General features: G+C 42.7%; 3 protein-coding genes across 7 annotated transcripts; 2 read left to right on the forward strand and 1 right to left on the reverse strand.

Moving 5' to 3' along the window:
• Nucleotides 1–3009: 3009 nt before the first annotated feature.
• LOC115158134 (cystathionine gamma-lyase-like) lies at nucleotides 3010–12954 on the forward strand. The gene is made up of 12 exons (XM_029706712.1): nucleotides 3010–3397; nucleotides 3800–3881; nucleotides 4046–4141; nucleotides 4255–4364; nucleotides 4714–4848; nucleotides 6496–6553; nucleotides 6643–6720; nucleotides 7026–7178; nucleotides 7463–7584; nucleotides 7796–7848; nucleotides 11687–11825; nucleotides 12059–12954. The coding sequence occupies exons 1-12, from the start codon at nucleotides 3221–3223 to the stop codon at nucleotides 12071–12073; spliced, it is 1218 nt and encodes a 405-aa protein (XP_029562572.1). The 5' UTR covers nucleotides 3010–3220; the 3' UTR covers nucleotides 12074–12954.
• A 3526-nt stretch (nucleotides 12955–16480) lies between these two features.
• On the reverse strand, nucleotides 16481–121515 carry LOC115158136 (unconventional myosin-IXb). Of its 5 annotated transcripts, XM_029706714.1 has the most exons (44): nucleotides 121107–121515; nucleotides 77491–78397; nucleotides 59975–60069; nucleotides 52041–52103; nucleotides 50826–50925; nucleotides 48523–48623; nucleotides 48079–48208; nucleotides 47490–47579; nucleotides 47225–47341; nucleotides 46528–46662; nucleotides 46283–46404; nucleotides 45918–46059; nucleotides 45512–45707; nucleotides 44841–44916; nucleotides 43779–43871; nucleotides 42103–42216; nucleotides 39581–39620; nucleotides 36707–36829; nucleotides 36467–36547; nucleotides 35993–36103; nucleotides 33768–33893; nucleotides 33427–33576; nucleotides 33029–33186; nucleotides 31641–32792; nucleotides 31426–31495; nucleotides 31078–31233; nucleotides 30069–30169; nucleotides 28893–29002; nucleotides 25946–26097; nucleotides 25674–25781; nucleotides 25411–25581; nucleotides 24938–24979; nucleotides 24246–24357; nucleotides 23945–24018; nucleotides 23635–23824; nucleotides 23275–23403; nucleotides 22928–23033; nucleotides 22646–22777; nucleotides 21296–21419; nucleotides 20925–20975; nucleotides 19865–19983; nucleotides 19533–19660; nucleotides 19367–19426; nucleotides 16481–19137 (listed from the first exon to the last, which is right to left on the reverse strand). In XM_029706714.1, exons 2-44 carry the CDS (start codon nucleotides 78328–78330, stop codon nucleotides 19076–19078), a joined length of 6552 nt encoding a protein of 2183 aa, XP_029562574.1. In that variant the 5' UTR covers nucleotides 78331–78397; nucleotides 121107–121515; the 3' UTR covers nucleotides 16481–19075. The 5 variants fall into 5 exon arrangements, with proteins under 5 accessions (XP_029562574.1, XP_029562575.1, XP_029562576.1 ...); XM_029706715.1 differs by lacking the exon at nucleotides 43779–43871; XM_029706716.1 differs by lacking the exon at nucleotides 42103–42216.
• A 14617-nt stretch (nucleotides 121516–136132) lies between these two features.
• Nucleotides 136133–139015, forward strand: LOC115158137 (sphingosine 1-phosphate receptor 4). Its single transcript, XM_029706719.1, has 2 exons — nucleotides 136133–136554; nucleotides 137323–139015. The coding sequence occupies exon 2, from the start codon at nucleotides 137462–137464 to the stop codon at nucleotides 138659–138661; it is 1200 nt and encodes a 399-aa protein (XP_029562579.1). The 5' UTR covers nucleotides 136133–136554; nucleotides 137323–137461; the 3' UTR covers nucleotides 138662–139015.
• Nucleotides 139016–144179: the final 5164 nt, after the last annotated feature.

Genomic DNA, 144179 nt, shown 5'->3' on the forward strand with positions numbered 1-144179 from the left:
AGCAGCTTGCAGTTCTTGACACAAAGCGGTGCACCTGGCACCTACCACCATACCCCGTTCAAAGACACTTAAATATTTTGCTTTGCCGATTCACCTTCTGAATGGTACACATACACAATCCATGTCTCAATAGTCTTAAGGCTTAAAAATATATATTTTAACCTGTCTCCTTCTCTTTATCTACACTGATTGAATGGATTTAACAAGTGACATCAATAAGGGATCACCTAAATTGACCTTGTTAGTCTGTCATGGAAAGAGCGGGTGTTGTTAATGTTTTGTACACTCAGTGTACCAGTCAAAAGTTTGGACTCACCTACTCATTCAAGGGTTTTTCTTTATTTTTACTATTTTCTACATTGTAGAATAATAGTGAAGACATCAAAACTATGAAATAACATATATGGAATCATGTAGTAACCAAAAAAGTGTTAAACAAGCAAAATATATTTTAGATTCTTCAAAGTAGCCACCCTTTGCCTTTGCACATTCTTGGCATTGTCTCAACCATCTTCATGAGGAATTATTTTCTGCAGTGGGAACCACACATGCGTTCACCTACTCTGCATCTCACAAAGACACATCAGTTGGAACCAAAAATCTCAAATTTGGACTCATCAGACCAAAGGACAGATTTCCATATCCATTGCTTGTGTTTCTTGGCCCAAGCAAATCTCTTATTATTATTGGTGTCCTTTAGTAGTGGTTTCTTTGCAGCAATTCGATCATGAAGGCCTGATTCACGCAGTCTCCTCTGAACAGTTGATGTTGAGATGTGTCTGTTACTTGAACTCTGTGAAGCATTTATTTGGGCTGCAATCTGAGGCTGGTAACCCTAATGAACTTATCCTCTGCAGCAGAGGTAACTCTGGGTCTTCCTTTCCTGTGGCGGTCCTCATGAGAGCCAGTTTATTTGTAGAGCTTAATTGTTTTTGTGACTGCACTTGAAGAAACTTTCAAAGTTCTTGAAATATTCTGTATTGACAGACCTTCTTGTCAGTAATGATGGACTGTCATTTCTCTTTGCTTATTTGAGCTGTTCTTGCCATAATATGGACTTGGTATTTTAGCAAATAGGGCTATCTTCATATATACCAACCCTACCTTGTCACAACACAACTGATTGGCTCAAATGCATTAAGAAGAAAATAAATTACACAAATGTACTTTTAACAAGGCACACCTGTTAATTGAAATGCATTCCAGGTGACTACCTCATGAAGCTGGTTATTGGGGTCAAAGGCATTTTGTAACATGGCGCCTACGGCCCCAAGGGGCCAAATCTGTGGTGGCGCCGTCTCTCTATTTTGCATACATCTACCTCTGTGCCAGATATGACTATCTCAAAATAGTCCTTCTGAATTGTACAACTGTGTTAGCACTGGAGCAGCACTGGAGCAGCACTGGAGCAGCACTGGAGCAGTACTGGAGCAGCACTGGAGCAGCACTGGAGCAGTACTGGAGCAGCGGCGACGCCATCACGTCATCAAGAAACATGACAGAAATTGGATGAATATAAAATATGAATATCTGCGGTGTGATTGATGGAGAAAAAAAAATTGGCCTCGAAGACGAAAGTGTCATTTTAGGAATTTTCTAAATGGACTTCTCTATGGAGCCATCTATGGGAAATGTATTTTTGGGCTCGACTTTAGCTAAACTGCAATAGCGAAATTGTCCTATGAGCACATTGTAAAGTGTACTTCTAGACTGGAACCCTGGGGCCCTAGCTACAGCCCCCAAGGGCCAAATCTGTGGTGGCTCCATATCTAATTATTTTCAGGGCACATGAATCTACTTCCGTACCAAATGTTGGTGCTGTTATCTCAAAACAGTCCTTCTGAATTGTAAAAGTGATACGTTTTTTATTGATGGATAGCCAGGGGCACGCTCCAACACTCAGACATAATTTACATCTGTGTTTTGTGAGTCCACCAGATCAGAGGAGGTAGGGATGACCATGGATGTTCTCTTGATAAGTGTGTGAATTGGACCATTCTCCTGTCAAAATATAACAGGCACCTTTGGGTGTCAGAGAAAATATATGGAGTAAAAAGTACATTATTTTATTTAGGAATGTAGTGAAGTAAAAGTAAAAGTTGCCAAAAATATAAATAGTAAAGTAAAGTACAGATACCCCAAAAAACGACTTAAGTAGTACTTTAAAGTATTTTTACTTAAGTACTTTACACCACTGTATAACTCCGGTAAAGAAATATTTTGCCAGGTGCATAGTCTGTGGTTATAGAGTAGACCCTAGATGGACTATCGATCTATAAACATTTAAATTTGACTTTAGAGTCAAACTGTCTTCTGCCTGAAACACTCAACAACAAAGCACACCTGCTCCCCCCTGTGGCACTGGACTGGAAATAGTGTGATAGAGAATAACTGTACTGCTTTTTATCACAGCAATACCTTGACTCTCCTCCGTAGCATCAATGGGAGTGTTGTTGTTGTTTTACAACATTTACATTATTATGTACTAAGTACAAAAAATACAAATTGTGTTATAATAACTCTGTGTTTATGTTTATGAATGTGGAAAAAATACACAAAACTGTCTTCAACAAATTAGTGGTATAAATGTGTCTTAGATTACTTTGAAACTAAGAACAAACAAAATGATTTGTATGTAATCAGGGGCGGACTGGGACCAGAAATTGGCACTGGCATTTCTAACACACCGGACTATTTTTTCCCTTCCCTTTGAGGCCCCCACACCGGCCCATTTTTTCCCCCCAAGGCTCCAAAACCGGGCCATTTTTTTCTGGAGACCCCCATTACTAACCAGATAATTCAAATGTTGCTTAAAAAAAACAAGTTGGACAGGCCTACTGGGCTACAAATGGACCAGCCCACCAAAATGCCAGATAGCCAGTCCGCCCCGGCGCGAAAGTTAATATATAATGTAGCATACTCTTCCTCCTATTGGCTTAAACCATGCATTGCATCATACCATCATTGCTGTGGAGGAAAAATAAATCATGCAAGCAAGCATAGCAAACAAGCCACAAGCTAACTCGGGTTACGGGAAGTCCTTATTGAAATACCAATCGGTGACATCCTCCCCTTGTAGAGAAGTGGTGATTGGGTTAGAAAGGATTTGGTCATTACACGTCGCCGTTAAATCGCAATTTAGTTTTCATTTAACAGTATTCAACGGTAAGGCATAGTGACACATCACTCTCAGGGAACCGGACTGGATTTGTAACAACACATGGCTTCTTCACACCATCAAAACGACTTGTCTAGCGGTTTCCACCCGCAGTTCAAATCTTTCGCAACAGAGGCGATCCACGTTGGGCAAGAACCGGAGCAATGGAAATCTATGGCTGTGGTGCCACCTATTTCCCTGTCCACCACGTTCAAGCAGTATAGACCTGGAGATCATGCTGTAAGTTGCCTGATGCAATAACCTTGGTGTCTGGTATCGAAGGCTGTTAGTTCCGTATGGGGTGTCTTTATACCAATCCGGTATACTGAACCGGTCCCGTTCAACGAATTTTTAGGGAAAATGTTGGTGTTAATATTCTTATGTATGAAAGTATGGTTGCTAGTCTTTCCCTGCCTAGCACATACGTTACCCATTTTATTACACAGTCAGAATGTTGTTTGCGCAACCTCCGACAGTGATGGGGAAATTCGCTTTTTTGTGCCGAACATTGAAAGTGAAAGTTAACGATTTATTCGACTTTACCGAATCATTAATGGCCAGGTGATCATCAGTACCAGCATCTGTTTATTTATAGAAGCTGTGGCAAATGTGTGCTCTCTAAATGTACTTTTTTTTTATCAGGGTTTTGAGTACAGTCGGAGTGGAAACCCGACCAGAAACTGTCTGGAGAAGGCTGTTGCTGCTCTGGATGGCGCAAAACACTGTAAGTGTTCATGTCAGACACCATTTCCTCGTGAATTTGTATCTAATAAAAATTTAACAAGTTAGAGAATGTATAGCCTAAAAAGGTAGAAAATAAATCTTTAACTAGCCTCATGTGAAGATAATGTATTCTTTGAACTATCATTAACTGCATTTCCTGTGTAGGTCTTGCTCTTGCCTCTGGGCTGGCTGCGACTATGACCATCTCTCACATGCTGAAAGCTGGAGATGGCATTGTCTGCATGAACGATGTGTATGGAGGTGAGACGTGGCCCACAGTGTCTGTAAAACTGTCTAGAGAACCACCAAAAGGTAGACAACGTTGTGGGTGGAAGATCGCACACATATAAGTTGTATTTGATTTTTCTCTACAGGTACCAATCGTTATTTCCGAAAGATTGCTTCAGAAGTTGGCTTGGTTGTGTCCTTTGCTGATTGCACCAAAATCGAGTTGCTCCAGGCTGCTCTTAAGCCGAACACAAAAGTGAGTGGAATTCTAAGTCTACTTAATTACCTTATTTCACTATATTTATTTTTGCCTAAATCAACCCAGGTTTCTTATTTGTACAAGAATAGATGTCATCCAGCATCAGCGCTTCTATTTCCCTTTTGTTCTTTATGTTAAGTGCTCCACCCTGAGCTTTGCCGTTAGTCAAGAGGTAATCGGACTTCATTTGAGAATTCAATGAGGTGCTTCACTCTCACTGTGACTTGTCTCTCCAGTCCCTACATGTTATAGCTGAGTTTTTGGTTAGGAGCCAAACTATGAAACCCAAACACCTGTTGAACTTCTATTTAAAAAAAATATGCTCTTTTATTTTCTCTTTATGTAGTTGGTATGGATCGAGACCCCCACCAACCCCACTATGAAAGTGGTGGATATCCAGGCCTGTGCAGATGTGGTCCACCAATACAACCGTGATACCGTGGTGGTTGTGGATAACACTTTCATGTCTGCCTACTTCCAGGTATGTAAATGTTTGTTTATAGATATACAGTACCAGTCAAAAGTTTGAACACACTTACTCATTCCAGGGTTTCTTTATTTTTACTATTTTCAACATATGAAATTTTCTACAAACTATGAAATAATACATGGAATCATGTAGTAACCAAAAAGGTGTTCAACAAAAATATATTTTAGATTCTTCAAAGTAGCCACCCTTTGCCTTGATGACAGCTTTGCACACTCTTCATGAGGTATTCTCCTGGAATGCATTTCAATTAAAAGGTGTGCCTTGTTAAGTTAATTTGTGGATTTTCTTTCCTTAATGCGTTTGAGCCAATCAGTTGTGTTGTGACAAGGTAGGGGTGGTAAAAGACCATATTATGGCAAGAACAGCTCAAATAAGCAAAGAGAAACAATAGTCCATCATTACTTTAAGACATGAAGGTCAGTCAATCTGGAAAATTTCAAGAACTTTGAAAGTGTCTTCAAGTGCAGTCGCAAATACCATCAAGCGATATGATGAAAATGGCTCATGAGGACCGCCACAGGAAAGGAAGACCCAGAGTTACCTCTGCTGCAGAAGATAAATTCATTAGCTACCAGCCTCAGAAATTGCAGCCCAAATAAATGCTTCAGAGTTCAAGACACATCTCAACATCAACTGTTCAGAGGAGACTGCGTGAATTAGGCCTTAAGGGTGGAATTGTTGCAAATTAACCACTAGTAAAGGACATCAATAAGAAGACTTGCTTGGGCCAAGAAACCTGAGCAATGGACATTAGACCGGTGGAATTCTGTCAAAAAATGTTATATTTGGTTTCCATGTTTTTTGTGAGACTCCGAGTAGGTGAGCGGATGATCTCCGCATGTGTGGTTCCCACCGTGAAGTGTGGGGGTGCTTTGCTTTGCTGTCGGTTATTTATTTAGAATTCAACGCACAATTAACCAGCATGGCTACCACAGCATTCTGCAGCAAAACAAAATCCCATCTGGTTTGTGCGTAGTGGGACTCATTTGTTTTTCAACAGGACAATGATACAACACACCTCCAGGCTGTGTAAGGGCTATTTGAGCAAGAAGGAGAGTGATTAAGTGCTGCATCAGATGACCTGGCCTCCAATCACCTGACCTCAACCCAATTGGGATGAGTTGGACTGCAGAGTGATGGAAAAGCAGCTAACAAGTGCCCAGCATATGTGGAAACTCCTTCAAGACTGATGGAAAAGCATTCCAGGTGAGCTGGTTGAGAGAATGCCAAGAGTGTGCAAAGATGTCATCAAGGCAAAGGGTAGCTACTTTGAAGAATCTCAAATATAAAATATATTTTGACTTGTTTAACACTTTTTTTTGGTTACTACATGATTCCATGTGTGATAAAATAGTTTGTCTTTACTATTATTCTACAATGTAGAAAATAGTCAAAATAAAGAAAAACCCTTGAATGAGTGGGTGATTTCAAACTTTTGACTGGTACAGTATTATGTTTGTTGTTGGTTATGCATTGCTACATTCAGCCCAGTGACCGTTGGAGATGAATAAAGATCAATGATTTGAAATCGGTGTTCCTTCACTTCACGCTCTCTTAAGTTTCCTCTCTTCATAGACTGGCTCAAACCGAGTCATTGATTAACCCAAATATACTCTGTGCTTGTCTCTTGCTCTTTAGCGCCCCTTGGCCCTCGGCGCAGACATATGCATGTATTCAGCTACTAAGTACATGAATGGTAGGTACACACTGTTTGTACATTGATGTTGACTGAAGAGAATTCCCATTGGGTTTGATCAAATCTGAGTTTAAATATTTGATTGACAGGTCACAGTGACGTTGTAATGGGCCTGGTGTCTGTGAACCGTGAGGACCTGTATGACCGACTAAGGTTTCTACAGAATGGTGAGAGATTAATGAATAGCAACTGGGAAAAAGCCATGTATGTTTAGGTGATAAACCGTCACATTTTTACCCTATGATTTGAAGCACTTGAACTTCTCAGTGAAGCAGTTGCTCAACTCTTGTGACCTACTTTCGCTCATCAAACATCCGCACATGCTCGTGATGCCAGGGCTTTCCACCAATTATAAACCGCTGATAAAGGCGGCTTTGTATAGCACACTTGTTGGTTGTTTGTCGGAGGGACTGATTGGTATGTTTTGTAACACTTTGTTCTTCCTTATTGTGTCCTAATCCTGACCCTAAAGCCCTCGGCGCGGTACCGTCCCCCTTTGACTGCTACCTGTGTAACCGCGGCCTGAAAACCCTGCACCTCCGCATGAGGCAGCACTTCAAGAACGCCCTGGCAGTGGCCACGTTCCTGGAGGCCGACCCCAGGGTGGACCGAGTCATCTTCCCAGGTGACAGAGGGATATCAAAATGTCTAACTAGTTTTTCTGTATGTTGTATAAAACACATGGAACATTTTGACATGACCTGCTTTCTGGATTATATATATTTTTTTTAAATCAATGTAGTCACTCTGGTAATTCCCTGGACCAGTATAAACACAGTTCAGTCACACAGCACATGCATCTCCACTTACCCTCATATTCTCTGTGATTTGAATGGACTGCATCTTGTGGTTAATGAATCTTAACAGTTGACTGACTGGTTTTCCTGTTATTTCCTCGCCACTCTACAGGCTTGCCCTCCCACCCCCAGCACGAGCTGATGAAGAAACAGTGCACAGGCTGCCCAGGGATGATCACCTTCTACATAAAGGGAACACTGGAGAACGCCACAATGTTCCTCAGCAACTTAAGGGTAATTACAAAATGTGTGATTGACACGACAATGCCAAGAGCTGTACTGGGCTGATATGGTTATGCATACAGCGTAGTTGCTGGAAGTGACTGCAAGGATCGGCTCTTATAGTATGAATCGGGCATCATTGTATTTTACTACAGTATGTGTTGAGGATTCAATCACGGATGGACACTGCAATAACGTTTTGTGCTGTTTTTTTGATTTCAAGTTGTTTGCACTTGCCGAGAGCCTCGGTGGTTATGAAAGCTTGGCAGAGCATCCGTAAGTATACCCAAATATCATCAATAAACCTTAACATTAAACTGCTACAATATTACGATTCATTCACTATTCCACTAGTCTTGTTAATCACAATGTTTCAGCTGAACCAATTAATATGCTGTGGTATGAAAATGTACAGTATTTGAATTGCTTTACTTTTAATGCCATAAGGGGGCAGCGGTGGTTAAGATACTTGTATTTATTTGGAACCAACTTGAATCAGACAATACATTTAACCTGTTTAATAGTGGAAGAAATGGAGACCTGCACACTGTCAAAAATAAATGGATCCAAAACTGAGGCTTGAATGCAAAATAAAGATGTTTATAGAAACATCATGGTGCCCAAAGAATATCATAGTGCAAGAAAGGGAATAAATAAAAGGTGAAACAAACATTGTGGCCTCAGGCCATCATCAGTGTAAATTGTTGGCACACACACCTGCTTCTTGGATTGCATCCTACCTGGCAGGCCGTACCTACCAGGTGACGTGGAGAGGATCTGTGTCTGCACCACGTACACTCAGTACTGGTGTCCCCCAGGGATCAGTTCTAGGCCCTCTTCTCTCTATACACCAAGTCACTCAGCTCCGTCATATCCTCACATGGTCTCCTATCATTGCTATACAGATGACACTCAACTACTTTTCGCCTTCCACCTGCTTCTTGGATTGCATCCTACCTGGCAGGCCGTAGCTACCAGGTGACGTGGAGAAGATCTGTGTCTGCACCACGTAGAAGGGGGTTCTGACACCCAGGTGGCGAGACTCATCTCTGTATGCCTGGCAGATATCTCAACGTTGATGTCGGCCCACTGCCTCAACCTCGACAAGACGGAACTGCTCTTCCTCTCGGAAGGCCTGCACGCTCAAAGACCTCTCCATCACGGTTGACAACTCCACAGTGTCGGCCTCTCAGAGTGCAAAGAACCTTGGCGTGACCATGGACAACACCCTGTTGTTCTCTGCAAACATCAAAGCAGTGACCTGCTCCTGCAGGTTCATGATCTACAACAGTGGTTCCCAAACTTATTTTATAGTCCCGTACCCCTTCAAACATTCAACCTCCAGCTGTACCCCCTCTAGGACCAGGGTCAGCGCACTCTCAAATGTTGTTTTTTTGCCATCATTGTAAGCCTGCCCCACACTGTACAATACATGTATTAAAACATAATGAGTGTGAGTTTGTCACAATCTGGCTCGTGGGAAGTGACAAAGAGCTCTTATAGGACCAGGGCACAAATAATAAGAATCAATTATTTTGCTATCTCACATATTAAACCGTATTTGTTAATTTAAATGTGAATAATTCACCACAGGTTAATGAGAAGGGTGTGCTTGAAAGGATGCACATAACTCAGCAATTTTGGGTTGGAGAGAGTCCGTCTTAAGTCATTTTTCACACGTAGTCTGTGCCTGTATTTAGTTCATGCCGGTGAGGGCCGAGAATCCACACATAGGTACGTGGTTGCAAAGGGCATCCGTGTCTTAACAGCGCGATCGCAGTCCAATCCAGAAATCTGGCAGTGGCTTCTAATTTAAATTACATTTTCACAGAACCGCTTGTTACAATTGTTGCTCTCTTGTTCAGATATCGGTAAGTGGACTGGAGACGGCATGAAAGGGATAACGAATCCAGTTGTGTCGTCCGTTTCGGGAAAGTAATTGCGCACCCAACTCACCCAGGTGCTTCGCTATATCACATTTGACATTGTCCGTAAGCTTTTTTTATTTGCACACAAAAAAATCATACAATGATGGAAAGACCTGTGTTGTCCTTGTTAATGCAGACAGAAGAACACCAACTTCTTAATCATAGCCTCAATTTCTGTCCCGCACATTGAATATAGTTGCGGAGAGTCCCTGTAATCCTAGATTCAGATCATTCAGGCGAGAAAAAACATCACCCAGATGGGCCAGTCGTGTGAGAAACTCGTCATCATGCAAGTGGTCAGACAAGTGAAAATTATGGTCAGTAAAGAACTTTAAGCTCATCTCTCAATTTAAAATACTTTGCCCCTTGATAATCAGCGTGCTTCTTCTGTATGATGTAAAAGCGTTACATGGTCGCTGCCCATATCATTGCAAAGTGCAGAAAATACGAGTTCAGGGGCCTTGCTTTAACAAAGTTAACCATTTTCACTGTAGTGTCAAACGTCTTTCAAGCTGTCAGGCATTTCCTTGGCAGCAAGAGCCTCATGGATGTTGCAGTGTACCCAAGTGGAGTCGGGAGCAACTGCTTGCGCATGCGTTACCACTCCACTATATCTCCCTGTCATGGCTTTTGCGCCATCAGTACAGATACCAACACATCTTGACCACCAAAGTCAATTGGACGTCACAAAGCTGTCCAGTACTTTAAAAATATCCTCTCCTGTTGTCCTGGTTTCCAGTGGTTTGCAGAAGACGTCTTCCTTAATTGACCCCCATAAATGTAACGGACATATACCAGGAGCTGTGCCAGGCCCGCCACGTCTGTTGACTCATCCAGCTGTAACGCATAGAATTCACTGGCTTGTATGCGAAGCAGTAATGGTTTCAAAACATCTCCTGCCATGTCACTGATGTGTCGTGAAACAGTGTTGTTTGATGAAGGCATTGTCTGTAGTTTTTTTGGGGCCTTTTCCTCCAGCATTGTCCCAGCCTTATCCACGGTAGCAGGAATAATTAAGTCATCCACAATAGTATGGGGCTTGCCTGTCCTAGCCTCTCGAAGCTAAGACTCTTCTTATTAATGGTGTCTGTTGCGTCTTACAACTCGAAAGTCTTTATTCTCGCTCAAACTCCCGTGGCTTATTTTTCAAATTGTCATGTTTCGTTTCTAAATGTTAGGTTTCCCGTGAGAGTAGCGGTTGTGATTTTTTTGGGGGGATACCTGCTCTACAACATCCGTAGAGTACAGCCCTACCGCACACAGGAAGCGCAGCAGGTCCTAATTTAGGCACTTGTCCTATTCAGTCTGGACTACTGCAACTTGCTGTTGACTGGGCTCCCCGCTTGTGCCATCAAACCCCTGCAACTTATCCTGAACGCTGCAGCCCACCTGGTTTTAAACCTTCCCAAGTTCTCTCATGGTCCTCTGCACACTCCACTGGCTTCTAGTTGAAACGGAACTACACCTCCCTATCTTCAGGCTATGCTCAAACCCTACACCTCAAACCAGAGCACTCTGTTCTGCCACTTCCGGTCTTTTGTCCCTCCCGCTCAGCCCAGTCCAAGCTCTTCTCTGTCCTGACACCCCAATGGTGGAACCAGCCCCCCCCCCCCCCCAAGCTAGGACAGCAGAGTCCTAACCCATCTTCTGAAAACATCAAACCCCACCTCTTCAAAAAGTATCTTAAATAATCCCCCTTTTAGCTCTCTCTACTGATAGCTACGATATTGATGAATAATGTACTTTCTATGCCCGTGTTATGTGGTTGTCCCACCTGGCTCTGAATGCACTAAGTCGCTCTGGATAAGAGCGTCTCCTAAATGACGTAAATGTATTTGGCATTCAAGCCTCAGTTTTGGATCTATTCCCTTTGACAGTGTGTGGGTCTCTTTCTTCCAGTATTCTTATTTTGACTCCTATGCACCTGGAACAGACACTTTTCAGTAGTAAGGACCTTTTTAAAAGAGCCCAGACAGCCTCTGATCATACCTGTCCAATAGTGTCATGATAAAATGTCTATTTCCAAGTGCTTTCAAAGATACTCTGCTAATTGGGGCACGTTATACACACCCCAGCATAATTTGTCCTTTATCAGAAATAAGCTTTTTTTTGTACTTTAAGACATGGATTCTCTTTTGAATATTGAGCTATTTTTTATTACCCTCTTCTTTCCCTCTCTCTCTCAGGGCGATAATGACCCATGCGTCTGTTCCTGAGAGTGATAGGGCTGCCCTGGGGATCAGTGACACAATGATCCGTCTGTCTGTGGGGCTGGAGGACGAGCAGGACATCGTCGAGGACCTGGAACAAGCCCTGAACGCCGCTGTGAGTACACTCTCTAAATTCAGCTAGCCTAACACCAAGAACCACAGATTTCTGCCCAGCGCGAAGTACGGTATTTCTGCCAAGTCCAGACAAATGGGTCCTGGTCAAGAAGTGATAATTATCCCTAGAATATTTTGCCCCACATCTGTAGCAGATCTATTGAATATCCTGACCACACACACACACACACAGTTGTTTCCATCTGATTTATTCCTTTTTTTTTTGTTGAGCAGCATGCAAAGAAGTAATGTCTTCGGGACGTCCCATGACCAGAGGTGGTCTGTCGTCAGCGGGACGGAGGCAGGAGTACCCGGTGTTTATAGCCGTGTACAAGGAGAGGAGCGTACAAGGCGAGAGCGGCGCTTTAGCACAACGCACATAAACAATGAAAGCATCATCAGGGAACAACCTTCTCTTTAAAACATTACACCTTAATTATTTCATTTATTCTTTGGATGCTGATTTTTATCAGGAGCACTTCCAAGACCTTTAATCCATTTGGCTGCTTTTGCATTATTTTTTTTTTTACGTTATCTTTTGTTTTGGAGGGTGTTGACGGGGCATTGTGAATGAGGTTGTTATTCAATCAAAACTGGTATCCGGGACACTAGAGTAAGGCAAAACAGTTGTTTTAACTAAATGAAGCAGAAAGAAACTCTAGGACCAATGAACCATAAGGTCTTGCTCTGGAAATGTCTGGATAGCAGTTTTGATTAAATATAACTGTCTGGTACGATCAAATGTATGCCTAGTAAAGGGAGAGTGGGGAAGCTTTGTCTTAAAGGAAGTTGGCCAGTGACGGAGTGCCAGCTTGTCCTGGCCGAGCAGTTTTATATTTTTAATGGAATGACAAACTAGTGCCGTGGTAGGATTATACTTTGAGCTATGTGGTGTTGCTGAACTCGACCCAAAGTTCACTGTAACAGGCTTGTTCTCTGATCAAAACACAGTGACATCAGGGTTTTCTATCTGAGGAGAACCAACCCCACATGTTGAAGCTCTCATCTGACGGTGTAATCTATTACATATACATACTGTATCTGCCTGCTACTCAATTAATGTGCTTCGTTTGGTGATGATCAAACAAGGTCTTTCCCAAACTCAATAAAATCAGTTTGCATTACATTAACCTGTGCCTTTCACTTCCTGAAACACTACACTGCGTGCACAATTAGGCAAATTGTATTCCTTGGGATTAATTGTATTGTTGAACAAACACAATGCTCTCAGTCAATCCAAAGTGTTATTGAACCTCAAACCTGAATGTTTAACAAAGGAAAAGTGAGTTTTGTCTTTGTCAGGGAAATATAAGTGTGCACAATTAGGCAACTAAATTAAAAATTTCTCTCAACTCACTTGTTTATTCTCAATTTTTCGAGTAAGTGTAACAGAACACAAAATGACAATAACATTTTTGGCCTTTCAAAAATATTCAGTGACCAATACAGCCACCCTTATTTTCAATAACTGCCATGAGCCTTCCAGTTTATTGATCGGTTCACGATCAATTTTCGCTGAAGCAGAAACCACAGCCTCCCAAATGCTGTATTGTCTTCCCTCACTGTAAATCTCACGTTTGAGAAGGGCCCACAAGTTCTCAATAGGATTTAAGTCAGGTGAGCAAGGGGGCCAGGTCATTATTCAGGCATCTTTGAGGCCCTTGCTGGCTAGCCAAGCAGTGGAGTGCTTGGATGCATGTGATGGAGCATTGTCCTGCATAAAGATCATGGCCTTCTAGAATGCTGAGGACTTCTTCCTGTACCACTGTTTGACGAAAGAATCTTCCAGAAACTGGCAGTAGGTTTGGGAGTTGAGTTTCAGTCCATCTTCAACCCGAAAAGGTCCAACTACCTCATCAATGTATCAGCCCATACCAGTACCCCTCCTTCACCTTGCTGGCACCTGACTCAAAGTGGTGCCCTGTGTCCATTACTGATCCAGCCACGGGCCCATCCATTTGGTCCATCAAGAGTCACTTTCATTTCATCTGTCCATAAAACTTTTGAAAAATCTGTCTTCAGGTATTTCTTTGCCCAATCTTCACGCTTCAACTTGTGAATCTTATTCAGTGGTGGTCTTGTTTCAGTCTTCTTGACCTTGGCCATGTCTCTGAGCACTTGACACCTTGTACTTCTGAAAAACAGTGGCACTGGAGGATAATGGGTTCCTGGTAGTTTGATGTTTAATTCTTCTCAAGTCTTTTGCAGTCAATTTGCGCCTTTCCTTCCCCATGCGTTTTTTGCACCCCAGTTGAGTATTCGCAACAAAACGTTTGAATGTCCGGTGGTCACACCTCAATAGTTTAGCCATTTAAAAGTGTGTTGCATCCGTCTGAAAGGCATTTTACATTTTTGGCTTTTCAGTGTCAGTTAAATTTATTTTTTGGCCCATTTTACCTGAGGTAATGAGGCTGCCTAATAATTATGCACACCTTGATATAAGGTGTTATTCACTTTCGCCACACCCTCTCTCATTACACAAATACATATCACCTGAAAATGATTAAATCCAATAAGCATTCAAGTTTATATGGTTTGGAGTTTGAAAATGTGAATAGAAACAATGATAAGATCAGAATACTCACTTGCCTAATAATTGTGTACGCAGTGTAGAATATGGCCTAGCCGGCAACTTTGTCTTTTAATATAAACAATGGAGTAAAACAACCTTATGTTTTGGCAGCTACGCAACATCCGGGTCTAGCGTTAGCCACTAGCAAGACCAGGGTTGGTTAGAATAAAAACCCACAGTAGGGTAGCTCTCCAGGAACAGGGTTGGTTACAAAACAAAACAAAAAACACAGTAGGATAGCTCTCCAGGACCAGGGTTGGTTACAACAAAAACCCACCGTAGGATAGTTCTCCAGGACCAGGGTTGGTTACAACAAAAACCCACAGTAGGATAGCTCTCCAGGACCAGGGTTGGTTACAACAAAAACCCACAGTAGGATAGCTCTCCAGGACCAGGGTTGGTTACAACAAAAACCCACCGTAGGATAGCTCTCCAGGACCAGGGTTGGTTACAACAAAAACCCACAGTAGGATAGCTCTCCAGGACCAGGGTTGGTTACAACAAAAACCCACCGTAGGATAGCTCTCCAGGGCCAGGGTTGGTTACAACAAAAACCCACCGTAGGATAGCTCTCCAGGGCCAGGGTTGGTTACAACAAAAACCCACCGTAGGATAGCTCTCCAGGGCCAGGGTTGGTTACAACAAAAACTCACCGTAGGATAGCTCTCCAGGGCCAGGGTTGGTTACAACAAAAACACACCGTAGGATAGCTCTCCAGGGCCAGGGTTGGTTACAACAAAAACCCACAGTAGGATAGCTCTCCAGGGCCAGGGTTGGTTACAACAAAAACCCACCGTAGGATAGCTCTCCAGGGCCAGGGTTGGTTACAACAAAAACCCACAGTAGGATAGCTCTCCAGGGCCAGGGTTGGTTACAACAAAAACCCACAGTAGGATAGCTCTCCAGGACCAGGGTTGGTTACAACAAAAACCCACCGTAGGGTAGCTCTCCAGGGCCAGGGTTGGTTACAACAAAAACACACCGTAGGATAGCTCTCCAGGGCCAGGGTTGGTTACAACAAAAACCCACCGTAGGGTAGCTCTCCAGGGCCAGGGTTGGTTACAACAAAAACCCACCGTAGGATAGCTCTCCAGGACCAGGGTTGGTATGTCAAATGACGTCAGTGATCTTCAGGTCGGAAAGTTGGAGCTCTAGAAAGATGCCCGAGTTACGAACTTTGAATTCGGAGTTGGATGATCGTTCAAAACTATTTTTTCCCAGTCAGATCTCGTTTTTTTCAGTTCCCAGTTGTCTAGAACGCACTGAAGTCGGAAATCCCAGTTTTGAACATGGCATTAGTCTCAGTGGAGGGAGAGAGCAGCAGAGGGTCCGCGTCTCTCCTCCCTTTCCTCCAGAGGACACCTCTTCTAACTGAAGTCACACCGCTTCCACATCTGCCTCATGCACAAATGTTGTTCTTATGACCAGAGATTGTGAAATATTCCATGATATTAAAATAAACAAGTTGCTAATAATAATAAAATGCAGGGCTATCCATACACTTGGCTACTCATTCATTGCAGCTGCAGCGCGAGTGAAAGTAGGGAAAAGTGCGCTGTGTTTTGTAATAGTGTTGAATAAAAACAGCAGTCTCTCACTGGTCATGGTTTTATAAAAGTTATGAAACCTCACGTAGGCTAGTATCAAACTTTGCTGTGGCCGGCGTTGTGGAAACTATAGACACATCGTTGGCGTAAATGATTAACAGTTCCTGTTGTCGTCTTAAGCCTGGTTGTTACCTCAGTTCACTTTGATAACTTCCTCATACTGTAAGGACAGACAAAAACAAAAAATGTGATACAAGATTCTGCCTTTAGTTTAGAGAGAATAATCTGGGCAACATCATCAGTAGGATTCCTTACATACACTGGCATAAAAATCAGGAAGACCATACAGCACCTTTGTTTTTGAGTCACTTGTGTTGGATGATATATATATATATATATATATATATATCATTAGCTGCCTCACTACATGGGTTGACCTCTCAACACTGAACATCCAGATTCACTACACTGGTCTCTTGCTTTGTCTCTGCCTAGTGGTGAATCAATGGTAAGTCCCAAAAATTAAAAACCACAGCATGGGATACAAGCATGTACTGTATTGTCCTGTTAATATTCATTACAGCTCACATCATTCAATTCACACCATTCAATCCCAGACATTCCCAATTGGCATTCTCAGTACACAGGCACAGACAGACAACATCAAACAGCAGTCAGAAGGACAGAGTGATTCCTCACGAAACCCAGACTCCCCCTCACAAAATGTAATCCATTGGAGGAAGTATTACTGGCATATTTCTGATATTTTGTCCTTACTCCTTTAACACTCCATAATGTTGAATCTGTAGATGCTTCAAAGCAACAATTTGTGTCATATGAAGCTTTAACGCTTTGCTCTGGGGTCCTACTAATAACCCCAAACAGGTACCCAAATGATCAGTTCAGGTTCACATTTTGGACACGTTAATAAATGGCTTGGACGATTGGGTTGGTTCTCCTCTACACGCTAGAGGGAGCCATTTGATAATACATTAGACTCATAATACCAGGTCCCTCAAGCATCTATTAGCTCAAGCAATAGCTCTAGCGATGCAGGAGCTAGGCTATCGTTCTGTGCTAACGCATTGACTATTTCCTACCCAGAGCAATAGCTCAAATGTAAAAAAAAAAGAAAAAGAATTGTGTATGAACAAGAATTTCATTTTAAATGCGATGTTTCAGGTGTTATGTCCGATAGAGCGGTGATTATTATGCAGTGATAGATTAGAATCATTGCTATCGATACATATATTGTTGAACATAATATACTCTGCGGGCATATCCAAGTTCCAGACTGGGGTGTCTGCCATTTTTAGCGTTATGATCCAATTTGTAAGCATTACCAACAGAGTGAATGTGAAAATGGATTCTTGCTGGTGATTTTCAGGATGTGCAATGATACAAGATTAAAAGGAGGGCTGTGATTGGCTACAATGCCTACTACGCCAATTTCTCTGGATAAAAATGGGCCGTAACTTAAACTAGCAGAGATCCCACTGTTGAACTTTGATATGCACGTAGACTAAAGTATATTATATTGAAAAATGGGACAAATCAAAAATTGTATATTTTCAATATTCAATTTGTATTTGTCAACATTCATCAATTCATGTAAAAAATGTTTTATTGAAATGAAAATACTACTCATATTACAGAGCAAGAGGTAAAGCTTCATATGACACCAATCTTTGCTTTGGCATCTACAGATGAAACATCATGGAGCCTTAAAAGGAAGCCGAGGTAAGGTCCAAAATGACACATATGCCAACTTCGATTCATTATTTCTCAATTATGCTTTTCGATACAAAATGTAAAATATATGACAACAATCCTTCCTCCAAAGGACTATAGATTACATTTCGTGAAAACCCCCCAAATCATGGTATTTGTTTTGGCCTGGTTCCGTGAGGAAACACTCATTAGTATTACATGTCAAACAACTTTTGAAGAGGGGGTCCTCTGTAGTCGATAGTGATCCTGACCCTCTGATTGACATAGTGGCAGGTACAGTATGTAAGTAAGCCATATGTATGAGGCTGCAGAAACGTTACAGAAAGTAGAATCTAAAAAGGTCCATTTATAAGACATAGCATGCAGACCTTGACAAGGGTTAGCGGTTTTCATACAGGAGGAAAGTGGCTAGTGCTGCTCCCATTTTCCCTTTGACAAGTGAAAGCAGTTCCTATACAGGGAGGAAATGGAGAGGAAAGAACGTGGCGTTAATCCATTTACGACGAGAAGGCTGTTCAAGGCACCATAACTGGATCACAAGTGTTTTGGTCCTCGTTCGAGCATGTCTTGAGTTGGTACAATTTATTTGAATCAGCACAAGAGTATCATACAAAGATACCCCCCCATCAAATATTAAAAGTAGAAATTACCAACGAATTTGTACACTGACAATGTGCAAATCAAGGCACTATTGACTTTACATTGAGCAAACTGTTTGGGTCTTCTCATAAGGAGACCTTGGAATGGAAATGTGCAATAACCTGCAGTTTTTCCTCATGAAAACTAAGTATTTAAAAAAGAAAACATTTGTCCATAGAGTCCATGCGGCCGCGCAAACTTGATTTCATTTGTCTCTTAAAAAAAACTACAACAATATATTAAGTGTAGAAAAAGTGCTTGGTGACACATCCTGTTATTATCAGGCATAAGTCACAAGTATATAAACACACATCCATGATCCGTGTCCATGGCAACAGGGACAATAACAGACTACATACTGTATCCTCCAGGCCGCTCCTGACTGATGGGGGGCCCACCATAGATATCCAGTTCTGTATCGAGTTCTATTCTGCCTCCTGTCTGTGTCAGGCCGGGTCACTATAGGGGATGTCGGGGTCTGAGAAGCGTCTGAGGGCCTTGCTGGTGGTCTGGAGACTTTGTGGGGTGGAGCTAGAGAGGGAGGAGGAGGTGGGAGAGGGGAACAGGTCTTTGTCTGGACTGATGTACAGGGACTGGGTGCCGTCTTTGCGTCGGGCGGGCTGCTTCCGCCTCTTGATCAGGCTGAAGCCACGGCTGGCAGGAGGGGTTGAGGGCCGCAGCGGGGGCTGCCCGGCGGCAGCTTTACCGTGCCAGGGATGATGGGGCGATGGCGTTGTAACCGGGAGGTGGAGCCAGAGGAGACTAGGTTGCAGAGAGAGGAACGCCCCCTGGGGCCTTAGGTCTCTGGGCCAGGTCAGCTTGGCCTAATTCAGCAGGAGAGAACAGGGATGAGAAAGTAAGTGTTAGGAGGGGAAAAACCAACATCATCCACTCAGAGAGTTCGAGAGTAACAGCCATCCTGAAAGGGCTCAATATCACCACAAATAAACACCATGTTAGTTCGGTCAATATTTCTGCGCACCACACAGACACGCCACACAGACACTCATGCAAACACACAAAACGTTGCTTGTGAAACTGGGAGCCTCCAACCTGCTAGAGAGCAGACCTCCGCCACCCTCCTTAAATGCACCACCACCAGCTTGTCCAGACCTGCGTCAGAGACAACACGGACAGACGGGGCCGGGTAGGCCAATGAGAAACTCACAGGTGTGAATAGGTAGGAAAGGGGGGGTGAGACGGTACCTTTAATACTGACCTTCGGGCTCAGAGTTGTGGCAGCGCTCCTCCAGCAGGCTCTCAGAGCTCACAGACGCCTCAGAATCCAGGTTCTCCTGGTCTGAACCAGGCTGCTCCAGCTCTGGCAGTCTGTAGGCTAGTTCCTCCCTGGAAAATAGGGGGAAGAGAGAGACAGAAAACAGAGGGGTCATAAAAGTAACCAAGGGTTGGTGGATCTCCACAACCCAAAACTATAACAATCAGATATAACCATTGGATATAAATATAACCAGTGTATAAATCACAGTATTAAAATGTGCTGAATTGAGTGATGAATCTAGGCGTGACTCAGAGGCTCTGCTCGGTTCTTACTTCTCCTGTTTGATGGACTTGATGCGCGCCATCAGGTTCTTCTCAGCCTCCGTATCGGAGTCCAGCGGCACATCGTTCCCAGGGACCACCGTCAGGTCAGAGCACTCTTTCTCATGCACCTGGGAGAGAACACACAGTTTACTCAGGACACCTTAACGAATGGGCTATCGCAATGGCAAGTCTACACCACACCGGTTAAGAGGATGAATGAATGGAGGGGGTGCCTGTGTTAAGTAATCATGCATAGTGTTGCATAAGGTACCAGGGAACCATGGTACCCTAAGGCAGGCAGGGGCGGTGTCACGATCAGTAGGGAGAAACAGGCACTATGTTATTCAACCACACAACATGTAGGAAAACGTCAGTATCGGATGGGAAGGGTTTGATGCACTATTGAACGCAGCTTGAGACTGTAAATCTAAGCAGAAGTCATGTCATATGATACAAGGTTATTTTACACCAGGAGAAAAAAGTAAATCATCAAGACAGACAAGTCATTCTCATGTCAAGCATTCCCCATTTTCCTAACTTCCAATGCTTGGTACCGGTTAACAGGAAGAATCGACAAACCATCCCTCTAAACCAGAGGTTGTGCTGTGCGGAATCAAACCATACAAAAGTCAAACCATACACAAAATCCTATGTAGAAAAGACCAACACCACCAACCCAACACCCTGAAGAACCTTCCCATCACAGACGCTGGGGACTGAAACAAATATGCAGTATTACAGGGGTCTAACAAGTTCCCGGAGAACTACTAAGAGCGGGGAAGGTACACAGACTTTGTCACAGCGCAGCACTAACAACTCTACTGATCATGGTCTTTACTCGGGTCCACCATTCGTTGACTTAGGTGTGTTAACGCTGGGCTGGAACAAAAGCCTGCATGCCCAGTAGTTCTCCGAAACCATAGTTGGGTGACCCCTGCAATATTGTATACTATCAGTTAGTATGAAAAGGAGGGGAAGGGTCATCGACTACTACACGTCATGCACAGACGGGTGGACATGGCAAACTGCATCTAGCTACCAGGAGAACTGGAGCTAAGTGGATACGTACCACCACTCCTTTGTACGGAGCAGAAAACCTGAGGGGCAAATGCCAGTGCAGCTGAAGAAAGGGAGAACCACAAAACAATGAGCAGTAACCCATGGTGGACATGGGACAATAGAGAGTACAACACTGCCCAACAGTACATCAAGTCCGTGACTATGGTCGGTTTGCCTAGTGAGTCTACGGACCTGGTAAGTGTCAGGGTCAATCCCATTTCAACTCAGGAAGTAAACAGAAATTCAAATTCCAGATGTTTCTCATAACGAGGCATTGAGAAAAACACATTGAAATGTCAGTTGACTTCCTGAATTGACATGGGATTGACCCCAACCCTGGGTATTGTTCAGACAGACCAAGGCACGTAGCATTGTGCGTACCGTGTTCTGCCTCTTGAGTTTGAGCTGGTTGACGGCCAGAGCCTCGGCATACTCCAGCTGTTCAATCTCTTCCATCTTCTCGTTGTAGCTTCGGATCTGCTCGTTGATCAGCATCTCCACACACCTGGGAGACAGGCATTACATGTTAGTCATCCAATTCTATTGTGTTAAAGGCACTGCATTGTTTTCCATAGAGTGAGTGTCCTACCTAGTTGCCTGAACAAAATAATCACTTGATAACAGCAAAAGACTAGGGTTGAGAACAATGAAATTCATTCTAAATGGACCATTTATCTTATTGCATTTCTTTCCCCTTTTTTTATTTATTTTTTCATTTCACCTTTATTTAACCAGGTAGGCTAGTTGAGAACAAGTTCTCATTTACAACTGCGACCTGGCCAAGATAAAGCAAAGCAGTGCGACACAAACAACAGAGTTACACGTGGAATAAACAGACAGTCAATAATACAATAGAAAAAGTCTATATACAGTGTGTGCAAATGAGGTAGGATAAGGGAGGTAAGGCAATAAATAGGCCATATTGGCGAAATAATTACAATATAGCAATTAAACACTGGAGTGATTGATGTGCAGAAGATGAATGCGCAAGTAGAGATAATGGGGTGCAAAGGAGCAAGATCAATAAATAAATACATTATGGGGATGAGGTAGTCGGATGGGCTATATTACAGATGGGCTATGTACAGGTGCAGTGATCTGTGAGCTACTCTGACAGCTTGTGCTTAAAGGTAGTGAGGGAGATATGAGTCTCCAGCTTCAGTGATTTTTGCAGTTCGTTCCAGTCATTGGCAGCAGAGAACTGGAAGGAAAGGCAGCTTAAGGAGGAAGTGGCTTTGTGACCAGTGAAATATACCTGCTGGAGCGCGTGCTACGGGTGGGTGCTGCTATGGTGACCAGTGAGCTGAGATAAGGCGGGGCTTTACCTAGCAAAGACTTATAGATGGCCTGGAGCCAGTGGGTTTGGCAACGAATATGAAGCGAGGGCCAGCCAACGAGAGCATACAGGTCACAGTGGTCGGTAGTATATGGGGCTTTGGTGACAAAACGGATGGCACTGTGATAGACTGCATCCAATTTGCTGAGTAGAGTGTTGGAGGCTATTTTGTAAATGACATCGCCGGAGTCAAGGATCAGTAGGATAGTCAGTTTTACGAGGGTATGTTTGGCAGCGTGAGTGAAGGATGCTTTGTTGCGAAATAGGAAGCCGATTCTAGATTTAATTTTGGATTGGAGATGGTTAATGTGTCATTTTAATTGATTTAAACATTTGTTCCAGATATATAAAGTAACAGTGGTTCCGGTCTATGCAGTGATCATAGAGAGACTTACGTGGTGGTCTTGGCCACGTCTCTCATGCTCATGAGCGGGTCGGCGCTGTCTGGACAGCGGAGGATGCAGGGGGCAAACACGATGGCCAGGGAGTTGGGAGACATGCGGTTGTGAGACTCCTCCTTAGACACTCTGGGAGAGGAAATAAACGTTACTCATGTTTGAGGGGAAAAAAAGTGTCCTTTGAAATTGTATTCGTCCAGTAACATACATTGAGCATGGTGTTTTTTGTCATTAATCCTTTATTCAACCAATCGAGAGCCCCGGCCATGAGTATCGCACCTGACTAGATGGAAGACGAGCCTTTCCAAGGTGTTGAAGCATGCGCTGGGGAGTTGTTCCAACACTTTGTAGATGGCATGTAGCTGTTCTTGCTTTTCAGGATGTTCTGGAAAGGAGACAAATACCAACAACAAATGTAACGAAATGACACGCGACAATATTACACCACATTTCAACATGCAGTAGAATAGCTCAGTAGAATATACAAAGGAGAGCATAACCCACATGGGCTGATATAGGGGCTGAAGAAGAAAAGAAGAGTAGCCATCTCTCTCAATCCTGGAGAAGAGCCATGGTCTATAGCGGGGCAGAGTTTTGTCTAAACCTAGCGTTATAACAGGACTCACCTACGGCCCGAAGGAAGTCATTGTAATGAATGAAGGTCATGAGGGGGTCAGGCAGCTCCCTCAGCCACTGTTTGACCAGCCCTGTCACTGTGTGGATGGGGTAGTCCTCCAGGCACACAGCGTGGGGGTCTGCCACACAACATCAACCATTACACAAGTCATGGAATGGGAACATGAAGAGGCATACTTCGTCAAACACAAGATCTTTATGAAATAAAACAAAAACAAATACTCTGGTGCTTGTGCAGGCGGTACATGTTAAGTACGTCTTACGTAGAACCCTTCAAGTGTTACCCTTCAATATCTTTGTAGCTCTCTTGAAAGTGCTGCTATACTGTTTATGCTACGGCTGGTCCTTACCAGTCTCCATTAGCTGGTGGAGCTCCTTCATGCGGTTGGCAGAGCCAGACTTGCGGTAGATCCCCTCCGTGTACAGGCCGTTCATCTCCACGTGCTCCAGCATTATCTCCAGCACCACGGGAACAGGGTTCTTGTCGCTGGTCAGGTGACAGACTCGCACCCCAAAGTGCAGGCCTCCAGACTCATCACTCTGCATTCAGATGCCAAACATCAGTGGCAGGTTAGTCACATAGGCGTAACATAAGGACCAATCCTGACTTGACATCAGCCAACCTAAATCATGGTCCAAGAATGAGGTTAAAAAGTTTACCTTTTTGACACAAAACGTGGAGCAGTCTGTGACAATTTTGCAGAGGCACTTCTTGTGGCAAACCATCTTGCAATCTGGAGGAATACAAATATTAACTTAGCATTTGTGTTCACGGTGGGGCTCAGAAGAATGTAAAAACTATTCTCAACATTCACAATCATTTGGAGTGTCGTACTTGTTACTTGAATATTGTCCGAATATTTGTGTGTGTGTGTGTGTGTGTGTGTGAGTGATCTAGGGGCTAAATCAGCTTTAATATTGCAGATAGATTGTAGCTCTATTTTTGTTGAGTGGTACTCACAGCTACACATGCAGGCTTTCTCCATGCCCCAGATATAGGAGCTGCACTGGTCACAGGACTGCATGATGTTAACCTGGTACGTGCTGAACACATGGTCCAAAGGGTTCTCCATCTAAACCATAACCACAGGACCATTGAAATAAATCTTTAGAGAGTCATTTCATTGAATACATACAGGTACCTGCCAAAATAATGGAAACACTTGAGTAAATTAGCAGTTGCTTCCACACCGGTGTGGTTCCTGAGTTCATTAAGCAATTATATCCCATCATACTTAGGAACATGTATAAACGTTCTGGGCAGGCCATTATTTTGGCTACCATGGCAATGCCCCCATAGGATGACAATGCCCCCATCCACAGGGCCCGAATGGTCACTGAATGGTTTGATGAGCATGAAAACAATGTAAACCATATGCCATGGCCGTCTCAGTCATGAGATCTCAACCCAATTTAACACTTATGGGAGATTCTGAAGCGGTGCCTGAGACAGCGTTTCCCCATCAACAAAACAGTAGAGTTCCAGACACTTATAGAATCTACGCCAAGGTGCATTGAAGGTGTTCTGGCTCATGGTGGCTTAACGCCCTATTGAGACACTATGGTGGTGTTTCCTTTATTTTGGCAGTTACATGTTTCTTGCCATATTGAGAACAGAGTGGACAGGTTTTAGGGCTGATCCTTTGTACTTACACTCTTGTATTTTTTGCGCCTCTTCTTCCGAGTTTTATCAGGCTGAAATACAGACAAACACAATACCTAATTTATTTAATCCATATTTCAATCAATGCTGTGTTTATCATACAGCGAGGCACTGGTTCTACAAAAGCCTTGTGAATGGTTTTGATGACTAATGGTTTTGATTTTGTTTTTCTATTTGAGCAAAGCACAGCATTAGTCATAGCAAAATGCATAGAATTGCAGGAAATTAGCTTTAAAACTGCAAAATGTTCTCTCCGCTCCATGGCAAAATGTGTAGAATTGCAGGAAATTGCCTTAAAAATGCCTACACCGCCAAGATGGTGGCCTTTAAAATGTTCAGCCGTGCTGACCAGCAGACTGCGCCCATTGCCACGCCCCCTACCACACCCACCACCTAAGTCAAGCCTCTTCTTGACGCAGAAAAAACCTTGATAATAGCCATATGACAAAATAAGCAAGTTGACCTTAGCTGGTTCTGCCTCCTCCTTCTTGATCTCTCCCCGTATGAAGCCGTCCAGGACAGACTGAAAGAGGTTGACCACCAGCTGCACCTCACCCTTCTGCTTGTCTCCGGCCAGGCTGATCACTTTGTTCTGGTAGCCACGCATCAGACCGTTGTAGCCAATGTGGGGTTTCTGTCCACCACGGGAAAGAACGAGAGCGGGAGTCAGAAATGCATAAAGCATCACCCATTCATAATCCATAGTGTGTGTGTGTGTCCACATACTGGGAGAGAGTACATTCCCTTGATGGTCTCTCTGAACTGCATGGTGGCTGTGATGAAGATGTGCTCGGTTGCCGACAACTGCTTCCCCCTGGAGCGGAAGTCATTCACCTACAGAGAGAGATTAAACACATGGTCAATTGAAAATACCGCGGAGCATACAATAAGTGTATTTTACCTCGATGCACCTGGAAACTACACAAGGTGTGTCATGGAGAACAACCCTCGTAACAGTTAGGCTTTAGCTGTATGAAGAAGCAGAAAAGCGGTCCGACCTGATTCCCCAGGAACTCATCCAGGTGTCGGAGCTCGTTGGCGTTGGTAATCTCCCGGTCCAGTGAGGCGTTCCACTGCTCTGAGACCCGCGTGGCCCGGCTGATCTTGATGGTGGGGTTCCGGCTCACCGCCCGACCTCCACTAGCCGGGTCTGGGTGGGAGCGGGATGTGTGAGAGAGGCGGGGTTGTGTGGAAGAGAGAGAGAGAGCGAGAGCAGTGTTGTCAATATGTACAAATACCATAATACATTATTTGAAAACAAACAGTGCTTGGAATAAAGATATCTTACTTTGCTATAGAATCTGATAGCCATCAAAGCTCTAAAACTAAGAAGTTCAACAAGCTGTAAAATGTAGATTGTTGGGACCTGGGCGCATTTTATATATAGTGAACACAAATATAAATGCAACATGTAAGAATTTCAACAATTTCACTGAGTTACAGTGCCTTGCAAAAGTATTCATCCCCCTTGGAGTTTTTTTCCTATTTTGTTGCATTACAAACTGCAATTTAAATAGATTTTTATTTGAATTTCATGTAATGGACATACACAAAAAAGTCCAAATTGGTGAAGTGAATTTTTTTAAATTTTTTTTTTAAATTGCTCGTTTCAAACAATTCAACAAAATCAAAAACGGAAAAGTGGTGCGTAAATATGTATTCACCCCCTTTGCTAAATAAGATCTGGTGCAACCAACTACCTTCAGAAGTCACATAATTAGTTAAATACAGTCCACCTGTGTGAAATCTAAGTGTCATATGATCTGTGTGTATATATATTACACACACCTGTTCTGAAAGGCCCAGAGTCTGCAACACCACTAAGCGGCACCATGAAGACCAAGGAGCTCTCCAAACAGGTCAGGGACAAAGTTGTGGAGAAGTACTGATCAGGGTTGGGTTATAAAAATAAGTTCTGAAACTTTGAACATCCCACGGAGCACCATTAAATCCATTATTATTAAGCACCACAACAAACCTGCCAAGAAAGGGCCGCCCACCAAAACTCACAGACCAGGCAAGGACGGCATTAATCAGAGAGGCAACAAAGAGACCCCTGCAGGAGCTGCAAAGCTCCACAGCGGAGATTGGAGTATCTGTCCATAGGACCGCTAAGCTGTACACTCCACAGAGCTGAGCTTTACGGAAGAGTGGACAGAAAAAAAGCCATTGGCGAACACATATGGCGTTCGCCAAAAGGGGCATGTGGGAGACTCCCCAAACATATGGAAAAAGGTACTCTGGTCAGATGAGACTAAAATTTAGCTTTTTGGCCATCAAGGAAAATGTCTGCCGCAAGCCCAACACTTCTCATCACCCCGAGAATATCATCCCCACAGTGAAGCATGGTGGTGGCAGCATCATGCTGTGGGGATGTTTTTCCATCAGGGGAACTGGTCAGAACTGAATGATGACTAAATACAGGGAAATTCTTGAGGGAAACCTGTTTCAGTCTTCCAGAGATTTGAGACTGGGATGGAGGTTGACCTTCCAGTAGGACAATGACCCTAAGCATCCTGCTAAAGCAACACTCAAGTGGTTTAAGGGGAAACATTTAAATGTCTTGGAATGGCCTAGTCAAAGCCCAGACCTCAATCCAATTCAGAATCTGTGGTATGACTTAGACTGCTGTACACCAGCGGAACCCATCCAACTTGAAGGAGCTGGAGCAGTTTTGCCTTGAAGAATGGCCAAAAATCCCAGTGGCTACATTTTAGTCATTTAGCAGACGCTCTTATCCAGAGTGACTTACAGTAGTGAATGCATACATTTCATACTTTTTTTTTTCCTGTGCTGGCCCCCCGTGGGAATCGAACCCACAACCCTGGTGTTGTAAACACCATGCTCTACCAACTGAGCTACAGGGAAGGCTAGATGTGCCAAGCTTATAGAGACATACAGCTGCAAGTCTCTTGGGGTAATTGCTGCAAAAGGTGGCTCTACAAGTATTGACTTTGGGGGGGTGAATAGTTATGCATGCTCAAGCTTTCAGTTTTTTTGTCTTATTTCTTGTTTGTTTCACACAAAAAAAGTATTTTGTATCTTGAAAGTAGTAGGTATGTTGGTTGTGTAAATCAAATGATACAAACCCCCCAAAAATCCATTTTAATTCCAGGTTGTAAGGCAACAAAATAGGAAAAGTGCCAAGGGGGTGAATACTTTCGCAAGCCACTGTACAGTTCATATAAGGAAATCAGTCAATTGAAATACATTCCTTAGGCCCTAATCTATGGATTTCACATGACTGGGCAGGGGCACAGCCATGGGTGGGCATATGCCCACCTGCCAGGCCCAGGCAATCAGAATACGTTTTTTACCCACAAAAGGGCTTTATTACAGACAGAAATACTCTTCAGTTTCATCAGCTTTACGGGTGGCTGGTCTCAGACGATTACGCAGGTGTAGAAGCCGGATGTGTAGGTCCTGGGCTGGCGTGGTTATACGTGGTCTCCGGTTGCGAGGCCAGTTGGAAGTACTGCCAAATTCTCTAAAACTATGTTGGAGGCGGGTTATGGTAGATAAAGGAACATTCAGTTCTCTGACAACAGCAGTTGATATGTGTAGATATACCATCCCCTTTTTACCCCTCTTAAACGCCAAACTCTCATGCACTGCCATAGCAAGAGGCTAGAGCCAGATTCATGAAAGGTCCAAACTATTTTTGTTTTGATAAGAGCTTAATCCTACTTGCCTCATTATTTACCCTGAAAGCAAACACCTGGATTTTCTCTCTGGGTCCCATGTTCAGGAAGTGGCTGACCCTGTATCCACCCCTACCTACATCACTGCACTTTTCCAGCACCTTCACATGATTAAGAACACTGCCAATTCCAGACCAGATCAGCACAAATAATGTGAGCCTTATTGTGTAACCTATTGTAGAACTAGGACACAGAGTTATTCCTGGTCAGGTCACATATTTGGCTGTGACCAGGTGCCTCTTACCTTCTCCTCGTTCGATCAGGGCCTGGGCCATGGTCAGTTCTACATCGTCAGGGGTCTGAGGCTCCTTATGGGGACGTTTCTTCAGGATCTTCCTCAGGAACCCTGAGGGTCTACAGCACAATCAAACTGTCACCACACTCAGTCAACGCAAATGCACTGCAAGTCTAACATGGGTTATTAACGTGTATTATGGTTTTTAATGGGTTTGACTAATTCTTGGCACGAGACTGCACTATAGTAAATAGGCACAGGTGAGTAATGTATCGAATCCTAATAACATGCATGACAATTACAAGAGTACCCGTTGTTCAGACATAGATCACATCTGCCACCATGCATGAGAATTGGATAGAACATGCTTTGTTTTAGTGAACAGATGTGGGATATGTGAATGCTGAATCTGTATGAAGTGTGAATATCAAGAGGCAGACCAGTGAGGGTTTTTGTATGTAAGACTACAGTACTACATTTTCTCATCGGTACAGTCCTGCACCACATATTTTCAGGGTTTACAACTCTGCTCACTGAGAACCATGGTAACAAACCAAAGCAAAATCAAAACAAAGCGCAATATTCGATCTTCCAATCCGATAACTCATGGCACAGCACATTCAAAAAAGTTAATGAAAGAGTAAATGAAGTTAAGGAATTTATCCCATCCAATAACAAACTGTCTCTAAAGCTATATATGGGAAACTCTAGTTTGTGCAGCAAGCCACATGGAGCTGGACAGTTTGATTACACAAGAAAGTGTTTTCCCATGGGCCATCTGAGTCAGACCTCCTGGGTGGACAAAATCGTCTGCTGAAGTGTTTTCCTCCACTGTTACTATATTAGCCTCTATACATCACCATTACACAAGCATTTGGGTTATCCGGAAGACCCTTAGGACATAAGTATGCGATTTGACATCTAAAACCCAAGGCATCAAACCATAATATTGGCCAAGTAAGGTTCTAATCTACACCACTAGTTCCCAAACCATTTTATGCTGTGACCTGCCAAAAGCTTTTGGAACGCTCTTATGACTCACCAAATAAACAAAACCAATATTTCTAGGTCCAACCCAGTCTCTTTTCACAACCCAAAAGGAATCAGCCATGAATCAAGGCAGGACTATTCTGTTCCCCATCCTGCTGTACAATATCTCCCATTAGTTTCCCTGAAGCAGCGTACTTCTCTGGGGTGGAAGGATGAGTATGGACAGTGTCCTGGTGGCCTGAGGCGTCATGGGTCCTCCTCTTCATGCTGCCCTTTGACCCATCCTCTGTAGGAGACTGGCGATACAGGGAGAAAAAAAAAGAACAATGTGAGGAATCAAGCTACACAATTCCCTTCCCATTGAACAGGTGTTCAAAAGCACAGTTTGAGAAGATAAGGCCTTGTTAGAAACTCAATGGTGATAGATCATTTGTTTCAGTTATGATAGGAAAGAGATGACAATGCCACCAATCAAGAATGGCCCCAACCAAATAGCAACAAATAAACTTCCATGAGAACCCCACCTACACAAGTTACAAACCTACCCAACTTCCAGAAACACCCAATCTTGGGGACAATTACCTTAAAAGTTCACCACTTCTCATAATTGATACACAACTTATGGATGACGTTCTCATTTTATTACCTGAAAAATACACCCATGTTTATTCCCATCAGCACATTGACCTTTTTTTGTGGTGGATTTGGGGAAAGCCAAATTATTGAGTTTACAAATAATATAGGACCCCTTGTTATTTAAATAACAAATTAAATCATTAAATTGGAGATTGAGAGTTGTGTTCATAATCCACAGGAAAGTCATTGCCTAATAACACACACTTTTTTTTGCTGCCATGGACATGACATTTGATAAAAGAAGATTAACTGCTGGGTGAAATAGCCCATTATGACACACGCGGCTTGCCCAAACTCTCCCGAAAAGCTAAATCATGACGGTCGACCAGAAAGGGTTTCATTGTGGAGTTGATCAACCCTGGAGTGTATACACTCCTAAGCCTCTTTATTATGTTCTGTGTTACATCTAAGGAAGTGTATGATGATGGGGTTAAACACTATGGCAGAAAAGGGCAGAAAATGGAGTCCAGAGATAAAGAGCCAAAGGTGTGCGAGGATGCACCTGCTTTGGCTGGCAGGGCTCAGTTTCTCTGAGGTGGCAAGCTGTGCTCTGGCTTTGAGATTATACCTTATCCATGGACTTTGAGTGCAAAGGCCTGCTTGGGCCCACAGGGGACAAAGGGAAGCAGGTCCAATAGTCCACTTCTGCACTTTTCTTAAAAGGCGAGCGTCTACGAGCTAGCCGACGTTTGTGTTTGGCACGTTTACGGTAACGTGATCTGACCTAGCCAGAAAAGCACAACGACACTTTGAGCTTCCATTCAGATGCCTTGCAGGAAGGATGTGATTGGCTAGCTTCAGCCTGTTCAGATCTGATGTGCTGCCCTCATATTTGATGAAAAAAGGTTAACAGTTAATAAGAAAAGGCAAAGCACACAACATGGTGGGTATAATACTAGAGCAACGAGCATGTTACCTCTCTGTTTGACGTAGCACCAGCCGATCCAGGGGACATAGCATCAAAAGATGACGAGTTTCCAACACTCCTGGAAATAAAGTAAGTATGATACAGAGATGAGGGAAATTCATGCTCATAACTGGGAGAATCATCAGTCCTTCCTCATGTTGCAAAAACAATGACATCCAGAAGCAAGTATAGTGTAGATATCAGAAGAACATGAAATGTCGTACTGTGAATATTTTTTTATCCTGTCCTTGCTGTGGGCCTCAGGAGGACTGGTACTCTCTGGTTGTTGTACATCAATCTTCCTCCCCTTCCATTTCTCTGCCTTCTCCTTCATGGCGTCCTGTTGGCTGTAGCGTGTCAGGTTGCCTGGACCCAGGACCTCATGGCCGTTCCTGTTAGCCATTGGCTCAGTGGGGTTCAGGGGTAAGGTGCTGGGGCGTATAGGAGCAGGGGTGGTGGCGGCTTTGGCTTCCTTCTTCGCCTTGTCTTCCTTCTTCCAAGCTACAAAGGTGTACTGGTCCATCTCCTTGCTGTCCGTTCTCTCCGGCCGGCCTTTTGGCTTTCCCTCGGCTCGGCTGGCTGCCTCCTGATCTATGACCTTAGGGGCTGGCTCCTCCTTGGTAACTGCTGAGGCGACCCGCTTACTCTCTCTCTGGCTGTGCTCCAGGCCCCGCTGGCGCCGAAGCTCCCTCTTCTCCTGGCTCCTGGAGGCTGGGACCTTGTGGAGGGTGGGAGGTCGTAGCTTCTTCTGGCCCGACTGGGGGTCTGTTGAGGGGGAAGCCTCCGCAGCCGCCTGAGCCCCCTTGTCTCTCTCTGGTGAGTGGGGGGCAGCTGCCTCTGTGGTCCCCTCCTCCTCGGGCTCCTCGGAGTGGGCTTCCTCCTGTTCCTCCACAGCCTGGCTCTCCTCCTCCAGCTGGGGCCCAGCCTCAGCCTGTGTACTGTTGCCCTTATCAGGCTGGGAGACTGCAGAGGCCTTCACCTTTTCCACCTTCTCAGGAGGTGAACTAGCTGCAGCTTCTCCATCTTCCACTTCTTCCCTCTGCTCCTCCTTGTCCTGGACAGGCACTTTGTCCCAATGTCGGCTCTCATCTAGAGTCCTTTCAGCTGCCACCTGTGCCTCTGGTTCCTCCTGTGTCTCAGGTTCCTCATTGACGCTTTCTGCCTGCCTCAGCCTTGCCTCTTCATTCTCCCTCGCCCTCCTCTCCGCGGCCTCCCACTCTGCCTCTTTCTTTCTCCTGAACGCCTCTTCCTCTGCATCCATTTCCAGTCGGGTTGCCTCCTCTGCCTCTCTCACTAGCCTAGCTGCCGTTTCCTCCCTCCTGGCCTCCTCTTCCTCATCCTCCTTTTTCCTCCTGTCCTCCCGTATTGAATGGCACCTGTAAAGTCCAACATGATTCAGAGGTGGTTCAACATCCATATCACAATGTTAGGCATCTCTTAGAATTGTCGAAGTATTTATAACAAATAACTGTGGGGATTCTGGCAACACCAGTACCAGAATTCATGAGATGTTGTTAATAATAACTTAGTCACCGTTTACCAGTAGCTCGAGGCATTTCAAACGTTATAAATACTACATTAAGTATTTCAGTGGTGTGGCCTGGTGCTGTACCTCCTCCGTGCTGAGTGTCCTCTGGCCAGAGCCTGTATCTTCTTGATGCTGGTCCGCCTGCGGAGGTACTGTGATCTCTGTCTAGAGCCCCTCCAAACGGCCTGAATCAGCGTGGCCGCCTGACACCGTCTCTCCTTGTGTTGCCTACGCCATGCACGCTGGAAGGGACAAACAGGGGCAAGAACACATTATTAGCATGTCTGCAGAAATATGATTGTCTCATATAGGAAGGCTATTGGACAATGTATATGTATTTCTTTGTAAGAAATAGACTCAGAAAATGATAGTTTAAGGCATTCCATACAGGGAAAAGTAATATCTTTGAACTGACATCTGTGCCTTTTCTGTACAGACAGTGTTATGGTGGAACACAAAGGAAGGGTTATCACACAGCTTACCTGGATCAAGATGGCCGCCTGTCTCATCTCCAAGTACCACCTCCTCTCCAGGCGCGCCCTGAACCAGCGCTGCAGGAAGATGATCTTATGCATCACGTCCTTGTGCAACGTGTCCTGCAGCTGCTGACGCTCTAGTTCCTTCAGGTAAACCTGAGGATCGCAATTTAAGAGATATAATAAGATAGTTTTCCGCTTATGTATCTCTTTGGTGAAAATAGGCTACCTGTCCATTTTCCTTATGCTAATAGTTTAGAAAGTAACACCACTATAGCCTATATCTTTAACTTATCATAGGAAAGTGAGGTTTCTGAGTAAAAAGAGTGAAGGAGCGCTTGTCTAACCTTGGTTTTGCCTATCTGGTAGGTGGTGTGGTCTAGATTCATCCTCTGGAACAAGGCTGAGATGTCCTCTGGCTTGGAGGGTGTGGTGTTTTTGGGCAGCAGCACTCGGAATTGCTCGATGAATTCCTATTTATGAAAAGGTATTTAGTTCGTTGACCAACACAATCACAGATTTTTGTGAAATAGACAAACTACTTATTTGAAAATCATAACAGACACACATAACAATTGGGGTCCACCACATGACTTTAGGTCATTTTTCATGTCCACCGCACAATTTTCTTCCTAACACATTCTTGTCCAGTATACAATTTTCTTCATAATGAATTCCAATTTGTTGTTAGGGTCTTGGAATTATAGGTTACGGTAATTGGCCACGCCAATGTACACGATCACAGACATAACCATTGGAGGGGAGGGGGTGGGATTAGCGCATATCAGACAACATTTTTTATCATGTGATTCGCACACACGTTTGGGTTGCTAGACCTTCCCGTTATACACCCATCCTCCCCGACCAAACTCCCTCCTCTCATTTCTGTATAAAGTAACCTACTGCCTTTATCTGTGATTGAAGTGTACTGTATACAAAATTGTGTGGTGGACAATTATTTTTGTACTTTTTTTGTGTCCGTCATGAATTTCTATTACACAATCATTTATGATAGTAGGTTGCATTAACACAGACATTGCCCAATAAACATTTTCGTTCTTATACTGAACAAAAATAAACTCGACATGTAACAATTTCAACGATTTTACTGAGTTACAGTTCAAAAGGAAATCAGACGATTGAAATAAATTAAGCCCTAATTTATGGATTTCACATGACTGGGAATAGAAATCTGCATCGGTTGGTCACAGACACCTTAAAAAATCTATATGGGCGTGGATCAGAAAACCAGTCAGTATCTGGTGTGACCATTTATTTGCCTCATGCAGCATGACATTTCTCATAGAGTTGATCAGGCTGTTGATTGTGGCCTGTGGAATGTTGTCCACTTCTTCAATGGCTGTGCGAAGACGCTGGAGTTTGTTGGGAACTGGAACACTGTCGTACACGTCGATCCAGAGCGTCCCAAGCTTGCTCAATGGGTGACATGTCTAGTAAGTATGCAGGCCATGGAAGAACTGGAACATTTTCAGCTTCCAGTAATTGTGTACAGATCTTTGTGACATGGGGCCGTGCACAATCATGCTGAAACATGAGGTGATGGCAGCGGATGAATGGCATGACAGTAGGCCTCTGGATCTTGTCACGGTATATCTGTGCATTCAAATTGCCATCAATCAAATGCAATTGTGTTTGTTTTCCGTAGCTTATGCCTGCCCATACCATGCCACCATGGGGCACTCCGTTCACACAACGCCATACACTGTCTGCCATCTGCCCGGTACAGTTGAAACCGAGATTCAGCCGTGAAGAGCACACTTCTCCAGCATAACAATGGCCATTGAAGGTCAGAATTTGCCCACTGAAGTCTCTTACAACACCGAACTGTAGTCAAGTCAAGACCCTGGTGAGTATGACAAGCAAGCAGGTGAGCTTCCCTGAGACGGTTTCTGACAGTTTGTGCAGAAATTCTTCAGTTGTGCAAACCCACAATTTATCAGCTGTCCAGGTGGCTGGTCTCAGACGATCCTGCAAGTGAAGAAGCTGGATGTGGAGGTCCTGGGCTGGCATGGTTACACATGGTCTGCAGTTGTGAGGCCGGTTGGACTTACTGCCAGATTATCTAAAACAATGTTGGAGGCGGCACATGGTAGAGAAATTAACATTCAATTATGTAGCAACAGCTCTGGTCGACCTGCAGTCCGCATGCCAATTGCACGCTCCCTCAAAACTTGGGACATCGGTGTTATTGTGTTGTGTGACAAACTGCACATTTTAGAGTAGCCTTTTATTGTTCCCAACACAAGGTGCACCTGTGTAATGATCATGCTGTTTAATCAGCTTCTTGATGCAAGACACCTGTAGGTGGATGGATTATCTTTGCAAAGGAGAAATGTTCACTAACACAGATGTAAACAAATATGTGCCCAAAATGTGAGAGAAATAAGCTTTTTGTGAGTATGGGACCAACACTTTACATGTTGCGTTTATACTTTTGTTCAGTATATATGTCAAAGTGACGCAGTTAGCTATTGGTAAATAATCAACAACAGATATTGCTTCCTTCCCGGTGTCTGCTGGCTATCTGAGTCAGTGAACAGGTGCAGTGTACCTGGAAAGTGTACTTGGCTCCATAGCCAGACCTTCGGATGCGAACTGTCTCCAGCATGCCTGTGTAGCGCAGCTGCTGCAGCACCAGGGTCTCATTCAGACACATCTCCTTCTGTACACACACAGACAGACACACAGCACGTCGTTAGAGGAACAAACTCAATCATTTTCATCATCTTGGTTGTAAGTAGTAGCCTAAATGTTCTTTATTTATGCACCTATGTACGAACAACGTAATGTATAATAACTGATACCAATAATGTATAGATGCTTATGTGTTACAGATGACTCCTGATGGAACTGTACCATGTTTTACTATAACTGCTTTTAGTGTCACAAAACTATGAGTTGTCCACAACATGGTTTTTAAAATCTGTATTTTGTATTGTTAACTAACGTATCATTGTGGAGTGACACTTATAAAAAAATTAACTCCCAACTCTGGTAAAACATGTTTTTAGTGAAGTGACTTTACCTTCTCAGAGTTGGAGCGAATACAGCGGACGAAGAAGGGCTCTGCTCTGCCCAGATTCTCCAGCAGCTTTGTCAGAGAGGTCTGTCAATGTAAAAGAGATTTCATGTCAATTAAGACTTAACGCAACAAATAAACATTTCCCCATGTTCTGCATCTGCATTGTGTGAAGTGTGGCTATGTATTTTCAGGTGTATGTTAGTGGCTGCCTGGCTGCGGTATTTGCTGGTGAGATCAGCTGACCTGGAACTGAGCGCTGATGCTGGGGGTCTTCTTCTTCTTGTTGAGGTGATGCAGAGACTTGGTCGAGCGGTCGTGGATGGTGCGACCGACGATGAACTTCAGGGAGCGAGAGTCCAGCAGGCTCTAAGGAACAGCATCAACACCACAGAGTTCTAAACGTCTGCAGATAACAGTCTCATTGATACTCTCGGAGTTAAATTAAATATTTTGAAGGAACAAGACCCTCACTAGGCCAGTTTATTAGGTACACCCCAAGTTCACAAAAATGAATCGCTCCTACAGACAGTCAAGTGGCCATGGCTTGGTATATGCAGCAGACAAGCATTCAGTTACTGTTTGATTGAATGTTAGAAATGGGCAAAACAAGTGACCTAAGCAACTGAGCGTTGTATGATGGTCGGTGCCAGACACACAGGATCCAGCGTCTCAGAAACGGCCACCCTCCTGGGCTTTTCACACATCTAGGGTTTCCCGAGAACGATGCAATGCAGGCAAAGTACACCATATATACTGAATTCCAGGGTATTTGGAAATAGCCACAGGATGGTTTTGCAATACTGTCAATACCATTGAATATTTCTTTTGAAGTTTTTCAATAACGTTTTAATATTCCTAGCTACTTTTTAAGTAAATACCTGCAGTCAACTTGTGCAATACGTTAGGAGATAAAGCAGATTGGGTTCTTCATTAAAATCGGTCAGATTAGTTTACAATATTAAGCTTACTGTAGTTTCCCAGAACAGTTGAGCCAGTCACGTAGCTTATGCCTGCCCATATCATAAGCCCACCATGGGGCACTCTGTTCACAACGTTGAGATCAGCAATCCACTCATCCACACAACGCCATACACATGGTCTGTAGTGAGGCCGGTTGGATGTACTGCCAAATTCTCTAAAACAAAGTTGAGGTGGCTTATGGTAGAGAAATTAACATTAAATTCTCTGGCAACAGTTGTGATAAAACTACACATTTTAGAGTGGCCTTTTATTTTCCCCAGCACAAGGTGCACCTGTGTAATGATCATGTCTTGATATGCCACACCTGTCAGGTGGATGGATTATCTTGGCAAATGATAAATACTCACTATAAGGGATGTAAACAAATCTGTGCACAACATTTGAGAGAAATATGCTTTTTGTGCGTATGGAACATTTCTGGGATATTTTATTTCAGCTCATAAAACATGGGACCAACACTTTACATGTTGCGTTTATTTTTGTTCAGTGTACATTAGTGAAACACATTCGGCAGAAAATAGCTTCATTTTCATTACATTAGAAGTGCAACAATTTGGCTGGCAGAGCTTACAATGAAAAAGCAATATATTTTTTGCAAAAACAATGCATGGCAATCATATAATGTAGCAGATACATTTCCTAATGTTTTGCTTAAAGCTAATCTTGCATTTTACCAGAGAAAAGTAGGATGGCTACACCGAGTCAGAGCGCTGTCTGTTGATAGAATGCCTGTTTTGCACTTCTCCACTCGGATGAGAATTCACATAAGTACAAAATCAGTCTGATGCCAAGCAGAAATTACAATAATAAGCATTTTAGATCTGTTTACAAAACGCAGCAAGCTATTCCTTATGCTTTTTATATTTTCCTGGGTAAAAAAACCTAAGAATTCTGCATTAACGCGACCCCTAAGTTACCTTGCTTGTTAACTAAGTAAGTGGTTTAATTAATAAGGTGAAGGGGCATCATATTGTGTTAGTTTTCTGCCGTGCTTGAGTCAAAGCCCTTTGGGTGAGTTCTGTACAGCTGCCACTGCCATCTTTTGATATCCTTGCGTTTTTTGTCCTCCATTCTTGACCCGTCTGCTCCTCCCCATCTTCTCAGACCAGAGCAGGCAGGCCCATTGCCCTAGCGACTCCAGACAGACACAGCGTGTACACATGCTGCTCCAGAGCCAGTACCGTTTTCCTTCTGACAAGCATGTCAAAACTTTGTTCATTTGCACAATGCAGCTCATTTACTTGTATTATGTCCAAACTCAACAAAAATTACATTTGGTAGCTCCTACCTATACATGTATAATTTTATGAGCTGGATTGCCTGTCTTTGCAATTAGTTTATTCTCATTTGCGCTTGTTAGCATATCTAGCTAGCAGCCTCCATGGAAATTCACTATTACTTGTGCAAATTTTGTTAGCATTCTGGCAATAGATGGACAAATCTGGATAGCACCCAACCTTAGCCCGACAAACGAAACACATCCAGTCAGTGAAAACAACTTGTTGATGAGGTCGAAGGAGAATGGCAAGAATCGTGCACACTAACAGGCGGGCCACAGTCAAATAACGGTGCAGTACAACAGTGGTGTGCAGAACGGCATCTCGGAACGTACAACTTGTCAATCCTTGTCACGGATGGGCTATTGCAGCAGACGACCACACCGGGTTCCACTCCTATCAGCTAAAAACAAGAAGTGGCTCCGGTGGGCACACGAACACTGGACAAATTAATGGAAAAACAGTGCATGGTCCAACAAATTCCGGTTCCTGTGGCGTCATCGGTTGGCAGAGTCAGGAGTTGGCGTAAGCAGCAAGAGTTCATGGACCCATCCTACCTGGTGTCAACAGTACAGGCTGGTGGCGGTGCTGTACCGCCGTGCAATCTGCAGAAACTGCGTGACACCATTGGGTCAGCATGGACCAACATCCCTGTGGAACGCTTCCAGGTTGTAGAATCCATTCCCTGAAGAATTCAGGCTGTTCTGGAGGCAAAGCGAGATCCGACCCGGTATATGGAACATTTTCTATCAGATGATTTTGTGATCTCATATCTCGGATTGTATATTACATTTATTTTTCAAATGACATTAATGTAGGCGTACACATAGCTGGCGTATGTGTGATGTATGAAGCTTACCTTGGGTATGATCTGTTTCTGCTTCGCGTTCTTGTTTTTCCTGTGGGGAAGGGATAGGTTAGTGAGAGAGGCTCAGCTCAGAGACGTCGCTGAGAAGGTCTCCGGGTGAGCATGGGGGCGAGCCGTGTTAGTATGGTGAGTCATGCTCAGTCAGTGAGGTGTGAGGGCTTGCACCTGGAGTATGGGTTGTATGACAAGGGCTGGGGATGATGGAGGAGGGAGGTTGCGGGATGGAGGAAGGGGGAACCTAGCCAACCAAAATCAGCCAGCCCGGCCGAGACCCATACGACCTATAGGATTACGAGACCTGTTCCCCTGCTATCTTGTTTTCATCACTACATATAGAGCATTATATAAGCCTTGGGTTTATAGTGGAATTGTTGCCATGTGCCGACTACACTGCTTGACAGTGTGTTATTTGTGAGGTCAACACTAAACTTTTGTTTTGTTTCTTGACTGTGTTGAAAATACTTGCAGACACTATCCCCAACAACTATAGTTTTATATAAGTTAAAATAAACCATAATTTGTAACAAACTTTTAACTTCTCTAGGGTAGGGGGCAGTATTTCGACGTCCGAATGAAAGGCATGCCCGTAGTAAACTGCCTGCTACTCAGGCTCAGAAGGTAGGATATGCATATTATTAGTAGATTTGGATAGAAAACACTGAAGTTTCTAAAACTGTTTGAATGATGTCTGTGAGTATAAGAGAACTCATATGGCCGGCAAAAACCTGAGAAAAATCCAACCCGGAAGTGTGGAAATCTGAGGTTTGTAGTTTTTCAAGTGATTGCCTATACAGTATACAGTGACTTAGGGTTCATTTTGCACTTTCTAAGGCTTCCACTAGATGTCAAGTCTTTAGAACGTTGTTTCATGCTTCTACTGGGGAGAAAATAAGAGGTCCTGGAGTCAGATGACAGAATGACATGAGTTCAGTGTTGCGCGCTCACGTGAGAGTAATTCCGCGCTCACGTGGAATTGTCCGGTTGGAATATTACTGAAGACTTATGATAAAAACATCCTAAAGATTGATGCTATACATCGTTTGACATGTTTCTACGAATGTAAATAGAACTTTTGACTTTGTTGTGAAATTTCGCGCGCGCATCCTGCATTTGGAGTAGTGGACTAAATGCGAACAAAAAGGAGGTATTTGGACATAAATGATTGACTTTATCGAACAAAACAAACATTTATTGTGGAACTGGGATTCCTGGGAGTGCATTCTGATGAAGATCAAAGGTAAGTGAATATTTATAATGTAATTTTTGTCATTTCTGTTGACTCCAAAATGGCGGGTATCTGTATGGCTTGTTTTGATATCTGAGCGCTGTACTCAGATTATTGCAAAATTTGCTTTCGCCGTAAAGCTTTTTTGAAATCTGACACAGCGGTTGCATTAAGGAGAAGTGTATCTATAAATTCTTTGAATAACTTGAATATTTTATCAACGTTTATGATGAGTATTTTTGTAAATTGATGTGCTCATTCACCGGAAGTTTTGGGAGGCAAAACATTTCTGAACATTACACGCCAATGTAAAAATAGTTTTTTTGGATATAAATATGAACTTTATCGAGCAAAACATACATGTATTGTGTAACATGAAGTCCTATGAGTGCCATCTGATGAAGATCAAAGGTTAGTGATTAATTTTAGCTGTATTTCTGGTTTTTGTGATGCCTCTCCTTGCTTGGAAAATGGCTGTGTGGTTTTTCTTGTCTCGGCGCTGTCCTAACATAATCTAATGTTGTGCTTTCGCCATAAAGCCTTTTTGAAATTGGACAATGTGGTTGGATTAACGAGAAGTGTATCTTTAAAATGGGATATAATAGTTGTATGTTTGAGATTTTTGTTGTTTTGAATTTGCCGCCCTGCTATTTCACTGGCTGTTGAATAGTGTGTCCCGCTAGCGTCCCACATACCCCAGAGAGGTTAAGTTCTTTTTGACTTCACATTCATACACAGTTTCATCTAGAAGCCAATGCATTCAGGTGAGTAATATCCTTGTTCATGCAGCAGCTGATATTCAAGCCATCAGTGCATCCTCAGCTTTTATCAAGGCCTCTGCATCTCCTTTAAAGCCCATATGGGCAAAAGCCTTGTTGCACTAAAACGTCAGCCTCATGCTAATCAACATCACATTGGGACCCAGTCTCTCTGGGCCTTGCATTCCACTATCACGAGCAGTCTTGTGTTGTTGGGTATCCTTCTGCAAATAATTAGGATTCCTGTGAGGTCTTTGTTCGTAGGTGCATTTTTCATGAGGTGTGGTCTCAACCAGCTAATTACCTAGCCTGTGTCTTCAACTGTCTGTCACGGGTTGAGAGCTTTAACAACCATGTGAGGTGAAGACATTTTTTTTGTACTCAAATCAGGTGTGTTAGGGCTGGAACAAAATGTGCAACTAAGGGGATACCTCAGGGGGACTAAGGTTGAACACTGTTCAAGCTGGGTTGGACTTGCTAGGCCAAGCTGGGCTGGACTGAGCTGGAAGGGGTCAGGACTACAGACTCACTGAAGGAGGTGTCGAGGGAACCGCAGGCGACCCCAGGACTGCAGCAGCTTGCGAGGGTCCTCACCATCCAGCTGCAAGTCCTTAATGGAGCTGATTATCTGGGCATGCATGTCCCTGATTCACCCCAGCAAGTGCCACAGTGGGTGAAGAGGATGGTGGGTAGGAGACATAGGGAGGAGGGGGGTTGGGCACGGGGCATAAGGGGAGGGCAGGGGATGTAGGAACACCGCTGTTAGGACACCTCGAAAGACAGAAACCCCCCCCCCCCACCACCAAAGAACCCACTTCCAAAGAGAAACACACACAGAACCGTTAGAGGTTTGAAGTTCAGAGCAAGTAAAACTTCTGGTTAACATGTGGGACAATGCCACTTCAGTTCAGATCACCCAGCCATTGCTACAGTAGAAAGTGAGAGGTTGTGCACGGTGTGGATGTTTACACACGCCATACTCCTGTAAGTAAGTGTTGTGAGCATGCATTCCTGAATCAAAGCTTCAGCGGTTGACATCATTTCCCCATGCTGGTGTTACACTGCTGGCGACTGGGATTGGTCATTGGACTGGTTTTATACTGGTGGTAAACTGGGGTGGACTGGTGTTGTTAAGATGGCTGCTCCTCTGGATCCATGCATTACTGTACTTACCACTCTGATCAATAAACCAAGGGAGGTCAGGCAGGAAGGGACAGGCCATAAGTAAAGGTACCATAGAAAAAAACGGCCCCTAGACATGACGTCTTCAGAATTTTCAGGTCTGAAGGAACCAGATAGGGGGAAGCAGTATGGAGGAAACTCCCCCAAGCTAATCGAAAGCCTAGGTGGCGCTATACCCATATTACTAACACCTATCATCTCTGCAAACACATAAGGGGTAGGGCCCTAAGGAAGGAGCTAGGGGTGGTTTAAACACAACTGCTCAGTTCCTCTCAGAGAATGCTCATATTAGAACAGGGGCTTTTGGTCCATTTAGAAACTACAATGATGCATTTAACTTCTCCCTAGGCAATTGTTTATTACATTTCCGACCTCATCACTAGTAGTCCAGGACCTGAAATGTATAGCACTGGCCCTGACCTGTTTCATTAACTAAACTTTACTACTACTGTTTATTAGTGTGCACACGTTCTTAAACGCTGGACTAACCATTTATTAGTGTGCCCAGCCTTTCCAGTTGTTTCCTCACAGTAAATCAGTAGATTATCAGAGAAGGGCAGCACTAAGACCTTCCTGTGTTCTACATGAACAATAATAAACCAGGGTGTTGAGACAGATTACCGTGGCCGAGAGATGGAGAAAGAGCGAAAGAAAGGTGAGAAAGTAACGAGAGCAATGTGGTGGAAAATAGAGAGCTAGAACGGGGAAGAGAATACGAACAAGATGCAGCCTGTTGATGATTATAAAGGAAAATGTTTGCCGTGTTTGATGTTTATATGAAGTCTTTTTCTGTAGTCTGACTGTGCACGTTTCATATTATGACGTCCCTTTCCAAACTAAAGAAACATATGCCTGCTGCAAACCTTCATGACGTAGAGTGTCTCGTGTATCTCTGACATTATGAACATGAGCAAACTCAGAGCGGGAATGAGACAGAGACTAACTGCCCGTAAAAACAATACTGGCCCTTCCTCCTGCTTGACCTCCCTCCATCCTTCTTCCTGCTCTCCTCCAGTCCACTTACTTCTTACTCTCATAGCTAGCAAAGATGTCTTCGAAGGCCTCTAGTGGGCGCTCGTCAGAGTGATCAAAGTAGAAATCAAGCATAGAAGCCCGTCTGTGGAGGGGAGAGAACAGCACACGGGGTCACCCAGGGGCAGGGGAAACAACGCAGGGGCCAGGATGAGATGAAGGAGGATTCATTCCACCATAGAGATATTATTGCATTTCTATGGATTTGACAGAGCTTGTGTCATACAAGCGACCAGGAAGCACACATGGAAGCCAACTGTTTCATTCAGTTCCATTTAGCGGGGGACTAGTGGGAGTTCTATTTGGCTCCCAGTACAGATACACTTCCTGAACAATCTTGTGATTCACAATCATGATAACACTGTCTGATCCTGCTTCATGTCATCCTAGGCGCAGGGACACGGATCCCACAGTACGGATGCTCACCCTTTCTTAAAAAGACCTTTACCAATAAAATGGAGATTGATGACCAAATCACAACATGTGCTCTGTGAGAAGCCCCCAAACAAGAACTAGTAAGGGGCGTGTTATTGTAAGGCAAACTGATTTAAGTTATTCTGGTTAATCCTAAATACAAATCTTTTGTCTGTATAGTATAGATTCAGTGAAATGACTTGGTCTTGGATCAAGGTAGTCGGGTTTGTGCATTTAAAGTGGATTTCTGATGGAAGACTGAGGCATTGCACGTGGGCTTTAACGCCACAGGCGCTCTGGTAGATTGTAATCACTGAACACCTGCCGTTGTGCCTCAGGGGAGAGAGAGAGACCCATCTGTCAATCACGACATCACACCCAAAACAACAGTAGAGGAAGATGGCCCATTTCCCAACACTACCAGAGTATGTCTCAATTTCCACACTAACATACTATCTAGTACGCATGGCGAGGGCCAGCCATTTTTTGTGACCATGTGACCTGACAGGAAAAACACACGAGGGGCCTATGCATGGGCAATACGTCACTTTTTTCTAAGTGGTATGGAAATGTGGATATTGGGACAAATATAGTTCCCCTCCTTCCCTGTGTGTCCCTCTGTCAGAGGTCTGTGCCTTACCGGTACATCCTTTCTACCGGCGTGTTGGACCTCTGCAGCTCCCCCAAAGGAGTCCTGGAAGTGGGGCGCTGCACACCTGTGGATGCAGACAGACATCAGACACACATATAGGTTCTAAAAAGACAAAAAGACTGCACCGCATGACTCCTGCCAGTCAAAAAACAGAATAATCCAGTTGAGTCCTTCCAGGGGCCATTTCCCTGCTTTGTTTTTCCTTGATTTAATACCATTAATCCCTATTAAAATACCCTCTTACGTCAATGGGCCACTTTTCTCATCTAGTCAACACAACAAAACTTCTCTGGCGGATAATGACTGAAGCTTGCAGGGAAAAACCTGACATTTCAAAAGCCTCGTGTTTCCCCCCAAGCCCTGCTAAACTAATTAAGCCTACTGCTATTGTTGGTTACTGTGCATGGGTAGTACAGTTCTAACTCTGAGACATGGCTGTAGACTCCTACAGTGTCTAAAGCATGTGTACACCTATACAATCAGCCGCCCATTGTACCACTGCTCCAGCTGTACACGCATTGTACCACTGCTCCAGCTGTACACGCATTGTACCACTGCTCCAGCTGTACACGCATTGTACCACTGCTCCAGCTGTACACGCATTGTACCACTGCTCCAGCTGTACACGTATTGTACCACTGCTCCAGCTGTACATGTACCTGCGGTCTTGGCGGCCCAGCGGCGTCCAGCCTCGTTGAAGGCAGCCATTCCCCTGATGGTGGCTCGCAGGATGCCCCAGCGGAACATGGCCACAGGGTCCATCCCGATCAGCTGACGCACGTAGGCTCGGTCACTGCTGCGCAGTAGAGCCACAATGTCCGGACGCATGTGGTCCGTATTCTTCTCCCGGAAGTCCTGTCAGGAGAGTCATAAGGAGATGGTTAAGCATGTTGAGGCCATTTTAGAGTCGCCGCTAAGATTATTAACGCACTGAACAATAATTACATGTCACTAACAATGAACAGTTACACAAATGCAAGAAGCCTCCCCCAACCCCTTAGACATTACATGATAGTAAACAGGGAGTCTGACTGTGTTGGTGGTTGGTTGTCCATCCATCCCTACCTTGATCTGGTATTTGACTTTCCCAGCAAAGTGGTGGATGACAAAGGCAGGCTCCATCACAGGCGTGGGCACAAAGTACTTATTCTCCTGGTGCTGCTGCTTAAACTTGGCCAGCAGGGTCTTATCAGTGGCATGGGGGAAGCTGAAGAGAGGGAGAGAAAATAGAGGGCGTGAGAGAAAGAGGGGGGAGATGTATACCGTATGTGAACCTGCATCTCACCTAAAATGTAATTTATTGCCGCTTACAGGCAACGATGTAGGAAAGCAAATCTTTAGGCTGCAGTCACTTCTGGCACATGAAGATCAACACATTTTTGGGTGAATGATCCTTTTTGTGAAATACGGGGGGGGCTTGAAGTCCTTACTTGCTCTCCTCGTCCAGTAGGTACAGGAGACCAGTGGGCTTCTTGCTGATGAGGTGGATGCAGCCCACGTTGTCAGTGTAGTCTATGTTGTGCCAGGTGATGCCCTCTGCCTGGTACTCCTCCTGTAACAGACCAATAACACGGTCAGAGCTAAAGACAGAGGATCAGGGCTGTTATACTGTCCTTACGGCACATTAGAATCTGTGTTATTCTATTTCAATGAGACGCACCCAGGGCCAACTCACCTGCTCAAGTTTGAAGATGTGCTGGTTGAAGTAATACTGAAGCTGCTCGTTTGCATAGTTGATACAGAACTGCTCAAAGCTGTTGGTCTCAAAGTCCTCAAAGCCAAATATGTCCAGGACCCCTATTGACAAACACTGGAACAGAACAAATGCACTTACTGACACTTACTCTTGTGTTACTGACTTGTTGCACCCTCGACAACTACTATGATTATTAGACCATGCTGGTCATTTATGAACATTTGAACATCTAGGCCATGTGCTCATAGCCTGGTTCCTCTCTAGGTTTCTTCCTAGGTTTTGGCCTTTCTAGGGAGTTTTTCCTAGCCACCGTGCTTCTACACCAGCATTGCTTGCTGTTTGGGGTTTTAGGCTGGGTTTCTGTACAGCACTTTGAGATATCAGCTGATGTAAGAAGGGCTATATAAATACATTTGATTTGATACAGTAGGTCAGTTAGAAACTTAGGTAAGATGGCCTAATAATGTCACCTATGTCATACTAGAGCGCTTGTTAGTTCATTCTAGTTTATAGTTATTTGAGTAGTAAAAATAGCTTTTTTTCCTAGTAATTTCTGGGGAACTGCCGACATGTCTGGACTTGACAATGACGAAACATGGAGAGGGGAACTCTAAGCTGCATTCCTAGGTCTGTGCTGTTGTGCGTGTGTGTTTCTCTCTCTCTCTCTCTCTCTCACCGGGACAGATTCCTCCATGTCTTTCTTGTTGAGCAGTGCATGATTGATGCGCAGGACAATCCAGTTGAACAGTGCACTGTACAGAGACTTGGCCATGGAGTCTCTCGCAGTGATGGCCTGAGACAGTGAGAAAGAGAGAGAGAAGGGTGAATGGGAGTAGACAGACACAGAGAAAAGGAGAAGACCAAAACATGACACAATTATCCCGGGGAATAAATCCAGCAAGATAATGATAGGCCCTGAATATCGGTCTATGGTTGCCTACCTCACTGTGGCTGTAGGGCAGAATCAGCTTGTCATTGACTGTCACCGTTTTCCTCTTAGTTAGTGCCTCGACCAGCAACTCCTCTTCCACCTGGGAGGTCACACAGAGAGAGATGACATTACACTCACAATTCTCAAAGCTTGCGACATTACTAGGGACAGACCAAAAATACATACATTTAGTGGAGAGGAGGCTTCCTGTATAATCATTGGGGAGAACCAGGCATCGTCAGTGGACAATAATAGAACACACTCACTGTTTGGGGATGTTAGTTAGGATGAAACAGATAACCAGCCACATGTTCAGGTTTTTACAATGCTCTAAACTCAACTACATTTGTCTCAGTGGAACACTAACACTCCTGGGCCCATTTTAACTGTCTCCTTGAAGCAGGGATCAGTTTGTCATTTTAGATCATAATAATCAGCACTCCTACACTGAGATGCTTAGTGCGCAGGCCCCAATTCAAAACATTTCTTATTTTTTTTAGCTGAATCAGTGTTCCCACACATACTGCATCACTCCAGTACCCAGAGTAAAGACTACTCACTCATTGATGTGTAGACGAGCGCAGCAGAGCCATTGTTACCTTGAGCAGGTCTGAGAGGGTAGCCAGGACTTCCGGTGGTCCCACGTCCAGTCCCTCGTCTCGGCCTGTAGACTTCTTCCTGTACGTCACGTTGCCCAGGTACAAGATGGCCGACAGCACAGAGAAGATCCTGCAGCAGACAGACAAGTGTCCTTATCATAGAACCACAATGAATAGAACAGGCCTTCCTTCTACAGTATTTCTATTTTTCTGCCATATTGGATGCACATTACTGCCAACTACTGGAACAACTGCATCAGAGGAAAGGGTTGTCTGGCTACGCTTGGGCAGGAGATTCAAGTGGATCCAAGTAATGCCAACCGACTACAGCATATGCAAATCTATATGACCGATTTGCCTTTTAGACAGCCATTTAATGGATCAAAATGGGGTGTGGTGCCCTTGAAGTAGTGGAGATTGAACATGCCATGGGCAGTCACTCACTGTTTCTTAGTGGCAGACAGGAAGCCCACCATCTCCATGGCCTGCTGCAGCCTCTCAAAATCATGACGCAGGTCTTCTTCATCTTCTATCTTAAAGTTTTGCTGCACAGAGACAGGAGAATGGGGAGAGCGAGAGCGGTTCATTAACATGCAGCGCACATATGGGCAGGAAACTTGGAGAACAGAGCATATGCAGGCCATTCACTGCATAACAATGACACCGCATACCAGGTTTACTACCACTGAATCAGATGGGGAATGTTACCTTGAGCCAGTTCAAGTACAAGGAAAGAGATTATTAAGACATGCGAAACCCGGGAATAGAATGAGAATCAGGGTACAAAGGATTATACAGTTGAAGTCAGAAGTTTACATAAACCTTAGCCAAATACATTTAAAATCAGTTTTTCACAATTCCTGACATTTAATCTGAGTAAACATTCCCTGTCCTAGGTCAGTTAGGATCACCACTCTATTTTAAGAAAGTGAAATGTCAGAATAATAGTAGAGAGAATAATTTATTTCAGCTTTTATTTCTTTCATGACATTCCCAGTGGGTCAGAAGTTTACATACACTTAATTAGTATTTGGTAGCTTTGACTTTGAATTGTTTAACTTTGGTCAAACGTTTAGGGGTAGCCTTCCACAAGCTTCCCACAATAAGTTGGGTGAATTTTGGCCAATTCCACCTGGCAGAGCTGGTAAAACCGAGTTAGGCTTGTATGCCTCCCTGCTCGCACACACTTTTTCATGTTCTATAGGATTGAGGTCAGGGCTTTGCGATGGCCACTCCAATACCTTGACTTTGTTGTCCTTAAGCCATTTTTCCACAACTTTGGAAGTATGCTTGGGGTCCTTATCAATTTGGAAGACCCATTTGCGACCAAGCTTTAACTTCCTGACTGATGTCTTGAGATGTTGTTTCAATATATCCACAATTTTCCTGCCTCATGATGCCATCTATTTTGTGAAGTGCACCAGTCCCTTCTGCAGCAAAGCACCCCCACAACATGATGCTGCCACCCCCATGCTTTACGGTTGGGATGTTCTTCGGCTCGCAAGCCTCCCCCTTTATCCTCCAAACATAATGGTCATTATGGCCAAACAGTTCTATTTTTGTTTCATCAGACCAGAGGACATTTCTCCAAAAAGTACAATCTTTGTCCCCATGTGCAGTTGCAAACCGTAGTCTGGCTTTTTTTAATGGTGGTATTGGAACAATGGCTTCTTCCTTGCTGAGCTGCCTTTCAGGCTATGTCGTTATAGGAATAGTTTTACTGTGGATATAGATACTTTTGTACCCGTTTCCTCCAGCATCTTCACAAGATCCTTTGCTGTTCTTCTGGGATTGATTTGCACTTTCGCACCAAAGTATGTTCATCTCTAGGAGACAGAACGCTTCTCCTTCCTGAGCGGTATGACGGCTGCGTGGTCCCATGGTGTTTATACTTGCGTACTATTGTTTGTACAGATGAACATGGTACCTTCAGGCATTTGGAAATTGCTCCCAAGGATGAACCAGACTTATGGAGGTCTACAATTTCTTTACTGAGGTCTTGGCTGATTTCTTCTGATTTTTCCATGATGTCAAGCAAAGTAGCACTGAGTTTGAAAGTAGGCCTCAGAAGCCTCTAAAGCCATGACACCATTTTCTGGAATTTTCCACGCTGTTTAAAGACACAGTCAACTTAGTGTATGTAAACTTCTGACCCACTGGAATTTTGATACAGTGCAATAATCTGTCTCTAAATAATTGTTGGAAAAATGGCTTGTGTCATGCACAAAGTAGATGTCCTAACTGACTTGCCAAAACTATAGTTTGTTAACAAGAAATTTGTGGAGTGGTTGAAAAACGAGTATTAATGACTCCAACCTAATTGTATGTAAACTTCTGACAACTATGTAGTTAAGGGCATCTGGTAGAGGACGATAATAAAAGGTACTGTACAAAAGAGAACACCACAGAAGACCAGATAGGGGTACCTAGGGAACTAACTAATGGGGATGTGGCTCTAGATTTAGTAGTGGTGTATACAGTAACTGGATATATACTGCTTGAGGTAGAGAAATACATGTACTGTGCTAAGAAAAACATTACTAGTGTAGTTTAACTACGTAAATCCAGTGTCTGTGGAGGCTGCCGAGCGGAGGACGGCTCATAATAATGTCTGGAACGGAGCGAATGGAACGGCATCAAACACATGGAAGCCATGTGTTATATGTTGATACCTTTCCACTCCAGCCATTACCACTTGCCCGTCCTCCCCAACCTCCTGTGGGGGTGTGTGGGTGGGTGTGTGGTACCTGCTTGAGGTAGAGGTAATCTCCAGGCTGTAGGAGTTTGAACTCCTTGCGCTCCTCCTCTGACGCTCCCACCAGCAGATAGTAAAACACATGGTAGTTCCTACAGGAACACAAAACAATGTTTAGTGCGTTTAGTAAAATTTGTTTTGTGTGTGGATACAGTGTGGTTTTCGGCTTTTGTTATTTGTTTGCTTTCGTTATTTGGTGAAGGTGATATATTTTAAGGTGGCAATAAATAAATCATTAATTTATTTTAAAAAGGTGCTTTTATTGTGAAATAAATCACATTTTATTGGTCACATACACATATTTAGCAGATGTCACTGCGAGTGTAGCGAAACACTTGTGTTCCTAGCAATCAGAAGTCAACACTGCGGTAGTATTAGTTTCCACCACCCAACATTGACTCTGTCTATAACGTGCCAGCCTAGTAATGAGCGTGAATGCTGCTATCAGTTTTTCCAGTCTTGCCATCAGGTGGCCGGTCAGCTTGCATTGTTGTAAAACCACACGGGCGTAATGAGTTTCCATGTTTACTACTGAGTCTCGCTGACATCACAGACACAGGCAGACTCCCAGGCAGACAGACGTGATCAAAACAGAAGCTCATTTCAACAGACGTGTTGGTATATGAGTAACATGAGTCGTGCATGATACTATAATACTCCAACTCAGACACATCTAGTGAGAACAAGGGTTCATTCTGTTTATAGGCTATGCCAACCCCAACCAAGGCATTTGTAGTAGAAATAGTAGCACTTAATTTTTATTTTACATTTATTTAACTAGGCAAGTCAGTTAAGATCAAATTCTTATTTTCAATGACAGCCCCTTGTTCAGGGGCAGTTAACCCACTGATTTGTACCTTGTCAGCATGGGGATTCGAACTTGCACCTTTCGGTTACTAGTCCAACGCTCTAACCACTAGGCTATGCTGCCGCCCCACCACAGTGCTAGTCACGGGTAAATAAATATTACATTTCATTTTTTTCCTTGAAAAAATAAAGTATCAGTTCCCATATTGATGCAACTCTTTGGCACATATTCTGGCTGGGTAAAAAGTTAGCTCTGTGTCTAGGCCTGAAAGTCACCCTTGGACATGGCATGTTAACTGAATATGAAAAAGGCACCCAGGGAATCCTCCCTCTGCTGGTACAGAGGGCCTCCACAGATCAATGGGGGTCGAAGATCATGACCCCTGCTGTTGCCCTTTACCTCTCATTCTTTTCTCTGGAGACCAGACGAGACTTCTCCAGGAGATATTTCTCCACGATTGCCCTGAGAATGAGGGAGAGGTGAAAGGGGAGAGAGAATGAAAACATCAATCAAGTAACACTGGAGTTAGTCTGGTCCTTTCACTTGGCTCTGTGCCTACTGAGGGTCTCGTGTTCGTGTGTACGTGCGTGCACGGGCGAGTCCATGTGTAAGGGTCGTAACAGTGAAAGCAGGATGGTAGTGACTGAGGAGGAGGGGAAGCAAAGGCAGATGGTCAGTGGAACAATAAAGACTTGAACAAAGAGTCCAGATATGGACAGCCTTAGCCTGGTGCATAGTGGCGTGGTCATGTTAACGTGCATCAACATAGCCACTACGAGCAAGAGTTTAAAACTGCTCTAATTGAATTTCAGGCACGAGGAAAACATTAAGCTAATCTTCCTGTTTGTTGACACACTAAAAATAGAGAGTGTCAGGGTGATGGCTGAGTGGTGTGTGTATATTAACCCCTTACATTCGTGGAAATTGGCCTATATGGATATATGGATAGGGCCAAATTGAAATGTTTCTAACAGAATAACTATAAAAAGCATACCAATGTAAAATATTACACTTGATTTTGTGAATTTCCTGTACTTTTCACAGCATTTGTCAGTAACAGAGTATTCGTTGAAATTGAGGTAGGTGGTGCAAGATAATAAAAAACTATTACAAGGGTTTGAGTGAGGTTTAACTGGAGTCGCCAAGTGGCCATACACCTCTCCAAACTGGGCACAGTTTCTACGTCATTTCAATACACTTTAATGATTCAAGGAGAGCGGCTTCAACTCTTTTAGCTCTTCTAGCTTTGCCGTTGAGGAAGTGAAGCAAGCACAGCTTTGTTTGGAACACAGCCCTGCGTCCCCACCGGCACACAATTACTGTCGTTGTTTACGCAATCCAAAAGACATTTCATTATAATTCTCAATCTGGGTCCGGTGGGCATCATGTTAGGCTTTCAAAAAGGCACTTCAGACCCATTGTACATTTTGGTCCGCACCACTAGCGGTTCTGGGGGGGGAGGGGGGGGGGCAGTGCCCCTGTGACAACAACTTTGGACCCCCTTGTGGCCCCCCTAAATGTGGAGTATGAAATAATTTTTACATAACTAATTTTTGCTATCGTTTTTTTTTTTACAACCGTTATTAGACAGTGGCAACGATGATGATTATGAACATGGTCTTTTGCCTGCTAATGCCTGCAATGCTGTGAAGAAAACGATATGACAACAATAACGTCTAATGTAACTGGCCCCCTCTAACAGTACAACTGGCCCCAGCTTGGCCCCCCAGTTGAAATGGTCTAGAACCGCCACTGGTCCGCACAGAATGGAGTTGTGAGTGCATTCACGTGCGTGTTCCACGGCTACTTTTCTTCACAATACAAACAAACACAGGCTCATTGTGTTCAGGACAACCCAGGCTATAACGCATGTCATCCATGCAACTGTGGAGCAAACATAGTGATCATCAAGGTTGATACTGTAAATGACATGACTTTTCTAAACATGGAAATGAGAAGTGCACATTTGGACTTCTAGGTGTGTGGTTTTGCTTGTACGACGTCAAATGTATTATAATCCTCAGCGTCTCGTCTTTCGGAACACAGACTCCTCTCGACGTACAGCTTTTGCCCTCACTCGGATAACAAATGAGGAAAAGGAGCGCAATTAGCAGGAGGAATGGTGGCATCTTCCTGTCATGCGCGCGGTGCTCAAGTTTATAACGTCTGTAAGTCAAAACCAATACAGCGATGTGGAGCAGAAAACCTGAGCTCTGACATGTATAGCATGTTACTCTACAGCCACTGTGTTACAATGTAGGCACTTCTCAAAGACAATCTGGCATTTTTAACTGTTTACAGGATGACAGGTTCTGTGAGTGGAAAGGGTTAACACTAGTAGCTCAGGCAGGCAGAGTGCCCAGTGCTGGGCATGGAAACTTCACTAACTGGCCCTCTGTCTCTTTATAGAGCTGATCTAATAGAAAGCAATGCCAGGCCAGAATGTGCACTAATGCATTACCACAACCAAGCTAAGGGGCTGCTGCCTATAATATATTATCTTCATCCTTAAGGTCCATATGCAATGCAGACACACTATGACCGATACAGACAGACACAGTTCAAGGCCAGACTATGGATATTGGATAGATCCTCAAACTAAGAAGCCACTCCAGGTATCACAGTGAGAGTAATCTCCAAATCCCAGGCAGTGAAAGCTAGTGAGACCCAGTGAGCCAGCCAGACTAATGCGGCGCTGAGAGGTACAACCAGGGTTTCCGTTTTAATCATTTAGCAGAGGCCCTTGTCAAGAGCAACTTACAGGAGCAATTACGGTTAAGTGCCATGCTCAAGGGCAGAGACAGATTTTTTACCTAGACGGCTCAGGATTCGAACCGGTTACTGGCCCAACACTCTTAAATCACTACGCTACAGTACCTGCTTTCCTTTGCTGCTCCACACACTGCTGCACAGCAAGCCTTTGTTCAGCAGAATGTCAGCACTGTACAGCTGTAATCAATGGCTTCGGACTGACAGACCCTCTACTACAAGCATAACAAGCTCAGCCAGCACTACTACCGCTCAGCCACTGAAGTCTCAATGGCAACATTTCAGCCATCGATATTCAATTATTTTAGCCCCTCTCAAGCTAAGCAATTCAATAAAAAGTGATGTGTCCCTGTTTTAGGTTTCCTGACAACTCAAACTAAATGATTCCTCTGCTCTGTTCGCTACATACTTCAGTTTGAGACTGCCATCGTTGAAGTCGTTTGTGGTGCTGCAGGATTGTTTTGAGAATACAGATGATTTATGTTCAAATGATTAATCCACCCAGGACTCAACCATCTACATTGAGGAATATACATTGTCAAGCTTTGTATTGTCAAGCAAATGTATTGATGTTTTACCCACAATAACAATCCGGACATGCCACAACCAAAAACTCTGGATGAACGAAGATATCTGTACAATGATGAGGGCCCGTACTGCAGCATTCAATGTCAGTAGAATGAACCCTGATGACTTGGTGGCGCGCGACACGTACAAGGAAAGCAGGTATGAGCTTTGCAAATCCATTAGGGACGCAAAAAGACAATACAGACTCTTGAATTGATGTTCGAGAACTCATGTGGCAAGGACTACAGACTATCACAGACTACAAGGGCAAGTCCAGCCGTGCGGTGCCCACCGAAGCCTCCCTCTCAAAAGCACTTAACACTTTCTATGCTCACTTCGAGGCAGACAATACCGAGCCATCCAGGAAGACTCGCTCCTGACGACCAGGTGCTTTTGCTCTCAGAGGCCGACATGAGGAAAACTCAAGACTTGAATGCTCACATAGCCATTTCTATCACTATTCACACAGCCATAACACAATAACTCCTGTGTGAGAATGCTGTTCATTGACTACAGTTCAGCAATCAATGTTACCTCGAAGCTCGACACCAAGCTCAGAACCCTGGTCTGGACACCACCCTCTGCAACTGGATCCTGGACTTCCTGATGGGTAGACCACAGGCTGAGAGGATTCGCAACACCTCCTCCACATGCTCTTAACACAGGGGTGTGTCCTCAGTCCTCAGCAGGGTACACCAACGACTGCGTGACCTTGCACGACAACAACTCCATTACCAAGTTTGCTGACGACACCAGAGTTGCAGGCCTGATAAATCGACAACAACGAGTCAGCCTATAGGGAAGAGGTTAGGTGAATTGTAGCATTGTGGTGTCATGACAACAACCTCTTCCTCAATGTCAGCAAAACAAAAGGAGTTGATTGTTGACTTCAGGAAGCAGAAGCGGGAACTTGCCCGATCCACATCAACGGGACTGCAGTAGAGTCACAAGTTTAAAGTTCTTCTGTGTCCGCATCACCGAGGACTTGTCATGGACCAACAACACCACCACTCTTGTCAAGAGGGCGCAACAGCGTCTCTACTTCCTAAGCCAGCTGAATCATTGCCTGGTACGGGATTTGCTTCGTCCACGAACGCAAGGCCCAGTAGATCACTGGCACGCAGCATCAAGGACCCCATACACAAGCTGTTCTCTTCCTTACCGGCAGGCAGACTGTATCAGAGCAGGAGGTCTGAAACCGTCTCAGGGCCTGTTGGTATCTACAAGCCATCAGACTGCTGAACACTTGAACTGACCACCTGCTCTGATTCTCCTCACCTTAGCAAACATCTACATACATACATACATTCATTCCACACACACACAAACTGCTACCAGACTCTTATTATACTGCTCAGTTTATACACTGCCCCCCATTCACCCTCTTCCCCAATAGTCGTGTAAAATTTGTACTATAAAATGGTGCCTTGTATTATACTTACGCTAAAATCTGTATTCTATTCTACTGAGCTAATTACTTTGTTCCTATTCTTATATTTTATAATTTCTTATTGGTGTTGCATTGTCAAGACGAAACATGCAAGTCAGCATTTCGTTGGATCATCCGTATCACGTACATATGACGAATAAAACTAGGTGACGTCAAAATGAGTGGTCTTGTACAAAACAAAGTCATCAGTGATCGGATCATCTCTAACCAATCACTGTATCAAAGCCAATGACTACTTTTCAAAACACCACTTTACCAACGTGTTTTCTGGCTCTGGCCCAACCCATTGGTCTCAGGGACCAATCAGATTGGTTAGAATGTGTTTTTGTTCTAAAAATCGTTGGGAGATTCAGACGCATTGCGGAGAAACTAACATCTATGCATGCACTCACTACTGTAAGTCGCTCTGGATTAGAGCGTCTGCTAAATGACTAAAATGTGTATGCAAATATGGCAGGCAAAAACCTGAGAAAAAAATCCAACCAAAATCTGAGGTTTGTAGTTTAAGTGATTGCCTTTCCAATATACAGAGTCTATGGGGTCATATTGCACTTCCTAAGGCTTCCACTAGATGTCAACAGTCTTTAGAACGTTGTTTCAGGCTTCTACTGTGAATGGGGAGCGAATAAGAGCCATTTTAGTCAGGTGTCTGGCAGTAGGCCATTGTTTTTGTCACGCGCACGGCCATGAGCACGAGCTCAGTTCTCTTTCCTTTATGAAGACAAAGGAATTGTCCAGTTGGAATATTTTTGAAGATTTATAATAAAAACATCCTAAAGATTGATTCTACACATCATTTGACATGTTTCTACAAACTGTAATAGAACTTTTTTGACTTTGTCTGGACTTTAGTGCGTGCGCCTTCTGCATTTGGAATAGTGAACCTAACGCGCGAACAAAATGGAGGTATTTGGACAAAGATTAACTTTATCGAACAAATGAACATTTATTGTGGAACTGGGATTCCTGGGAGTGCATTCCGATGAAGATTAAAGGTAGAGTGAATATTTATAATGCTAATTCTGACTTTTGTTGACTCCACAACATGGCGGGTATCTGTATGGCTTGTTTTGGTGACTGAGCGCTGTACTCGGATTATTGCAAAGTGTGCTTTCACCGTAAAGCTTTTTTGATATCTGACACAGCGGTTGCATTAAGGAGAAGTGTATCTTTAACCTGTTTGGGCTAGGGGGCAGTATTGAGAATTTTGGAAAAAATATGTGCCCATTTTTAACTGCCTCCTACACCAACTCAGAAGCTAGAATATGCATATTATTGTTCAGGTTTGGATAGAAAACACCCTAAAGTTTCTAAAACGGTTTGAATGGTGTCTGTGAGTATAACAGAACTCCTATGGCAGGCAAAAACCTGACAAGGTTTCATGCAGGAAGTACCCTGTCTGACAAGGAGTCGTGTGTCTTGCATCTGTTTATTGAAAAGTAAGGATCTTAGCTGTAACGTGACAATTCCCAGGGCTCCAATAGGTTCTCAGAACCCGGGAAAAACAGGAAGGATGACGAGGCAGCCTCAGGCTGAAACAGATTATCGCCTTTGGTAAGTGGCTGATCAGAGGACCATTGAATGAGGCGCGTGCACGATTCGCCCCCGTGGAGAAATTTCAGTCGGCTGTTTAGGCTCATTGCAGATTCCCGGTCGGAATATTATCGCTTTTCTACGAGATAAATGGCATAAAAATTGGTTTTAAACAGCGGTTGACATGCTTCGAAGTACGGTAATGGAATATTTAGACATTTTTTGTCACGCCATGCGCCATGCTCGTGACCGTGATGTAGCATTCTGATAGTGTCTAGAACTCACGAACAAAACGTCGCTGTTCGGATATAACGATGGATTAATTGGGACCAAACCTACATTTGTTATTGAAGTAGAAGTCCTGGCAGTGTATTCTGACGAAGAACAAGAAAAGGTAAGAACATTTTTCTTATAGGAAATGTGATTTTGGTGAAGGCTGAACTGGGTGGGTGTCTAAATAGCTAGCCCGTGATAACGGGCTATGTACTTAGAGTATTGCAAAATGTGCTTCATCCGAAAAGCTATTTTAAAATCGGACATATCGAGTGCATAGAGGAGTAATGTATCTATAATTCTTAAAATAATTGTTATGCTTTTTGTGAACGTTTATCGTGAGTAATTTAGCAAACTGTTAGTAAATTCCCCGGAAGTTTGCGGGGGGTATGCTTTTTCTGAACGTCACATGCTAATGTAAAAAGCTGGTTTTTGATATATATAGGAACTTGATTGAACAGACATGCATGTATTGTATAACATAATGTCCTAGGTGTGTCATCTGATGAAGATCATAAAAGGTTAGTGCTGCATTTAGCTGTGGTTTGGGTTTATGTGACATGATATGCTAGCTTGAAAAATGGGTGTCTGATTATTTCTGGCTGGGCACTCTCCTGACATAATCTAATGTTTTGCTTTCGTTGTAAAGCCTTTTTGAAATCGGACAGTGTGGTTAGATTAACGAGATTCTTGTCTTTAAATAGCTGTAAAATAGTCATATGTTTGAGAAATTGAAGTAATAGTATTTCAAACGATTCAAAAATCGCGCCACTGGATTGAAGTGGCTGTTACGTAGGTGGGACGAGTTCGTCCCACATGCGCCAGAGAGGTTAATTCTATGCATAACAGTTGTATATTTTATCAATGTTTATGATGAGTATTTCTGTAAATTGATGTGCTCATTCACCGGAAGTTTTGGAGACAAAACATTTCTGAACATTACATGCCAACGTAAAATGGGGTTTTTGGATATAAATATGAACTTTATCGAGCAAAACATACATGTATTGTGTAACATGAAGTCCTATGAGTGCCATCTGATGAAGATCAAAGGTTAGTGATTAATTTTAGCTGTATTTCTGGTTTTTGTGACACCTCTCCTTGAAAATGGCTGTGTGGTTTTTTTTGTCTAGGTGATGTCCTAACATAATCTAATGCTATGCTTTCGCTGTAAGGCCTTTTTGAAATCGGACACTGTGGTTGGATTAACGAGAAGTTTCTTTAAAATGGTGTATAATACTTGTATGTGTGAGAAATTTGAATTATGAGATTTTTGTTGTTTTGAATTTGGCGCTCTGCCATTTCCCTGGCTGTTGGCAAGTGGGATGCTACCGTCCCACATACCCCAGAGAGGTTAACTTGGGCCAGCAGGCTTCAAACAGAAACAACCTAAGACACAACTAACACACTTCTCACTAGCCTTGTATGGTATGATGGAAGTAACAGCCACTGTCTGCTGTCATGGAGGTTTCTGCTAGTCACATTACAGTTCTACTGAATTTCAATGGTAACTGCCTTGTGGCTGCCTTTGAGAGCCGGTGTGAGTGTGCTGATGTTGTTCGTGTTGAAGGGGCAGAGTATGGTGTGGGTGTGTGTGTTTTAAAGTTTTACAAACATTCTCAGGAACATCCACACAGGAGGAATGTAGTGTGTGTTTACCAGGTTACACAGACAGACATAGACAAGAGGATTGACTGTGTGTCATCACAACACACAGTGTGGGCCAGCGGTCAGTACTCACCCTCTCACCACCCCGCTCTCCAAGTAGTTGACCTGGATGAACTTCCCAAAGCGGCTGGAGTTGTTGTTGTGGGCCGTCTTGGCATTCCCAAACGCCTGGTAGAAAGAGACCGAGAGAGAGGTCGAGATGGTTACTTTCACTGTGTGGACCATAAAATGAGTCTAGTTAAGAAATAGGAATAAACTACACTTGTGCTAAAACTGGGGCTATTAGAAGCTGCCAATGTTTCTAACAACAGTCTGCTCAGAATGACAACACAGGGACCTCTGAGTCCAGAAGTCAACACTAAATGAAAACAGCAGCTGAGAGACGAGGGGGGACTCCTCACTCTCCCTCCCTGCCCCCTCCTTTCTTCTCTCTTGCAGAAGTCTAGGGGATGACACTAGTGAGATTGCCGAGGGTATGGGGAGACTGTTAGGTCTAGAAGCCTCCCCCCAGCCAGGGACACAAACCCAGCCCTGCCACCAGTCTGAATGGGGAGCCCTGTTCGCGCACACAGGCAACAAAAGGCAGCCACAGGGGAAGTTGAGTCAGTGCATTTTAAATAGGAGCCACATTGTACAGGGAGCAGTCTGAATTTGATACAGTGGTGGTTGAATAGATTTAGAGGGGAGGGGGTCCTCAAAGAGGGGGTAAGATTCCTTACAGTAAACCGTTGACCCATTTCCACTGTTCCAATAGACTGGCTGCCTGGGTATTATGCAGTCTTTACCTATTGCTCAATTTATGAGCAGAATTACACTCACTATATCAACTTAAGCTCCAGGATGAGCGCTGCTGGAAGAATAATAAACTACATTTTTTGAGGGCACAGAAAAGAGTTGGAACTTCATGAAAATAACTAAAACTTGAAGCAAATAGAGTGTAGAAGCAGGAGTTGACAGGGGGAGACGAAAAGTCTGTCTGAAATGTCGTCATCCGTGGCCAGGATTATGTGGTTTAACATGAACCTGTTAGACTCCTCTTTCCCAGGAGACTGCATCCTCATGCTAGTGTGTGTCAATGTCTGGTTGTGTGTGTGTCTGAATGTATGGTTGTGTGTGTTACTGGGGGGGGGGGCGATAACATTGACACAGGGCCAGGTTAAGGCACTGTCAGCTGGCATTGACCACCCATCCGTCTGAATGGTGCCTAGTGTTGTCAAACGGTTGTCCCAGGGTGAAGGCTAGCAGACCCTGGGAACGTTCCCCTGTGCCTCAGCCTCTCCGCCATGGAGGGAATGCTAAATGTGTCACAGCATCATTCACATTCAAACATCCCTCTATGCAGCCTTTGTGATTGGTTGAGAGGCACATCAGTTAAGAGGAAGTGGCTCAACGGCTTGGCTACCCAAGCAGAGTGAAATAAAGGCTGACCCCCCTTTTTGTTAAATGGAGAAAGAGGGGGTTAAGAGAAAGCAGATGAGAGAGAGAGAGAGCAAGGGGATTGGGGAACAGAGTGAGGAAAAGCAAAGGTAGAAGATCGAAAGAGGAAGAGAAAGGAGGGGGAGATGATTTTAAGATTCCACAGTGTTAAGCGAGAGTGTACACACACATTTAATATATGACGCCTGACTGTCTTGACTGGCTCCTTTTTCTAGTGTTCCCTGGCAGCCAGCCCCCCTGTATATTTCCACTACAGAAGCCCAATGCTCAGTTCCCCATTCAGTCCCTTAACGAGCCACCTCAGACTCTTACCACTTCTCCTTACTAATCACAGCCTTACACGCTCATCGTTAATGTACGGACAGGCATCTCAGAAGAAAGATCCTTGGTTTACATGACTGATATTTGTTTCCCAGTATCACCGCCAGGCTCTGACCTCACAACCACTTGGCTACATGCACAATAGATTCCTAAGCTGCTTATTACGACAAACATTTCCACATTCATAGGAAATGCATTGACAGTAACAAAATCAGGCTCTATCTGCATAACCTATAACTGGAGGTTGATATGTGATAGCACCAATACTGTAACACCACAACAACCAAATGGTACTTACAAGAATAAATGACAAAACACTAATGTAGGTCAGAGACACTATGGGACATTCAGAGATATATATACACACATAAGTATTCAGACCCTTTGCTATGAGACTCAAAATTGAGCTCAAGTGCATTCTGTTTCCATTGATCATCCTTGAGATGTTTCTACAACGTTTCCACCTGTGGTAAATTCAATGGATTGGACATGATTTGGAAAGGCACCCACCTGTCTATATAAGGTCCCACAGATGACCGTGCATATCAGAGCAAAAACCAAGCCATGAGGTCAAATGAATTGGCCATAGAGCTCCGAGACAGGATTGTGTCGAGGTACAGATCTGAAGAATGGTAGCAAAAAAAAAAATCTATACAGCATTGAAGGTCCCCAAGAACACAGTGGCCTCCATCATTCTTAAATGAAAGAAGTTTGGAAACACCAAGACACTTCCTAGAGCTGGCCACCCGGCCAAACCGAGCAATCGGGGGAGAAGGGCCTTGGTCAGGGAGGTGACCAAGAACATGATGCTCACTCTGACAGAGTGAGATGTGAGAACCTTCCAGAAGGACAACCATCTCATCAGCACTCTACCAATCAGGCCTTTATGGTAGAGTGGCCAGACAGAAGCCACTCCTCATTAAAAGGCACATGACACAACCTTGCTTGGAGTTTGCCAAAAGGCACCTAAAGGACTCTGCCCATGAGAAACAAGATTATCTGGTCTGATGAAACCAAGATTTTACTCTTTGGCCTGAATGTCAAGTGTCATGTCTGGAGGAAACCTGGCACCATCCCTACAATGAAGCATGGGTGGCAGCATCATGCTGTGGAGATGTTTGTCAGCGGCATGGACTGGGAGACTAGTCAGGAGAGGGAAAGATGAATGGAGAAAAGTACAGAGGGATCTTTGATGAAGTCCTGAGCACTCTGGAGCAGGTTCTCAGACTGGGACAAAGGTTCACCATCCAACAGGACAACGACCCTGAGCACACAGCCAAGACAACGCAGAAGTAGCTTCGGGACCAGTCTCTGAAAGTCCTTGAGTGGGCCAGCCAAAACCCGGACTTCAAACCGATCGAACATCCCTGGAAAAACCTGAAAATAGCTGTGCAGCAACACTCCCCATTCAACCTGACAGAGCTTGAGAGGATCTGCAGAGAAGAACGGGAGAAACTCGTCAAATACAGGTGTGCCAAGCTTGTAGCGTCAAACCCAAGAACGCGAGGCTGTAATTGCTGCCAAAGGTGCTTCAACAAAGTATTGCATAAAAGGGTCTAAATACTTATGTAAATGTGACATTTCAGTATTACATTAATACATTTGCAAAAATATATTTTATAAATTAATAAAAAGGTTTTGCTTTGTCATTATAGGGTACAGTGTGTAAATAGTTTTGCCCCCCATCAATTTCATCCATTTTAGAAAAAGGCTATAACGTAGCAAAATGTGGAAAAGGTCAAGGGGTTTGAAAGCCTGCATGTCTGCCCCCCCCCCCCCACACACACTCAACCAGTCCAAAGTCGACACACCTACTCTTTCAAGGGTTTTCCTTTATTTTTTACTATGTTCTATATTGTAGAATAATAGTGAAGACATCAACATTATGGAATCATGTAGTAACCAAATAAGTGTTAAACAAATCAAAAGATTGTATATTTGAGATTCTTCAAAGTAGCCACCCTTTGCATCGATGACACCTTTGCACACTCTTGGCATTCTCTCAACCAGCTTCACGAGGTAGTCACCTGGGAAGCCTTTCAATTAACAGGTGTGCCTTGTTAAAGTTAGTGGCTTTTCTTTCCTTCTTAATGAGTTTGAGCCAATCAGTTGTGTTGTGAAAAGGTAGGGTTGGGTATACTGAAGATGGTCTTTTACCAAATAGGGCTAACTCCACATTATGGCAAGAACAGCTCAACTAAGCAAAGAGAAACAACAGTCCATCATTACTTTAAGACATGAAGGTCAGTCAATCCAGAAAATTTAAAGAACTTTGAAAGGTTCTTTAAGTGCAGTCACACGCAAAAACCATCAAGCGATATGATGAAGCTGGCTCTCATGAAGACCGCCACAAGAAAGGAAGACCGAGTTACCTCTGCTGCAGAGGATAAGTTCATTAGAGTCACCAGCCTCAGAAATTGCAGCCCAAATAAATGCTTCAGAGTTCAAGTAACAGACACATCAACTGTTCAGAGACTGCGTGAATCCGGCCTTCATGGTCGAATTACTGCAACACCAATAAGAAGAGAGACTTGCTTGGGCCAAGAAACATGAACACTGGACATCAGACAGGTGGAAATTTGGTCCTTTGGTCTGAGGAGTCCAAATTTGAGATTTTTGGTTCCAACCACCGTGTATGTGAGACTCAAGAGTAGGTGAACGGATGATATCCGCATGTGTGGATCCCACCGTGAAACATTGAGGTGGTGGTGTGATGGTGCTTTGCTGGTGCCATGGTCTGTGATTTATTTAGAATTCAAAGCACACTTAACCAGCATGGCTACCACAGCATTCTGCAGCAATACGCCATCCCCATCTGGTTTGCGCTTAGTGGGACTATCCTTTGTTTTTCAACAGGACAATGACCCAACACACCTCCAGGCTGTGTAAGGGCTATTTGACCAAGAAGGAGAGTGATGAGTGCTGCATCAGATGACCTGGCCTCCACAAATTACCCGACCTCAACCCAATTGAGATGGTTTGGGAGGACCGCAGAGTGAAGGAAAAGCATTCCAGGTGAAGCTGGTTGAGACAATGCCAAGAGTGTGCAACGCTGTCATCAAGGAAAAGGGTGGCTACTTTGAAGAATCTCAAAATATATTTTGATATATTTAACACTTTTGGTTACTAAATGATTCCATATGTGTTATATCATAATGTTGACGTCGTCACTATTATTCTGAATGAGATGTGTCCAAACTTTTGACTGGTGGTAGTTAGTGAGTGAGTGAGTGAGCGAGCGAGCGAGCATGCGCACACACACACACACACACACACACACAACAAAATGTCCGCTCCCACAGAAGGTGCTCTGGTCAGAGGGTGCGCTCGCCCCCACCCGCCCCGAGACGCAGGCAAGGCAATGCCCCAAGCCCAAAGGGATTTTCCAAGGGCGGGAAAAACCAAGCATGGAAGCGAGCGTACTCATAACTACCAGGACCAGCACACACCACTCTCAGCATGAAACCAAATCAGAAAACATAATTGAAAAAGTAAATTATCCCTTCCCCACCCTCACCCCTGATTGGAGGACCTCAAACATTTATACTGTAGATAATTTTTCTAACACTCATCAATTCCACTCTTCAGACAGTCACAGATCAACCCATCTTTCACAATAAATCATAATTCTACAATTTTCTCTCGCAATGCATCCCTCCATTCTCCCATTGCGTCTCACTAGGGACCTCCATTTGCAACATTTCTGCCCAAATTGCTCCAAAAATAAACATTTTACCCAAAAACTAATGATATTTCCTACTGACTGGTCCTTTAAGTCCCCCAGCAATACAGTTTGCAGGTCCAACCACACCCAGATATTATGGCATAACCACCATTCCTGGACCTGACTCCTAAAACAAGCCACCGGTGGACAGTACCGCATGGCAGTCTGCACCAGTCTGACTGTTGAATACCCCATATACTGAGCATTCTTTTTGTTCCCAACCATTTGTAATTTTATGTGGCATAGTTGCCAACCCTCTTGACCGTATGTGAAACGAATACATTTTACGATTTATAAAAAAAAGTGATTAAGACATTTTTTATTTGTGGCAAACAAACGAATTCCTTTCTTTTTGTCTGTGGGACATTCAGAAGATAGTTAAATATAACTGCGCAACTTATCTTGTATGTTTGGCTTTGCTGCAGGTCATTTCTATGGCTAACCAGACAAAGGTCTCCAGGCACAGCTCAACTGAGCATCCAATCATTCATTTTGTTATGCAACTATGTGTTAGGCAGTGTTAGTGCTTAGAGAACATTGATGGGGATTCAGTACTGAAAGTGGCATGTGACAAGGGTCCCCCTGTTTGAATCACATCGAATTAGAATGATCAATTCTTACTCTGTGAATCACTATACATTGTGGGATATCATTGCACTGTAAAACTGTGCAGAAATCAATGCTGGAAAGAACAGCCCTATCTCAGATAAACACGTTAACAGAGCTTAGTAATCTTACAGACAAGCTGCACTCATTTGCCTTGAGTAGAAAATAAACAAAAAAGGGGTTGAATGCCAGCTCAGTGGAAATAAGAAAGAGATTTGATTGGAGAGGTCTCCGGTTAAATTGCTTAAACATGCATCTGCTCTACTGCAGTCAGAAGATGGCTAGCCACACATTAGTACAGGATCCAGTGTACTGGAGCCAGGCAGGGCTGCAGGGAGTCTCGCTCCAATGCCATGGTTCACCAGACTGGTCCAGGAGCCACACCCAGGGCACCATATCCAGATAGTCTGTGGTCAATTCCATGAATACTGTACAATTGGCCTGTTACATGAGAACCTGTGCTGGCAACTTGGAAAATAAGACACAGCCATTCATGTTCCTAACCGGTGAACAGAGTCAACTAGTATGGTGTGCAAGAATACAAATATGACCTCAAACATGAGCAAACAATCACATCCCTTGAGAGCTAGGCTAATTTGACATAGCAATTTGTCAGTCATCTACTGTGAGCTAGGCTAAGTAGCTGCTGATGAATGGCCAAAACAAAAGAACTGGTCTTACAGGAGCTGAGGCCATTGTGTGTCATGCCAGGGAGCCAGTTTCCCACACCACCAACCCACTGTAGTGCCACTGGGCATCCAGCCTAGCCAAATATAGCCAGGGAAGAGTGAAAACACAGGCAGGCTGGGAGATAAACAATAGGCACACAGAATGGCCGCGACTCCTCTATACTTCCTGAGCAACAATGTGGCATCTGTCGACACGCCTAGTGGGCCGATTGGCCAATGGCGAGGGGAGGCTCCTGCAGCTAGCTCTTCCTGTAGCATAAAACTGCTGCTTCCTGTTAGAGTCTGCAGTTTTAGCCCACTAATAAGAGGCTCCTGTCTCTGGGCTTGGAGACGGTGTGTGGCATGGGGTGGGTATGGTTGGTTAGACTGGCTCAGAGTCAGGTAGAGGTTAAAACTTGGCTTAACTCTGGGCTTTCTGCTAGGCTGGCCCATCAGCCAATCAAATCAATGAACCAACTAATTTGTATTATCCAAGAAGAGGTCACATTTGAGTTGTTCCAATCTACCAGCATTTGGCTGGTGGCTGTCGTTGATTTCCCACCCTGACATCAATATTGCATTTTAAAAGCCTGTAATATTTAATGAAGTAACCTTTAATATAGACATGGAAAATTCAATACATCAGATTTTGTATATGAATAAAGACTTGCCAAAGTACCAACATTCAGCCTTTTGTCCCTCTGTACACCCTCTGACTTCTAGGAAGATTTTCTCCCACTTAACCCAAACATGTTTCCAAGTTTACCATCATTGTAAAGACCTAGTTATTTTGTTGCTTTGACAGTCATTTATGAAGATTATTTTGTTGTTCTGCGTAATAAAACGCAACACGTAAAGTGTTGATCCCATGTTTCATGAGCTGAAATAAAATTCCCCAGAAATATCCCAGGCACACAAAAGTAGTTTCTCAACAAAAAAATAGCACAAATTTGAATACATCCCTGTTAGTGAGCATTTCTCCTTTATCAAGATAATCCATCCACCTGACAGGTGTGGCATATCAAGAAGCTGATTAAACAGCATGATCTACTAAAATGTGCAGTTTTTCACACAAGACAATGCCACAGATGTCTCAAGTTTTTAGGGAGCGTTCAAATGGCATGCTGACTGCAGGAATGTCCACCAGAGCTGTTGCCAGAGAATTGAATGTTCATTTCTCTACCATAAGCCACCTCTCCAACATTGTTTTAGAAAATTTGGCAGTATGTCCTTCCTGCCTCAAACGCAGACCACGTATATGGTGTCGTGTGGGTGAGAGTTTTGCTGATGTCAATGTTGTAAACAGAGTACCCCATTGTGGGCTGTGGGGTTATGGTATGTGCAGGTATAAGCTATGGACAACAAACACCGTTGCATTTTTTAAATGGCCATTTGAATGCACAGAAATACTGTGATGAGATCATGAGGCCCATTATCGTGCCATTCATCCACCGCCATCAACAATGTTTCAGCATGATAAAACACTGCCCCATGTCGCAAGGATCTGTAAACAATTCCCGGAAGCTGAAAATGTCCCAATTCTTCCATGGCCTGCCATTGAGCATGTTTGGGATGCTCTGGATTGACATGTATGACAACGTGTTCCAGTTACCACCAATATCCTGCAACTTCACACAGCCATTGAAGAGTGGGACAACATTCCACAATCAACAGTCTGATCAACTCTATGTGAAGGATATATGTCTCCCTGCATGAGACAAATGGTGGTCACACCAGATACTGACTGGTTTTCTGATCCATGCCCCTACCTTTAAATAATAAAAAGGTATCTGTAGCCAACAAATGCATATCTGTATTCCAAGTCATGTGAAATCAATAGATCAGGGCCAAATGTATTTATTTAGATAGACAGATTTTCTTATATGAACTAATTCAGATAAATCTTCGAAATTGTTGCATGTTGCTTTTATATATTTTTTAAATGTGATTAGTGACTCATTTCATTAATGATTACACAAAAACAAGCTTATCTGAAATGTAAACAGAGCACTAAGCGTACCGCAAGCTTTATTTTATTAAAGCCTTTCACATTTAATTTAGCTTGTGACATGCCAATTTTTGCTTTATAACTGTCACAGATGACCACAGGTTTAATTCTCAAAGGTTACTGCGAGAAAGTAGCAGTGATCTTAACAGAGCTCGATGCTTATTATGGGATGTATTATGTTAGGAAACCTGACATTTTGGATATAACGTTAATGACATGTTAGAGAAAGATCCCACTGAACGATTCAGAACATGAATAATCATATTTATCTTGGTAAAAAAGCCTTTTATAACATAAGTGACATTTCCTCACAAAAGCACATTTTCGGACACCCTATAAACCAAACATTCGCTAGCTAGCTAACCAACAACCATAATGGATTTGAAAGACAAAAAGTGCTCATTGTGCAAATGTTTGTTTTTAATAAACATTGAGATAAAATATAGTTGACATGTTGTCAACAATAAGCCAACTCAGTTGGTTTGCCCCATAGTTGCACACGAGTCAGTTTTGTTGCTAAGTTCATTAAGTTGAACTTCTGCTCCTTATGACAGAATGTTAAAATTAGGTGAAATCAAAAGTTACTCATTTCATGGAACGGCATATACATTAAGCCATAGAAATGTTTTTATGCAAAAACTTCACTCACAGACAGAGTAAAGATAAAGAAAGGGTGACAGTCTGGCTGGCTAAGGCTAGGTCTCAGACTGGAGGCTGAGGAGAGGAGCGGTGGTGGGTAGATGGCTAGCTTCCTGAGCCCAGGGCTGAATTCACACAGTGCTATTTGAGCTACAATGATGTCATGCAGTGACCAGCCCAGAGCAAAACCTGCAGGACTACAAACTCTCCTGCGGAGGGATAGGAACCTTTGCTGCACTCGACAAAAAACCCAACAATAAGTGTGCTCTTGCATGTTATATTACAAGATTAACTGAGTTGATCTGAAAGTCTAAGCTAATAATACTGGAGTGCCGTGAGAACACTGTCAGCACGCAGTATACTGTTTAGACTTGACTTGCAGATCTAGAGATGGTGTGTACTGATAATCACCCAGTGGTTATTCGCAGTAAAACAAACCTTCAATCTACTTCTCAGTGTCAAAAGTATGCAAGCCAAAAATACCTCAGAGTTTAAACGTTCTACTGCAATTGTTTATGTTCAAGTCTTAGCCCTGAAGTGAGAATACGACACCTGAATAAAAGAAAAAGGAGCAGCGACATCTTCCTGTATCAGGCTCTCTTTGTAAGAGGGAACAGTCTAAAATAGCTCTTCAAAGCACATGACAACACACAGGTGAAACACAGTGGTACCTGTATAACCAGTCGTGTGAACAAATCAAGTTTTAGAGCAGGCTTTCAGTTTGTGTACATTGGACAATCTGATGCAGGAGACTGCAAGGCCCTACAGAGGGTAGTGAGTACAGCCCAGTACGCACTACCTATCATCCAGGACCTGTCAGAGGAAGGCCCTAAAAATTGTCAAAGAAGCCAGCCACCAAAGTCAGTCTGTTCTGTTGCCGCACGGAAAGAGGTACCGGAGTGCCAAGTTTAGGACCAAAAGGCCCCTGAACAGCGTCTACCCCAAAGCCATAAGATTGCTGAACAGTTCATGAAACAGCTACCCGGACTTTTTGCTTTTCACCTACATGTACATATTACTTCAAATCAATCACCTAACCAAACCAAAATGTAGATATTAGCTCAAATCACCCAACTACCTCGTACTCCAGTACAGGGGTCCCCAAACCTTTTCACTCTAAGCCCCCATTCCAGCATTAGGGAACATCCACCCCCACACGTCTATATTTCTATGGGCACAAGCACTGTTCATGACAAACTATTCTCACCCTTCTTGTTGGAGAGAATTTTGCAGCTAATTTTCTATAAAAATGTTGCCATGTTTAGTGTATACATATGATATGAGTGACAAAAAAAATAATCTAAATCTATGGGCTAAAAACCTTTGTCTCAGGCTGTTGGCAGTAGGTGCACCCGATTCAACTGCCCTGCGCCAGGTAGGCAAACCGTGTCTGCAGTAACATAGCCGGCATAAAAGAAAGCTACAGCAAAGTTGATAGTGTGAGATTTCAAAATCATGACTAGACAGACTGTCAACGAATACAGCAAAGAGCTGCTGATTCATGACTGAGTTCACTTTGTATTCAACACTTTTATAAGCCATAAAATGTGTGTTCTTCCCATTTCCACTTAGTGCTACAACATGCACTGCAACAGTACCAAATGAATAGGAAAGTACATCTATAGGCTTGCGTTGTTGCTGTTGTTAGCGGCTTGGGTCTTTCTTAATAGCAAGGAATATTTCACTTTCTCTGTTCATAGGAATAACATGAATTTGTGTACGAGGCAGAAATAATGCGGTGCAACTTGAGTTTGGCCATCAGCTGGAAGGCCGTGTCCCTTGTTGGTCAGAGTCAGTGGAGGAAAGCTAAGGGATGTTGAGAGGCAGACCACTGCTGCCCTCTCCCTCAGCTGAGACTGACCATCAGATGCAGGAACAATCAGCCCAGTAAAATAAAAAGCTAATTATTTCAAATGTATGCTACCTCAGCTGTGCTTCACAAGTAATACAACAGATCTATTACAGGTGTGATCATATAGCCTACCTTACATTTTGAAATATATCATGAAAAAAAATAATGTATTTGGCCTATAGCTCACTGCACAAACCTAATTGCTAAAAAATAAAAACACGTTTCCCTTTACTGTGGCAATTGTGATCGAATCAATGTAATATTAGCCAGTTTCAATGCAACATACCAAAACAAACTGCAAGAGATTTTGTTGTCGGCAGAATGCATCGGAGTAGGATTCTACTGCATTGACACACTACTCTATACAGACCGGTGCGGCAAAAACAGCCAGAGCTACAGTAGGATTACATGCAAATAGACCATTGCCATATATAGTGAGGGGGAAAATTATTTGGTCTCCTGCTGATTTTGTATGTTAGCCCACTGACAAAGAAATGATCAGTCTATCATTTTAAATGGTAGGTTTATTTGAACAGTGAGACAGAATAACAAAAAAATCCAGAAAAACACATGTCAAAAATGTTCTACATCGATTTGCATTTTAATGAGGGAAATAAGTATTTGACCCCCTCTCAATCAGAAAGATTTCTGGCTCCCAGGTGTCTTTTATACAGGTTACGAGCTGAGATTAGATCAAGGCAGCTGGGACCATAGTCACCAAGAAAACAATTGGTAACACACTACGCCGTGAAGGACTGAAATCCTGCAGGGCCCGCAAGGTCCCCCTGCTCAAGAAAGCACATATACATGCCCGTCTGAAGTTTGCCAATGAACATCTGAATGATTCAGAGGACAACTGGGTGAAAGTGTTGTGGTCGGATGAGACCAAAATGGAGCTCTTTGGCATCAACTCAACTCGCCGTGTTTGGAGGAGGAGGAATGCCCCTCACTGTATGGATGTGCCATTTACTTTGAACTGGACTCTGTTTAAAGCATGAGCAGTCATGACTAGATGGGCTTGTTTGAGATCAAAGCAAGAGCTGCATGTAGCCACATGTGCACATAGTTCATATCCTTTGCTAGATAGTGAGTTATTAGCCCAGTTATTTTGTCAGCAATAGGGGAGGATTGCTTCCTACAAGAGCACAAAACATGTACTTTTCTAGACATCTTTGAATAAGCTAAGTAGCCAGTAGGCAGAGGGTAGCATAATTTGTCTGATTCTCTGTAATAATGTTATGGGAATAATAATGATTTTTTTAAATTGTAATGTGGTTTCTTGCATCACGCAACACAACCTTTTCATTCACCTCCTTGTCTGAAGGACAAGTAGATAAACAGGTTTATGTCAAGCCCTGCATGTTTTTTTTTTCAAAAGTCTCATGGAATGTAGTCCTACATTGAACACCACACATTGGCTGCTACTGTAGGCTGAATGATAGAACAGCTATTTCCATGTTAAAATGTTATGGGATGCATTTTCTCCATTGTTTGATGGCAGCCAATCTGGTAGGCCTACATTACGATCAAATAGCCACATTAGCCTACATGTCCACTTAAAAATAACTTAAAAAGGGTAGAGCCTCAGTGTTCACAGAAAACACGCACTGGAAGTTGCCCAGAATTTTCACAACGTTCAAGTTTGCGCTCAGCAGACCTGAAATCTGCTCAGTGCCAGAGAAAATTAGAGGGAGCATTGTTTCACGGTAAAGTCTAAAGTTGTATTCGGCTAATGTGACAAATCCACATTTTTTTTTGAAGTTCAGATTAACTCAGAGGCTGTTGCGTAGTCGAGCAAATCCAATTTTATTTGTCACATGCTTCATACCTAACAGGTGTAGACTAACAGTGAAATGCTTACAGGACCTTCCCAACAATGCAGAAAAAGAGAAAACGGCAGAATAAAAAAAAGAAAAGGAATAAATAAACAATGTGTAATGATAAATTGGCTATATACACACACAGGGTACCAGTACGGAGTCGATGTGCTGGGGGACGAGGTAGTTATGTACATATAGGTAGGGATAAAGTGACTGGGCAACGGGATAGCGGTAAATGATTGAGTTGTGTTCAAGAGGTAAATGTTGAATGCTGTCTGAACGCTAAGGTAGTCCACAAGGCACACTGTAGTTTAAAGAGTCACGCTACACGCCAATGATCTCACCTCATCAAAATGCAACCAAAGCTGAAGAGATTCCTCATAGCCCAGACAGAGAGAAAACACAGTTCACTTTTTACCCATTCTAACTTGGACTGCCTCCAAGAACAAAAGAGCCAATGCAACCAAATGCCAAAATGTAAAGATTGAAAGCAACCTCATATTTAAGTCATTAGTTGGAATTGGACTCGTTGGAAGAGGAAACGGCAAAACTTGTCTGAAAAACAGGAATAAGAATATAACTTCTAAGATATTACATCCTCTGTAAAATGCAATTTCATGTCAGCCATCATGTGGGCTTGTTGCAGAACGTTTGCTATGCCTTCTAAAAAACCTTGCAGAGCCTTCTGCAAGAGCAAGAGGAAACGTGTGTGGGTGTGTGTGTGTGCGCGCGCAGGTCTGTGTGCTTTACCGAAGGGCTGGTAAGGCTGTTACGGAGGAGCCAGGATAGAGCATCTGGTCCTGGCTCAGTCCTGCAGGAATTGGGTCTTGGTTGTTTCACAGGCCAGTCTAAGTCTGCCCGTCAGACCACAGGCCTGGGGAAGCCGCAGGGCAGTCTGGAGCAGAGAGACAGAACCAGCCTCATCCAGCCTGCCAAAGTAACAAGGACTGCTGATTGAGGGGAAAATCTCCAGTTCTCTCCAACCAAAGCCTTGGGACCATCTATTCATCTTGCTGCTGCCTTAGAACATTGCGCAGTGACTAGTCTCTCCTGTAAAAGGATCATGATGAGGCATTGCAGAGAGCTGAAAGTTTGACAGATAGTATGCCAGATACTGTATTCTATTCTGCCCACTCTGCAGTGCAGTAAATTGACCAGACCAGTTGACATTTACACAGAAATACTGCCATTCTAGTGTGAAACCAGAATGAACACTGTTCGAATTCAAGGGGGTCTGAGAATTTAATACCGATAAGTTACAATGCTGCATTTACTTCCAATAAACTGCATTCCTCCTGAGGCCTTTGACAGTTTATGACCTATTTTTAGCCACATTACTGAGGAATAAAAACAGATGTGAGAGGGATTTGCTACCATATTAGAACTGGGGCCCATTAGTTACAAACACCAAAGCAGCCCTCGCTCCACACTCATTTACAATCAATGACCAGTGTGTGTGATATCTGGGTTAGACATTTGGCAATTCTGCTGAGTTGTGTGTCTCTAATCTAACCCAGAACCCTATACCAACTGAGCCACACAGGACCGTTGATCTGAGCGTGTGTTAAACGCAGGGCTTGGAGTTCTGCTAGCTGGTATGTGGGGCGCAGAAGTCTAAAGCACTGCATCTCAGTGCTAGAGGCGTCACTACAGACCCTGGTTTGATTCCAGGCCGAATCACAACCGGACGTGATTGGGAGTCCCATAGGGCGGCGCACAATTGGCCCAGTGTCGTCTCGGTTAGGGTTTGGCCGGGGTAGGCCGTCATTGGAAATAAGAATTTGTTCTTAACTGACTTGCCTAGTTAAATAGAAATGTGTGTTGGGATGTCCAGGTGGACTCAGAGGTGACATGGTGCCTGGGGCCCAGAGAAGAGCATGCCTGTCCTCCTGTGATCACTGACTGACTCAGCCCGATTACCATCTCTAACAGGAAGTGCTTCATAACGTCACATGACCAGGGGCCCAGAGTTCACTGACAACACATGACTCACACGGAACCCAAACCGGCTGCGCTCGTGCGCCATCGTGTGTAAATGTATTTTGTCCCCCTACACCAAACGCGATCATGACACGCAGGTTAAAATATCAAAAACTCTGAACCAATTACATTAATTTGGGGACAGGTCGAAAAGCATTAAACATGAATGGCAATTTAGCTAGCTAGCTTGCACCTGCTAGCTAATTTGTCCTATTAAGCTAGCTTGCTGTTGCTAACTAATTTGTCCTGAGATATAAAACATTGAGTTGTTATTTTACCTGAAATGCACAAGGTCCTCTACTCCGACAATTAATCCACACATAAAAAACTGTCAACCGAATCGTTTCTAGTCATCTCTCCTCCCGGGCTTTTTCTTAATTGAACTTATATGGTGATTGGCATCTAAACTTTCATAGAATTATCACGACAACCGACACAGTTCATCTTTCAATCACCCACGTGGGTATAACCAATGAGGAGATGGCACGTGGGTACCTGCTTCTATAAACCAATGAGGAGATGGAAGAGGCAGGACTTGCAGCGTGATCTACGTCACAAATAGAACTGACTTCTATTTTAGCCCTTGGCAACGCAGATGCCCGTTGGCGCACGCGAGCAGTGTGGGTGCAATGATCGAATAATATAGATCTCTAAATTTAATAATATAGATCTCTAAACGCACACGACACGAGCGGTGTAGTCAGCCTGTCAGGCCACAGGTCAAATAGGCTACATCCCGCAGTGTTAAGATCATAACTACAATCCTACTTGTGATGTAAAAAAAGTAAACAACTCAGTCACCTGATCCAAAACACTGATGATTCACAGGCACACACAATTTGCTCAATGCGGATTGTTGTTCCCTTGTTGCAACTTGTATTGCAACTTGCAACTTGTATTATAGTAGGCCTAAACTTGATTGATTCAAATTTTTCCAATTATAGGTAATGAATGGTAGCCATTGTTCTGCAATAACGTGAGTGATCCAATTAGAATGTACAATTTGATTTTGCTCTAGACCACAAGATGGAACATTATAATGAACCACATGGGAGCTCTAAGTTAATCAGAGATATTCTAAAGCTGGTGTCTAGAAAGTATTTCCATGAGCTTTCCTTTAGGGGGTCTGTTCAACATAACTGACAATGACTCCTGGTCAAGGGCCTGATCGTCGCTCTATTCTCACATGACATGACTCATTGATATGCAACAGAGGGGGTATATCACAAAGCAGGATCACTGAGCAAAAACATTCAGATATAGCAGCTTGTCATCTTCCAGAAAGCCAAAGTTGAATGCGTAAACATCATATAATTTAAGTAAATCTTTCTTCAGGACATAGAACATTTGGAGTTGTTTGAGAATATTTAGAAACATTTTGTAAAGGGTTAAACTGATGCTTGGGATAATATCTCCACATCTTCTTTCATTTCTTCCTTTTGCACACATCTACACCAGCCTCAGATCCTCTTTCAGGTCACATGACGGACGACTAACAGATCTCCAACTCCTGGCTCAAGGAAAACACATTTGACAAAGGGTGCATCTCAAAAGTCCTCTTCTCTGGAAGGACTAGGTTTGATGCTCTTCAATAATATGCATGTGGACAGAGTGCAGGCTCATGCATCTTCCATGCATCATGACAAGATTAGTCACCTGTGAAGAGGAATCATCTGCCTTGGGAATGAGATCTCAGCTAAAAACATTTCACATTGGGTTTAATTCCCTGCTAACCTTGACTGAGACTGGACAAATAATGGGGAATGAGTGTTCACATACACATTTTTACATTTAAAAAAAAAAAAAAAAAAATGTTTTAGTCATTTAGCAGACGCTCTTATCCAGAGCGACTTACAGTAGTGAATGCATACATTTCATACATTTGGTTTTTTTGTACTGGCCCCCCGTGGGAATCGAACCCACAACCCTGGCGTTGCACACACCATACTGGCGTTGCAAACACCATGCTCTACCAACTGAGCCGGACAGACAAAGTGAGTCAGAAACACACATCCTTAGCCCCATTGCAACCACACAGACATCCTGCTAGACGAGGTGTGATACTAGGCATGAGCTCCAACTTCATTGCACATTAGTGATTGGATAAAAAAAATAAGATACTGTTACCGATCACAATATTTTTGGGGGACGATATTATATCACAATATTTGTTTACTTGCTAGGTAGTGTTAGCTAGCGCTAGTCGGCTCTACCTGCGACAAAACTCCGGTATTTTCATCCTATAGCCTTTCGCCATCTTTTTAAATAGTGAGCCAACATGTTTTCAGCCCTTTTATTTCCATGATGTATCAAAACAAAATGTTCTAATGCTATCTTGTCGCTCTGCAGCAGACATAGCCTTTAGTGAGCAAAATGTTTGGAACATCAAATAAAAAAATCTGTATCGAATCGCAATACATATAGAATGGTGAGAATTGTAGTACATATGTGGCACCTAAGTATCACAATATCATCGTATCGTGAGGTCCCTGGCAATTCCCAGCCCTATTGCACATGCGTACAAAAAGTCTTACCTCCAGCACAGGCCCAGCACCCAGGATGGTCCTCTCCACTCCACTGGCGTAGCCCTTCTGGCTGAGGGCCGTCAGACAGTGGATGAGGAAGTTGGTGCTCTGCGTCTTCCCTGAGCCGCTCTCCCCAGAGATAACGATGCACTGGTTTACCCTCTTTCTTAGCATGGCGTAGTAGGCCACGTCCGCGATGGCAAAGATGTGCGGCTCCAGTTTCCCCAGCTGGTGGTTCTCGTACATCTTGACGTACTTGGGGTTGTAGATGGGTAGGAACTTGAAGGGGTTGATGGCAATGAGGATAGATCCGGCGTAGGTGTAGATCTTTTTCTTGTGGAAGCGGTTGCGCAGGTTATCCAGGATGCTGCTCTCATTGAGCACCGGGAGGTTACACAGGTCATTAAAGTCCTCCTGGCGTGGGGGGAGGAAGCCTCTGGCCGCCAACCTCTGTGCCTCCTGCTCCTTGCAGAGGGCGGGAAGGTGGACGTAGTGGATGGTGCCGTCGCGGTTCCTCTCCTGGAGGACGAAGTAGAAGCCCTCGCTCTGGGGGTGCTGCTCCTGGGCCTTGCGAGGCCACAGCAGGACCCTCTGGACGGGGAGGTCCCCCGACTCCAGCACCCACTCCTCCCCGCCGCACTCCTTCACCTCGGCCAGCACGTAGAGGCGCTGTGGGTCCACACCCAGGGCCGAGGCTGCGTCCTGGATGACTGAGGCAGCCGTGGCCTCCTTGGGCACCTTGAGGGAACAGCAAGGTGGGCAGTCCGCTGAGAGCCGTGGGTAAACCTGCAGGATGTAGGCCCGTCCATCTTTGCTAGCTGCTCCACCTTCACCATCATTGACACTCATTCTGGGGCAGGTGTAGTCGCCTCAGCATGCCGTCCGCACTGCCTTCTGTTCTCTCACCACCCAGCACCTGGGGAGCACAGGAAGAAAATTGTGTTCAGAGACAGTTTTACATTGAAGCTCATATGGTGAAAAAAAACTGAAGCTGACAAAGCAACAAGAGCTGTGGTGCAAACGGTTAGCCACATCTATGTTAAGTGCCAAACGACCCTGTGTGGGATAAAGTCATCAATTAAGAATAGTTTAATTTAGGCTAAATGAAAGACATTGAGCTATTCCAGATTGTGGAAGTTTCCCATTGCAGCCTCGCAAAAGGTCTAAACAGTTTGCCACAACGGCATTATGCCTGTGTTTCAAAATGCTAACAAATGGGTTGGTTTTAAACAAAAGACTCACAGCCCACAGGGAAAGCTTGGATTGAGCATTTTGAGTGTGTATAAACTCCAAACGTCTGTCTTTGACTAAGCTGTTGAAGAGTGAACATGTGACTTGCATCACAGCACATAGGCAGGCAGTTGAAAACATGGTTCTGAATTATTTTTTTTAAAAGATCCTTTGAAGGATCCTTCAACTATTTGATTCAAGCAATTTACACTACCATCAAGGGAATTCTAAATCCTTCCCTCCACTTAATGGTTGAGTAATATCAATACAATAACAAAATTCAGAGCTAAGATTATTGTATGGGACAATATTCAAAAGTTTGAATAACATAATTAGAAAAATACAACTGAGTAAAATGTATTTATTGGTTTCTTTAAATTTTGATAATAGATGAACATGCAATGCATTTAAGGTTCTTTGTTAAAATAAATATAGATTTTTACTTGAAGGTTATGTCATTAGATGCTGACGAAATATAGGCTATACCAAGGGGTAGGGGCCAGTACAACCAAACTGTTGACTGATATTCAAGTTTCAGTTTCAGTTTTGTGCCACTGTCCATCTGACACTAATGTTCTGGTTTTCTGCATCTAGAACCTAGCCTAAAATCTCCCTGACCATAAACTTGGCCTACATTTGATTTCCCCAATGGAATTTCCAGATTTTCCACTAGTGAGAATTTGGGTTCATTGGACACAGATCAGACACCCATGCATGGCCTAAATGTGAGAAGTTAATGGGATGATAATAACGACTCATGTTTCAACATCACTACAGTAGCCGTCATGTGAAAGGCCTATTCTAAAAATAGCACCACCACAGAAACTTTACTGTTAGCAGGAAAGGTCAAATGAACTTGTCACCTCAGCATCTGCCTCCAAATTAGGGCTGACCCCAATTAGTCGACTGGGTGATTGTTTGGTCATTAAGCTGTTGGTCGACCGAGATTGTATATGTTACTGCTCAACCAACACACACACACACACTAGATATGCGCCCATCTCAGTGAACTAATCCATTGTGGCGGCATAGACCTAAAGCCAATTTATACTTGATCCGAAAATGTGGTCAGAGGGGGTGTGACGCAAAATGAGCTCCATACCGTATCGCCATGCTATTCCCAAAGTTTGTAACAATGCGGAGGGCTCTGTATGTCTCTGCATTGACATGATTTGTTGATGGTAGGTGGATGGAGGCGGTACATCCTGTATAAACACAAACTCATTTCCTTGACAACCGCTCCGCGAAGTGCAAGAAGCAGGTACGCACTGGGGACGGGGGGGACAATGTCATGCTCTGATCCAATGGAAACGTCATAAAATAGGCCTACCTGATTACTTCTTGTAAGTGCTTGACTTGGACTGAAATTTGCATATGAAAACCATAACTGGCACGCAGATCGGGAGAAATGGTAAGAAATTGGCATTCCACATGAGAAAGGTTACCGACTCCATGTAGCTCATTACCAGCAACTTCAGGAGAGTAATGGCAGAATCTGCGAAAGCCAGCAGGAGAATAGCAGACACCCACTCTGTCAAACACTTCGTCTTCCCATTCATGGATGATTCCATTTCCACATTGGCAGAGCGCCAGTAGTACTACATTATGGACCCTACAAATTCAATAAGCAGAAACAGTGGAGAAGCTGTTCAGGCTGGAAACTCAAAAAAAGACAGTGATTTCCTGAGGGAAGTGACACTAACCATCTCAAGCATTGGGCAGCACTTTATGGTCGACTGCAAGACAGCCAAAGAAACTCAAAAAGTAATATGATGATGAGTAACACGATCAACATAAAAACACAATGTCGCCTAACAAAATGTACAGGAATGGTTTTAAGACAATGCTAAATTGATAGGAAGTTAACAGGCAGACATTTTAAAGCTTTTAGTTCATGGAGCTGTAAATCTAATTGAAGAGAGTCCCTTTCACAGCCTCCTCCAACAAGCTGACAGTGGCAGACTGTGGAGAGACTGGCATGGAGCTTTGCTATACTAGTAAATGCCACGGTTCCTCCGCTCTTTGACCAGATGAGACTGGGATGCTCCGTTAAGCTGATGCCAATAGCTTTTGGCTCAAGGCCAACTTGAGACCCCAGATTTACATATGGGCATTTGTTGTAGAATGACCCATGAGCACCAACATGTGAAGTACATAGGAGCATGTCAAATTAAAGCTAACAGTCTACATTTGAGAAATGAAGGCATATACATTTTTCAACCCTAAAGATTTGGAACAAGCAAAACCTTTGATTTCAAGTCAAACAGAGACAACATCTACCAGAAAAAGTATGTAGGTAATATAAAAACGCAATGTGAAGTAAAGACTCCTGCCAACTAATATCAAATGAATATTTAGCTTTGGAGAAATGATTTGCCTTCTGTAAGTTTAAGAAACATTGCCCAAAAACCCACATATCTTAAAGATATTTTCTAACTGCTCTCCCTCATGAGGGAGGATAACGTTCACTGAAGTAACAATTAAAAAAAAGGTAGACCTACCAATTAGCTAGTGCTTTTACTGATATCAAGTATATGAATTATTAAGTGACTAAAACTCGTAATTCTGTTAGGAAATTGGTAACGGAATTAGCAAAGAAAATCAGTAACAGAATTAGTGTAATTGAATTGGCAACAATGGGTACTCATAGTAGTCAGTCACAAACCGCAGCTGGGTCACCTGCTACAGTCCTGTCCTCCCTTCCACTAGCATACTGTTATGTTTAGCTTATAACTGTCTCTTTCCACTATCTGGTGGTCAAAGCAAGACTAAAGGTCTGGACAACCCCTCCTTCTCACTACCTATCCAGTTACTGTCATCTCTCTCCGCCTTTACTGACACTAGGGTTGTGCGATATTACGATCGAATCGTAAATCAACGGATGGTTGACAGCCATCGTCTACGGTGAAGACATTATGATGTGACAGACCATAGTTTTGCCTATTTGAACTTGACTGGCACCATGCAGTAAAGAGTGTACAACAGAGAATGGCACAGTCAGGCAACATGCCTAATGGCAGAGGGTAGCAAAATGTGTCTTATTCCGTGTAATAATGGTATGGGAATAATAATGCATTTTATTTTGTAAAGTGGTTTCTTGCATCAAACACCACAGCAATTATTATTTTATTTTTTCCCCAAAAGTCTCATGGAATGTAGGCCTACATTGAACACCACACATTGGCTGCAGTTGCTACTGTAGGCTGAATGATAGCTGTACTATTTCCATGTTAAAATGTTATGGGATGAATTTTCTCCATTGTTTTTGATGGCAGCCAATCCGATAGGCCTACATTACGATCAAATAGCCACATTAGCCTACTTGGCCACTTAAACCGGATACAGCCTCAGTGTTCACAGTAAATGCACGCTGGAAGTTGCACAGCATTTTCATAACTTTCAAGTTTGTGCTCAGTAGACCTGATATTTGCTCAGTGCCGATAAAAAAGGAGGGAACATTGATCCTGGCTCGCCCTACCATACATCCTTACCAGTCCAATTAAAATATTTTAATATAAAAAAAAAGTTTTTTTTGCCAGACCGCATCAGATACATAGGGCTACATATTGTAAGAAAGAAACGCGCTGTTTCAGTACATCCGATGCTATTTTGCGAAAGTAACCACTTTTTGAAGTGATTTGTTTTACCATCAGATGGAAACATGACTGGTTGTGTTTATGCCACATTAAAACATGTAGGCTAATACATTTTTACAGTTAAATGACATGTTACTATAAAACACACAATAGAACCACTAAAGCAGTCATTTGGACTGCTCATGAATTAAAAACATCTCTGCCATTTTTTTAAAGTCACGCCCCCCTCCATCTATTACCTTTCCTAAATACGTCTATAATACACAATGTCGTAAGAATCTTAATATCAAAGAGAACTGGTGTTAGACAGTTTTAGGAGGAGTCATTTTTTATATGGTTATCCCCGTTGTCCCCCTCTCCTCTCGACAGTAGGGCTTGCGCCTCTCCCGATAGTTGAAGATGCTGTGCCTATTTGAAAATCCCCCCGATAACTGCTTTGAAAGTTAGCCTAATCTATACAGAAATTAATTTTTTATAAACAATAAATAAATGAAGTAGGCGGAATAATGGATGAGTTGATGCGAAGGGAAGCGAACAATACATAATTGTGAATGTATTGATCTATTCTAATACTTTAAATGTTATGTACTCTATAAGTCTTCTCTGGCCTACTTAGAGTACACAGCAAGAGCGTGCGTCACTTACAATGGCAAGAAGACCAAGACTAACCGATGCACTCGTTAGCGTTGCTAAAACATCTGAATGAAAACGACTCAGATGTTGGGAAAGAAATTCATCATGACAATCTCTGATGAGTATTCTTATAATTCTGAGCCTCAACCTGAACCTACACCTCCGAGAGCTAAGCGCCAGAAGTGTGCGCACTGAGCAGGTGCCCACGCCACCACCAAATGAAACGGTGAGAGGACAGAACCATTTGGAATAGAACAAGGCGATGAGAATTCTACGGTCTATTATCAACACAAAATGTCATCAGATCAAAATGGTATTCGTCACATGCGCCGAATACAACAATGCAGTTCACCGCTGATGGGAAAGGCCCTAAATCTCAAGCAAGAAATACAAATCAGAAATCGCACTAAACAGCTTTCGATATTTAGGCTGTGAGACACGGACATGCTCTAACTGACAAGTCACTTTTTTCTGGTGTCATATCAACACTTACAGTATATCCAGCTCAGAGCTCCAGCTTTGCATTTGGTTTGCTAAATGGAGAATTCCACAAAAACAGCGCAAAATGTCCAGAAAATATTATTTAACACTAACGTCAGATCATAGCATGGGCTTTCAGCCAAAGGCTAGGATTTATTTTATAAAAACAGACACTCCTTAACCATATTGTGCCTAGCTGTTAAAAAAAAAAAGTAGGCTATATTCCCTTCTGTCTCCATTCGATATGAATATGACTTTGGGCTAGGCTTAGGCCTATATCCTTATATGCATGCACGGCTTTCTCCCGATCAAACAATGAATGAATCGAACTGACAAGAATGAAATTGGGAGTCTATAGGCCTAGGAATTGGCTATTCTCAAGTCACAGCTTTATTAGAGATAGAACAAACATTGGCCTAATAAGAGAGGATGAGGCAAATAAGGTAATTCTCTAGTTCTGAAGACAGTAGACGTTTGCTTCTATCCAGCCCATGATTTATACCTTAACTCACTAATGTGGTAAGACGGGCTGTTCCACATCAGTTCACTGTCACTTTGCTCCATCATGTGCGCGAGACAGACAACTGTTCCATGCTGAAGCTCCACCAGAAAGGAATATTAGAAAATATTTGCCTGCACTTATTTGCCTGCCTCACAATATTTGCCTGCCTCTGCCCAGGCTTTCAACTACCTTGTCTTTCATCATGATTCGTCCAGTTGTAGCATGTGATTTAGCCGGACTGTGGTTTTAGCTGAGTTTTTATTTTTATGTATTTTTTGGATTTGCCAATGGGGGGGGGGGGGGGGGGGGGGCGATACCATCGTATAGCACAATGTTTTAGGAGTACATAAGGACAAAGGTTGACGTCACCCAACCATAACTGACACCTACCACCTTCTAGTATTGCGATACTGGTTAGCATCATTGTGAGGAAATAAATAACACAAAGTGGATTTAACTTCTTTAGGAAAACAAACATTATCCAAGCTATAGCACACATTTTACATACAGCAGGTTTTTATAGGCCCAATGAGTAGTCTGCTTCGTGTTGTGTTTTTTTTGGCATGGGAAAAAAATATCCTGATATCGTCACAAGCCATCCACATACCCGCTTTCCATTTACTGTAATCAGCATCCTCATCCACTGAGAACTGACCTACACCGGATGTCGAAAAGCAGTTTACATTTGTTCACTCGGCCCTGGCATTGATTTCAATGTCCACAGACTACATTCTTTGGTCCGGTCCGGACTTGATTTGGCCCAAATATTGACGTGACTATGCATAAACAGGGAATAGCAGCAGCGTAAAAATTAAAATAGTCGGGGTAGCCATTTGATTAGCTGTTCAGCAGTCTTATGGCTTGGGGGTAGAAGCTGTTAAGAAGCCTTTTGGACCTAGACTTTGCGCTCAGGTACCGCTTCCCGTGCGGTAGAAGAGAGAACAGTCTATGACTAGGGTGGCTGGAGTCTTTGGCAAATCTTTAGGGCCTTCCTCTGACACAGCCTGGTATAGATGTCCTGGAAGGCAGGAAGCTTGGCCCCAGTGATGTACTGGGCCATACACACTACCCTCTGTAGCGCCTTGCGGTCCAAGGCCCAGCAGTTGCCATACCAGGCCGTGATGCAACCAGTCAGGATGCGCTCGATGGTGCAGCTGTAGAACTTTTTGATGATCTGAGGACCCATGCCAAATCTCATTCTTCTGAGGGGGAATAGGCATTGTCGTGCACGCGTCATGACTGTCTTGGTGATGTGGACACCAAGGAGCTTGAAGTGCACAACCTGCTCCCCAAGAGCCCCTTTGAGAATGGTGGCATGTTCGGCCCTCCTTTTCCTGTAGTCCACGATCATCGCCTTTGTCTTGATCACGTTAAGGGAGAAGTTGTTGTCCTGGCACCACATTGCCAGGTAACTGACCTCCCTATAGGCTCTCTCATTGTTGGTGATCAGGCCTACAACCGCTGTGTCGTCGACAAACTTAATGATGGTGTTGGAGTCGTGCTTGGCCACGTAGTCATGGGTGAACAGGGAGTACAGGAGACGACTAAGCACACACCCCTGATGGGCCTCTTTAGGATCAGCAAGGCAGATGTGTTGTTGCCTACCCTTACCACCTGGGGGCAGCCCGTCAGGAATTCAGGATCCAGTTGCAGAGGGAGGTGCTTAGTCCCAGGGTTTTGAGCGTAGTGATGAGCTTTGAAGGCACTATGGTGTTGAATGCTCAGCTGTAGTTAATGAAGAGCCTTCTCACATAGGTGTTCCTTTTGTCCAGGTGGGAAAGGGCAGTGTGGAGTGCAATAGAGATTGCATCATCTGTGGATCTGTTGGGGTGGTATGCGAATTGATGTGGGTCTGAGGTTTCTGGGATGATGGTGTTGATATGAGCCATGACCAGCCTTTCAAAGCACTTCATGGCTACAGACGTGAATGCTACAGGTCGGTAGTCATTTAGGCAGGTTACCTTGGCGTTCTTAAGCACAGGGACTATGGTGCTCTGCTTAAAACATTTTTGTATTACAGACTTGGGCAGGGACAGGTTGAAAATGTCAGTGAAGACACTTGCCAGTTGGTCAGCGCAGGCTATGAGTACACGTCCTGGTAATCCGTCTGGCCCTGCAGCCTTGTGAATGTTGACCTGTTTAAAAAAAAGGTCTTACGTAAGCTACGGAGATTGCGATTACACTGTTTATCAACATTTTAGGCTAAACAATCAGCCTCATTGCTTTTAAAATGTTTTTTTGATGCAAGTGGTTGTATTAATTATGTATGTTTGGAATATTTAATTATTGCAGAGCAGGACAAGTTGAACAATAGAATAGGTCAACTTTTGTACTATGGGGAAATAGTAGATTGGCATAGGCTAGTGCTATTGTGGTTCGTTAGGCCTTCTTGTTGGCTGACTGAAAAGTAGGCCAAATGTGGACATCTTCAATATGCGCCTCGAAATTCAATAAGGAGGGACGCGCGCAGTTGCGTCCCCGATATGTCAGTCTTCATTCACTTGTAGCCTTGGCCACATCAGAGAGCCATGTGAGTGAGGTTCTTTGGAGCACAGCAGCTGGGAATTATAATTAGCCTATTACATTCAGCCCAAGGGCACAATGGCTACTTTGGCTATTTTTTAGGGGGCATTACGGCCACACAAGGTGGATGCCGCAAGGAAATTTGCGGCCTGGTGAGAATATTATCAACCGCTTGTCAAATTGTGAATGAGAGACTGATGACGTGTGTGCAGCTTGCGACTTTCATCATTAGAGTCCCATCATGCAGCCTTAGAATGTATTAAACATATAGCCCAACATTTGTATCACAACTGAAGTTGCATAAATAAATAAATTAAGCATATAGGAGGACCAGTTTCTTTGCTAACCGCTCACAGAATAGCCACATATGTGCACTTCCTTTAAAATTGTTTGGAGAAAATATCCTATTTTATTAAGCTATGTTCAATTGTATTCTTCATACTAATAAAGACACGGAATTCTAAGCACATCTTGTCTGCTAAATGAACTAGTGTAGCCCACAGCTACATGGCATAGACAGATCAGGGCCTAACACAGACAACTCAGTGTGGGTCAATTGCAAAGTTTTAAAAGTGAAAACTTGAAAAGGGAAAACAATTTAATTTCAAAACACTTTATGTTCCCTTGAGTGTTACCCATGCACATTCAAGGTTTGTCGCTAAAAACTATCAAAAATGAGTTTGTGATTGCACCAAATGACTTAACAATCGTGAATAAACATTTTTAGAAATGTTTTCGGGTCATTAATTTAAGCAAAGAGTAAAATATGAATATGTGCACAGCCTCAAATATTCAACATTAAAGTTAACAGTAAAATTAATATATCCTTGTTTTTTACTTTTCACTGGACGACCCCAAACCCCATCATTCATTTTTTAAACAAACAATGTTAAGTGTTAACATTGTAAAATGAAGTCAACTTTTTGAAATACAGTAATTTAACATTCTACATTACAATTGTAATACATAGTCAAATGTTTGTGCAATGTCTTAACATTAAAATCTCCACATTGCATAGACAAAGTTTCTAATATTAAAACATCTGTGATTAAGTTTGAGCAGAACATTGCAAGATTACAATTCGAAATTAAAAGTTTAATTGTGCAAACTATTCATGAGATTCAAACATTAAAAGACAAAGAAGTGATCACTTTGTAGCAAAAGTTAAACTCATTGAAGTTCTTCTTAAAACAGTGCTTTTGATGTTGTTGCACTAGCGTGACAAGAAACCAGCCCAGTCTGTGTCGGACAGCCGAGATGCTCTTGAATTGAAGGGCTCGGGCTCACTGATCATTGACTTCACATCTCCTTCAGTGGAAGGTAATGTCTTGTACAGAAGGCCAGACAAAAACATTCCTCACTTCATGCTGCTGCATACAAGTGACCTGCACTTTCTCCCCAATCACCTTCAGCACCTGGCCTACAAAAGGGGCGGTCTTCGTAGCTGACAATGACAAAACTGCCTAGACTTTCAGCAAGTGTTGACTTGGCCACAGCTTCATCTTGCTGTTCCTCAGTGGTGGTCTTCTCCTGATGGTGTTTTTCATTGAAATTCACTTCCACAGCACTGAAACAGGTGTTGCAGATGCTTGGTCTGCTGCAGAAGCAAGACACTCGCTTGCCACTGTGGAGGTGACCTGGTGCAATTTCATGGTTCCTTTGACTCCAGCAAGGTTGTTTGGCACAGATTCCGAATGATCATTTTGGTTGCACCATATGACTTCTCACATAAACACGTTTTAGAGGCAACTGCTTATGCACCCATGTGAACACTTGACTTTGACATCAAGTATGCATCTTGAGTATCGAAATAAAATAAGGTTCAGATATTTCTACATTCTAATTAGTTAATGATCAGATTTTTGGGGTAAAACCTGAAAGGGAGTGGAATGTAAACGTAAAGATTTACAAGAGGACTTACTAACCTTTATTCTTAACCAAGGCGTATCTTAATGATGTCACATCCTGTCATGAGTACCATCATGTGATTTGATAAAAAATGGTGACTGTCGGTCGCACCAAATGCTATTTTTCCAAAATGATTTATAAACTTTCTGCCTAAACTTTCTTACCCATACAGACGTATAGTGCAATAGACCCTTAAATCATGCCAGAATAACCATTTGTTACTAAAACATCTCAAATCATAAAACTGTAATTTATATAGATTGCATTAGTCTGACAGTCGCTCCGTATTACTTGTTTGAACTTTAGAGCACCGAAAGGGACAGTTTTTTTTCCCTCACATTCAACCATCAACTCATTTAGGACTCAAAAGAGAAAGGGCATAGTTACATAACATTGGTATAAATGGGTTGTTGATTTTGGAAAATATTTCAGTCAGACGCCAAAATATTCATGGCAGGTCATTGACCCGTATGCTAGTCGGTTCTTCTGAAATAGACTACATATTCCTTCATGTTTCTTTAGACCTGTCTAAAATAAATAATGGATTTATTGTGCTGGTGTAGGCTATATTCAATGGATTTATTTGAGTTTTTAAAAAGTAGATGTTACAAAGGTCTGCATCAGTGGCTTGTAGGCTATGCGTGGAAGCCAGAAGATGCTAAACGTGTTTACACTAATTAACAGTCAGTCAATTACCATGAGACCGGCAGTTATTTGATTGACAATTTTTCATGACCGCAACAGCCCTAGTCTCAGCATAATTCTGTTACTGTGGATCTGCCCATATCCAAGTACATCCAAAAGGAAGAAAGCAAAGGAATATAATATAGCTATCTATAACTAATATTGATGTAAAACAATCAGCTAAAACCAAAAGCAGAAAACAGCTGATTATAGCCCAGTGTAACATATCATGTAACCTAACTTGGCACTGGTGGCTCTACTGAGTGAACCCCGAGAAAGAGAGAGCGAGACAAGAAAGACGTAAATTACTGTAGGCGCATAACCATCATTTATCACCGCTGTCATCAGGCCAGAGTTCGGTTTTTTCAATGTGAAAAATACAAAATGTTGACCTACGGGCCAAAAAACGAGTCCCTCTCCCAAAAGGAGGAATCGGTTTGTTTTGTAATCAAAACATCTTAAAAGCCATTGTTTCCTCTTGGTAAACATGCAAAAAGCCTGCATTACCAAATGTAGGCCTCTTCTCCACATTCACTATAAATTGCTCCCAAACAGAACAGCAACAAAGCTGTAAAGAGACCATAGCCAGAGATGGGCATCAATAGTAAGACACTCTGAAATCATGCAGAAGGGGAATAGCTACAAAACAGCAGCCAGTGACTCAATTGTTGACCACAACCCCAGAAATCCAGCCTGTAAAATGCCAAGGCGTGCAAAAATACTGGGACCACAAAAAACAGCATTATCATTATCCTCCATTATGAGCTGGTCTGGTTTAAATCTGTCAATTTAACTCTTTCCACTGATACCCACACCGGCTTCAAAGCAGAGAAGCAAAGCCGTGCGAGGGGTCTCAGAAAATAATCGAAAAGGGTAACTGCGTATGTTTTAGCCAAACGCAGAACCTCCTGGAAGCTTGGAGGATGCCCAGAATTCCAGAGATAAAGATAATGGATCGATGGATTGTCTGTGTGGTGGAGGCTAAGCTGCTTACTGTGAGCAGAAGAGGAATTAAAAAACGAACTACTTCCTTAGAAGTAGCTAATTGGTGAAGAGGGTACCCCTATCGCCTCTGAATTATCAATGGGAATAGGGTAAGTGTCAGTGGAGGCTGCAGATGGGAGGACGGCGCATAATAATGGCTGGAATGGAGCAAATGGCAAACACATGGAAACCATGTATTTGATACCATTCCACCTACTCCGCTCCAGCCATTACCACGAGCCTGTCCTCCAATTAAGGTGCTACCAACCTCCTGTAGTAAGTACCTATTGAGCCCAATATCTAAGTTTAGACATTTCGATCATATACTGCCCTAATTTCTGTAAGAAAATGAGATTAAGATTTCATTCTCTAATGTGAAGCTATGAATTTTACTTAAATGTTTTAATAAGACGTACAAATATTTAATAAAATATGTGAAAAGTCCAGACTGCTTAATGGGTAGGCTACCGAATGTACCTTTTAAGGCCTTGGGTGTTCCAAATTAGCCCAGCTCTTAAAATTATCTATTCAAATTATTTTTCAAAAAATGTTAAAAATGTACAAAAGGATAGCTCTTATGTAAAATGACATATTAATCTCGCCTAAAGTGATTAAATAAACTGATCATTACTATTCATCATGAAAGTAGCACTCATATCCAATCAAATGTATTTTTTTTTTAAAACAGGGGGGGGGGAAGCATGCACAAAGACCATAACTTTCAATTACTTATCTGAAAGCTGATTCATAAAAATAAAAAGATTAAGATGGGCAAAAGAACAGACACTGGACAGAGGAACTCTGCCTAGAAGGCCAGCATCCCGGAGTCGCCTCTTCACTGTTGACGTTGAGACGAGTGTTTGGCGGGTACCATTTAATGAAGCAGCCAGTTGAGGACTTGTGGTGTGTCTGTTTCTCAAACCAGACACTAATGTACTTGTCCTCTTGCTCAGTTGTGCACCGGGGCCTCCCAATCTCTATTCTGGTTAGAGCCAGTATGAGCTGTTCTGTGAAGGGAGTAGTACACAGCGTTGTACGAGATCTTCAGTTTCTTGGCAATTTCTCACATGGAATAGCCTTCATTTCTCAGAACAAGAATAGACTGACGAGTTTCAGAAGAAAGTTGTGTCTGGCCATTTTGAGCCTGTAATCGAACCCACAAATGCTGATACTCCAGATACTCAACTAGTCTAAAGAAGGCCAGCATATTGCTTCTTTAATCAGAAGAACAGTTTTCAGCTGTGCTAACATAATTGCAAAAGGGTTTTCTAATGATCGATTAGCCTTTTAAAATGATTAACTTTGATTAGCTAACACAACGTGCCATTTGAACACAGGAGTGATCGTTGCTGATAATGGGCCTCTGTAGATATTCCATAAAGAAATCAGCCGTTTCCAGCTACAATAGTCATTTACAAAATTAACAATGTCTACACTGTATTTCTGATCAATTTGATGTTACTTTAAATGGACAAAAAAAAGTGATTTTCTTTCATAAACAAGGACATTTCTAAGTGACCCAAACTTTTGAACGGTAGTACACACACAGTTTACATTTGTTTTAGGCTTATTTGATGACAATTATTTCATTCCAAGTCATCATCTCTATTTGTCAGGTCTGAAATGGAGAAAAGATTTGAGTGCGATAGAGAGCAGTTGCTTCATGAGGTATCTACCTGAAAATACATGCTCTAAGATTACCAACTATCAATCAGCCTTTTTTACTTTGAAGAACTACTAAAATACTTATTTAGTCAGACAGCATAGGCAGCAGCTCTAAAGAGATATGACTTGGATTGAAATAAAGTCATCAAATAGGCCTAAAACAAAAAGACAATAATTATTTTATTCAAGTGAATAAATGGTTAATAAAGTGATAAGCAGTAATGTGCAGTCACTATCATGGCACAGCATTCAACCTGCATAATGCAGCACATGTAAAAGAAAAAGTAATACAAATAGAAACCAAAATCCCTGAGTATTTGTTAATAATCGAACCGAAACTACCTCAAAAAGCTATACTGAGTAGGTACAAAAAAATATTTGTTAAGTGTTTGAGGGTCACCTCCACACCAAACGTTTTTTTGCAGCTTTGAAATTGTCCACTAGTTGGAATTTACACAACGTCAATTACTTAAAAACATTTGATTGGCTTAGAATAAAAACATATGTATAGAACTACATTAAAATAAAGGAAAAAAATAGTTAAAGAATTAATCTAAAAATTAAGTGACTTAATAGGTACGCTTAACCTAGGTCTAGCCTAAATCAGATTACTCTCATTACCTTTTGTAAGGGTAAAGACAGCATTTCCTAACCATTTAAACAATGACTGTCAAGATTTCAATGAAAGTTCTTGTTAAAGCACACTTAGAGCAATGTAAACTAGGCCAGTTTGTGTAAGACCACATATTTCCATCACTGGGCATTTTGCTGTGGCTTTTCAATCCTATCCAAGGACCGTAACAAATATCACTTGTGATGTGACCAATATTTGAATGAGCTCCATTCTCAAAACTTAGAGTAGGCGAATAGCCATCGAGTTCAGTTTAACTGAACCTTAATGACGTCACCAAGACGGACAAAAATGCACACACACAAATGATAACTGTTTTACTGGAAGCACATAACATATGAGAGCCAAACAAACCTTTTGTGATGGAAATTAGGAGTGTGTTTCTGGAAACATTGGTGAAACAAATTAGCAGTGCCAGCTTCAATATGGGGCAAGGCACATAAATCTGTTAACACTACACGTCGCATACACAGATTATATCAACATAACTGATCCCACTTGGCACATAGAGATAGGCAAATCGCTCAAGTCGCAGCATTTCCCTGACTGCCTAGCCTGGAATGCCAACTGTGCCATGTTACTCACTCCATGCCATTTAAAGCTATAAACCCCACCCAAAGTGGGGGAGCGAAGCCTGAAGTGCCATACATTTGAGAGACGATCCCACCCCATACCACAATGAATGGGTCAAGCTATAACTTTTATGAACAGTTGTTTTCAGGGTTTATGACCGAGCTGACAGCCTTAAGATTACAAGCATTTCGCTGCATTAGTCTGTAAACTGCAGAAGGCTATCAGGCTTCTGCAAACACAGAGCAGCCAGTCAGAGCTGAGCAACCACTGGGTGACTGGCAGGAAGTAAATGAGCCATTACTGAGACAGACCAATGAAGGCATTTGGTCATTAACCCCCACACAACCTTATAGCTCTATGGGGGTCAACCCACAAGAAGTGGATTCTGAGTGGCCTGGTCTCCTAGGACATGAGCTAGGAGACAATCCCTTTGAACGAGGCAAATGGGAGGGGCAGGATAAATGCTGTAAAGGCTTCCCATGCTATGATGAATGTAAGGGTTATGCTAGGCTTCCCATTAGTGTGACGCAGGATTAGCTAAGAGGCAACTATCAGTCTCAGAGGAAGAGTATATCTTCCTGCAGACCACCTAATTCTCTTTTGGGGGAAGAGGAGACAAGGGCCATTGAGGCAATCAGCAGCTAGCCTGATTGGGATGAGCAGTAGAGTTGGCCCGGGGCCAAACAGATTGTCCCCCAGGCACAAAAAGAAGGGCCTGCAGTGGGAAAAAAAAAATCAGCCAGAGTCCCTTTTATAGAGTGCAGATGCAACCAGAGTCAGTCTGAATGAAAGAGAGCCTCCCGCTGAAGCATGTGGCTGAAAAAGAAACCCTGCCTTTGTTTAAGGAACACCTCAGCGATTTAACTCTTCTAGCAGACGGCCAGGGCAGAGAGAAACTCAAGGGCCAGCAGAAAAGAGTGATGCAGCAGCCCCCTCCTCCCCACCAACACCACTTGGTTCCCTAAACCTGGCCAGCCATGAACAAAACACGAGTTCCAAAATAATCTGCTTCTTTCTTCAGGGAAAAGTATATAGGAGAATACAGGGATCCCTAACTGCATTTGTAAATTCTCAAACCCAACACCCTGTTCTGCCACCTCCACTAGCACTGACATTGCCATTTTATTCAAGGAAAACGTACTCGCTAAGACAGCTGGGTGAGACAACCACATCAATCTTAAGATAAATGCACTAATTGTAAGTCGCTCTGTATAAAAGAGTGTCTGTTAATTACTCAAATGTAAAATAAACATTTGGCAAAATATTCCATATAAAAGTAAGCTGACAGACAAGGGAAAGACTAACCATGAGCCAGCCAGACATCTGATGGGCTATTCTCCTCTGGAATAGCCCATCAGAACCAAATGGAAGAGTACTAACGATGGGATGACAGTGGGTATGGTCCGCAGACTGCACTGTATTGATTAGGTACTGCAGAAACATGCACAAGTGATCAATAGATAAACAAGTAGCCGGCTGCCGTCACCATCTCACATCCCTTGAAGGCAGGTATAGACCTAACACTGTGTTCATACAAGGTCTTCATGGGACACGCAAAGGGCTGTTTGGCATGCATGCAGCAGCAGGGAGTATGTTAGCAAAATATATAACTGGATCATGACCCCGGGATGAGTGTGTACATCGAACCTCTCCTTCTGTTCCTCAGGGAATTCAACACCAATTTTAGCTGGGCTCAATAAAACCCCTTTGTGTAATTTACACAGCGGGTCGGTAATCCGACAGGCCTGGCACGAGCTCCCCCCCCCCCCCACACATGTGGCACTGCTCCAGTAACACAGTCCAGATGCCAAGTTATTTAGTTTCCCCTGTAAAGGGTGTCAGTGCCAGGAGAGGAGATGTGAGTGCTAGGCCAGGCCACAGCGTGTCCACACATCAGGAAGGAATAAAAAACATGGTCGGTCTCCTTTTCTTGGCTTTAAACCAACCTTTTCTCCATTTGAAGTAGGGTAGGGGCGGTAGGTAGCCAGTTAGTGTTGGGCCAGTAACCGAAAGGTCGCTGGTTTGAATACCCGAGCCGACAAGAAGAAAAATCTGGTGATGCTCAAGGGCCCTTCACCATAATTCACTCCAGGGGTGCTGTACTACTATGGCGGACCCTGTAAAACACCACATTTCACTGCACCTACCCAGTGTGTTTTAATTGAACCTTTATTTAACTAGGCAAGTCAGTTGAGAGCAAATTCTTATTTACAATGACGGCCTAGGAACATTGGGTTAACTGCCTTGTTCAGTGGAAGAACGACATTGGAGGTGACTTATGGTAGAGAAATTAACATTCAGTAATGTAGTAACTGCTCTGGTCGACATTCCTGCAGTCAGCATGCCAATTGCGCGCTCCCTCAAAACTTGGTACATCTGTGGCATTGTGGTGTGACAAAACTGCACATTTTAGAGTAGCCTTTTATTGTCCCCAGCACAAGATGCACCTGTGTAAAGATCATGCTGTTTAATCAGCTTCTTGATATGCCACATTGTGTATGTGTGCCATTCAGAGGGTGAATGGGCAAGACAAAAGATTGAAGTACTTTTGAACGGGTACGGTAATAGGTCCAGGCGCAGGGCTGATGCGGTGACCGTATTACCGCCACACCAGCAGTCACAACTGCAGTAAAATTTGGCAATCTTCTTTTATGCACTCTGGACATGCTTTGGTACATGGTTACAATCAATGTTCCCGAACAGATTTCACTTAGTTTCCTACATTAAAAACACCGGGCAGTTGCAGGAACAGTGTTGGAGAGCCCATGAAATACAGATTTTGGGTGGAATATCACCTATCGAGCAGCGAGAGCATACTCAGTGGTTGATACGTTTAGTGAAATAAGTGTTCTTATATTTATTTCCTCAGCTGCTCATATTAAGCACAGATCCATAATTAAACCGAAGTAGCCTACCAGGCATCATTGAAAAACAGACAGAAGGGAACGTACGCAGCGTCCATTCGCTATTCGAGAGATGACGTCTTTTTTCGCCTGCCCATTTGATATTGGGCCATTCTAAAGCGAAACAGATTTGACATACTGTACCAGTCAAAAGTTTGAACACACCTATTCATTCAAGGATTTTTCTTTATGTTTACTATTTTCTACATTGTAGAATAATAGTGAAGACAACAAAAATATGAAATGTGATATCTTGTAGTATCCAAAAAAAGTGATACACAAATCAAAACATATTTTATATTCTTCAAAGTAGCCACCCTTTGCCTTGATGACAGCTTTGCATACTCTTGGCATTCTCTCAACCAGCTTCACCTGGAATGCTTTTTAACAGTCTTGAAGGAGTTCCTACATATGCTGAGCACTTGTTGGCTGCTTTTCCATCACTCTGCGGTCCAACTTATACTAAACCATCTCAATTGGGCTGAGGTCGGGTGATTGTGGAGGCCAGGTCATCTGATGCAGCACTTCATCACTCTCCTTCTTGGTCAAATAGCCCTTGCACAGCCTGTTTTTGAAAAACAAATGATACTGGGACTAAGCGCAAACCAGATGGGATGGTGTATCGCTGCAGAATGCAGTGGTAGCCATGCTGGTTAAGTGTGCCTTAAATTCTAAATAAATTACTGACAGTCACCAGCAAAGCACCCCCACACCACCTCCATGCTTCACGGTGGGAACCACACATTTGGAGATCTGTTCACCTACTCTGCGTCTCACAATGACACGGCGGATGGAACCAAAAATCTCAAATTTGGACAGATTACCACCGGACTTATGTCCATTGCTCGTGTTTTGAGCCCAAGCAAGAACCTTATTGGTGTCCATTAGTAGTGGTTTCTTTGCAGCAATTTGACCATGAAGGCCTGATTCATGCAGTCTCCTTTGAACAGTTGATGTTGAGATGCAAATTTCTCAAATTGTAGCATCATGCAGCCGAATATATATATAAAATTAAGTCATTAAGGTCTATCATTCACAACTAAATCTATCGTATAGGACCTGTTTACAATTATCACTTTTATGCTCAGAGCCACTTCATATCGCTCCGGAATGCTATTGTAAAGTGGTTTTTCCACTGGATATCTTAAGGTGAATGCACCAATTTGTAAGTCGCTCTGGATAAGAGCGTCTGCTAAATGACTTAAATGTAAATGGAATGGGAAAAATATCCTTTCTACTTTATTCAGCTAAGTAGAATTCTATTCTTCTAACTATAAAATCATACAATATAAAATCTTGTCAGATAATGAACAAGCCTACAGCCTGCAGGTTTTCCCAAACTGGGGTACGCGCAATGCCATCGAGGGTAATCCAAATAAAAATGTGATTCCCATTTATTTACTTTTTTAAATACATTTTAAAAACAGTCCATTTATATTTTCCAACAGCGCTATACATTTGGGTGAGGTCCCCCCCTCGCCCGAGTAGCTTTGTTTCACTGCAAAAAATACAATTTAACCATCTAGTGTTCAGCGAATTAACACAATGTCAAATACAGGTAGCCTAGTCAAATAATTAACATCCAAACACATTAACCATTACTCCCTCGCGGGAATTCCACTAACGGTTCGTATGTAGCCAAACATAGCTGCTGCTCATGTTGGTATCTGTACTGATGGTGCAAAAGCCATGACAGGGAGACACAGTGGAGTGGTAACGCGCGTGCAAGCCGTTGCTCCCGACTCCACTTGGGTACACTGCAACATCCATGAGGTTCTTGCTGCCAAGGGAATTCCTGACAGCTTGAAAGACGTTTTGGACACTACAGTGAAAATGGTTAACTTTGTTAAAGCAAGGCCCCTGAACTCTCGTGTATTTCCACACTATGCAATGATATGGGCAGCGACCATGTAACGCTTTTACAACATACAGAAGTCTGCTGGTTATCAAGGGGCAAAGAATAAACACGTTTTTTTTGTTGAGACGAGCTTAGTTTGTCTTTACTGACCATTCTTTTCACTTGTCTAATCGCTTGCATGATGACTAGTTTCTCACCATGACTGGCCTATCTGGGTGGGAATTTTTCCTCGCACGAATGATCTGAATCTAGGATTACAGGGACTCTCTGCAACTATATTCAATGTGCGGGACAGAAATTGAGGCTATGATTAAGAAGTTGGCGCTCTTCTCTGTCTGCATTAACAAGGACAACACAGGTCTTTCCATCATTGTATGATTTTGTGTGCAAATGAACTCAAGCTTACAGACAATGTCAAATATGATATAGCGAAGCACCCGAGTGAGTTGGGTGCGCAATTACGCAGGTACTTCCCAAAACGGACGACACAAACAACTGGATTCGTTATCCCTTTCATGCCCTTCCTTCAGTCCATTTACCGATATCTGAACAAGAGAGCCTCATCGAATTTGCAGCAGGCGGTTTTGTGAAAACTAGATTTCTGGATTGGGCTGCGATCACGCTATTAAGACACGGATGCCCTTTGCAACCACGTACCCATGGGAGAGTGGATTCTCGGACCTCACTGGCATGAACTAAATACAGGCACAGACTGTGTGGAAAATGATTTAAGACAGAGACTCTCCAATACAAACCAAAATTGCAGAGTTATGTGTATCCTTTCAAGCACACCCTTCTCATTAACCTGTGGTGGGTTATTCAGAATTTTCAATGAACAAATACAGTTTAATATGTAAGATGGTTAAATAAAATGCTAAATTATAGAAAATTATTCTTATTTGTGCCCTGGTCCTATAAGTGCTCTTTGTCATTTCCCATGAGCCGGGTTGTGACAAATAAGAATGAGTGAGTTTGTTTAAAAAAATGTATCATCGTATAGTGTGTGTGGCAAACTTACAATGGCAAAAAATAACATTTGAGTGTGTGCTGACCCTGGTGCTAGAGGGGGTACGCAGCTGAAGGTTGAATGCTTGAAGGGGTAGCGGACAATAAAAAGTTTGGGAACCACTGGCCTATGGCATGGAGCATAGCCTGATAATGAGTTGGGCTACTGTATGTTATGTTCTTCTGAAATACATTTTCTTTATGTTTCTTTAGAATTTACTAAAATAAATGGATTTATTGTGATGGTGTATATAAAATAGATTTATTAGCCTTTAAGGTAAATCAAATTGTATTGGTCACATACACATGTTAGCAGATGTTAATGCGAGTGTAGCGAAATGCTTGTGCTTCTAGTTCCGACCGTGCAGTAATATCTAACAATTTCACAACAACTACCGTACACACACACACACACACACACACACACACACACACACACACACACACACACACACACACACACACACACACACACGTAAAGGAATGAATAAGAATATGTACATATGGATGAGCAATAGCCGTGTGGCATAGGCAAGATGCAGTAGATGGTATAGAGTACAGTATATACACATATGAGATGAGTAATGTAGGGTATGTAAACATTATATAAAGTGGCATTGTTTAATGTGACTAGTGATACATGTATTACATCCAATTTAATTATTAAAGTGGCTAGAGATTTGAGTCAGTATGTTGGCAGCAGCCTCTATGTGTTAGTGATGGCTGTTTAACAGTCTGATGGCCTTGAGATAAACGGCTTCTAACAGTCTCTCGGTCCCAGCTTTGATGCACCTGTACTGACCTCGCCTTCTGGATGATAACGGGGTGAACAGGCAGTGGCTCGGGTGGTTGTTGTCCTTGATGATCTTTTTGGCCTTCCTGTGACATCGGGTGGTGTAGGTGTCCGGAGGGCAGGTAGTTTGCCCCCGGTGACGCATTGTGCAGACCTCACTACCTACTGGAGAGCCTTACAGTTGTGGGCGGAGCAAATGCCGTACTAGGCGGTGATAGAGCCTGACAAGGTTGCTCTCAATTGTGCATCTGTAAAACTAGTCTCTAGTCTAGTCTCTCAAAGCACTTCATGATGACGGAAGTGAGTGCTACGGGGCGATAGTCGTTTAGCTCAGTTACCTTAGCTTTCTTGGGAACAGGTACAATGGTGGCCCTCTTGAAGCATGTGGGAACAGCAGACTGGGATAGGGATTGATTGAATATGGCTGCGCATGCTCTGAGGACGCGGCTAGGGATGCCGTCTGAAACGGCAGCTTTGCGAGGGTTAACACGTTTAAATGTTTTACTCCCGTTGGCTGTAGTGAAGGAGAGGTGGTAGCGGGCTGTGTCAGTGGCACTGTATTGTCCACAAAGCGAGAAAATAAGTTGTTTCGTTTGTCTGGAAGCAAGACGGTGTTCGCGACGAGGCTGGTTTTCTTTTTGTAATCCGTGATTGACTGTAGACCCTGCCACACTGATTATACCCGAAGAGAATTCTCTTGGTAGCTAATCCGGTCGGCATTTGATTGTAAGGAATTCTAGGTCAGGTGAACAAAAGGACTTGAGTTCCTGTATGTTGTTATGATCACACCATGACTCATTAATTCATAAGGCATACACACCCACCATTCTTACCAGAGAGATGCTTGTTTCTGTCGGCGCGGTGCGTGAAGAAACTGGGTGGCTGTACCGACTCAGATAACGTATCCCGAGTGAGCCATGTTTCCGTGAAACAGAGAACATCACAATCGCTGATGTCTCTCTGGAAGGCAACCCTTGCTCGCATTTCATCTACCTTGTCAAGAGACTGGACATTGGCGAGTAGGATACTCGGGAGAGGTGAGTGATGTGCCCGTCTACGGAGCCTGACCAGAAGACCACTCAGTCTGCCCCTTCTGCGGCACCGTTGCTTTGGGTCGCCTACTGGGATCCGATCCGTTGTCCTGGGTGGTGGTCCAAACAGAGGATCCGCTTCGGGAAAGTCGTATTCCTGGTCGTAATGTTGGTAAATTAACCTCACTAGGGTAGGGGGCAGCATTCGGAATTTTGGATGAAAAGCGTGCCCAAAGTAAACTGCCTGCTACTCAGGTCCAGAAGCTAGGATATGCATATAATTGGTAGATTTGGATAAAAAAAACTCTAAAGTTTCCAAAACTGTTAAAATAATGTCTGAGTATAACAGAACTGATATGGCAGGCGAAAACCTGAGGAAAATCCATCCAAGAAGTGCCTTTATTTTGAAATGCCTGCTTTTCCATTGAAAGCATATCCACCATACTAAGACTTGACGCAGTTCACGGTCTCTATGGCATCCACAACATGTGGCCAGTCTTTAGGCATTGTTTCAGGCTTTTACTCTGAAAAGTGAGGGAGAAACAGCACTTTCAATGAGTGGACAGTGGACATTTCCAGACATGAAGCCAGCAGGTGATCGGGAGCGCGCCTTTCTTGTTTCTCCTTTTCTATTGACGAAGCTTTTGTCCAGTTGAAATATTATCGATTATTTATGACAAAAACAACTTGAGGATTGATTATAAACATCGTTTGACATGTTTCTACGAACCTTTATGGTACTTTTTTGATTTTGTCTGTCTTTTGTGACCGCGCTTTGTTCCAATGGAATTCTGAACAAAATGCACCAAGAGGTTTTTTGACATGAGGGACATTATCGAACAAAACGAACATTTATTGTGTAACATGGAGTCTTCGGAGTGCAAACATATGAAGATCAAAGGTAAGGGATACATTTTCTGACATTTTTCACTATTTCTGACTTTTGTTACTCCTCTTCTTGGCTGCTAAATGTTTAATGATTTGTCTGCTGGGCGCTGTTCTCAGATAATCTCATGGTTTGCTTTTGCCGTAAAGTCTCCTTGAAATCTGACACCTTGGTTGGATGAACAAGAAGTTAATCTTTAAACCGATGTATAACACTTGTATGTTTTATGAATTATGAGTATTTCTGTTTTTGAATATTGCGCGCTGCAATTTCACTGGATGTTGGCCAGGTGGGACGGTAGCGTCCCACCCCCCCCAGAGAGGTTAACGTTGCTCTTATATCCAATAGTTCTTCCCGGCTGTATGTAATAAGACTTCATATTTCCTGGGGTAACAGTGTAATAAATAATACAAACAAAATACTGCATAGTTTCCTAAGAACGTGAAGCGAGGCGACCATCTGTCAGCGTCATGTCTTTCAGTAGATGTGTGGAGGCCTGGGGATGCTAAATGTGTTTATGCTAATTATATCAAAACTCAACCGTTTATCTTTTCCAGTGATGAAGACATGGAAGACTCATGGTATGGCGGGGAAGGCAAAATGGATGAACTTTGAGCTCCTTTTATCTCCTGAATGTTTTGGCACTCACTTTCTGACCACTTCTTCCAAGGGCAAACATGCATGGAAAGCTGTGTTTAAATTAAGAGGGATGCTGTCAAAAAGTGATTGATTTCAAATGGATTTACCCATGAGTGAAGACAAAGCACTGGTCTCATTGAACTGTAAGCTCACGACAATTTTGGATTTGATATATGGGTTGTTAAGCAACAAAACCAATACGTCCGCAACCGTGGAGCAGAACAGGCGGGTTTGGCTAAGAAACAAAAGATTGTTGACAAAATGTAAACTATATTTCCTCTCAAAATCTTTATTGAAAAAAATGCTATAGATTATGCACTTATTAATAAAGTGCTCATTGTGCAAGACTACATCATCCAACAGTGACCGTACATGCATATCCCGACCAGAACCATGAATTACAGGCAACATCCACACTGAGCTAAAGGCTACAGCTGCCACTTTCAAGGAGTGGGACACTAACCTGGACATAAGAAATCCCTCTACGCCCCCCGACAAACCATTAAAAACAGGCAAAGCATCAACACAGGACCAAGATCGAATCCTACTACAGTCTGACGCTCACCAGATGTGGCAGGGCTTGCAAACTATCACGAATTGCAAAGGGAAACCCAGCCGTGAGCTGTCCAGTGACACATGCCTGGGTTAACGTTCACAAGGCCGCAGGGCAAGACGGATTACCAGGAAGCATACTGAGAGCATTCGCTGACCAGCTGGCAAGAGTTCTTCACTGGCAATTTCAACCTCTCCCTGACCCAGTCTGTAATACCTACATTTTCAAGCAGACCACCATTGTCCCTGTGCCCAACAACACCAAGGTAACCTGTCTAAATGACTACTGCCCCATAGAACTCATCCCAGACACCCTGATGGGGCAGACGATATGGCCAAAATATCATATCTCGGCATTTGGTATAATAAAAGTTCTAAATTTGCTTTGAGTAGTGTGTGACCCTTATTTTTAACCAAATGTTGCAATTTAGATCAAAACACTTGGAATCATGGAAACAGAATGTTTATTCTCATTCTATAGTGAGAATATAAATAGTGGGCACTTTGAATACAGTGTTGTTTGACATGACAACAAATGAAAATGCCAGGGAGGAGTTGTGACAGGGTAGGAACCAAGGTGTTGGTCAGTGTTTCCTAGGGGACCCTATAATCTTTGGCTACATTAAATGTTTTTTTTCCATGTAGCCAACATATTCATGCTTCACCTGTTCCTCTTTGATTAAGAAGATACTGTTGCACAAACATGCTGATTTTGGCCTACTCCATCACTGGTATCAGGCTATGTAGCTAGCTATGTTTGCTCTTATTCAGCACATTTATTAGCTAGCTAGCCAGCTACTAGAATTAGCATGATTTAAGTAAAACTTGCTAATGTAAGATGCAGATGTAAGAAGCAAAGATAAAATTATTGAACTAGAGATGAAAATTTGTACATTTTGCTGCCGACTAACTGACCATCATTAACCGGTTAACAAACGGTTACAAAAATTCCAAACAGTAAAATGGCGTGACACAGAAATTCCGATCAGAGATCTGTATATAATGATGATGCTAATTTCTCCGCCCTAACAATGGCAGTCATCCCAAGGCAGGCAACATAGAAACACAATGGGCTTGTTTTGGCAAGAGTGAAAGCTCACGCGTCGCCTCTTCCTCTCTGATACCATGCATGCATACATACATACATACATACATACATACATACATACATACATACATACATACATACATACATACATACATACATACATACATACATACATACATACATACATACATACATACATACATACATACATACATACATACATACATACATACATACATACATACATACATACATACATACATACATACATACATACATACATACATACATACATACATACATACATACATACATACATACATACATACATACATACATACATACATACATGCATACAAGGACCGGACATTTTTCATGAATAGCTTAATGAAAGTATGCAACAATAAGCCTATCTTCTTACAGTAAAAAGGCTATAGCCTATTATGGAACATGCAACTCCTGTAATGAAGCAGCTAATAAAACGTAATTTTCAAAATGCGAGCAATTGTGACAACAATGAAAATCTCCGTTAGAAATTTAGAGGGGAATCTATAACTAGAAGAGGTTGCTTATATGACTAGGATTGTGCCTTCGGCTGCTGGAAAAAAACGAAAGAAAGTTGATATAAAACCCAATAGAACAGGAGAGTAATGCTGGTTAATGGCATCAGGAAGTCTATCAAATAATTGACTCAACGTTTCTATGGATGGATTTTCGCAAGGCTACTTCGAAACAAGGTAAGACATGCCTCATTTGAAGTAAAGCGTTCAGACAATTCTTGCCTCAAGCTCACATTGCAGTGGTAGGTGACGCACTGATAACAGTAGGCAGGCTGACTATAGCCTATGCAATCGAATGGCAAATGGGAGGCGTGCTTTAATTACGAGTTGAGAAATAAAAATAGCTCCTTTTAAAATCGTGGCCATCAAAGTAAATAATTCTAAATGCAAATCGCATGTTATTTGTTGCGCAATGACTGGGCTTACAAAAGCACATTTCACCCAAGTGAGGAGCTACTCTTGCTGTTTAAGAGGAGATAAGATAATCCACTCCTCAAATTAGGCTCTGTATGCTGTGCCAATTGAATTCCACTAAATTAAGAAAATTAACCTATAGACCGATAATCATGACCGGTCAAAATGCATTTTCAGCAGCTAAACGGTTAATATCCCTATATAGAAAGCTTGTGGATTTATATTAAGCTGCAAAGTGGAAATATTATCGACAACATTGTTGCATGGGCTGCATTGACCATGCAGACTGAACACAAGTGTCTCGTGGTCAAGCAACAAATGTGCTTCTTGAGTGACAGGGGGCGGGGCTAGGTCTGTGTGGAAAGCAGCATGGAGAGAGAAAGAGCGTAGAGGGATGACAACCTATAAAACTTAACGTCATATCACATTTAACAAACATTCATATACCGTTGTAGAAGGTAAAGTAAAAACCCTAACCGGTCCGCGCATCAATAGCGGTATATAGTCAAATACGGTATACCGCCCAGCCCTACACCATGGACCCACTCCAATTCGCATACCGCCCCAACAGATGACGCAACCTCTATTGCACTCGCACTGCCCTTTCCCACCTGGACAAAAGAAACACCTATGTGAGAATGCTGTTCATTGACTACAGCTCAGTGTTCAACACCATAGTGCCCTCCAAACTCATCACTAAAACTAAGGACCCGATTAAACATCTCCCTCGGCAACTGAATCCTGGCCTTCCTGACTGGCCGCCCCCAGGTGCTGGGGTTAGGCAACATATCTGCCACGCTGACCCTGAACACGGGGGCCCCCTCAGGGGTGGGTGCTTAGTCACCTCCTGTACTCATTGTTCACCCACGACTACGTAGCTGCACACGACTCTAACACCAAGTTTGCCGACAACACAACGGTGGTAGGCCTAATCACCGACGACGAGACAGCCTACAAGGAGATCAGAGACCTGGTAGTGTGATGTCAGGACATTTCCCTAAACATCAGCAAGACAAAAAGGGGCTGATCGTGCACCAAAGGAAATGAAGGGCCGACCACACCCCCATCCACAGGGCTGTAGGGGAGCAGGTCAAGAGCTTCAATTTCTTCAGTGTCCAAATAAAGACTTAAAATGGTCCAAACACCAACAGTCGTGAAGAGGGCACGACAATACCTCTTCCCCCCTCAGGAGGCTGGAAAGATTTGGCATTGGCCCTCAGATCTTCAAAAAGTTTGACAGCTGCACCACTACTTAGTATGGCAACTGCTTGGCATCCGACTGCAAGGCGCTGTAAAGAGTACAGCCAAGTTCCATGCCATCCAGGACCTCTATACCAGGAGGTGTCAGAGAAGGCCCTAAAAATTGTCTAAAGCCACCCAAGTCAGACTTCTCTCTGCTGCAGCACAGCAAGTGGTACCGATGCACCAAATCTGGAACCAACAGAACCCTGAACAGCTTCTACCACCCAAGCCATAAGACTGCTAAATTGTTGGTTAAATAGTTAACCAATAGCTACCCAGACTATCTGCATGGACCCTTTTTGCACAAACGCTTTTGACTCATCACATAAGCCACTGTTACTGTTTATTATACATGTACATATCTAGCTCGATTACCTCGTACCCCTGTACATCAACTCGGTACTGGTACCCTGTGTATTAGAGGTCGACCGATTATGATTTTTCAATGCCAATACCGATTATTAGAGGACCCCAAAAAAAGCCGATAACGATTAATAGGCCGATTTTATTTTGGGCATTTGTAATAATGACAATTACAACAATACTGAATGAACACTTACTTTAACTTAATACATCAATAAAATCTATTTAGCCTCATAAATAATGAAACATGTTCAATTTGGTTTAAATAATGCAAAAACAAAAGTGTTGGAGAAGAAAGTAAAAGTGCAATATGTGCCATGTAAAAAAGCTAACGTTTAAGTTCCTTGCTCAGAACATGAGAACATATGAAAGCTGGTGGTTCCTTTTAACATGAGTCTTCAATATTCCCAGGTAAGAAGTTTTAGGTTGTAGTTATTATAGGACTATTTATCTCTATACCATTTGTATTTCATACACCTTTGACTATTGGATGTTCTTATAGGCACTTTAGTATTGCCAGTGTAACAGTATAGCTTCCGTCCCTCTCCTCACCCCTATCTGGGCTCGAACCAGGAACACATTGACAACAGCCACCCTCGAAGCATTGTTATCCATCGCTCCACAAATGCCGCGGCACTTGAAGTAGTTGTTCCCCTTGCTCTGCAAGGTCTCAGAGCGAGTGCCGTCACCGACTGAAACGCTATTAGCGCGCACCCCGCTAACTAGCTAGCCATTGCACATCGGTTACACCAGCCTAATCTCGGGAGTTGATAGGCTTGAAGTCATAAACAGCTCAATGCTTGAAGCACAACGAAGAGCTGCTGGCAAACGCATTAAAGTGCTGTTTGAATGAATGCTTACAAGCCTGCTGCTGCCTACCACCGCTCAGTCAGACTGCTCTATCAAATCATAGACTTAATTATAACACACAGAAATACGAGCCTTAGGTCATTAATATGGTAAAATCTGGAAACTATGATTTAGATAAAACACGGAACGGTTCCGTATTTCACTGAAAGAATAAACGTTTTGTTTTCTAACGGGCGGCATCCCCAGGTCTAAATATTGCTGTTACATTGCACAACCTTCAATGTTATGTCATAATTATGTACAATTCTGGCAAATTAATTAGTCTTTGTTAGGAATAAATGGTCTTCACACAGTTCACAACGAGCCAAGCGGCCCAAACTGCTGCATATACCCTGACTGCTTGCACGGAACGCAAGAGAAGTGACACAATTTCCCTAGTTAAAAGAAAGTCATGTTAGCAGGCAATATTAACTAAATATGCAGGTTTAAAAATATATACTTGTGTATTGATTTTAAAGAAAGGCATTGATGTTTATGGTTAGGCACACATTGGTGCAACGATAGTGTTTTTTCGCGAATGCGCTTGTTAAAATCATCACCTGTTTGGCGGAGTAGGCTGTGATTCGATGATAAATTAACAGGCACAGCATCAATTATATGCAACGCAGGACACGCTAGATAAACTAGTAATATCAACCATGTGTAGTTAACTAGTGATTATGTTAAGGTTGATTGTTTTATTATAAAGATAAGTTTAATGCTAGCTAGCAACTTACCTTGGCTTCTTGCTGCACTCGCATAACAGGTAGTCAGGTAGTCACTCCTCCTGGAGTGCAATGTAAGGCAGGTGGTTAGAGCGTTGGACTAGTAACCTGAAGGTTGCAAGATCGAATCCCCGAGCTGACAAGGTAAAAATCTGTCATTCCGCCCCTGAACAAGGCAGTTAACCCACCGTTCCTAGGCTGTCATTGAAAATAAGAATGTGTTCTTAAACTGACTTGCCTAGTTAAATAAAAGTTAAAATTTTTTTTTTAATTAATTAATTAATATATATATATATATATATATATATATATATTATTTTATTTATTTATTTATTTTTTTTTTTTTTTAAATCAGCCACAATCGGTGTCCAAAAATGCCGATTGTTATGAAAACTTGAAATCGGCCCTAATTAAAAAAAAAAAAAAATTTTTTGTAAAAAATAAAATAAATAAAAAACGCCCATTCCGATTAAATCGGTCGACCTCTACTGTGTATATAGTTACTCATTGTGCATTTATTCCTCATGTTTTAAATTATCTGCATTATTGGGAATTAAACACATTCAGCTTCTCCTAGCTTCCACACATAGCCTACAAGCCACTGATGCAGACCTTTGGAACATCTACATTTTAAAACGTCTCAAACCCATGTAATATAGCCTACACCATCGCAATAAATCCATTATTTATTTTAGACAAGTCTAAAGCATGGTATGAAGAAAATGTAGTCTATTTCAGAAGAACAGAATAGCATACTCTGAGTATGCCATATAGCTGTGGGCTACACAAGTTTATAGCGGACAACATTTACTTGCCATTAATTTATAATATGATGAACACAGCTGAATAAAATAAAGTATATTTTCTCCAACAATGAGGGGGTGCACACATGCGGGTATTCTGTGTTGAGTGGTTAACAAAGACACAGGTCCTCCTATATGCTTAATTTAGAGTTATTTATGTAACTTTAGTTGTGATACAAATGTTGAAAAAAGTCACATGCAAGTAATGAGCTCTGCTTTATTGTTAGCCTATAGAAATGTGCAACATGAGCTCTGCTTTGTTGTTAGCCTATAGAAATGTTGTGCAACATGAGCTCTGGAAGTGTTTGATTAGATATTCGATTACATTTGCATTGATGTCAGAGTGATTGTACATGTCTACCTACATGTACATATTACCTCGACACCGGTACCCCCTGTATATAGCCCCGCTGTTATTTACTGCTGCTCTTTAATTGTTATTCTTACCTCACATTTTTTATTGTATTATCTTAACTGCATTGTTGGTTAAGGGCTTGTAAGTAAGCGTTTCACTGTAAGGTCTACACCGTTTGTATTAGGCTCAGTTGACAAATACAATTTGTTTTGATTAGAGGGACAATCGAGCGGCAGGTAGCAGCACGTATGCTAGTGGTTAGCGCATTGGGCCAGTAACCGAAAGGTTGCTAGATCGAATCCCCGAGCTGACAAGGTAAAAATCTGTCGTTCTGACACTGAACAAGGCAGTTAACCCACTGTTCCTAGGCCGTCATTATAAATAAGAATTCGCTCTTAACTGACTTGCCTAGTTAAATAAAAGGTTCAATAAAAAAATGTATAGAGTGCTGAGTATCAGGCAGTTAGCAAGTTTGGTAGGCTACTAATGACCATCAGCAGCATCAGAGCTTGGAGAAACCCAATTATGATGACTAAACGGTCACGTGGAATTTGACTGCCGTCATAACTCGTGACCGCCGGTGTGGCGGTTATACGGTCACCGTAACAGCCCATAATTAAGCATTTCACTGTTAGTCTACACCTGTTGTTTATAATGCATGTGATAAGTAACTGTAGTGATGTATTTGAGACGTTACATTTTGTTGGTTAGCTAGTGAATTTTGTCCATATTAGTATAGATGTGTCAGGAGTCAAAACAAGGTATCAATAACAAGATACAATGAGCTGAAACAAGCCACCTACGATTCCCAACATGGAAACTTCTTGTCATTGTTGCCAGTTATCTGACCGTCCAGAAATCTTAACACACCAGACTTCTGCCCCATCGTTTGGGACTTGTCAGCTAACAAGTCTATAAACCACACGCCATGGCCTGCAGCAGACCAACATGAGGTTTAATCACATGCAAACTTTCAATCCAGAGGACCTGCATGCATGAGAATGGAGGAGTTCCCAGCAGAAGATTATTTTATCCAGAAGGCAGCTTGAATGGATGGGGATGGAAGAGATGGTGGCGTTAAAGGGGAAATGTGCCTTCAGTCAGGCGGATGAGCCGAAACTCAACACTGTCACATGAAACGTTACATTTACAATAAGGAAATCCAGAGCATTCCATGGCTCAGGACATCCTGCTTTTTGCCCTTAAACTGCTCAGACCTGGTGGGGGTTAGGTCAGTGGGAAGCAGAATTTTGAAGACAGAAATAAACCATAGATCAGACTATTTACAGTTTGAGGCCTCTAGAGCTGACAACTGTTCAATCTACATCCCATCGAAACATGTCTGTACATTCTGTAATGTGGCATCCCTCCCGAATATGCCTGAGCACAGAGATGGGGGGGGGGGCATTCTCTCAAGATGTGGGCATGAAGGAAGGGGTGGCGTGGAGGGAGCAGCTGTGTGCGTCGAGTGGCAGAAATCAAGAGGTGAATGGGAAGTTGTGGCAAGGAGGCAGACAGAGGGGATATTGTGCGGGAGCACTCATGTGGGCCACTGCTCTAAAAACACATGACTCCATTGTGACACCAGAATAGCCACCAACTTTTCCCTCCCCCCTAGCTAAGCCCTCCCATGCTACCTCCCTCCTACTCCTAGTAGACAATGCTCTGGAGACAGGAGCTTAAGGTCAAGTACTAAAGCCTGACCACACCCCGTCAGACTAAACCATGTGTTCAACCGGGATTGCCATAAAACAGCATGTTGATATAAGGAGCTTGTCTGTTACCAAGGAGGGCTTGTGTAATCTCCTCCTATAGGGCAGTGGAGCAGTCTTCACTGTGGCGTACCCCTGGTGATGTTTGGGTGCCCTGTCGGGTTCCTGCACTAAAAAGGTGTGACTACAACCATTTTAGGAAGGATAACTCCTTTCTCACCTTGAAAATCCACAGATAGTTTGTCACTTTACTGACCATGATCTAAACGGCTTCAGGCACATTGTTTTGGTAAGTCAGTTCAAAGGACGAACTTGATCACATTTTGCTGAACTAGAATGCCATCTCAAAACCACAATGTTGCCCCGAACCATAAAATTTGGTCTAGGCCTATAGCCTAGGCTTGCTGACAGTGCCATTCCATATGGACCCTTTTTATTTTTTATATATATATATTTTTTTTTTTTAAACTACGCAAGTCAGTTAAGAACAAATTCTTATTTTCAATGACAGCCTAGGAACAGTGGGTTAACTGCCTTGTTCATGGGCAGAACAGATTTGTACCTTGTCAGCTCAGGGATTCGATCTTGCAACCTTCCGGTTACTAGTCCAACGCTCTAAACACTAGGCTACCTGCTGCCTCAAATGACCCTAGAATGTCTGTTATATTAAAATTCAGCAAGATATAGAAACCTTCCACTCAAACATAACATACACTTGGAGACATTCAGCCGTGGACAAACTTGGAAAAAGGTAAAAATAGACCACAAGCAAACGCAACCAGGTGAACCCGGGCAATACTAAACACTGAGTCAAGGTCTTCTGTTCTTTCCCACCCATCACTCACCATAATCGTTAAGGCATCCCTCACTCCGCAGCCAGCTCGAGCTGCAGCCTGGAACATATACCGAGTTCAGTTCAGTCACACTGAATGCCGTTGCTGGACTAGCTGGCACATTCAATGGGAATCGTTCGTCACTATTATTGCCTCGCCTGGCTGATTTATTTATTTTTTCTAAATTTCCCCTCCTTCGCGCCCGTCCTCTGTCGTTAATCGTCAAGTCAAAATGGTGGGTGGGAGCGCCATTATGAACAGGCCTCGTGTTATTTTGTCACAGTGTTCTCTCAAGTACGCAGTGTTTATTTCTAAGGGTTTATTTACTGGGCCTTGGTCTCCAGAGGAACCTTGGAACTGTGGCACTGGAACGGGCCACTGATATTCATCATCATCATCATGAGGAGCAGCGGGGGAATTCACGTCACTTCATATAGACGTAACTTTTCACATCGCAACCAATTCAAGTAACTCAGCCAAGGACATATTACAGCAATTCTAAAGTTTATGAAGCATCAGTATCAGGATAATGTTCTAAAAACAGGAAACCAAAGCGCACCCAGGACCTGCACTGCTAGTCAGAGGAAAGGGAGAAAACAGGGTGGCCTTGACCGATCATTGTGATTCTGGAGTAGCCAGGTTTAAGGTGGATGCTAGGACTGGGTCTAGTGCAGGGGAGTGCCTGGCTCACTGACCACAAAGGATGGAGGGGGAATGCATTACTTCTCACCATTGCAAACAACCAGTCATCCTGTCCACACCACACACACGGCCAGACAGCGCACTTCCTGAGAGAGCTAAGCTCAGGGACTGAACCGGTAGTGGGTGGATGTAGAGGTGTCCATGGTCCAATAGTCTCTACTTGACCTGGGATACTAATTTTACAGTATATTATTTATGATGGGGAATGGCCTAGTCTACAGGAATAAAATATTTAAAAACACTACCAGTACCTGTTTGGGTACCTCCCTCCCTGTCTGGGCAAGACAACCAAGGAAAAAGTCTACAGGGCTGCCCCTAAACCTGTGATGTGGTCTTTGAAAGTGCATATTAAGACGTTGTCTAAGCCTACGCCATCTTCTGGGATAGCTTGTTTGACGTGCATGATGCGACAAGTGGCTTTTAAATGCAGTCATCTGTCCATGAATCACACACACTTCACACGTCACTGTTCTAGAAAATTGTTGCATTTTGTGGATGAACATTAAGCTACACTAAAACTCCAGCTAAACACACAGTTTAGTCTGATCATTCATCATCATGACGTCATTATGTTTTACTTCATTATGTGTATGTTATTTTATGATGGCTGTGGTGGCCTGAATGAAGGCTCAGCACAACAGCCCCAAACAAATATATGCCTTCAAATTGACAGTCTGGCTTTTTCACTTATACACTGCAATTGCAGCTATTTATAAACTCGCAATAAACTCAGATTGCCCACATTGAGAGATCAGAGTTGCCAGCAGGATTGTGGAGTGCCGTCCAAGTTCTGTCTCCAGCTTAAGCATTTTCCATACGTTTAAAAGTACCAAAAACACACGTCGTCGCCAAATTCGCACCACATAGCTTGGTTAGCTGCTCACTGCAGAATTCAAAGCTCTTTTTCTTCCTTCTCCCCACAAAACGACACACCCAGGAGCATTCCTGTCAATATACTGCAGGCAGGGCTCCTCTGGATTAGAGGCCTGCTCTGACCAAAACCACAGCCACTCACGGACAGAGACACAGAGGACCTGGGCCCCAACACCTGCAAGGACAACTCCATATTCTAGCCTACATTGGACAAGCTTTTCAGAAATGACCAGTTCAGGACACCCTGCTGAGCTTATAAGAACCAATGGCTTAGTGTTAAAATAAAATAAATGCTGGTACAAACTCCTATACTATACTTGGAATGAATGAAAATAGAAATTGGGACAGATGTTCTTAAAGGAGTGCATTAGTGTAATATGCCTACATAATGACAACTTGTCACCTTTTTTGAAGACTAGCCTACGGACAGTGAATGAGTTACTTGGTGAAGGAACTGATAAAAGGTTTTTCTTTAACCTTTATTTAAACTAGGCAAGTAAGTTAAGAACAAATTCTTATTTACAATGAAAGCCTAAAAGGTAAAACTACACTAACAAAGGATCACGCCTCCCTGCCCATCCCAGTATTCTTCAACAGGAGACAGGAAGAAAACAGCCTCCCTGAAAAACACAAAAGACAGGCCTCTACGTGTCCACGACCTTCATGCCAAGAAATGTCCTCAGCAATGTTATCACATAGTAACTTAAGGCTAATTCCTTCTCATTTCTCTAGTGACTTAACAGTTCCATTAGAAGTCATTTCAAAGTAAAGTCACAACTTGGCCTAGCCTATTTATTAAAGAACTGTCAATGCAGATCGTCCGGCTAGCTATTTGGTTAACTATTTAGCAGTATTATGGCTTGGGTGTAGAAGCTGTTCAGGGTCCTGTTGGTTCCAGACTTGGAGCATCAGTTATGCTTGCCGTGCGGCAGCAGAGAAAAGTCTATGACTTCGGTGGCTGGAGTCAGACAATTTTTAGGTCCTTCCTCTGACACCGCCTGTGTGTGTGTGTGTGTGTGTGTGTGTGTGTGTGTGAAATATATACACACACATTTATTTATTTTTTAACTAGGCAAGTGAGTTAAGAACGAATTCTTACTTACATTGACGGCCTACTCCGGCCAAACCCTAACCCAGATGACCCTGGGCCAAATGTTTGCCGCCCTATGGGACTCCTAATCACGTCCGGTTGTGATACAGCCTGGAATCAAACCAGGGTCTGTAGTGGCGGCTCCAGCACTGAGATGCAGTGCCTTAGATGACTGCGCCACTCGGGAGCCCCAAACAGAGCGCCCAACGTGGACAATGAACCCACGACCCTGAGATTAAGAGTCTCATGCTCTACCGGTTGAGCAAGCCAGGCAAAGGTCATGGATGGCAGGGAGCTCGGCCCCAGTGATGTACTGGGTCGTACACACCACCCTCTGTAGCACCTTGCGGTCGGATGCCAAGCGGTAATGCAGCCAGTCAAGATGTTCTCAATGGTGCAGCTGTAGAATGGAGGATCTGAAGGCCCATGCCAATTATTGTTCCAAGTTTCCGAGTTTATTCAGGTTCACTCTCAAAGAAATCACATTTTTGTATAGCAATAAGTAACTCAGCAAAAAAGAAAAAGAAAATGTCCTCTCACTGTCAACTGCATTTTTTTCAGCAAACTTAACATGTGTAAATATTTGTATGAACATAAGATTCAACAACAGACAAACTGAACAAGTTCCACAGACATGTGACCAACAGAAATTGAATAATGTGTCCCTGAACAAAGGGGGGGACAAAATCAAAACGAACAGCATCTGGTGTGGCCACCAAATGCATTAAGTACTGCAGTGCATCTCCTCCTCATGGACTGCACCAGATTTGCCAGTTCTTGCTGTGAGATGTTACCCCACTCTTCCACCAAGGCACCTGCAAGTTCCTGTTCATTTCCGGGGGGAACGGCCCTAGCCCTCACCCTCCGATCCAACAGGTCCCAGACGTGCTCAATGGGATTGAGATCGGGGCTTGTCGCTGGCCATGGCAGAACACTGGCATTCCTGTCTTGCAGGAAATCACGCACAGAACAAGCAGTATGGCATTGTCATGCTGGAGGGTCACGTCAGGATGAGCCTGCAGGAAGGGTACCACGAGGGAGGAGGATGTCTTCCCTGTAACGCACAGCGTTGAGATGGCCTGCCTGAAATGACAACAAGCACAGTCCGATGATGCTGTGACACCACCCCAGACCATGACAGACCCTCCACCTCCAAATCGATCCCGCTCCAGAGTACAGCCCTCGGTGAAACGCTCATTCCTTCGACGATAAAACGTGAATCCGACCATCTCCCCTGGTGAGACAAAACCGCAACTCGTCAGTGAAGAGCACTTTTTGCCAGTCCTGTCTGGTCCAGCGACGGTGGGTTTGTGCCCATAGGCAACGTTGTTGCCGGTGATGTCTGGTGAGGACCTGCCTTACAACAGGCCTACAAGCCCTCAGTCCAGCCTCTCTCAGCCTATTGCAGGCAGGCTGAGCACTGATGGAGGGATTGTGCATTCCTGGTGTAACTTGGGCAGTTGTTGTTGCCATCCTGTACCTGTCCCGCAGTTGTGATGTTCGGATGTACCGATCCTGTGCAAGTGTTGTTACACGTGGTCTACCATTGCGAGGACGATCAGCTGTCCATCCTGTCTCCCTGTAGCGCTGTCTTAGGCGTCTCACAGTACGGAAATTGCAATTTATTGCCCTGGCCACATCTGCAGTCCTCATGCCTCCTTGCAGCATGCCTAAGGCATGCTGCAAGGAGCAGGGACCCTGGGCATCTTTCTTTTGGTGCATTTCAGAGTCAGTAGAAAGGCCTCTTTAGTGTCCTAAGTTTTCAAAACTGTGACCTTAATTGCATACCATCTGAAAGCTGTTAGTGTCTTAACGACCATTCCACAGGTGCATGTTCATTAATAATTTATGGTTAATTGAACAAGCATGGGAAACAGTGTTTAAACCCTTTACAATGAAGATCTGTGAAGTTATTTGGATTTTTACGAATGATCTTTGAAAGACAGGGTCCTGAAAAAGGGATATATATATATATATATATATATGTCCACAACAACGACATCAGAAGACGACTTTTGAGGTCTGGGAACAATCCCCCCCAATGTGGGGGGTGGAGTTTCCCATTAATTAAATTGCACACCCTACAAGAGACCTGTGTTTGACTAGCAGTGTTTTTGTACTGCACAATGTAATGGCAGAGTTTGCAACATTTAATTGGTAAGGTTTTTTGGGAAAGCCTTTAGAAAATGTTAATTCAAAACTGTTCATGACTGAATTGTCCATCGCAAAGATTTAAATATGGCTTCGGAACAAATTTTTGATACCTGGTTTGCATACCCATTGCTGTTTGAATAAATGTTGATAATAAAAATAAAAAGCAAATTGTAAACTAAAAAACTAAATGTGACCAATGAAAACAATTCACTGCCACCCTAGCGACCAATTTTAAATTGATGTCGCACCGTCACGTCAAAGAGTCTACTGTTTTGGTCGCAGTCTCGAATCCTGCAACTTTGTGAGTTTAAGTCCTTTCATCTTCTAAAATAATTTAAATGCCACTGAATAACTTCTGAGACTCTGTTTTATAGTATCATGTGAGGGCAGAAGGCTTTGACTACTTCCACAGGTAAACCAGGCAGCATATAAACAGACCGGGGGAGCTGGGGGACGACAGATCTAGGATCAGATTCCCAAACCCACATCCTATTCTTTACCATTTGGAGGATAAAAAAAATCTGACCCTGGAAGTGCAGAGGGACTCTTCAGGGTTTGTTACAGAGAACACTGCACTGCCAGCACTGGGCTTCACATCCTGCTCCACACTCCAAGTCCAAACATGGATACCTATTAAACCAGAATGGTTTCAAATCTATGAAGTCACATAAAAAAAAAGTGAATGTATCATGCATAGGCCTACTTAATTATATACTAAGCAAAAATATAAAATGCAACAGGCAGCAATTTTGCTGTGTTACGGTTCAAAAGGAAATCAGTAAATTGAAATAATTATATTATGCCCTAGTCTATGGATTTCACATGACTGGGCAGGGGTGCAGCCATGGGTGGGTCTGTCTCCCTTGTGGGTGGGCCTATGCCCTCCCAGGGCCACCCATGGCTGCGCCCCTGCCTAGTCATGTGAAATCCATAGATTAGGGCCTAATGATTGAGGCCTGTTGGACGTACTGCCAAATTCTCTAAAATGACATTGGAGGCGGCTTATGGTAGAGAAAGTAACATTGAATACACTGGTAACAGCTCTGGTGGAAATTCCTGCAGTCAGCATGCCAATTCCACACTCCCTCAACTTGGAACATCTGTGGCATTGTGTTGTGTGACAAAACTGCACATTTTAGAGTGGCCTTTTACTGTACCCAACACAATGTGTAATGATCATGCTGTTTAATCAGCTTCTTGATATGCCACACCTGTCAGGTGGATGGATTATCTTGGCAATGGAGAAATATTCACTAACAGGGATTTAAACAAATTTGTGCACTAAATCTGAGAGAAATAAGCTTTCTGTGCTCATGGAAAATTTCTGGGATCTTTTATTTCAGCTCATGAAACATGTGACCAACACTTTCCATGTTGTGTTTATATTTTTGTTCAGTATACTTTCTCTGACCTAATTTCACAAAGTAGCCATGAGTCATCATTGCTTAGGGCCTACGTGGAAAAATGAGGGTGACTTTCCAAGTTCTTCGAAAAACTCAGAACGACACAGTCAGGAACGGGCTTGGGAGATAAGATCACCAGAGATGGTTCCCAGGCAGCTATCATCTCTTCACTAAACGCACCCACCCATATACATCACCTTGCTTAACCACTTCTGAGAGTCATCATCTAAAAATAAGAAACACATTTCCGCACAATTAAAAACACAATAGGCCTACACCATACAGTCAATGGCTTACACTCAAGCCTCCGACATACACCGAGTACACCAAACATTAGGAATGCCATCCTAATATTGAGTTGCGTGCCCCTCCCCCTCGGAACAGCCTCAATTCGTCGGGCCATGGTCAACAGGGTGTCAAAAAAGTTCCACAGGGATGCTGGCCCATGTTGACTTCAATGCTTCCCACAGTTGTGTCAAGTTGACTGGATGTCCTTTGGGTGGTGGCCCATTCTTGATAGACACAGGAAACTGTTGAGCATGAAAAACCCTGCAGTGTTGCAGTTCTTGACACAAACCGCTGTCCCTAGCACCTACTACCATACCCTGTTCAAAGGCACTTAAATCTTTTGTCTTGTCCATTCACCCTCAATGGCACACATCCACAATCCATGTCTCAATTGTCTCAAGGCTTAAATTATTATTTAACCTGTCGCCTTCCCTTAATTGAAGTGGATTTAACAAGTGATATCAATAAGGGATCATAGCTTTCACCTGGTCAGTCTGTCATGGAAAGCGCAGGTGTTCTTAATGTTTTGTACACTCATTGAACAGTAGCGTCATTCATTAAGGCTATAGTATGAGACTAAGAAATGTAGGGCCTAGGAAATAACCTAGAATAGAAAAAAACTGTAAACATTTAATGCAGTTGTGTAACATGCTGTGTGCTTGATAAGACATAGAACAGGGAACAACAACAGTTCCTGTATTAGAGTGCTAGACCTACATGGTTTAGTTTGTGAATTTATCAAACTCATGAGACTTCTCTGAAAAGAGCTTTCCATCTGCTTAGTTGCTTATGCAAAAGCAATGTTGCCTATGCAAATACGAAAAAGGATTGTGGATGAAATCAACACACGTGTGGATTTCTGTTAAGTTAGCCTATGTACTGAGATACAGAGCAAATATTTCTATCACTACCAGAGAGAATAGACTTCTGCTTGTAAAATGATGGTATCAAAGCATTCCTTATCAAAGTGTTGTAAATGTGGATTGAATATCAAGACATATCTGGCTGATAGAGAAATTACATTGAGCATCTTTCCACCCACAGTTCCACTCAATTGCATCCGCCAGGCTGTTTAGGCCAATTAGAACTGCTGACTCCTAAAAATGGAACATGACCCTGAGCTTTAACCCTCCCACTTCACCCTGAGTTTTAACCCTCCCACTTCACCCTGAGTTTTAACCCTCCCACTTTTCCAACACCAGTAGCCTGACAACAGTAGGGCAATGGGGTATGAGCCAGGGGCCATATGGTCCTTAAGACCAAAAAAATAAGCCTTTATGTGGATCCAGTGTGCTTTCTGCAGTGCATCCAGAAGAAATTATTCAAATGAAACCCTGTCTTTCATATCTTCAACATTCCAAGGCATTTGAGTCAGCTATGAAACAAAGTCTCTATTTATTACATTGGTTTCCTGTTCCCCAATCAGGTTTACTAATCAGAGTTAGGGGCCGAAATGGTCGCTGTATCTTGTTCAGCACAGAAATCTCTCAAAGAAGTTGAAGCTGTAAGGGCCACTAAATGCAAACACATGGCAAACAGAGCAGCTTAGAGAGGGAAGTGTAAACACATTATTTCATCAGGAGGAAATGACTTGCACATTACACACCGCCACTGGAATAACACCAAATAGCAAGTTCAAGAATGACAGACTTCAGCTAAACCTACACCTAATTTCACTGTTGGGACCTTGCACCTTAAAAAGCACAAGAAAGACGATTGGCACTCACCATCTCAGATTGTTCTGAAATCGCTTCGGTTAGAAACAGATGAGATTAGTATTCCAGGAACATTATTTTGTTGAATTGAATTTGATCACTGAAAAATTCAGCTAATTGATTGCACACAAGTTGGCCATTTAAAATGTATAGGATTATTATATTAAAAATAACCTAAAATCCAAATTGGAGTAAATGTTGTCTAACAATGAGTTAGACATGAGGAATCCAAAGAAATGGTCAAGACACCCACCCCAACAACAAGTATATAGTATCCGTTCTCTATGTTTGACAAGTAGTATGGAGCTGGGGCTCTGAGTATTGTTTCTTCATCCTACCTAATATATTTTCAGTGAATTTGGTGATTTTTTTTTTTTCCCCCTGTCCAGAGAAATTAGTAATTGAAGTTGTTGGGTTTATGTCACCACTTACATCCTTATATTACCAGGTTCTGACCACTAAATGGTGCTGTTCCAGGTGGGTTTTTTAAGAATCCCTCCCATTCATTGGATTTGGGCCACAAATGCAGAGAAATTTGTTGCACCATGGTTGGCTTCTGACCATTTATTTGGATTCCTCAAGTCTTACTCATTAGAAAAAGAGTCTGGTCCAAATAATGTGTTAGGTACTATATTTATTCAAAATTATATGAATCCTAAAAATGTAAAATGGCCAATATGGGTGCAATCAATTACCTTAATTTCTCAGAGATATAATTATATTTCAACAAAATAATGTTTCCGGAATGCTCATCTTATCTACTTCTAACTGTTCTGAATTTGTTTCTGTAATCTGAGATGATGGGTGTCATGACTTGCTGAAATGACATGGGACGACCTTGTTCCTATTTGGTCTTTTTCAGTTTGTGATTATGTTTTTCCACAGGTCATACATTAGTAATGTAGCCACAATGCTGTGGAGGATTTTGGCAGCATGTGGTTGGGTGGAGGTGAAAGGACGTGGGACTGAATTACAGAGGAGAGAGTCCTCTAACTTTGAAGCTTGGCTACCCCACTCTTTTTTGCTCCAAGATGCATCATAAAACCTATGTCAGCTACACTTGTATGTGTGTAAGCTCAGACAATGAGCACTCGTTGTCACAATGCATAGAGGCAAAATGGGTTTTGTAAAGTTCACTACCAACTTGTCTGGCTGCTTTTTTGGACATTGGAATGAGAATCAAAAAGAGGAAGTAGACAATAAGGTCACTTGAATAATGGACATCAATGAACTGCAGTGAAATGTCTGTTATCACTAATGATTACTATAGCGACACTTTGTTCACTAAAACTCCCTACACAATGATTTGGATACGGCACAATTCTGTCTAGGGTCTGCTTCCCATATTTCATTGATTTGTTCACTGACAAACTTACGTTCAGAACAAGCATTGTAACTAGATAAACATACATCATCTTACCTTGTTCAGTTGTTTTTCTCATTGTCTAAGATGACTCCTTTCCTTATTGTATTTCCCGCATACAACTGACGGATAATTTAAAAAGCTGCTTTTGTAGTTCTCTTTTTGATTAAATCAAGACTGGCTAACCAAAAGCTTCAGCTAACGTTAGCCTGTTAGCTAAGGACGTTGTCGTTCAGAATCAAGCAGTAAAATTACGCAATTAAATTAGCTAACAGAAGAAAAAAACATAAGCAACCCGCAAAGTTATGTATCTACAAGGTGGTCTACCTGTTTGCTATTGCTATCTTACACGAATATTAAAACCTATCTTGTAGTAAAATACGTTGAATTGTACATCCTTTTCAAACCTACTAGCTGGCTTCACGAGCTGACTAATAACTGCTAGCCAGCTACTCTACTTCCTTTTTCTAGCGAAGTACTATTCTGCCAGCAGCACAAATGATAACGTCACTTTAGTTATGACAATTTAAAAAAAAATCTAGATAAAAGCCCGCATTTCAACACATTGCAATATCATTAGTTGATTACAAATATATATAATTGTTTTATCAACAGCCACTTTTATTGTGCCAACAAGAAATGGAAATAAGTAATTTATGAAAACAAATCCAAAATAAGGTTGGACCAATAATGAAAAAATACAATGTTGACGCTGGTATGTTGAGAAAATTGGGCTGTAGAGAACTTTTCTACCTCTTAGCTAAAGGGGAGTGGAAAAATACTCATTAGGGTCTCTACTAACAAAATATGGTTTGTTTTTTTAGGGGGACTGTGTCACACGGCCTGCTGCTGGCTTTTCACTCCACCCCATCCATAGCCTCCAATGGAATACACTGTAATAGACTTTACATGGGATACTTGGCTTGTAGAGAGAAAACCAAATCTACTTGTCTCAGCTAAAGTGGGGTGGGAAATTCTCAGTAGGGTCTATACTAACCAAATATGTGTCGTTTTGGAGGGAGATCTGTTTTGTACATATTCAGCAGCACTTCGTTCTCCGCCCCCTCCATAAAGTAATTCCAATAACATATATTTTTATTTTATTCAAAGTGTATTTCTTTAAATTTCAGCATACCAGTATTTGTGTAAACTTTGACAAGAAATGCTGGGATAAAATACATCAAATTCTTAATTTATTTTGTCAAAAGAAGTTGCAATCAGAGGTGGAAGAAGTACCTAATTGTCATGAGAAAAAAGTAAAGATAACTTAATAGAAAATGAGTCAAGTCAAAGTGAAGGTCACCTAGTAAAACACTACATGCGTAAAAGTCTAAAATAATTTTGTTTTAAATATACTTAAGTATCAAAAGTAAATATAATTGCAAAAATATTCTCAAGTATCAAAAGTCTAAATAATTTAAAATTCCTTATATTAAGCAAACTAGACGGCACCATGTTTTATTTTATTTTTTCCGGATAGCCAGGGGCACACTCCAACACTTAGACATCATTTACAAACGAAGCATTACAGTGTAGAGTCCGATAGATCAGAGTGAGTAGGGAACACCAGGGATGTTCTCTTGATACGCGCGTGAATTGGACTCTTTTCCTGTCCTTCAAAATGTAACAAGTATTTTTGGGTGTCAGGGAAAATATATTGAGTAAAAAATACATGACTTTCTTAAGAAATGTAATGAAGTAAAAGTATAAGTTGTCAAAAATATAAATAGTAAAGTACAGATACTTTAAAGTAGTACTTAAGTAGTTTTTTGGGGTATGTTTACACCACTGGTTGCAATGCTGTGAAAAACAGTAGTATTACACTAGAGTGCTAAAAAAAAAGAGATATTCTCAGTTTAGCATGTCTTTGCAGGGGGACTCTTATTTAGAAAAGATTATTCCCTATTGTGTCCTCATCATAATATCCTGCTGCTGGGAGAACGGTTCTCTCTAGCGGGCTACGCGCGGTGGGAAAAAGTTGAGAAAAAGCTGCAAGCGATATTCCATACAAAGCACTGTTGCACCAAAAATGAAATTGCTCAGCGCCCTCTACAGATATTAGATGAGTGGTGCACTTTGAGTACAGTTGTAACATCACAGACGAAAGTGGAAACCGGCTTAGTTTGATTTGTCTTTTATTTGTCTGAGAGATAAAATCAAATGGATGCAACTATTACGCTGCTGTTTCACTTCGGTGGTGTTGGTCGTACCCCACCTATTTCTACAATTTCTCTTAAAATGTGATTTTAAACCTAACCCTTAACCCTGTAACCTCAATACCCAGAAAACATAGCGGTCAAACAGGGAAATGGTTCCAATCGTTTTTCCATCATTCATTTTTCCCATTGAATATTTTAGAAACACTGAAAAATAGGAATGCACAATATATTAGTAAGAATTGTCCGATAATGGCAAAAAAAATGGCAACATCAGCCCGATGTATAGTTTAACGCCGATGTGCACACCTATATAACGTAGGTAGATGAAGTAGTGATGCCACAAAAAATATAGTGCAACACGTGCAACAGCATTCCTAACCTAGCCCATAATGTCTGCTGTGTGGATCAAGCAGTCAACAAGTCGAGCAGTCATTTGAAAGAGTAAGAACATTTCAGCGAGACAACTCAAAGGCAAAATCCATTAACGCCAAGATAATGGAATTCATTGCCCTTGACAATCTATCATTCTCTGTCGTGGATGATGTTGGCTTTCGCCGACTGGTCGAGTACAGGTACACACTACCAAGTAGGTGCTATTTTTCAAATGTTGTTATACACTATTGTTGAAACTCACATCCATGAGCTACTTGCTATGGGCGTCACTGCTATTAGCTTCACGACTGACATTTGGACCAGCGATGTCAGCCCCATGAGCATTATGAGTCTGACAGCACAGTGGGTCCATGAGGATTTCGTACTGAGGAAAGCTGTATTGCAGGCTCAAGAATGTGCTGGTTCTCATACCGCTGCTGCCATTTGAGAACATGTTTGAAACATGAACACTCCTAGATCCATTCGAACAACTGACTGGAGAAATAAGCACATCAACTGTGTCTGCAGCAGACGTGATACCCTCTGTCATGGCATTGAAACACCTGCTATACTGTAGGCTGTGAACAAGTGATTCGGGAGCATTCTCTCTGAGCCTTTACTGTGTTGCCACCATGCGCGATGCTAGGTACAAGGACCGCTACTTCAATGCAGACAGGAACCAGGGTTTAAGTGAAATGTTAGACACAGCTGGACAAGATGGAAATGGACACAGTGACAGTGCGCACCGAGGAAGAGAAGCCACGAAAAGACAGAGCTGAAACTTCACTGCTTGACATGTATGAGGAAATCCTGGTTGAGACTGAACAAATGAACAACGAAACAGCACAGCAAGTAAGTGAAAGAAATTGGTTTTGATTATGTTTTACTAGTAATAGGGACATATGTAAATGCCAACAAAATAACTTTTGGTCAATGTGTGTGTGTTTCAACTATTTAACTGTACTAGAATGCTTAAAAGGCGGCAACATTTTGAAATATCAGTATAATTTTTTTTGGCAAGGAAAATATCAGATATCGGTATTTAAAATAAGGCTTACCCTGGCATGACGTTTTGATAACCATGTAAATCTCTCTAGGACAAAGTGGCTTTTTCAATATATTCGGCTCCATTTACTCTCAGTTTCGAAATTGCTAATTAGCATCAAAGTAGACATCATGCAAGACTACAAATCCCTGCAAGCTCCTGCACGTCATCTCTAGCTGACACCTTTGCTAACTGGTGTTGTGTCAATTTAAAACTTGCACAAGATAGTTCACAGAATTGTCAATTTAAATGTTGCCAATTTATTCATTACTACATTTAGCAAACATTAGATGGTTCATCCAGGATTCTTACCATTGCCCTGATTCGTCAGTCTTGTCCAGATCATTATGGCATTTGTAGTTCTTTATGATAGCCACATTAGCAGTTAATTAGCATTTCAGGCAAATATATACTGACAGGCAAATATATACTGACAATAAAAGGTCACTAACATTTTGTCACACAACACAATGATACAGATGTCTCAAGTTGAGGGAGCGTGCCATTGGCATGCTGACTGCAGGAATGTCCACCAGAGCTGTTGCCAGATAATTAAATGTTAATTTCTCTACCATAATCCACCTCCAACGTCATTTTAGGGAATTTGGCAGTATGTCCAACCGGCCTTACAACCGTAGACCACATGTAAACACGCCAACCCAGGACCTCCACTTCCGGCTTCTTCACATGCGGGATTGTCTAAGACCAGTCACCCAGACAGCTGTGGAAACTGAGGAGTATTTCTGTCCGCAGTGTGTGGGCCTATGCCCTCCCACCCATGGCTGCGCCCCTGCCCATTCATGTGAAATACATAGATTAGGGCAGTAAAATCTTTTCAATTGTTGCATTTATATTTTTGTTCAGTATATTGATAAAAATCCCCTTGTCCTAGATAGATTTACAAAACACAGCCCTTATTTTAAGTATTTCTAAAATCCCCTACGGGAAAATGTAATGGTGGAAAAACAGTTGGAAACATTTCCTTGTTTGACCTTTAGGTTTTATGGGTATTATGACTCATACTGTTGTACTCTATACACCGAGTTGCAATTCACATAATAATAAGGAATGCCCCTCGACCACGCCCACAAATTGGGGAAAACAAACATTAATTCCCATTGAACCCCAGTGTAAAAGAGCCAACTTCGTTCTACATTTTTTGTTATACAGAATAACAAAACATGCCGAAAAGCTGTGTTGTTCAATGTACATGTAACCAGGTCAAAAATCCCGACCTATGCTACGCAATGCTCCAATGTAGAGAAATAGAGCCTGCAAGAGCCCTGTGGCTTCAGGCTATTCAGCGTGGGAAATAAGGGGACCCGGTGTCCAAGAAAGCTACATGTAGCAATGTGTGTGAAAAACATTTAATCACAGGTAAAACATTTAACTTGTTAAATGTTGCTATGGGCACAGCCAAACAATGGAAGTGATGGATTCGAATTCGCTAACGTGAGCTAGACCTACTAGTAGGCTAGTTCTGTTGTGATGATAATAATAATTAAAAAAGCATCCACATTAGAGGAAAGTTGATCGTTTATCATTCTAGTCCTACACCGGTCAATCAACTGATCAACGTATCCTACTGCACGCTGCCTATTAATGTAGTAACAAAACCATTCATAAGATCTCTAACGCACACTGGTTCAGACCATTCAGTGCTTTCAGGGTGTGTTCACTGTCAGTGACAACTGCAAGTACATGTAGGCCTAATGAAAAATAATATAGTAACTTGTATTTAATATGTAGTAATTCAACAACAAACGCTGTTCAGCCGTTTGGCCGCTGTTTACAGCATGTCATTGCCTCATTGCTCAAGTGATTTGCAAGGGATTTCCATTTTTCAAATGGTTGTGAAGTCCTTTGGGTCTTTTTTCACTGGGCTCATCTCTCTGTCTGTCCTGTGCAACTATTTGCAATGCATCAGTGCAACAATGTTATCATAACCTGCCAAAAGTGATCACACCAATGCATTTTCTCTCCTCAACTTTCCCCTACATGCATGTTCTATGCTGTAGGCCTGTTTTACATTTTGCAATTAGGAAGAGCAAGCCTGATCCTTTCCCCAATAGGCATTGTATAAAAAAATATCAAAATGTCCTGTAACTTCTGTAGCCTATAGCTTTTCCTGGGATTTCACGAGAAGAGGAATGGCCTATTGCGGAGAGGTTTGCATAGCCTTTTGCGCACAGGAACAGCTGAAAGAGAGAGGCTAGTGATGTGTAGCCAAATTCTAACTGTCAGTGCCAGGTTACTCTGTATTTTTTGTCGTATTAAAAATATTCTGCTAATGTCTCCAGTCATATAGGCCTAAGGCCAACATTTTTGCTGACCATGAAAGGAGAAAAAAAATGTCTCTGCCATTTCTATAGACATTGGAATTCTTCCATGCAGCTTCTCACACAGTAGGGTAGGCTACATAAACATATAGCCTAAAATAAAGCAATGTTTGCACAATTTTATATAGGCCTATATACAGTCAATTCAAACAAATTATGAAAACAGGATCTTCAAATAGTTTCATTAATTAAGTGCCTGTGTTTGTAGCCATGTGTGCGATGCTAGGCTATATGTTTGAGATAAATTGCTTTGTACAGTTTAAAGGAACAAAGTTTTGCAATATAATGGAAATAACTGTTTAAGCAGGACTCTACAACCCTGTCCTTGAACAGCTACCTGTAGGTTATCTAGCACACCTGATTCTAATAATTAGCTGATTGATAAAATGAACCAGGTTAGTTGCAACTGGGGTTGAAATGAGAACCTACAGGAGGGGTGGCTCTCCAGGAACAGGGCTGGAGGGGTGGCTCTCCAGGAACAGGGCTGGTTTAATGAAACGAGAGAAGTTGTGTTTGTAGCCGGCTTGCAGAAAATATCAACTCGGTTTATTTCAGTAGGCTATAGGTTGCTTGCATGAGATTAAATGTTTTGCTCAGTCTGATTGAAAAAAAAATAATATATATATATATATATATATATATATATATAGCATACATTTTTATAAAATGTTAATCTCAGTTAGACCAATCTGGTTGAAAAGGTAAAATTCCTGGTTAAAGGTTAAATTGCTCTTTGCATAAAGCAAACTTTCATTAGCAAAAAAATGTTTTTGCATTTGTAGAGAAGTGTGAAATTAACTCAAATCCAATTCTAAATAAAAATATTTAATTGCCTTTATATATATCTTGAACACTTAATTTCAGGGCCGTAACCAGGGTTGGCTGCTGTAGGTTTTCACCTCAGTTGATCTACAAACACTATACAAGTGTAATGTTGTAACCTTGAAAGGGGGAAAATGTGAGAAATGATTCTCATGGATATGTAGCATCAACGAAGAAACAAACATATGACGTTTTTGTAACTATTGGTTGCATGTTAATGTAGACCTACGTTTTTTTTAAAGTTCCTAACTTGTTTGATAAAATTTGTAAAGATTTTCTCAGAGGATCCCACATGGGGCCAGACCACACGTTTGGGAACCACTGTATCCTACTAACCGCTCTCTCGGTCTCCTCTGCATGCATTGCAGCCAGCCTCACCACATCTCATCGGTCTCAGTAGACTACTCTATGTAGTCTACAGTTATGAGAACTTAGTAGGGTATTTTTGCTCCTGCTGAAGTAGGCTTCGTTTAACGTTTGCTTTTTACTTCACCCTTCGAGCTGGCTAACAGCAATTCTAGCCAGGGCCCTTCAACAGAAACGAATATTTATTTACCAGTTGTGCATTCATTCTCCGAGGGTCGGTTTTTGTTTGGAGGATGTCGGTAGACACCGCAGGAGTCACGGGACGGTTTTAAAATGGCCTTTTGTCCGGCATCTCGTAAACGCAATGTCAGCAGCGTCTCGACTGGGAGCAGGGGAAGTTCCTTTCACGCCAGGCTCTCCGCCTGTGCAATGAGAGAGCGGAGTCAGACTTTGAAATAGTGAATGTGACGCTACAAAGACAAACCGGGAGGTACATCTGGGGACGCTGGCAAACAAAGCACTGTTCATGATTCCACTCGTTCGCAAAGAGGCAGCGCGATTAGAACACAATCACATAAAAAAATATGAGTTCTGATCTTTGATCAACGGGAGCAATATTTATATTAACCCGTACAAAAAAAAATCGAATTACCCCCTTATTATTATTATGTCTCAGGTAGGCCTATAGGACACGAAAGACTAGAGGCTATATAATGCAATAATGAATGTACTAATTTGTAGCATATTCTAATAATAGAACGTGCCAAAAATATCGCCATGGTGAAACTTTCAGGCATTCTTGAAAGTCAGGACAGTCCTTGTCCTGCAAATAAACATACTTTTTATATTTGGAAAAACATGATTTGGCAAGCAGTCGTCTTGTGGAGTGGAGTTTATAGTTACGTGATGACGTCACGTGCCCCGCGTACCTTCAAAAGGAAGCTATTCGGATATCATCGTTTATTCGAAAAACACCGTTTCCATCATCTTTTTTCGCAATAAAGAAAGTTCGACCAAAGAAAACTCCACCCCTGTCGAGAAAAGAAAATTATACGATTTGGTTGATATTTAGAAAATGTGTCCTTTATCTGCCGTTTCCATTACACATATCACAATGTTTTTTGGGGGGCGATATTGGTTCTGTCGAATTAACCTGCGTCAATGAAAACCTGTTGAGTGTAATCAAGCATCGTCAGCACGCATATAGAAGTTGGCTAATTTGCCTGCCCACAAATGTATGCCTATTAAAAAAACGGGGATTTTTGATAGCCCAGTATTTTTATTTGTCTTAACACCGCCACCACCAATGAGCAAATCCTTTAGCCTGCCTCTTAGAACCCTGCAGTTCTGCTCAGCAGCAGTGGCGGTTCTAGACCATTTCAACTGGGGGGGCCAAGCTGGGGCCAGTTGTACTGTTAGAGGGGCCAGTTACATTAGACGTTATTGTTGTCATATCGTTTTCTTCACTGCATTAGCAGGCAAAAGACCATGTTCATAATCATCATTGTTGCCACTGTCTAATAACAGATGTAAAAAAAGAACGATAGCAAAAATTTGTTATGTAAAAATAATTTCATACTCCACATTTAGGGGGGCCATAAGGGGGTCCAAAATTGTTGTCACAGGGGCACTGTAAGGTCTACACCTGTTGTATTCGGTGCACGTGACAAATAACATTTGATTTGATTTGGAGTCGTGCTTGGCCACGCAGTCGTGGGTGAACAGAGAGTACAGGAGGCGACTAAGCACGCACCCCTGAGGGCTCCTGTGTTGAGGATCAGGGTAGCAGATGTGTTGTTGCCTACCCTTACCAACTGGGGGCAGCCCGTCAGGAAGTCCAGGATCCAGTTGCAGAGGGAGGTGCTTAGTCCCAGGGTTCTGAGCGTAGCGAGGACACCAAGGTCCGGACATTGATATTTTTTCCTAATTTGAAGGATGAAGTAGGAAGCTAACGTTAAACGGAGCCTACCTCAGCAGAAGCAAAAATATGCTACTAAATTCTCATAACTTTCCAGAGAGTAAGCTACTGACACAGACGTGATGTGACACTCAGTGGTGAGGCTATGAAAGTAGACTTCAATGCATGCAGGAGGAAGCAGAGACAGAGCGAGAGGAAGCAAGCAGAGGTTAGTACAGTGGTTCCCAAACTTGGGGTCGGGCTCCAGGTGGGGTCCTCTGAGAAAATCTTTGCTAATCTTATCGAACAAGTTAGAAATGTTTCAATATGAACATCTCCACGTGGCCTATTTTCCCCATAGGACTACATTAACATGGAAACAATACAGTTAAAAAATGTCATACATTTTTGTTTCATCACTGATGCTACATGTCAGTGTGAATCATTTATCATATTTCCCCTTTTCAGGGGTACAACATTACAATTGTATAGCTAATAGGCTATGTGTTTGTAGATCGATTGAGGTGAATGACCCTACAGCAGCCAAGGTTATAATGGCTGGGATACGACCCTGGGTCTGATGTCAATACACCCAGCTGTTTTTACCAACACAAGATAGTTAAATGGAAACGCACCCTAGCAGGCAATTGTTGCATCTATTTTCTATGCAAACGTTCTAAATGTCGACCCAAAAAAAATCGCTGGACAACTTAATGCAAACATAGCTAGTGATTGTAAAGAAGGGGGTTTTTGTGGGGATTATTTTGCAGGTGATTCATTGTACCAAACAAGAAGTCTAAGAAACTGGACATAATTGTAGGTGCGGCTGAAAGGTTTTTGGGTCCTGCAGGAATTAACAGCCGAAGCATTGCAGGGAATACTGAATGAAGATGTTCCCGCTTCCCAGGCCCCTGAGCCGTTGTAGAGATTTGATTTGGAATGGACTGTGACTGAATGAGTGGGAGGTTGTTTTAAAATGTATATTTTTTCTTTCTATGACATCATCCCCCCCAACAGTTTACTACCCGTACAGTAGGTGGCGGAATGGACATTACATTTGTGTGAACACCATTATACTAGAGAAGAAAGAAGATCGTGCACTTACAACTTTCTGTCTGGAGTAGTAGATGCAATTTTATTAAATGACCAACAGGTGTTGATGCAGCTCTTTCCAGACAATAATTAGTATCGGGTTAGATCTTTATAGAAGTCTGTGGGATAATATTACTTGCCCCATATATCAACAGTAATTGACCTACAGTGGGTGTAAACTGTTATGTGATTTATTTATTGAGGAAGATCAGTAGCTTCAGTGCAAGTAAAACTATATCATTGGTAACTGAATGAAGCATTGACCTTGAATGTCCTTAGTAGGTCATCAACCAACATGCATCTGTCACATAAATGCTCAATTGAGGTAGAATTTGGTCTTAACAAAATATCTAGCATCAGATTAGCCTACCTCCAAAAATAGAACCATATCCTGCTGTATCTGTGCTTTAAGGGCAACTTGTCGACTCTATTTGACATACTGCACATACTGTATGTTTCACATACTAAAAATAGAATCCTTAGAGTTGCTACATCCATTTTATTTCAAATTAATACTATATACCCATTGATTTTTGAAGAATATAACTTATAAATGCCTCATGAGCTTAGTTCAACTGTCATACCCCATCAGAACCCAAAATATAAGCTCCAATGTTTGTAAACAATGTAAATGTAAACGAACACTGTATAGCCCCAAAACCTTTTTAAAACTATAATTTTGATATCATGGATGGTCTACTAACTTAAGAATGGCCATATTTCTCCAGGCCCATCCCTCAGCTTTGTACCAAAACAGAGGCAGTGAGTCCGCTTGTTTCAATTAAGGACTGTAGCTTTAAAGGTAAAATAGAATGTTGGGGGAAAAAAGGTAAACAATTTCATAGTTACAGTGTCCTTGTAAGCTAATCACATTGTGGTTTTAGTGGTATTTTCAGAGACTGTCTTTTCAACAGTTCTGGGTGTGTTGTTGACACCTAAGGATGCGGTTATTTTCTATTTTATTTTTTGGATAGGTTTTCTTAGGACCACAAACAGGTACTGCCTTTGTAGCATCACTTGATTGAGAAGATCTTCAGATTGATATTCTTTGTGTGCTGGGTCTCACAAAAATCATACCCCCAACATGAATTCATTCAGGACTATCTGTAATCATGGTAGCATCCACAATAATGTAGAAGTGTTCAGAAAGCTATTCTTATTTACAATAATAGTGACTTCAATATGACACTACATTATTCACCATTTAGTTCCCATTGGGCACAAAATAATCTGAAACACAACCAAAAGAAACAGGAAATGCATCCAACAAGTTTGGAGAGTTCTAGGAATATGGGACAAAATACTAAAATATTTACTACTTTAATACACAAAATACTTACAAAAGACTTATGACACCTTCAAATGGGGCGACTAGATACATCAAGTTCTTTCATTTCTAAATGGTAAAACAGATATGTATGAAAATACCCTCAAATAAAAGGTGACATTCTGTACTGTCGCCTCAAACAAAACATCTGATCTCAAATCCAAAATGCTGGAATGTAGAGCCAGCAAATGGGATGGTGTTTCTTTTTTTTTTTTTTTTATCAGTAGTGATATTTTTGACTACTGAGTGTGTGATGTCTTTAGCCACTTATGGTAAGTGGTTGGGGCCCACTGGGTAGACCAAGTAGGTCTTTATGGCAGGAGTATGGTCTGGCACGGCTGGGTGAAGTGATGTGTGAAACCATAGCTGTACCTCTGTAGTAGAGAAACCAAAGGGAGGGTCCCTTTACACATCTAATCAGAAGGTTCCTGTTTTCTTCATGTCATTATTCTTTTTTGCTGAGAGGTCTTGCAGGCTCTAGTCCTGCAGGCTCTAGTTTTATCTTACATTGATTACTGTCCAGTCATATGGTCAAGTGTTGCAAAAAAAGGACCTAGTTAAGCTGCAGCTGGCCCAGAACAGAACGGCACGTTTTGCTCGTCATTGTAATCAGAGGGATAATATCAGTACTATGCATGCCAGTCTCTCTTGGCTAAGAGTTGAGGAAAGACTGACTGCATCACTTCTTGTTTTTATAAGAAACAATGTGTTGGAAATTCCAAATTGTTTGCATAGTCAACATTCAGACCCGGAAGTAGGCACAGTGATGCCGAAACATTGGTAATTTACCCAATAAATTACTGGGAGTTTATATAAAGAGTGTGTGACTATTTTTTATAGCTTATAGTTTATTTGCCATTAGTCAGCACCTCTACATAAAATCATTTTCTCTGGGTGTGTGCCAGCTCATGTTTTTTAATAGTCAACATACACACAGCACTGACACACGCACTTACCCCACCAGACATGCCACCGGGGTCTTTTCACAGTCCCCAGGTTCAGAACACACTTACTCCACCAGACATGCCACCGGGGTCTTTTCACAGTCCCCAGGTTCAGAACACACTTACTCCACCAGACATGCCACCAGAAGTCTTTTCACAGTCCCCAGGTTCAGAACACACTTACCCCACCAGACATGCCACCGGGGTCTTTTCACAGTCCCCAGGTTCAGAACACACTTACTCCACCAGACATGCCACCAGAGGTCTTTTCACAGTCCCCAGGTTCAGAACACACTTACTCCACCAGACATGCCACCAGAGGTCTTTTCACAGTCCCCAGGTTCAGAACACACTTACTCCACCAGACATGCCACCAGAGGTCTTTTCAAAGTCCCCAGGTTCAGAACGAAAAGGAAACGTACAGTATTATACAGAGCCATGACTGCATGGAACTCCCTTCAATCTTACATACCACAAGTGAACAGCAAACCTGGTTTAAAAAAAACAAATAAAGCAACACCTCTACCCCATGTGACCTATTTGTTGTGTGTATGTACTGACATGTATATGTAACTGATAGATACACACACACACACACACACACACACACACACACACACACACTACATGTTAATGTTTTTAAATTAATGTAAATTGTCAATTCTTTTGTCTGTGTTGTCTTTTTCGTTATGTGTCGGACCCCAGTAAGACTAGATGTTGCCATTGGAGTCGACTTATGGGAATCCCAAAATACAGTTGAAGTCGGAAGCTTACATGATAACTTACTTTGTGGGGATTAATTACTATTTCTTACCGATGGAAAATATGAGTTTTTCATGCTAGCAGTCATGCCTGGATGTCACAGTCACACTGTAGCATCATAACTTGGTGATCTACAACAAGATAATAAATTTCAGGCATTCACAGCTTACATTTTTAAATGAATTTAGTCTTATTTTGTTAAATGAACCTTGCATTGTTATACATACAGTTGAAGTCGGAAGTTTACATACATCTTAGCCAAATACATTTAAACTCAGTTTCACAATTCCTGACATTTAATCCTAGTAAAAATCCCTGTCTTAGGTCAGTAAGGATCACCACTTTATTTAAAGAATGTGAAATGTCAGAATAATAGTAGAAAGAATTATTTATTTCAGCTTTTATTTCTTTCATCACATTCCCAGTGGGTCAGAAGTTTACATACACTCAATTAGTATTTGGTAGCATTGCCTTTAAATTGTTTAACTTGGGTCAAATGTTTCAGGTAGCCTTTCACAAGCTTCCCACAATAAGTTGGGTGAATTTTGGCCCATTCCTCCTGACAGAGCTGGTGTAACTGAGTCAGGTTTGTAGGCCTCCTTGCTCGCACACGCTTTTTCAGTTCTGTCCACAAATGTTCTATAGGATTGAGGTCAGGGCTTTGTGATGGCCACTCCAATACTCCAATACCTTGACTTTGTTGTCCTTAAGCTATTATGTCACAACTTATGCTTGGGGTCATTGTCCATTTGGAAGACCCATTTGCGACCAAGCTTTAACTTCCTGACTGATGTCTTGAGATGTTGCTTCAATATATCCACATAATTTTCATCTATTTTGTGAAGTGCACCAGTCCCTCCTACAGCAAAGCACCCCCACAACATGATGCTGCCACCCCCGTGCTTCACGGTTGGGATGGTGTTCTTTGGCTGCAAGCTTCCCCCTTTTTCCTCCAAACATAACGATGGTCATTATGGCCAAACAGTTCTATTTTTGTTTTATCAGACCAGAGGGCATTTCTCAAAAAAGTACGATCTTCGTCCCCATGTGCAGTTGCAAACCGTAGTCTGTCTTCTTTATGGCGGTTTTGGAGCAGTGGCTTCTTCCTTGCTGAGCGGCCTTTCAAGTTATGTCGATATAGGACTCGTTTTACTGTGGATATAGATACTTTTGTGCCTGTTTCCTCCAGCATCTTCACAAGGTCCTTTGCTGTTGTTCTGGGATTGATTTGCACTTTTCGCACCAAAGTACGTTCATCTCTAGGAGACAGAACGCGTCTCCTTCCTGAGCGGTATGACGGCTGCGTGGTCCAGTGGTGTTTATACTTGCATACTATTGTTTGTACAGATGAACATGGTACCTTCAGGCGTTTGGAATATACTCCCAAGAATAAACCAGACTTGTGGAGGTCTACAATTTATTTTCTGAGGTCTTGGCTGATTTCTTTTGATTTTCACATGATGTCAAGCAAAGAGGCACTGAGTTTGAAGGTAGGCCTTGAAATACATCAACAGGAACACCTCCAATTGACTCAAATGATGTCAATTAGCCTATCAGAAGCTTCTAAAGCCATGACATTTTCTGGAATTATCCAAGCTGTTTAAAGGCACAGTCAACTTAGTGTATGTAAACTTCTGACCCACTGGAATTTTGATACAGTGCAATAATCTGTCTCTAAACAATTGTTGGAAAAATTACTTGTGTCATGCACAAAGTAGATGTCCTAACCGACTTGCCAAAACTATAGTTTGTTAACAAGAAATTTGTGGAGTGGTTGAAAAACAAGTTTTAATGACTCCAACCTAAGTGTATGTAAACTTCCGACTTCAACTGTAAATACTGGCCTGAAGTATCTTGCGACACATCCTACAAAACATCATGGTCCAACCACTTCGACATACATGTACCATGAAAACATTATGAAAGTCTCTTCCCGTAATCATCATGGGGCAATTTGAGCAATATGATTAAAGTATTGCAGCGGTCAAAAGCAGGGCGCAAGTAGTGGATGGGAAAAGTGTTTACATCAGTCAGATTAAGTCTGACCTTGACTTGTGGAGAATTACAGGGGGAAAAATATATATAGTGTGTATATTTAAAAAACAAAATGGTGGTGACCTTAAGTGTGAATTAGCCTATATGTATTTAGCAATTAACATGTTGATTGGGTGGCATCCATCTATGAATAATCACGTTCTCAAGCATTTCACAACTGGTGTGTTTTCACTTGGCCAGTGATGAAACACTCCATCAGTGTCAATAACCTCTTGCTTCTCGTGTGTGTGTTGGTTGCTTTGGGTGTGGTGTCATGTGAGTAACCTTCTGAGTGTAGGGCTTCCTTCCTCATCGCTTCTATAGAGTAGAACACATCTGCATTACCAGCCCACACGGGGGATGGCTGTCCACACACCGCATCACTACCAACAGCATCTCTGCACCAGTAAGTAACATTTGTTCTTCAAGTGTTTATTATGTTAAAAACAAAAGAATGCAACGTTTGTCGTTATGTGTTAGCCTATTCATGTGAAATTATACAATTAGATAATGATTGGGATGGAGAGCCAGGTGTATTGTCACATTTAATTTAACTGTAGCAGTAAATATGCAAGGCATTTGTGGACATGTACAAGCTTTTGCTCCCATGCAAGAAATTGTAACACTAATTATGCATAAAAGAAAATGTAGAAATGTAAAGGGAAATGTATTATAAAATCTAAAAATGAACAAAAGTTATGAATGTAATATGGTACTTTTTAATTTCACTCCAGTTAATACGTTGCAATTTTGGGGGAATAGGATCGTTGTTTTTCAGTCATTACTACTAACAGGGATTTGGAAATAGTTGTTTTCAAACTCTCAAAGATGTTGACTTCACATGCAGATTTAAACCCCCTTCCTGGCAACAGCTGGCTGCTCCTCTCAACTAACCACATGGGTGTTCAAATAGCAACACAGAGGTTTAAATGGCCCTAATGCCTGCTAGTGGAGGCATGCCGTTTTGTGATGAGAATCCATGTCAGTCAACCGACAAAAATGTCTTCTCACTGTCTAAACATTTGTTGTATTTTGGGGGATTTCTTTCAGCTTTTCACAATACATTTATAAACATTATTTTCATTACCTGCAGTTCATGCACTACAAACAGCTTAGAACTTATTATCGGATATCAGACATCTTTTCATATCAAACATCTTCCTGTGTTTGCTAGGTGGGTTGTGAGACAGCAGAGCTCCAGTGGAGAGAGTGTGTTAGTCTGAGCCCACGTCAGTTCTACACTCACCCAAGTCCTGCCTTGTCCAGCCCAACCCAGCCATTTTCTGACTTGCCAAGCCCTTTCCAACCCAGCCATGGATGCCCTGTCCTCCCTGAGCTCCTCAACCTCCTGCTCTCATCTGTACCTCTGGGCCAGCAACACCACCAACAGCAGCGCTATTAACATTGATGTGATCCTGGAGCACTACAACCACACAGGGCGCCTGCAGCACCGCGTGCCCCGCCAGGGTGGCCTGAGCTTGGCAGCGGCCCTCTCTCTCTTCATCAGCGTCCTCATCATCCTGGAGAACCTGCTGGTCCTGGTGGCCGTGCTCTCCCGGATCCTCCACAGCCGCCGCTGGGTCTACGTGTGCATCGCCAACATCACCCTGAGTGACCTGCTGGCCGGGGCGGCCTACGTGGTCAACATCTGGATGTCGGGCAGCCAGACGTTCAGACTGAGCCCGGCTCTGTGGCTGTTCAGGGAGGGGGTACTGTTCGTTGCCCTCGCCGCCTCCATCTTCAGCCTGCTGCTGATAGCTGTGGAGCGCTACACCACCATGATGAAGCCGCTGCACCAGAAGTCGGCCAGGAAGACGTATCGTATCTACGGCCTGGTGGCGTTGTGCTGGATCGTGGCCTTCGCCATCGGCTTCCTCCCCCTGCTGGGCTGGAACTGCGTGTGCAGCCTGGAGAGCTGCTCCACCCTGCTGCCGCTCTACTCCAAGAGCTACATCCTCTTCTCCCTGCTCATCTTCTCCCTCATCCTGCTGGCCATCGGCGTGCTCTATGGCGCCATCTACTGCCACGTGCGCAGCAGCTCCAAGGTGGGCTCCCAGCGCAGCCGCAAGCGCTCCCTGGGGCTGCTGAAGACAGTCATCTCCATCGTGGGTGTGTTCATCATATGCTGGGGGCCTCTGTTCACCCTGCTGCTGGTGGACTTCTTCTGTGTGTCGCGGCAGTGCGCACCGCTCTTCAGCGCCGACTGGGTCATTGCCCTGGCCGTGATCAACTCGGCCCTGAACCCAGTCATCTACACCCTGGGCAGCACAGAGCTGAGGAAGGCCATCGCAGGCCTGTTGTGCTGCTGCTGCCTCAAGGCAGGCCTCTGTCACCCTGACACCTTTGTGTCCAAGGAGACCAGCAGCACTGGGAGCATCAGGCACAGCAGCCTGAGGAACAGTTTCAATAAGATCAGGAGTCTCAATGTCAGCCCCCCGCCTGCACCCAAGGCCCCCAAGAAGAGCCGCCGCCTGAGCTCCACCACCACCTGCCTGTCTGTGTCGAGCGGTTAGACCACCATGGGCTGCCTGGGGCAGGCGTAGCTGTGTGTGTGTTTGAGAGAGAGACACAGAGAGAGAGAGTGTCAGTGGAGGCTCCTCAGAGGAGGAAGGGGAGGACCTTCCTACTCGGGGAGTTTCATAAAAGTAAAAATATAAAAAATACAAATATAAATTATTAATTTGTAGCAAATTGCAATTAAAGCCAGACTAAGTCAATGGCACAGATGGAACTATCCAAGTAGAAGATCTCCATAAAAAATTGAAGTTAGGCCTCCCGGGTGGCGCAGTGGTCTAAGGCACTGCATCGCAGTGCTAGCTGTGCCACCAGAGACTCTGGGTTCGAGCACAGGCTCTGCTGCAGCCGGCCGCGACCGGAAGGCTCATGGGGCGACGCACAATTGGCCTAGTGTCGTCCGGGTTAGGGGAGGGTTTGGCCGGCAGGGATATTCTTGTCTCATCGCGCACTAGCGACTCCTGTGGCGGGCCGGGCGCAGTGCACGCTGACCAGGTCGCCAGGTGTACGGTGTTTCCTCCGACACATTGGTGCGGCTGGCTTCCGGGTTGGATGTACGTTGTGTCCAGAAGCAGTGCGGCTAGGTTGGGTTGTGTTTCGGAGGACGGATGGCTCTCGGCCTTCGCCTCCCCCGAATCCGTACAGGAGTTGCAGCGATGATACTACCAATTGGGGAGAAAAAGGGGGTCAAAAAATAAATAAATATAATAAAACATTATTTTTTTTAAATCGAAGTTAAAGAATATGACTAAATCTAATCAAACTTTAAATGCAATTTAAATAAAGTTTGATTTGATTTAGTCGTATTCTTTAACTTCGATTTTTGGTTGAGACGGAGACGTGAATCCAACATATTAATGACTAATGTGAAGATTACATTTCAAATCAACCAAAGCTTGAAAGCCTAGGCCCATATACTGTATATTGTATATTTTAGTTTAACCCTGGGTTGAATTAAAACAATAGCTGTTGCTGACTTTGCAAATGCTATATAGGCCTAAATAGTATAATTGATGATATATGACTTGTGTGGTTACATTTCATTTACTCTGTTAAACCTACCCTTTGGAACTACTTTGATAGCAACAGTGAATATATTTAGTTATTGAGAGGTCTGTGAATAAATCACTCACGATAGCGCATTGGTAGTAGGTAATATAAAAACTAAGCTGGGCTTGGTTAAACCCTGTATTGGAGACCAAATGAATAGTTGTAGATGAACTCTCCAATAGGAGGTGCTGCCCAGACACGTTTTTTTCCTGATATTGGACATTACGTTGAAGATCTGACGTTGTTTCAAAAAGGTACAAATTCAATTTACTGTATTTTAAAGAAGGGTTGTCTGTTTAAAATTGGTTACCATGATGACATAATCCTGTGATTGAAATTTCACCCTCATAACAAAAGTTGATGACTTTTTTTCAAATCCAATGTATTTTCCACGTAACATATACATTGACTAATTACACTGAGACAATGTTGATTCAACCAGTTTGTGCCCAGTGGCTCAAGGTGGGTATAGGGCAAATTCTAGTATCATGTAGTAGCCTAAACCTATCCATGTTACATTGAACTGGATGAATGGAATATGAAATGACAGTCATCCAATACGCTGAAATAGAAATAAGGCCATGCTCATAAGAAAAAGATTGTCTTCCCAAATCTGAAAGGGCACTAGCCGCCGCTGGTGTGTGTGTATGTGTGTCTGTGTGTGTGTGTGTGTGTGTGTGTGTGTGTGTGTGTGTGTGTCTGTGTTACCACAGAGAATGCAGTTCCTCCATTATCTAGCTCCACCCAAATGTGGCCTTGATACAACGAGGTCTAACGTTCTCTGTTGTTGGTTTTGTTCATTGTCATCAGCCCAGGACCTGGTACACTGATAAAATAGCTTCTTTGTGGTTCTCTGTTACTGTTGCACCACCAATCTGTTTCATTTTATGTGTTCCAAAAAAAAGTTAAAAAGGGAGTTCAAACTCGTTCAAGATTTATGATAAAAGATGCACTATGGAAGCTGCTTTTGTTTCACTGTTTCAGCCTTAAAACAGATACTCTTTAACTGTGAAGATGGGTTTCATTGAAAGGGGTGCTTTCTTATTGTACCACTTAAATAGAACTGAATTAAAAACAAAAAAATATATGAATATATATTTAGAAAATGCTATATTATTTATACATACACTGAGTGGACAAAACATTAAGGACACCTGCTCTTTCCATGACATAAACTGACCAGGTGAATCCAAGTGAAAGCTATGATCCCTTATTGATGTCACTTGTTAAATCCACTTCAAATCGGTGTATATGAAGGGGAGGAGGCAGGTTAAAGAAGGATTTTTAAGCAACTCAATATTTGGAAGGTGTCCTTAATGTGTTGTACACTCAGTGTACAGAATGGTAGTTGAATACATTTTTTTCAATTGGTTAAACTTTTATTTTGTTCAATATTGTTTTTAAGAGTATACATTTGCTGAACGCTTTACTATTGCTGTTATTCTGAAAGAGGATTATATCTGTTATTTTGTACATTGAAAAGTATAAATAAATATTTTAACAATGTGTCTAGTGGAAAGAGTTTTTTTAAAACTGTTTTTCAACAGAACATTGTACAAGTGGCAGCAACATGCTGAATTATAACTTACATTTGAATATTAAAACTCAATAAACAGCAGATGTAGACAATTAACTGTTAAGCAGGTAAACCATGGCTGGGATGGCACAGCAACGGAAACGCTCATTCCGGTTGTTTTACTGTATCACTACTGGGTAAATGGAAATGAACCATTGACTCCCATAAGCAATTAGCACCATCTACCTCAAGGTGGAGACATGTTACCATGGGCTTGTGTGAAGATGTTGCTTCACCTCCAACTGCAAGTTTCATCAGTGCTGCTTGCATAGTCACAGAAACATAGAATTCAGTAAACAGTGATCTCTGAAATACTTAACTTCTGATGAGGTTAACTTTATTTTTTTATTTTTCACCTTTATTTAACCAGGTAGGCAAGTTGAGAACAAGTTCTCATTTACAATTGCCACCTGGCCAAGATAAAGCAAAGGAGTTCGACACATACAACAACACAGAGTTACACATGGAGTAAAACAAACATACAGTCAATAATACAGTAGAAAAATAAGTCTATGTACAATGTGAGCAAATGAGGTGAGATAAGGGAGGTAAAGGCAAAAAAGGCCATGGTGGCAAAGTAAATACAATATAGCAAGTAAAACACTGGAATGGTAGATTTGTAGTGGAAGAAAGTAGAAATAATGGGGTGCAAAGGAGCTAAATAAATAAATAAATACGGTAGGGGAAGAGGTAGTTGTTTGGGCTAAATTATCGATGGGCTATGTACAGGTGCAGTGATCTGTGAGCTGCTCTGACAGCTGGTATTTAAAGCTAGTGAGGGAGATATGAGTCTCCAGCTTCAGAGATGTTTGCAGTTCGTTCCAGTCATTGGCAGCAGAGATCTGGAAGGAGAGACGGCCAAAGGAGGAATTGGCTTTGGGGGTGATCAGAGAGATATACCTGCTGGAGCGCGTGCTACAGGTGGGTGCTGCTATGGTGACCAGTGAGCGGAGATAAGGGGGGACTTTACCTAGCAGGGTCTTGTAGATGACCTGGAGCCAGTGGGTTTGGCGACGAGTATGAAGCGAGGGCCAGTCAACGAGAGCGTACAGGTCGCAGTGGTGGGTAGTATATGGGGCTTTGGTGACAAAACGGATGGCATTGTGATAGACTGCATCCAGTTTATTGAGTAGGGTATTGGAGGCTATTTTGTAAATGACATCGCCGAAGTCGAGGATCGGTAGGATGGTCAGTTTTATGGGGGTATGTTTGGCAGCATGAGTGAAGGATGCTTTGATGCGAAATAGGAAGCCAATTCTAGATTTAACTTTGGATTGGAGATGTTTGATGTGAGTCTGGAAGGAGAGCTTACACTCTAACCAGACACCTAGGTATTTGTAGTTGTCCACATATTCTAAGTCAGAACCGTCCAGAGTAGTGATGCTGGACGGGCGGGTGGTACGGGCAGTGATCAGTTGAAGAGCATGCATTTAGTTTTACTAGTATTTAAGAGCAGTTGGAGGCCACGGAACTGATGAGTCATGCATACAAATGGATATTAACACGTCGCCAAAATTTTCAAACATTAGGATTAGAAAATGTACAGATTCCTTCCATGTGAGATATCAGGTGACAAGAGTAACTGTTTGCAGAGAATGTATTCCTTTTAAGATCATTTTCTGGTTCCGAGCCATAGTTCTTTTTGCATGCCTGAATTTCCAGTATGTCCAGAAAACCTCTGTTTTGTGACACCAGATCTGTGAGTGAGGTGCAATGGTGAGAGTTGAAATGGAACCCCTGAAGGTATTTAATAAATTAATGAAGACTTTTGACATCATGTGAAGATAACTAGAAGTTACCCCTAAGCCATGTACTGAGTTGTCTGAGCTCTGGTGCGTGCAGTTTGTTTTGTCACTAGGTGAGAACATATTAGCATAGCTCCCGAGTGGCGCAGCGGTCTAAGGCACTGCATCTCAGTGCTTGAGGCGTCACTACAGACACCCTGGTGCAAATCCAAGCTGTATCACAACCAGCTGTGATTGGGAGTCCCATAGGGTGGCGCACAATTGGCCCAGCATCGTCCAGATTTGGCCAGTGTAGGCCGTCATTGCAAATAAGAATTTGTTCTTAACTGACTTGCCTAGTTAGATAAAAAAATAATAATAACACAGAATTCCATGTCTGTCTGCAACTCTTTGACACTCTCCCTCTTTCTGCAAAGGTGTCTGTTGGAGGATAGTTCAAGCTTAGATTGATTCTGCAAGTCACATTTTGATCAGTCATACAGTGGCGAGGAAGGACAAGCAACCCACTGGGCACACACTGGTTGAATCAACATTGTTTCAGCTTCATTTGTCAACGTATTGTGACATGGAATCAACATGGAAAATACATTGGATTTGAGAAAAGTCTAATTTCAACCAGCGTTGTAAACATTGAAAGTAAAACCTCAACTTAAATACATTGACTTAACCTGACCAACAGGTTGTTACATCAATCTACACTGAACAAAAATATAAACACAACATGTAAAGTGTTGGTCCCATGTTTCATAAGCTAAAATATAAAATCCCAGAAATGTTCCACATGCACAAAAAGCTTATTTCTCTCAAATTGTATGCACAAATTTGTTTACATCTCTGTAATTGAGCATTTCTTCTTTGCCAAGATAGGGCATATCAAGAAGCTGATTTAACAGCATGATCATTACACAGGTGTACCTTGTGCTGGGGACAATAAGAGTCCACTTTAAAATGTGCAGTTTTGTCACACAACACAATACCACAGATGTCTCCAGTTGAGGGAGCATGCAATTGGCATGCTGAGGAGTTTCAATATGTAATAAAGCCCTTTTTGTGGGGAAGAAAATCCTTCTGATTGGCTGGGCCTGGCTCCCTAGTGGGTTAGCTGCCAAGTGGCTAGGCCTATGCCTTCCAAAGCCCACCCATGGC

Source organism: Salmo trutta, chromosome 22 (genome assembly GCF_901001165.1).
Source record: "Salmo trutta chromosome 22, fSalTru1.1, whole genome shotgun sequence".
Taxonomy (NCBI): domain Eukaryota; kingdom Metazoa; phylum Chordata; class Actinopteri; order Salmoniformes; family Salmonidae; genus Salmo; species Salmo trutta.

What these genes read in the sequence shown, in the direction of transcription:
- LOC115158136 (XM_029706714.1), bottom strand. Translation starts at nt 78,330, where the DNA reads ATGAGTGTCAATGATGGTGAAGGTGGAGCAGCTAGCAAAGATGGACGG. An exon ending in GGACACTCAGCACGGAGGAG is followed by an intron (nt 32,793 to 33,028) that starts GTACAGCACCAG and finishes TGGACTTTACAG; the next exon opens with GTGCCATTCAATACGGGAGG. An exon ending in AGGATAAAAAAATATTCACA is followed by an intron (nt 31,496 to 31,640) that starts GTACGACATTTC and finishes CTTTATTTCCAG; the next exon opens with GAGTGTTGGAAACTCGTCAT.
- LOC115158137 (XM_029706719.1), top strand. Translation starts at nt 137,462, where the DNA reads ATGGATGCCCTGTCCTCCCTGAGCTCCTCAACCTCCTGCTCTCATCTG.
- LOC115158134 (XM_029706712.1), top strand. Translation starts at nt 3,221, where the DNA reads ATGGCTTCTTCACACCATCAAAACGACTTGTCTAGCGGTTTCCACCCG. An exon ending in AGCTACTAAGTACATGAATG is followed by an intron (nt 6,554 to 6,642) that starts GTAGGTACACAC and finishes TTTGATTGACAG; the next exon opens with GTCACAGTGACGTTGTAATG. An exon ending in GGACCGAGTCATCTTCCCAG is followed by an intron (nt 7,179 to 7,462) that starts GTGACAGAGGGA and finishes GCCACTCTACAG; the next exon opens with GCTTGCCCTCCCACCCCCAG.